Here is a 144,179-nt window from a genome sequence, read left to right on the forward strand (position 1 = left end):
AGTCTAAATGAGACCTGGAGATGCACATATGCATTCCGAAAAATGTATGGGCTCAAAAAAAAAAAAGTCCCACTAATACAGAGTAATATTTTATTGAACAAGGACCTACTTAGGACTCCAAAATATTGGACATTTCTAGCTAGAAATAGATTCAAAATAAACAATGAACTATAAAGCATAAAAGTCTAATCACTGCTCCTAGAGAAAGAAATTAAAAAGTATATATATCATAATGCTGAAGTAAATACCACTTGACTTTTGGGCTGGCCTTTGAATACCAAGGCGCCACCTTTTCTTCCATGGCAATGAACAAAACCTATAAATAAAATAAAAAAGTAAACAAATGCAAGCTGCTTCCAATTCTAGGCGTTACCATCTAAGAGCATGGAAGAAAGGTACTTAAAAGTCATAGATTGCTGCTGATTATGATATGATGTCCTTGTCATCTTGGACAGCAAAATCATCCTTGTGCTTTATGAAGGAAAAAGGATTCTTAAGTGGGGAGGGTACCTTGGAGAGCACACATACTCTCCTACTTGCTCCCCACCTACTCCCACTCATTCCTAGGCACCCATGTGGCAAGTTAATATAATGAAAATTGGATGCACTTGAATGTGTTAAGTTTTCAAACAAAAGAACAAGTGCCAATTTCAAGTTGACCCAAAAGCATGCGTTTGGGAAAAAGGTAGGCTGAAATTGCATGAAGATGTGTGACAAGACAGCCTATAGATACATAATGATGAAAGACAAGACCCCTAGCTTAGGTGTTTAGTAGGAAGTGATAGCACAATAGGATTAATAAGGTGATTTGAGTTTTATAAGAAATTGGTTATGTATGCATAGGTGGGTTTGGGGCTTAGTTTAATATTATTTTGATTTAAATGTGATACATAAATTAATAAAGTTATGTTTGCAATGAACATTGATATATAAATGGGTGATAGTTATCCAAACATTTAAATGGTCATATTAATATGTTATGGAATTTAAGAAACTTGATGATAGGTATGTGGGGATAATGGGTAGCTAAATATACATATCATGGATTATTTATATGTATAGTTTATTAATTATATCATATTATATTATTTAAATATATATATTGTTTATACTATATTATATTATTTAGATATACATTATAGGGTTATTTTGGGCGAGAGTAGAATAGATAAGATAAACAAGTAGGGCACGTAATTTTGAATATGATGATAAATAATTGCTTGGCCATTGCCATTGTACTTAACCATAATTAATGATGTTTGGATGTCAATATAAGGAGGTACGGGATTAGACAATAATCTTATCAGGTTAATATTTGCACGATAATGCCAAATATAGTAGCTTGATTTAATATTAAATAATAACAATGTTAGCATTTTCATGGAAGATGTAAACTAAGAAGAGGAGATATAGGTACTTGTAAGTTAGAACTATAATACTCATTAACTCATCATAGTACATATAATAACACTTAATGTAATGATAACCCGAATACTGATGAAGGCAAAATGATCAATGAATCATCCTCTCATTGTAGTTCTCAGTGCTATCATCATTGAATTTACATAAGTTAAATCACACCAGCACATTAGAGTGTCATGGTTTCGGTATAGCTGAATAATGGCTCGTAACCTAAATCCTTGGATGGAGCCATCTTGATCCGTTGTGATCTTAAATGACTCCAAGCTAAATATGGATAGCGTATCCTTTTATTAGATCGACAAATTCAGTTAGGTAATTTATGGATCTTCATCATAAACTATAAGATTAGAATGTTACTCACACATCTAAATTATACAGAGTAACAATCAAGTATAATTGCAACCCAACAGCAGTATAATTCCCCCTTCACAGTGCACACCAAATCATTCAGCTAATCAAGAAACATTAATGTATTTTATGAGAAACAAAAAAAAAAAAATTGGTTGTTTTCTTCCATTAAAATTTATGGCATGACAGATTCCCTTTTCTTTGACTGTTCTTCTGTTAATTGTAGATTCGTCACGATAAAAAATGTGTTGCAACTCAAACATTCTCTTAGGAATAGTGTTTCTTTTCAAGTTTAGAATCCTATCTGCATCTTTAAGTTCATCATTCTCAAGTTTATCATCTGAAATGTCATCAATTCCTTGCCCTTTAAAGTGGCCATTGTACATGATAAATTTGAGAATATGTTGATCATCCTGAAAGACTTAGAAGTTTGTGATATTGTCTGAAATAGATGGAGTAGCAACCAATTCAACTAAAAATCTTTTTAATTTCATTCTTTCAACTAGTTGTAATGCACTAGCTGAAATAGTGAGAGCATCTACTACCATATTTTTCTGTCTTGGAATGGACTTTATGTTCAAAGCTTTGAAATCATCCATTAAAACCCATACTCTTTTCTTGTAAGCAAGCAACCTCTTATCATTGCAAGAGTATAATGATTTCACTTGTCTTATAACTAACTGGGAATCTCCTTTGACTATGAAAGTTGTAATTCCTTTCTCCAAAGAGAAAAGAAGTCCTCAGATCAATGTTTCATACTCTACAACATTTTTAGTACATTTGAACTATAATCGATATGCAATGTAAAAAGATTTACCTTTTGAGTTGATTAACTCAATACCTGCTCCAGCTCCTAACTTGCATTTGGAATTGTCAAAGCAAAGTGTCTATATTGGATATTCCTTGAGTTTTCTAACTTTAGGCTTATTCGTCCTTAGCTTCTCTTTCAATTGATCTTGAAAGGATTGTCTCTTGGGTACCCACTATAATCTTTCACAGGGTGGACTTGATGATTTTCAATTGTTGCTCCTTGATACGGGGGGTGTATGTCTTTCTTGTTTATCCTAAATTTCCCCTATCAATTCCTTGATTTCATCCACTTTGGGTTTTGGGTGAATGACTACCAAAGTCCATCCTTGACCTTTTATGTATTGTCTTCTTCTTTAAATTTTGATCATTCCTGGTGGAGGAGAAGAAAAACCTCCTCCATCTGAAGAGGTATCACTGTATGATACATTTAGATCTTCAATTTCCTCTTCAACTTTTTTAACATATTTAGATATGTTTATAGGACTTTGATTTTCCACAAGTTCATCTTTTGGAATCTTATCACCCTTGACTTCCATCATTTGTGTTAATACCTTAGCAATTGCTTCTTGGCATGATGAACATTCGAACTCTGAATGGCTAACTTTATGCAATCGAAAATATCCTAGGAGGAGTAGAATACTAGGATCAACTTCTTCTCCTAAACATTATAAATTAGCAACCACGTTGTCTATGAATTGTGTTATAATCTCATCCTTTGAGATCAAAATCTTGGGTTCTCTATCTTGATCACTTGATATTTTGGTTGGAACTGTATCGAATGTCATCACTTTGTAAGAGCCTAAATTTGCTTGTAGGAATGTCACTTCATTCATAGCATTGTATTTTGTAATCATCATTTTCAACTTTGGCTCCACATCAATCTTGATTTGATTGTTCAACCCCTTCCATGGTAACCATAACTAAGTAAAATCCACAGAAAACCATCCCCTTAGGAATTTTGTCGATTCTCTACTTGGAAGTAATCCATATGTCTCTAGAATATCCACCACATGTATATTGATGACATCTTGAATCTAGGGGTCGACTATCAACTATATCTGGACATCTTTCAATACACCAATGACTTTCACCTCTGTTTTGTCCAACTGTATCGCTATTTGATTGGAAGGTTGAGGACCTACACCTAACCTTTGTGCAATCAATAATGGAATTACATTACACAAGGCTCCTAGATCAATTAGGCAATTGTAAAGATTCTTCCAATATATCCTGATGCTAAGTAGAAATGGAGGCACCTCAACCTTGTCTTTGAACATAGTTTGCATTGCTTCCAAAGTGTTGACTTGTTGAGATACTATCTTTTGAGGGACAGTATTCACATTATGGGGTACCTTTGTATGATCCAGAGTTTTCATTAGTGCTTCTTATTGTTGAGGATAGTTTTGCAACATGTCAAACATGGACATGTTGGCCCTAGTTCATTTCAAATCTTCTATGGCATTATATTTCTTGGTACAACAAGCTAGATTTTTTGAGATTGTTGGCACAATTTCTTGATTCTAATTCTATTGTCCTCTATATGGGGGCCTGATTGGTGTCATATTATTACTCACTCTCAGAGCAAGAGGAGTTGGTTGTAGTCCTAGAGGAATTTCATCTATCATAGGTTCTTTTTTACTCAACATATTGTATGTGTTCCGATTATCATTGCAAAAAGAAAACATCTCTTCATGTTGAAGGTCTAGTTCTTGGAAATGAGAATTCTTCATTGGGAAATTGTTCTACTTGTGCATTTTATGTAGAATCATAGGAGTCTAGTCGCATAGCATTAAACTACACAGGAGGGACATTACCATTCGCTTGTGAATTCGGAGTCATATTTTGATTCCCATTATAGTATGAACCATCATTGTTGGATGCATTTTGAACATTTTCATACTAATTAATATCAGTATATTGAACATTGTTGTTATTTTTATCTATAGAAATGCTTCCATTATTCGAATGAGTGTTCCACTATTAGTTTTGTCTTTGGAAGCCATTGTTACGATCAGGAGGATTGAAGTTGTTTCCTCTAGCATTATTGTTGTTTGTAGTATTGTTGTTTCTGGAAAAATTCCTATTGTAATTCTAATTGTAATTGTTGTTGTTGTAAGGGCTGATGTTGTTTCTTTGAAAGTTTTTATTATGTCCTTGCAACAATCTTAGATGAGTTACCTCATTGTTCATTTGTTACATAGTCTTTTTCATCTGACCAAACTCAAAGGAAAAACTATTGTCTACCTCTGCGAGGGTTGTTGCCTTTTGTTTGAAGAAAGCTACTTTAGGAGGTTCATACCATAGATATGTTAAAGCTAGGTTTTGTAGAGTAGGTACCTACTGTAATGGAACTAGATTCATAGGTACAAATTGGCTAGGCATCACAGGTGCTCTGACAGGATATGTTGCCATTGTTGTAATAGCTTGAGCTAGAAGCATCAATCCTCCTCCATTAGGATTGGCTTGCTTTGTGAAGATAATCACTTTTGTGAAGACTTTATCCAATGTGTTGATATTTTCTACAAGAAATCTTCTTAGAAAGATAGCAGCAAGATGGTCCATAGCATTCAAATAAATCTAAATAGCAGCTTCAACTGGTATGGTGTATGGCATTTCCAACTTGCGATACACCATATGAAAGCAATGGTTGAAGCATGAAATTATCTCAACTAGATACTTTTTGATTGATATGAATTGTTGATGTATCACATTCGGATTGATGAAAGTTTTGAATTGTTTTGAAAATAATTTTTTGAAAGTATCCCAGTCTTCAATACACCCAAGTGGCAGATTAACGTACCAATTAAAGGAGACTTCCCCCAAGAGCAAGGGAATAATCGAAGAACTACATTCTCATTTGTAATCTAGTTTCGGTTGCAAATTTCCTTGAATACTTTGATGTGATCTTCAACGGTTCTTATTTCTCCATAGATAAATCTTGGGCAAAACTTCTCAAGATTCTTAGGAAGATCATTGGGTACACCTCTCAAGTTGATTGGTGAGTCTACAATATTTGCCAAAAAGGCCATCAGAGGATTTGGTGGACCGAGGGGTGGTTGTTGTGGAGGTGGAACTATTGGAGGACCTGGTGGTCCACCAAGTGGTTGTTATGGAGGCAAAGCTGAATAAGATGATGAAAGGTTAAATGGAAGTGGTAGAATTCGAGGGATTCCTTTGTCATTGTGAGTTTTACGGAAATGGCTAAGCTTGAGGAACTTGTGTGCACTTGGTGAAGATCTTAAAGTTCACTAAAATGGAGATTTTGAATTAGGTTGCTCCAGTTTGCATCAACTCTGGAAAAAGTGAACCTCTGTAGAGGTACACTTTCTTGTAAGATGAGGCGTAACTCAAAATTTGGTGCACCAGCGCAGTAGGCGCAGCAGTGCAACAGGTGCACCTAGCGCAATTGTGTAGCAATGCACCTAAATTTTCTCGAAAACTCTAAAAAAAATTTGAACTTGTAAAAAGAGTAGAAATTTGAAGTTTTGGAAAAAAATTCTTCTAATCCAAATACTAATGGCCCTCCTAGCATCACTTCTATTGAGGTGTTGTTTTGCATGATGCTTAACAACAAGAATCCTTTCAAACTCCTCGCTTGAAAAGTCAATCTTGGGGATCAACTCCATGGTTCTAGGAGATCTTGCGACCTATTGAAATTTGCTCAATTGAAGATAAATATGAGTGTTCACAAGGAGGCCTTTGCTAGTTCTAATAACTTCGGATAAGATGTTGAATTTTTTCGCTGCTTCAAAATAAAACACAAAAAAGAACTATGATTTTGTATTTTTCTATTTTTCAATGAATGCAATCTAATAATGCAACTACTATGAATTCCTAATTTAACAATGGGTTATTAAAGAAAATAGAAAAGATAAGGTAACAAGAAGTTTAAACAAATAACATGGAAATAAAATCCTAATGGACATAAGCTATGAAAAACAATGCATCTGCTAGTTAAGCTTTTGAAGAAATCAATAACCAATAAAAATAGGAGTAGCACTTCCTCAATTCCACTAATGCAATCATCAATGGGGATTTAGCAACCATGATATGTTTCACTTTTCATCAAATCGCAAGGCCATGTAAAGTGTGCTCATGTGAGACAAAAAGCAATGTAGGAACAAAATGGGTCATCTCTTCATGAACTAGATATGTCAGCGAAATTCTTAAAACCATAACAAACACCAAAATTGAAAGATCACACAACTAGAAAAAATGCAATAAATCTTTGGGTCAATCACATTCTATGAGCATACATTCACAAAATATAACACACTTAGGCAAGAATCACTACACTCCAAATGTGAGCACCAAAAACATATATTATTGTAAAATAACGGCAGCCCTAATTACATATTACAATCTCGTATTTATAAGAAATCATCTCCTCAATTTTTGTTGAGAGTGAGAGATATCTTTATGCAATCATATGCTTCTAATTTAATTTAAAAAACTAATTATATACAAAATGACTATCTAATTGATGCTTAGAATGACTCCATCAATTTTTATATCATTAATTGGATGCATGAGCCTTTACATGTCATTAAACAAAGAAATCATAAGAGAATAAGAAGAAGAGAGCCTTTAGTTGACGTAGAAGTGTTTGGAAGTGTTGAAAATAGAAGCTCAACCTTTTCTAGGTGCTTGTTAGAGTTAAACTGTTGTCAAAATTTGTTTCTAACGCATGGAAAGCTCTAATTGTGGAACTAGTAGTTAACTATCGATGCACCTCTGGAAAACTGCACCTCGGAAGAAGTGCATCAGGTGCACATGTGCACCTCTAGCTCATCTAAAATTCTTCCAACACATAGTTGCCAAAAAGTACACCAGCACACATGGCATAGCAGTGCACCTAGCCAACCAACACAATAGTGCACCTCTGAGGTCTAAAAATGCAAAATTTCACTGAGTGTCAAAATGGAAATTCTAGCTTCTAGGTTTTGTTCCCCTTCATACTAGACCTATCTCTGGGTATTTGCTCTTGAATTTCTCTATTATTTTAGTGACCTATGTCGTATTCGGTAAATCTAAGGCATTATATTTATCTTTGACTTTCTACCTATAATTATCTACCTCTATATAGGTTTCAACAAAATCCTCGAGTTTAGTATCTAGCTCTAACAAAGCTTCTTCTGTCCTAAATGCCTGCCGAATATCTTCATCATTAGAAACTTCATCAAAAATTCTCTAGAATGTTTGAACTACTACCTCTACAGGTATTAGTTTCTCCCATGTATCATCCTCAAAAATTTCCAAACATGCATCACTATAGTGTTTTTTAGCTTCCAAAATTTGCTCTCAGGCTTGGTCCTTGAGCCTGTGAATCTCTGCATGTAATGATTCCATTGCTTTATTGCTATTTGATATCTTCTCTATCGAATCATCTATTAAATATAGTTCTTATGTTGTATATACATTTACTAGCATCTAATATCTTTGGCCTTTAATTGCTTGTAATAGCTGTAGATCCTTTCCCCGGGTATGCACCTCATCCATAAGACCAAAATCTTGGTTCAAAATCGCTACCATTTTATCTATGTTCTCTTGCATGACATGTAGTACCTTAAAATTCCCTTGGATGATGAGTACGCTTTTCTCCTCAAAACTTTCCCGCCATTGCTAACAGGCATTCAAAAATGGATCCAATTGCACCACTCTCGTATCTCTCCTTTGAATTGTTGCATTTAGAGTCTCCTTGGGGTTAGTGGAGTCCAAAGGGCCAACAACTTTGCTCAAATATCCTTTTAGGATTTCATTATGTCGCTAAAGTGTTATTAACTCTGCCCCATCCTGTTCCAATCTCTGAAAAACTTCCTTCATCCCTATTGTAACCATCAGCTTTGCAATTTCCAAGGTTGGCTTCCCAAGCATAAACTCTTGGATCTGATAATCCCTAGGAGTCAATTCTTCAAATTTTGATTCTGGAGGAGGGATAGCCATGTGAGAAAAAAGGTCCTGATTATAATCACTCATGATGAAGGCTAATGCTCTTACATCCTGTGGAGGTGAATCAGGTTTCCTTAGTACTTCTATGAGTTCCATTCTATCCTCCTCCTCAGGGTGAACTGTTGTTTCTTTTTTCTGATCACCTCCTTTCAGAGCCACCTTGGAACATGTTGTGTTGGGGACTTTCCTTTTGAGGATGAAGGAGTCTGTTCGGCTACACTCTTCCTCTTATTGCTCCTTTCTGGGGCCCTTTCCCTTAGTGAAGGCTCCTCATCTACAGTCTCTATTTCTATTGAGCCCATAGTTCGCACCTTAGTGTCTTGGGAAGTTTTCTGAGGCTATTCACTTTCTCGTCCTTCCAACACTTCCTCGGTGGATACTTTTTGTGACTCTTCTTGATGTTTTGCATGGACCCGTTCAATTTTTATTCCTAGAGGAAGTGGGGTAGTTGATCCCTTGTCAACACAAAATGTGACTTGCAACTGGGATGTGGGAATCATTTCAAGTCCTTGTGACTCGGGGGGCATCTGAGTCTAATCCTCCTATTGAGGTTGATTGGTCAGTGTGTCTCTGATCTTATCCCCAACCAACTCAATACCTACGGGCATAAAGTCAAAATTTGACATCTCAAAGACATTAGTGCCCTCTACATATTGTTCATCTATCCATTGCTACATCTCATCCTCAAATGTGGTGGTTTGCAAAGATTCGTTGGGGATAGATGATGGTGTAACCGTAGAGCTTTTTCTTCATTCTTGCTCTGTAGCTCTGGCCAACCGAGTCCTTTGACTTAAGGGTAGATCATCGTCCTTATCCTCATTACCCTCTTCTTCTTCTTTCGGGATAGGTTCTAGGATGGATGGAAAAGGGATCACTTTCTTGATCGCCTTTTGTCTCATTTTCATCAGAGTCTTAATCTTTCTTTTTTTTGGTGTTGAAGGAGATGCTTGTTCTACTTAATGAGGTGGGGAGACCTCTTGAACTTCAACCTCTGCCTCTATTTGGCTTGGTGCAACTAGTGGTACATGAGGATCACCCTAGGCTTGTACGGCTTCAGTACTCTCTGGCCCTTGTATGTTTTCTTCTCCTTGTGGAGGTGTCAGGATTTCCCCTGCTACAATATCTTCAATGGAATATGTTTCCAGCCTTCTTTTTCTTTTGAGTTAAAATGTGAATCAGTAATTTGGGTGTGAATTAGTGCACCCAGATAGGTGTGCTAATGTGCACCCAAATTTAGTGCAAGTTATTTTATTTTTTAATTTTTTTAAAATTCCTTAGGTGAAGGAAGTTGGGTGGGCTAGTACTCAAGGAGGTGCGTTGATGCACACCCAGCTTGGGTTTATTTAAAACTTTGTTTGTTTTGTGTCTTTGCAGGCAGGGTGGGGAGGGTGTCGCACCTCGATTAGTGTCGAGTTGCAATCGAAGACTAATGCAGAGAGAAATAGGAGTGATGATGCATGAAGAAAAGTAAAGTGGAAAGGGAGGGAGTCCTCCCCCTATTAATAGATAATAAGACTCTTGGCCCAACTGCCTAGGTGCACAGCTATGCCAAATGTGCACTCAGAGCCTTCTCCCATATGTTTAGCACAATAGGCACATCAATTAGGTGCGCCTGCTACGCATTTTTTGCAATGTTTACTTTTTTTCAAAAATTTTCCTTTTGACAACCGGGCTTCCCGGATAGGACCTGAACGTGAACCAGGGCTCTTGATGAGACCTCAAAATGACCTAGACCCTAGACTAGGGTCCCAAAAAAGCTAAAAAGTAAAGTAGGGGGTCCGCATTTTTTATTGAAATGGGACATGCATTGTGTAACTACAACACATTACATTTGTTTCTTAGATCACTAGGAAGTGAAGCATTCATCAAAACCCACCTCAAACTTGATTGTTTTCCATTTGCTCCTAGCCTTTGCATAGTAATAGCTCCTCCTCTTTAATAAGAATCTCTGGTCTTCATTGAGGCATGCGGCTTTGTATACTCTGCCAAGGATGCTCCTCTTTCTTTCATGATGTTGCCCCTCTGTCTATTGTTGGCCTCTGTCCCATTTTGTAGTAGATTGCCCCCGCTCTCTGATCAGGTGCTTCTCTTTCTTGTCCTCATTAGCCTCTTCATCGAGCTTCTTTGCAATAAGTTTCTTTTGTGCTGATAAGACAGGTCCCCCAATTAGCCTTTTAGGTGTTTTCATGGAATTGAGTTGTCCAAGCTTTACAGAAGAACTTGATGCACCACGTAACTTAGAAAGGAATGCTACTTGCTTTCCTTTGTAGCAGCTTTTGCACCCTTGAATTTTGACACATCAAATGTGCTATACACACTATGTGCCTTGCTAACCGCATTAAATAACTTTACCACTCCTTTCATTGCTAATCTTACAAGGGATTTTTCCTTTCCATCTAAAAGGATATTTGGTTTCACATGCCCCTTCATCGGTAACACATTATATGCATAGTTGTTGCGGCTTGTGCCTTTTGAAACCATTGAAGGAGATGGGTCAATTTGAATTATAGTTATGGGAAGAGCTTTAGTAATCTTCATTTGTTGACCATTGTACATGCAATCATATATGGCTATCAAATATTTGATCAATGACACATGTATGATGGATTACTAAATCAAAACATTTGCATATTTCACAATCCCCTATTATTTGGACGTGATTAGTTGGGCCTCAAAATGGGTCTGGCTAAAAAAAAACTCGAATTCAAACCTCTGACCTCTCAAACTGATCCATTGATTGCCTAATACTGATTCAAAACCAATTCAACCACTAAAAACAATTTCAAAATTTATTTTACATCTTTTTTGTCGACTACCAATTTCATGTCGAGAGGTCCTCTGACTGGCTTAAAAAAACTAACAAAAACACCTGACCGCACTCTAAAATCAAACATATCAATTCTCTATTCCGCACTCTTGTACCATGTTGAATCTCGTCTCATGACGTATTCTCAATCATAAGATATTGACTGTCAAAGTTACCTTCTCAAAATTGTTTGTAAAAAAACATGTCAGAAAACCATAAAACACTTTCAGATTTGGCTCTGAAAACAAGTCAAACTGACACTTCAGGAGATGAAAATGGGGGCATTGATTTACTGTCATGAGTACAACATAAATCTGGGATTAGGACTCATGACGAATAACGAAGCAAATTTGGCAAGCAATAAAAGTGGGCTGATCAAATTTTGAAGATTGGAAACATTGGTAGAAAAATGTTTCTCTTAAATGGAATGGACCTAGGAAAGTGTGCAGACGGATTCATCAAGATTTGAAAACTAGCACACTTAAAGTATTTTCTAAGTAGAACGCAATGATATAATCCATTTGATCCCACCTACCACGGATCTCAAGTTATGACATCCCAAACTGGGCTACCAACAAATCTGCCTGTCTTGACACTAATAAAACATCATAAATTGCATCTAGAATCACGTTTGAAAACTTATCAAACAGATTCATCATAAGCTCAAAATTGAAACATAGTAAGTCTGTGACCTTTAGAATGTAATGCAAAAGAAATTTTCTCATTTCGATCAACAAGGTCAAAGTTATAACAAGCCAAACAAGGCCTCCCAAAATTCAAAACAATTTGCATCAGCATGACAACAATAAATGACTAACTTTGAGGGATTCAAAATCTAGTCAAACGGATTAAAAATGAGCTGAAAATTAGAACATAGGTTCTCTGATATGGACACTAAACACTCCCAAAGCAACAAGTAATGAAACATTATTGGGTGTGAGATATTCAATTGCAAACAAGGCCTCCTGTCGCTATATGACATTTGGGCAAAAATGCAGATTTGGACATTGCTTAAAACAGGACTTCACAGAATGGCTCGGAATGGTAATTTATCTTTATGGGACGAGTGGATATACTGAATGCAAGGTGCTAAAAACATTAAACACCTTTTAGGTCTCACAATTATAGTCGGGTACACATGCATTTAAAAGCGCTTATAGGACTTGATTTTTCAATGGTACTCAAAATCAGGGCTTCAATTTTGAGTCCCAACACACATCCCCCACCCTAGTTATCTAACAAAACATTGTGGTGCGAAGGTGTTTTGTAGTTTGGAAGTATGTGTCACCCCAAGTGTTTTTCGTTTCTCAAACACTGTTGTCAAAACTTATTTCTAGTTACATGTTCAAGTATATTTGAAGGAAGAAGGTTGTGTTTTGAACATGTTAGTGCTACTAAAACTATAGAGCAGTGTAGGATACGTATGTATTTTGTGTTACAAAATAGTGGATGACACATATGTATTCAGCACTGTAGAAATGGAAGACAAGTATGTATTTGGTACCATAGAACAATGGAAGACATGAATATATTTTTGAGATCATGAAAATGATGATTGTTAGTGCGTTTGTGTTATAGTCCTTAGTTTGGGTCTTACTGGTTTAGTAACAAGGATATACATTTAAAGATGGTAGTTGTTCATTTGTATTTCTAGAAGGTTTTTGCTCCTAAAATAAGAGTTGAAGATGTGTAGGTGTAGTTTAAATTGTATTCAAGTTCTAATCTTGGTTGTGGTGTCTTCTAGTTCTCTGGAAATAGTTCCTTGCTATTCGGAAAGTGTTACCAAGTGTGTCAATAATGATCATTTTGTGTTTTAGTTTAAAAATTTGTTGTGATAGTTTGCTAGTGATATGGCATCTGGCATAGAGACTAGATGTCACCACAACATGTGGAGGTCTAGATATAGTTTGCATGTTAAGTGGTTCTATGGACAATGTGATGCTACACATTTAAGATAACAATGGAAGTTGTTTTGGTTCTTATAATTATGATATTAAGTTGTTTGTAACAAGTTCCTAGTCCCTTCCTCTCCTAGAGTGGATCATGCTTTATGTTTTTTGTTTGGGTACAGAATTTAATGTTTGTCTCTTTTCAAAATGGGTTCATGTTATATGTGACCTATGTATTTGATGTTTATCTCTTATCTAGATGAGTCCTTGTTATGTGTGATCTATGTTTTGGTTTGGATGCTTCTAGAATATGTCCTTATTGTAATTTGTTGCTATTAAAGTTGTAAGATTGTTGCAAATGAAATAATATTGCCTCTAATTTCTTTATGTTTTAAATGCAACAATCTCTCTTGCATTTATATTTGGAAATGGGGCAAAGAGAGAGACATGTCCCTTCATGGGGACATGACTATTCATTATGATGAAATTTATATAATAATAATAATATATGTAACCTACATACATACATATTTATCATGTGTGTGTGTGTGTGTGTGTGTGTCTTAGTCCCATAAGATTTATTCGACATAAGCTACAAAACATCAGCAGTTGTTGATATGGTTGACTTGTAATTTTCTTTTGGCATGGCCAACTTTGTTCTGAACTCTAATGATCTATCTTGTATTTAAGTACAATGTGTGGTTTGGAAAAACAAAGATTACCGAGTGCAGGCAAGTGAAAATATATAAATAGAGTTTTCAAAGAGCATAATTCAATTTATGTGATAGAGAAGCAAAGGCAAAGGCAGAGACAATGTGACAGAGTTGTACACATCACCTACATTTCAAGGGAGCTTCTTCTTATCATTTGAGAAGAATCGTATGTAACTTTTCCCTAAAACAGTGAGTCTTGGAGGTAAAAGTTCTTTGCATTCTTACTACTTTGGCAATAAGTTTGTTACAAGTCTCACTGCTCCTATCTGTATCACATTTGACAATATTTAAAATTTTATAAATCTAAGTTTGCTATTTCCTTCAGCTACAATTTGCATTTATACTCATGTAATCAATGTATACTGTGTATGTGATCAAATTAGCTTATATATGATGAAATTATTGTAATTTCTTGGGTTTTTTTTTTCACTTTATCGAGTTTCTCGAGTTTTTGCCAAGTCCCAAGTCCTGAGTCAGGTCAGCCTTGCTAAGTCTGCACCAAATCCAAGTCTAGGAACTTTGATCCAAAAAGTAAACTTGTCCTCCTGACCTAGTATTGTCAGGAAATCAGAAATTTGAAACCAAAACTTAAAAAGAGAGCGATTTTCATGCATCACTCCAAAATATCTAATAGTCAAGGCAAAATATCCATACTGAGTAAAAGTGTGCATCTACTGTACCATCAGATCAATGACCATAGACTTTAGCTAAAGTATGGCATTGAAAAACTTCACCGCCCAACCTGCCTATATAATAATTAAGAAAACAATCAAAGGTTGTACACCTAGAATAAGCTTAAGAGAACGCTATCGTTTAAAGAGACCAAGAATTACAAGGGGAGAGAATTGATGTGTATGGTGCTTTGTATGTATGTCACAAATAATGCAGTTTACTCATACAAAACTGTTTAAAAGAATATATCTATCCTACTCTGGTACAACCTATACTTGGAAGCAAAAGAAAACCCTTAGCATTGGCATTCTTTTGGCTAAAAAGAAACAAAACATTAGTTGTATTTGTAGTACAGATTACCAACCGGAACAATTAAAAATAATGTACAAACACCTAATTATCAATCTGTCATTTTACAATGACAAGAATCTTCAGCGGACACACCAAGACCCGGAGAATCAGCAGTGGCATCTTGCAAGGCATCATCCTCAAAAAATGACTCAAAGTTCTGACACTTTTCATACCCATCCAATTTATCCACATAGTCCACAACAGGGAGCTCCACATGTGATAAATCAATAACTAAAGGTTCAAATTTGAGATCTTGCGCAACAACCGTAACACTTCCCATGGTAAAATCATTCTTTTCTTTAACAAATTTATTGCTAGGCTTTTCCTCAAGATTTATCAATGTAGTTGATAATTTACTCAACTGTCCAGTAGACTTGCCCAGAAGCCCATTAGACTCCAACAACTGGGTTGTTCTCTGGTTTAATTTGCTTGCAGATTTTTTCTTTACTTTAATATTTCCTTGCAGACCCTCCTTTACATTGTTCATACTCATTATTGTCTCTTTGTTATGTCCCTTTCCTTCCTTCTCTATGTCACAGATCTTTTCCTTTGCCCCTTTGAGAAGAGACCTTGTAAAAACAGGCAGCTCCCGTGGTGCACTTCTGCCAACTACACCCTCAAGGAACAGTGTCCCACCGGTTTGCTCTGATGCATATGATGCTCGATGTGGAACAAACTGTACATTGTCTCCCTTGTCTTTCTTATGAGTTTGAACTGCATGTCTTACAGAATTTTGAGAAGCCACAACCAAGTCGTCTGTAAAGACAATAACAGTGTTAAGAGAATAGATGGAAAGTGGTGACTAATCATTAAACTGCAAAGTACATACACTTTTGATCTTGTAAATAAAAACCAACACTTTACTTGCACTACCTGAATGTATTCACAACATACTGTATGGTGTATTCAAACAAATAGATACTATCATACTAGCAATGACCATGCAATGCCAAATTTTTAAAAATTGTTTAAAAAATATAATAACTAAGTCGCCTTCAAAAGTTCAGTGCATTGACAGCAGCATTTTTTATGACAGCAATAAAATATGAACAAAAGAAACTACACTAGAACTGAGCATCATAGCTTTTATGTTGACAGTTGCATCATTAGATAGAAGTAAGCCCAGAAGAGTCCCCTGACAGGATGTGAACCCAAGTCTTTATCATGGTAATTGCTCAACCTTACCACTCAGTCACACCAAGTTTCTGATATGTTACATATTAATTACACAACTCAAGATGCCATGACCCGACCTGATGGATGTGTGCATAAATTGTTGACGTAGAAGCTTCTTGTGCACATTATGAAAAGCATACATTCACAATTTTCAATATAAAACAAATGTTTGACAAATTTATTCTAATTAAACCAGTGCTGAAACATAAAATATTATTTCTAAAGCTCATGAATCCTGAATCAGCAGCACTTCTGCAAGATTTGTGCATGATATTCTAAGTTCTTATATTTTCTAGGCAATTGCCAGCTTTATGAAAAAGTAAATAGGCAACATGTCTATTATCTGAGGATTCAGATGTCTCAAATAATAAACAAAATGATGGCTGTTCAATCTTTACCTCTTTCCACATTATTGCAGAATGTCTTCTGTAATACAGTCTTTGGTTAAAGACACTATATTTCTAGAGTCTTGGGTTAAAGCAATCAATGTAGACAAATGGGAAGCAATTAAAACGAAATTGTAAAGCAGATATAGATTATAATATAATATAAAATTGTTAGAGCAAATATAGAGTGATAAATTATACAACTTTATATTATCTTTTTGCTTCACATATTGCAGTTAATTCTAAGTTACGAAATTGCAAGGGCATTCAAGTGGTCTACCTGATGGCTTCACACCAGAAGGGCTTCCAGTATCTCCACCATTTTGGTTTGCATGGAAAATTTTACCTTCAATTGCATTTTCTACAGATTTTATTGATGTCTCTGTAGAAGCTACTTGGAAAAATTTCTCTTTCAGCGAAGTTTCATTAAAGCAGCTTCTGCCTGTTTCATCAAACTTCTTACACCTATGTAGTGTCCGCTTAACAAAATCCAAGTTTGCCTGCTGTTCGACCTTCTTTGCTGCACTCCTCCTACAAAAGCCTCTGCCTCTTGGTCCCTAAATTACCATAAAATCCTATCAGCTGATAGCCCTTTCAATGGAAGGTCTTTATCTAGCAAGCTCCAATTACCAGAATTTTAAAAATGCATCAAAGACTGTTCTAACTGCAAACCAGTTGCATGTCCCCAGATCATTGAATAAAATACAGGCTCCATAAAAAATTTCAATGCAGGCCTCCAAACAAGAAAGCCAAATCATAAATCATTACTACAGGCAGTTTTACATTATTGCTTATAATGTCAAAACCATAGTACAGTTCTAAAACAGGGAAAGAAGTCGGAGGTAATCTAAGTAAACAATAAATAAACAGGAGTGCCACATAGTACATACAATGAACTAATTTTAGCTCACCTTAATACAGATTTAGACAAACTTTTCCACACAAACCTCTGAGAAAGAACATTACTAAGCATGACAGTTTAAACAAAAGAAATCTACTAAAAATTTATTATAACTAATAATGACACAAAGATACTAAATTGTCCTTCCATTATCAACCCTACACGAGAAAATAAACTAATATTCTTATGAAAAGCCAAATTAGTTCTTTGAGAACATAAGCATAAGATTTTTCTCCAAAAAAACAACAAAATTGAAAGAATAAATCAGATCAATGTAAATATATGACTAAATTTTGCCAATGAGAGCAGAATATGAATAACATAGAATACAAAAATTGAGAGCATATATTCTGAATAAAAACACTGGAAATGCTAAAATACAAACTAGAAAAGACCTCAATTTTTTTGGAAAAAGAACATTAATGATTTTAAATTGATATATAGCTAAGGAATATATGCTCACTAGATATCGTTTGGATGCTCTCAATACAAGCTTGTTCAAAGCATGGCGCTCACGTTCCCTGAAAATCATCACCAAAATTGGCATTCTGTTAAAAAGTTTGAAAAAATCAAAAAGCTATTGAGCAATTTATGAGTTCACCTTTTACAATAAAGCAATAATAAACATGATCAGAAATGTTACTTCCTTCTAGTTCCTTATAACAATATAGACTTTTCAATTCTAAGATTGGTGTTACATCCCAAAATTTAGCTACAACTAATAATATTATAGCCGTCAGAAAATTTCATGTGAACTAGTTGTTCGGTAATTTTGTTGGAAATAACAGTTCGTATGAAGTTGGCTGTAATGATAAAACTGTTAAGATATTCTAATTCATGAGAAATGCAATAGCGGTTATTCGTTAATGTACCATGTGGTTATTAGTTAATGTATCATGTGGATGGTGGTTAACTGTTAAGATGAAAATTAGAAGACTAAATATCATAGAAATTTAAGTGATGTACTTTATTTCTAATCATGAATTATGTTATTATCAGAGACCATTGCTATCTTGCAGGATCTTAACAACGAAGGGTGGAAGCATTTCCAAAATGAGAGTTAGGAAGGGGACACCTAAATCCACTATCAAAATAACAAGTATGAACTTAACCACCTAGACCAAGGATTAGAACAGCTAGGCAATGAAGGAAGTGCAAGGTCACCATGAGCTATCCAAATAATCAAATATTTAAAAAAGAGGAACATTATAACCAACTTAAGTAAGAACATTACCTTCATTGTGTTTTGACTTCTATGCTCTGTGCAAGCTATCATACCTTGGTATAAAAATATCTCGTCTATACTCATACTTGTGTGGGTATGAAATACGTATGTATGTATACACATGCATATGTATATATATATGGTGCGAAATAATCACTAGCATATACATATATATATATACACACATACATATATATACACATTCATACATACATACATACATATACATATATATATACACACACATTCATATATACATACATACATATATATGCATGTACATATACCTACATATCATGTGACTCAGGCAAGCATGAATATACAGGAACTGATATTCTTATACCAAGGTATGTGTTTAATATATATTTCTTTTGCCTTGCTTTTATATCCTTTTACTTGGTACGGGCATGATCATTTTTCTTTATTATTATTATTTGCACGATCAATCTTACCATCTGCCACCTTGTGGCATTGAGCTATCAGTTGTGGGTAAAATTCTCTTGAATTTTCAAATTATATTTCTTGGCAACGTTCATGCCACATCAATCTTGTTTTAAACTGAACCCACGAAGGAGGCCATGACCATCTTGGCTGATGTTGATTGTTTTATGCCATATAGTCTTGCAAAGAAGCTCTCGGTTCTTTTATTATCATCTTTCCAATCCATCTCTCTCTCTCTTTTCTGCAAACTCTTTTATATAGAAGTTGTCTCACACAGTATAGTGGTTTATGAGAGCCACATTAAATTGGCAAATCAAATGCATTGCTAGAGCCGAAGCTCATGAGCTCTGACTCATAATTTATTATCGGCATGTATAGAGGTCTTGGTGCCGGGAACAGTAATTTCCATTACTCCAGATCAATATCAGACATTAGGTCATGAACTACGAATTCTTTTGAAATGATTGTGTCATTAATTGTCATATATGATATGGTTTTCTTTTACCAGTTCTGATATTTTGTATACTACTCATCGGCAAACATTCGGAGCTGAACTTATATGATCTATGATGATCTCCATTTTCTTGTTGTTTTATCTGCTAGTTTGACATTGTGTCACAACCTTCTTTAATTATATGATCTGAGCACAGGGGCATAGTCGATATGTCCTTGAGATGGAAGACTCCCTCTCTTAAAATAAAAGAAAAAACAGCTATAACACATACTATCTTACGGTGCCATAGGCCAATGAAGGCATGATGCATGGCAAAGGAGTAAGAATCATGTAATCCTTAGATTTTCCTCCAAGTATTAAGGACCAGCATGGTCAAGCTAATGGATGAAAGAGTGGGAAATCCTGCAATGAAAGAAATAAACTAAATCAATATAAACCTTAAAAGCAGATATAAACAATAGCTCATGGTAATCTGTTGCATTTTTCTTGTTGTCAAGTCAAGCAGTGGGTGATCGGGCACATGAGATGCCCATCTGAAATCCTTGGCCAAGGTAGTTAATGGCATTTGCTACCATGATCACCAGAGGTCGGGGTGCTAGCAATTGTAGGACAAGCTGATTGGAAGTGTCCATAGTCTTGGCAATTGACTGGTCTACACTCCAACACTAGGATTCTCAGTGGTTGGATAAGGGTGTCCCAAGCCAACTCCCAAGGTAGAGAGGTCTTTCTCGTTGGAGATTGCGAGGGGATAATAAGGGTCCGTGGTTGGGAGGTTAAGCCCATGGCAATGCTTTTCCTCTCTTCCAGATGTCAGGGCTTACACAACTCTGTTCATCTACAGCTTTTACTCTGGTAATTCTTTAAAGTTTCATTGGTATTTCCTTGTTTAAGTTTATGTTTCCTTAGAATATTTTATGATGGAAAAGATAGTTAATAACTGAATGTCTGAAGAGTTAATAGTTCAACATTTCTTAGTTATATGCGACTCATAAAGATAGTTAGTTAGTTCATATTTCCTTTTCATGTGAGTTAGTTGAATAACTGAATTAACTAAATCTCTTTTCAATTGGTTAAGAATTAGATCTGCTATCTTTATTTCATAATTAATTAATTTCTGAATTTTTAGAATGTTACAATTGGAAACACATAAATGATGCTGCATTGGCATAAATATTTGTGCAATTAACCAGAAACATAAAGAGACTTGAGAAAATAATTTAAAACCACTTTTACAATTTTAAATAGCTAATTGTAACTTAATGGACTACCAAATCATGTATTTCACAGCTGCCTTTACCATATGTAATTAGTAATTACCTTTTTTCCAACTTCCAACTCTCAGAAGCAGCCTTTTCTAGATGAATTATTTGAGCTTCCGTTTCGCAAATCTATCAAATAGAAATGAGTGCATTATTAGTATACTCAAACCTAAACAGTTTCAACAAGAAAACAACAATTAAAAATCAACATCTCAAAAAAATGAGTGCTCAGCAAAATAGCTGATGGATAAATAAGCAAGTTTGATCAATTGTCAATAATAACCTGTAAAAATATATTTTAGCAATCACAGAATTGCATCAAATTATTTACTTTTTCTCTCCTAGTTGCAGTTGAGATTACACAAAGCTCCTAACTACAAAGAGAAGAGGAAAGAGAATAACAAAAAGCTGTATAGGATCTGAAAGAGATGCACCTTTTCTTGAAGTTCTATTTTAAGTTTATTAAGTTCCTCTTCTATACTGTCATCATCTTCAGATTCTAGATCAGGCTGCAGTGAAAAACAAAAACAATGAACAAGTTCAAGGAAAATATTTGTATTTTAAAAGATAAATTGAAAAGCTCATGTCTTACCATGCTTCCGTGCATTAGAAGTATAAGCATTTTACTAAAGTTTGTACTTGCTATATGGATTGTAAAAGGTTGAAAAGGAACAGAAAAATGGCAGGTATGAGTACCACTGAGTCTAGGAAGAGCCCTATGCTGTGAAGTTCCAAAAGAATCTTCTCATCCAGAGACATTTTTTGATACTCAATCTCATGTGTAGCAATCTCAGAAGCCACACAATTAGTTTGGTGACCAGATTGATTCCTCTGCAATCCTATTATGTGCTTCTCCTTCAAATTTTCTGAGTCTGCTTTGGAAATATCAACGTCTGAGGTTGAACCTTCTAAAATATCATATACTACTCCACTTTTGTCTATTCTACTGAAAGTCTTATCCTCACTGTATTTATCAACATGACTTATATGGGGTGAAACTTCAATCACGCAATCGAAATTCTTATGCCCACTGTCATTGCCAATCCTCGTTACTTGCTCATTTTCATCCACAACTATTAGAGCGGAAAGAAGCCTTTGTGATAATGGTGTCATTGTTTCAATCCATATGCCATCTGTTCCAGGGGATGATCTTGTAACCTGCATATCCCCTTGATTGTTTAAAAAACTTAAATTGTCATCTTCAACATTTGCACTCAATAAGGATTTCTGGTGACTTGAATAGTTTCTACTCCGGTGTCCCCGTGTTTCATCAGGAGCAAACATGACCTGCCATTAGAGGAAAATAAACTTCACAACCCTGCCAGTTGGAAAAGAAGTTCCGAGAAAATAATAGAATGGAAGCCTTCCAAAAGAGTCAAAACACTATCTCTAATTCTTAGAATTCAAGAACAAATACGATACAGTACAAAGGTATTCTAAGACGACAGAACCAAAAGTTTAGGTAAACGAATAAAAAACATTTTGCAATAATCTAACCAAGAATGAACGGTATTCCAAACAAGACATACCAGTCCAGTGTGAGGCAACATCACAAAAAGAGAGGGAAAATGAAGGATAACAAGTACAGCTGGAAACAAATGAGAACACCAAATCAAATCTGAATCATTTGAATCAACTAGAAACAGGTGCAGTGAACAAAGGAGACAATGGAGAAGAGAAACAAGACAATAAAATCTGTTATAGCCCAACCAAAACACCGCTTTTGTGGTCTTCTGAGCTATACATAGAGGAGCTCTTGGACTTTAAAAAAGGATGGAAACTATCAAAACATAAAATTGGAAAGAAGATGACAAAGTATATGAAGCCATAGAGTACACAGGCAAAAAAGAAATAGGAAAAAAATCTAAATGAACAAATCTCAAACATGTAGATCAAAATGCATATGGGATAGAAAGAACTTGAAAACATAAAATAGGAATTGGAACAATTGAGACTAACATGGAGCAAAAGAAAAGATGTGGTGAAAGATGTAGACACCACATAATTGAAAGAAATTCAATCAACATTGGCAAACATAGAATCTAAGAATCTCAACTCAAGGAACGGATAGAGGAAGCGAACTCTTGGTCACAGGTGGTAAGCGGCTCAGCAAACAAACAAAAGGAAATTATCGAACAACAAATCAAAATTTGAAAAAGGGGAGAATGAGACAAGGGCAAGGCTGCAAATATCGTTATAAAAGGGTTGAAGACTTCAAAGAAAAAGAGAGAACCGATATTCTTGCTAAGGACTTTCTCAATATAAAAGCTGAAGTGAACAGGTGGTATTCAACAAGCAAACAAGATAGGTAAGAGGTTAAATGGAGCAAGGGATAAGGACATAAGATTTATCTTGAGAAACCTAGAGGATAAGAATATATCCTTATTAACAGAGGGCCACTCAGAGGAATGAAGTTCTATCTAGATGAAGATCTAAATTTTTATATCAACAGTTTTTGGAAGAGATTGTGTAAGATTTTTTTGAGTCAACGTTTTGGATCACCCTCTGTGATCCATCATCAGGACAAAAGAGAGCTGAAGGATGAGTAAGAATAGATTGCAGACCATGGTGGGGGTAACGGGGGTTAAAAAGAAGGGAGGACCAAGGGCTCAAAAATCAAGGTCAAGGAATACAGACAAATTTTTATCTATTCACTTGCGTGTTTGTATCTATAGGTATATATATACATATAGATGTACTGATATATATATATATATATATATATATATATATATATATATATATATATATATATATATATATAAGTAATTAGATTTTTCATTGGTTGATAATTCTCGCAGTTATATAGTAGGGTTTTGGTTATATATGTATATAGCATATTATTACTATTATTTAATAAGGGCTTTTGATCTCTTTTAATTAATTGTTCTAATTTTATTATTTTTATTTTTTATTTTTTATTTTTGTTTTGTTGTTTTTTCTTAACTTTTAGTTATTTGTCTCTTTTTTAAATTTAGGTGGGTGTTTCTATTTTTAGAGGTTTGGAAGTTGTTTGTCGTTTGATATTATTTATTTATTTATTTATTTTTATTTTCTCTTACCTAAATTTTAGCTCTATTTCTTTTCTCTTGTTTATAATATATATATATATATATATATTGGTGATCATCCTCTTGTCTTTAATTAGTTCTCTTGCCCTTTAGTTCTTCTTTCTTTATCCTTTTTGGTCTTCTCCTCCCTCCTTGACCTTGATCTTTGAGCCCTTGGTCCTCCTCTTCTTCTTTTTAACTTCCATTACCCCCTCCATGGTCTACAATCTATTCTTACTCATCCTTTAGCTCTCTTTTGTCCTGATGATGGATCACAGAGGGTGATCCGAAACGTTGACACAAAAAACTCTTACACAATCTCTTCCAAAAACTGTTGCTATACATGATGGATTGTGGAAAATTGATGTGTTTAATCTATTTTTTTCTCAACAAGAGGAGCAAAGGAAGGTATGGATAAAAGAAAAATCAGCAAGAAACAAGATAAAGTGGGCATGGCTGAAAAATGAGAAAGCTCAAATCAATGAGCATTTCTCAAATAAGAAATGGGAAAAGTGGGCCCCATAGGACCACTTTAGTGTAGTAAGTTGGAATGCAAAGGTTATCCATGGAAAAGAGGTCATGGGTTGGGCCCAATAGCCGAAGTGATATTATCATTCTTGTTGAGACACATAAGCATGATGGTTGCATGGTCCCAGATGTTGATGGTTACAAGAATTTTTCATTATGGAACAATGAAAATGAAACAGGTAAAGGACGCAATGGACTCATAGTGTTTATAATAGAGAAATGGTGTGACATGGTAAAATTTAGAAAAGAAGATCCATATAAGCAATATATATGGCTGCAGATTACAGTGAATGAGCCAATTTTCAGATTGGATGCTTGTTACTTTGACCCAAAATTACTCTAAATTCTACAAAAAAGTAACTTTTACAATGAAGATCCATTTATTCAGCACTATGGGTGAAATAATGCTTGTTGGGGACTTCAATGCAAGGACAGCCAACGATCAATCTTTACATTTGAACAATAGTGAAAAAGGAGAGAATAGTCCTTTATGGTTTGAAGAAGTCAATGATCAACCTTACAAAAGAGCTTCACAAGATGGTAATGAGGATGTGTCTCATTTCAGCACAGAATTATTGGGGTTGTGTAGTCTATTTGACATGGTTATTTGTAACAGCAGGAGAGCCTAGCCAACTTCATGGGGTATCACTTGCAAGATGTACAATGGTCAATGTGTGGTAGATTGTGTTGTTTATTCACAATTTTAATTCTAGAGTGATAGAGTTTGACAGTGGTGAACGTCTTGTAAAGATGAAATCTGGTCTCATACCCCTCTATGTTAGATTGGACTTTTTTTTGGGTAATCCACATGATAAACAGGAACTCCACAGAACAAAGATGGCTGTTCACAAAGGTAGAATTCTTATAAATCAAGAGAACGGCGTCATATTCAGCACTGCTCATAAACAGCAACTTCTTGAAATAGACAATATTTTGATTGATGAAATGGACAATAAGAAGATTGAGCATTTGCATAGTAGCTTGCTGATTCCAATTATACAAATGGGCATTAAAGGCATGTAAATGATCTCATTTCCAGCAAATCCGTGGTATGGAAAGATTCGAGCAAAGAAAACAAGAAATATAAAAAGCTGATCCAAGCCAAAAAAAGAGGAGTACGTTAATGTAAGAAGGGAGTTAATACATCTTGGCAAACACAACCCCAAAGACTTTTGGAAGGAACTACAACAGAGGAAAAAGGAAATAGAGAATAATATTACAGATGATCAATAGTTAATGTGTGCAAAGTTACTTTATGAGCGAACGCATGAGAAGAACTCCGCCCCCCCCCCCCAATTGTAAACACATCAGTTGAATTGTTCATAGTGGACGACATCAAATTGGCAATAAAGAAATTAGTGAGTGGTAAAGCAAGTGACATTGACAGGCTTCATGATGAATTTTCATAGAGGGGAGTTAATCTTCTTGCCCTCCACCTCAAAGGAGTCTTCAACAGTGCCATTTGGGATGGGTAAACGTGGGGACATCAATAACCCATCTAATTATTGAATAATTATAGTCAATCCTCTCTTTGGCAAACTTTTTGGGACCATTGTGGAACGTACAATCAGCAGTTGGGCAAAAGGTGAAGAATAAATAGCAAAAGGGAAAGCAGGTTTCAAGCCTAGACATTCTACCATTGATTATTGCATCACCCTTTGGCATCTGATAAAGAAAAGATGAGACAATTAGGGGGGAGAACTGGAGAAGTTTGTTGCTATTTCGTGGACTTCAAGAAAACCTTTGACACGGTTCCTAGAGACAAGTTGTGGAGGAAAATGGAAGAATTAGGCACATTGGATGTGTATAGAGCGACAATGCATAGGTTTTATGAGAGAGTTAGTACCAAAATCAGAACACAAGAATGAACATCCAAATGCTTTGGTAGTTATCCTTTATGGCTGCGAAGTTTGGAGAGGCAAAATGACAAAATGTGCTTGGAGACATGTAGAGAGGATTCAAAAACTCTTAATCACAAGTAGTCTTAAAGGTCAAGCGTTTGGTGCCATATGAAATTCTCTTAATGGAAGCAAGCAATTTCCTATTGAAGGCATGGATAACCAACAATGGCCCAAAATTGCGATGAAAGAGGACTTGGTTTGCAAAAAGAAAACATGGATGAATCAAAACAGAAAGTGGTTGAGTAAATGGAGCATCAAGTTACAAGAATGCCCTGTTGGGACTCAAAATTGCAACACTGATTTTGAGTACCACTCTAAGGACTAAGTCACAGTGAGCCACTATAAGTGTTTTTCATGCATATGTACCTGGCTGTCATTTTGAGGCTTAGGATGTGTTCTAAGTGCTCATTACTTTTCTTTTAGTACCTCAATTTGTGGGTTGGAAGTTTCGAGTTATTCGGTGAGGTGTCATTTTGGGCACTTGTCATAATCTGCTTTTTTGCCCAAGTGTCAAACAAAGGTTTGAGAGCTAGTTTGCATTTGAATATCTTGCGCTCGGAAGAGTTTCATGATTCGCCACTTTGGGAGTGTCTAGTATGCATATCAAAAAACCTACGTTTCAAATTTCAAGTCATTTCAATATGTTTTGACAAGGTCTTGAATTCTTCAAAGTCGGTTGTTTATTGTTGTCATGCTGATGCACATTGTTCAGAATTTCAAGAAGCCTTGTTTGATAGTGAATATTTTGTGCCCCATTGAGTATTTTGAAGAAATGATCATACTACTGTGTTGTAGTAATAAAATACATCGTAAGTATGCAATTTCAAGGTCTGATGAATCCATTTGATGAGTTTCTCAAGCTGATTCCATTTGCAAGAAATTAAAACTGCCCAGTTGCCCTTTATGACAACTAGTAAGTAGCCCTATTTGACCAATCGTAATTTTGACCTAGTTGACCTAACTGTAAAAGTTCCTTCACCATTGCATTCTAGGGGTCAGAGACATGTTATGTTTCAGATTTGAGCTTATGACGAATCCATTTGACTAGTTTTCAAACACGATTCCAAATGCAATTTCTAAAGTTTTCACTAGTAACGAGATCTGCAGATTGATCAAGAGGCTTGTTCGGGATGTTATAACTTTGAAACCATTATAGATAAGGCCAAACAGATTTCACCACTGTGATCGACTCTGGAAATACTCTTAGTATGTTCATTTCCAAGTTTTCATTAATCCATTTGAGTACTTTCCTAAAGCCATTCCAAATGCAAAAATCATTGTTTTGGCAAGTTGTCCAATTAAGCAATTCTCAGAAGCCAACTTTGCACACCTGCCAAATTTGCCCAGTTATTCGTCATGAGCCCAAATTGTGCCTTTATACTCTCTGTTTAAGAATCTACTAATGCCCCAGGTTTCGTTTCCCCAAATGATCATTTGACTTGTTTTCAAAACCAAAATTGAATGCACTTTTATGTTTCTAACTTGTTCATTTGTTGGATAGTTTGAAAAGGGAAGTTCTAACAATTGATATCTTTTAACTAGAAATCCATCAAGATCAAAAATTTTGCAGATTGAGAGTATGTGTGCCAGAGAGCACGAACGCAAGTTATCAGAAATTAGTTGTTTGATTCTATCAGTTTTTTAAAGCCGTCTCAGAGGCCATGTGAAACAATTGGTAGTTTATTGGAAAGGTTAGAAAATAAGTTTTAAAGGTTAAATCAGTGATACAAATTGATTTTAATCAGTTCAGGGAGGTTGGTAAGTGGATTTGAGGAGTCAGGTGTTTGAGTGTGAAATTTTTTTAGTCAGGCCCACCTAAGGACCCGACTAGTTAATTGAAGGATGTCTCGACTCTAATAAGTAGTAAATGGAATAATAATGGAATAGAAGCTAATATTTTCTTAAGGGAATTCCAAATATTAGATGACTATGAGCTTAGCATGCTCAGCACCTATCATTATTCGAAGTCAAATAGGTATATAGGGGAAATTTCAATAAACAATGCATTATTTATACAGAGGTGGAAGGTTTTGAAGAAAAAATAAAGCTTCAAACTAATCTAATAAACAACTTGAGAAATGCAAATTGCCAAAAGAACATGACATTGATTAAGCATAGACTTGTGACATAATTGCCCAAAAATTGTAAAGAATCGTGTTCAAAGTATTAATGAAGTGAGTCTTATGTCAAGAGGGCAACATCAAGCTCAAATGATGGATTGAAGCGCTTGAATATATGGAAAGGGGTCTCAAGTTTGACCGGCATGAAAGCTTGAGGCCACATTGGTTCAGTGGCATTTTCTTTTGTGATTGGTATGTTTATGTTTGTATAATGTTGCTCATGGTGGAAAAATGCTTACTTGCACATTGTAAGTGGAAAGGAATTGAGCATACTGGGATATCATGAGTCAATCATTTACCAAGGTTTTCCTTAGAAGTGGCATGTTCTTTGAAACTAATGCCTAGTGCTTTTCTAATAAGAGAGTAGTGTGTTTGAGTGTTGCATACCATGGGATAGAGCCTAAATCGCATTGTTTTCATTGTTGACTATCACTAAACCAAGAATTCCATTAGACTTTTCTGCCTAATTTGCTCACAAAGACATTAGAAAAACAAATGGATGATTAGCACAATGGCAGCTAGGTGAGCTACACACAAGTATGTAGAGTTGTCCATATTGAAAACACACAAGAAGCATATCAAGAGAGCTCTTTTCTTGAGAACTGAGTCGCTGTTTTGAGCATTTAATCAATCAAATCTCCACATCTGCTGAGCATATATTATTATTGAATTTGCAAGAGAGTCAATAATATTAGCTCACCCAGATGAGAGGCAAAGAAGACATTGTGACCTAGATAAGTATTAAAAAAATAGTATAAGTCTTGTGTTCATTACCATCATTTAGAGAGACTAGTGTTTGCAATCTTGTAGAGTCGGCAATGATGTTGCAAAGAATTCAATGGATCAATGCATATGAAGATGAGTTTGATCCAGTATGTTTCCATGCAATGGAATTTTTTCTCAAATAGATTTCAACATGCATGGGAGATCTCAGGGCTCGCACATTAGCAACACAATCTTGAGAAACTTATGTGTGAAACCTTTTTCATAATTAGACATTACATACTCTCCTTCAACGGTGGGATGGAAAACATTTTAGTCAATCTTCTTCCCAATCTGTTCAAAATTTGCCACAAATGAACATATGCATCATGGGGAACAATGCATTGAGTGGTAACCATTCTTGACATGTTCAGTGTGGAGATTTCATATAATAGCATGCAAAAGGAAAGGCGCGTTACGGCAGGGGTTGTGAATGGCATCATACATGCCTGTGTGTACAAGAAACTAACATCAAAAATACATCAAGATGCCATGGTCGATATGTTTGGGTACAATTTGACTGTGACATGAAACGAATTGTCCTTGTAAGGGCTTCCCATTGAGACAACGATAGATATGAATAATTTAAAAGATTTCCACCACCATGGCCAATGTAGCTTGCCAAATTTGCTAAATGTTCATACAGCTTGCTACAAAATCTGATATGTTAGCAAAGAAATAATTAAAGGGATATGAGTAGAGGCAGGCTTGATTTTGGGCATTCGATTGAAAACTGAAGACTGTGAGGAGCTTCGATTGCTAATGTGGTTATGTCGCAAGTGAAGTGTAAAGGTTATGTTAAAATGTGAGAAGCATATCTAAAGCAGAAAGTGGATCGCAAGGTATTATGAGTGAAGAAAATGAAGGAGCATTTGTCCCACATTGCCCGTGTTGAGGGTCTTTGCAATGCTTTTATACCCAAACAAACAAATGACAAGTGTCAAAAGCCACATGCTTTTAGACACAAAGAGTAGGGCTTGCACGTGGGTCCCAAGCCAGTTGAGTGTATTAATGAGCAAATTTTGTCTGAATAAACTGCTATCCTGGTGACAGATTGAACCAATGAAGATCCTACATGTGGTACAGAAGTTGAGGAGGTCGAGCTAGCAAAGACGACACATAGCAGAATGTCATTAAGTCGCAACTGACATGGCGGTGGTGATGTTTAATGCGATACTGCGACTGACTAACACGTGGCATGCAAAACGACGCACAATGATTTGGCAGAGGATGACACATGGCGAAGCGTCGCTATGTCGCAAGTGACGTGGCAGATGTTGAGGTGGCTTCGCGACATGTGGCGGGCGGGCATGATAACCAGATTTCAACACGTGGTAGCCGATCAACGATTGTCGCTTAATCACCAAAGGAAGTTGCTCACCAGTTACCATTGCGACAAGGTGACCCAATCAAAAGGTGACATGCGGTGCCATGTGGTAGTAGGTCCAATAGTGATGTGGCAACAGACGAATTAGGAAACGCCACATGGGGTCTAGGTGGCAGGTGCCTAGGTTGAAGATGACAAGATGCTAACATGGCAATGATGAGGACAAGATGGGCCAATCAAATGGTGACACGTGTCATAGAGGCTGATCAACTAGGTTTGACCCGAAATTAGAGGGGAGGAGAAATTGAAAAGGTTTCAAAATAATATTTTTTAATTTTCCCTCATAAGTGAACATGTAGGCCAAGGTTTTAAATGGAAAAAGTTTTATTTTAAAGTCTAAACTTTATAATAAAGTCAAATATTTTAAATGTTAAAGGGTTTGTTCATCATTTTTAACCTGCATCTTCAATTGGACGCCCCGGGCCTGATTTTTAAGCAAACATAGCACTCTCATATATCAACCGAAAGGTCTCGGAGTCTAGTTTTCGTTTTTGCCATCAAATCATGTGCAAGTAGCAGTGGGTGAAAGTTATTCCCAGATTTATCTGATGTGCTTCATTTTCCAATTGTATTCTAGTTTGGGATTTCAATTTCAACTTGTGACAAAATGGTGGAGTGGGTATCTAACAAACTTGGAAAGGGTCATGTTAGTGATGGTATCTTGTCTCCTGCCCATTTTAGTGGGGCTTTTAGCAACAATTTGGCAGCAGATCTGATAGTTCTTTCAAAAGGGGTTTCTCATCATTCTTGAAGAGATATTTTCAAATTTGTTATGCATAATGATGAGATTTGATCCAGTTTTCAGTTGTAGAGAGAAGAGAGAAGATTTTCTACAGCAATGGATGAAGATTCAAGTGGACGAGTTGTAGCTATTGATCAAATCCGAGATTCTCATCCTTCTATATCTTATCTTCCTCTTGCTTTGTACGGGGTTGGTTCCAGTCTTTTGGACAAGTTTCCATAGCTGTGATTCCACCATTTTCTCAACATTCTCTCTTGTATGAACAGCAATAATGGAGTTGTAGTGTTAAATTTTTGTCTATTTTGTGTTTCATAAGTTATTTCATACGTCTTGAATGTATTTGTCTCAAGGAAATGAATACAAAGCAACAAATGAAATTAGTTTCATTCTGATTCTTGTCTCATATCTCTATTGTTTGCAATTTCTTGGTGATTTGTGAACAAAGAACATAGATCCCAATTGCAGCTCATTGTGGGTTGCATGTTTTGATGTGTTTTTCCATTGATTCAAAGAATCAAGTAAATGTTTGATATGTCTTAATAGGGTTGTAGATATCATGGAAGGATTCGATTACTATAAGATTCATTGTGAACATTTGTAGTGCCTCTCGTGTTTGTAATCTGTACCTTGTCTATTTTGATTCAAGAGATACTTGATACTCTTATTTTATGTACTTTGAGATGACCTGAGTGTCAGATGTTATACCTTGGTTCAGTATCATAGATGTTTTACTGCTATGCTATTCAGTTTATCACATTTGCATGTTGATGTCATTTTGAGATGATAGTAGATCTATGATGATATCTTATTATCTAGTATTTGGACATATTTTCTGATTATGTTATGTGACGGATTTTATGCTATGGTGATTTACGTCATTCTTGTCTCTTTATGCTTCATGCAAACGTGAGTGATGTAAATGGATTATTTAGGTATTTAATGCATTATTGCTTCGGCTATGATATTATTATGCAATTGCACTTGATCGTGTGTTTTAGTGTGCAGGAAATTATATCCCTCGTAGTGGTCTATGGAGTTAGTGATTCAGCTTTTCATATTTTACCAATGTCGTCCCTACATGGTCGACGTATCCTTATTTTAATTGTTTAAGTAAACCTTTTGGTGATTACTAAATCCAAACTCATATGCATTATGTGATTAGACCAGTGAGTGTCTCTGTGCATTTGGAGGTTCGCATTGTCGTGAAAGTTGTTTAGTGATTTCTGTGATTTTGGCTTTTTGGGCTTTAAATCTTCTCAAATTTAATTTTTGGTAGTTTTGCCTTAAGTAAATTCTCGTTACGAGGAATAACATGTTTTCCTTTGGGTTGATCGGAGTCTAGCTAGTCTAACTGGCTATTTTCCCTAATCGACTATTCACTCGAAAAGTGAATAAGTATTGAAAAAGGGATTTTATTATTCACTTCTCATTTTTGAAAATACAAATTTGAGAGCTTTTCTGAAATCCACTTCCTGAAGAAACGGATTTATGTTCATTCTGGGAGCTGTGAGCATGGAATCTTCGCGAGGTCAGCCTTGTTGGATCCAGCTCGAGGTTTTTAGACCTTGCTTTGTCGTGATTTCCGACAGTTTTAGCGGACGTTTTGTTTCTTTGGGCTATTTTCGGTTTATGCCCCTTTTGCTGTCAAGTAGGGCCTTCCCATTTTATTGTTTCAACTTCGTTTCAGCTTCTGTTTCTGGTAGCAATTTGTTAGGAGGCTGAGAACTAGTGTTCCCGCTATTTTTGTTTGTTGGTTCTGCTCAGTTGGTCGGGTATGAACATTTTCCCGACTTTTGGGATGGGGGTTCGGGGTTTTGCACCGTTATTCCGGTCGTTTTGCATATGGTGTCCGAACTCAAATATTATTGGATTTTTGGGGTTTTTGTACCCATGGATCAAATGGGTTTTAATTTCGGAGTTTTCCAGTTTTTGGGGTTTTTACCTCGTTTTACATCACTCTGTTTTCTTGGGTTTTCTTGACACAATGTCGGTCGTGGACATGGATCATCTGTTGGGATGTCAGTCAAACCATTGTTGCACTTTTATGTTGCAATGGGATGCGTGTCACATCCGTCCTCCCAATTCTATTTTCGATTGCATGATTTTCTGCATTGTGTTCTCATCCAGTCCTTGTGTTATGATCGCCGTGATGGTGCGCCACACACGAGTACTTGCACTTACATTTGTCGAGTGACTTGTGAGGCCCAATCTTCCGTGGTACTTCTGAAAGTTATGATCATTGGGGTTGGGTTGGGAATTTGCATGCCTACGAGCACTCATCGTTGGATGAGCATGGGTAGGGTAGGGTAGCATATGGAGGGGGCTTCTTTTCCGCAACCCGGTGCCTATTTCCCGAGGGTTGGCGCGCAGAAGTTTTAATCAAGTGATAACTAAAGAAAATACTGGGTGGTAATAAAACTTAAGATAATACAATGTATGTGCGACAGCCTTTCTGTTGAGGGAGTTGAATTCGCACAATCCAAGCTTGGGCTTGTCGATGCCAAGTGACTCTCCATGATGTCAGCCCCTACTTAGTATCCCATTGATTGTCTGACTAGGACCTGTAGTTTATGCATTGTCTATGTCTTGGTTTCAGTCATCATAATGTCTAGCGTGTGTGTTAGCCATGGACATTATGCTTTTGTGTGTTTGTGGTTGGATCATTATCTCCATCAGCACGACGAGAGTGGACCTGTGGGTTCCACGTGGTTGGAAAGCGTAGCTACCTATACCATTACTAGGGACCGGTGTACAGAGACGGTCTATTGTCCTAGCGCGACCATTGCTAGATGTTTTCACTTGATACTTTGGGTTCCAGAGTATGTTTTCTTGTGATTTATGCTTTCATTAGAATGCTTGTTTATCATGTTAGATGATGTTAGTTACTATCACATTTCCTTATTATGATGATTAGCATATGATAGTTGATGTCACTCGTATTTGTAGGATATCTTATGCTTTACTTCTAGCATGTTAGATTTCCTTGTGCTTATGTTGTAGCATGTTTTAGTAGTGACATCCCTTTTATGATAGTACTGACGATCTGATCGGTAGCTTGTGATGTTACGCACAGGGGATGACTAGGGCCCATGATGGTCTTATGATGCTATTATGATTGGGAGGAACCGCGTAATTCGTTTGGTTGTTCTGCATATTGCGATGTTTTTAGTTATTGTGATGTTGTTTCAAGTACACTGCGATGTTACCTTCTGTACTTTCCCTTTTTGCTTGTTAGATGGTCAAACGTTATCTTTGTCTTTCAATATAGTACTCAAGTGTTTACGCCTCGAACTGTGGATCCAGTACTCCCCAGTGTGGAGGAAATTCATCCCTTAGCTTTTTACCCTTTTTGGTTTTGGCGTGTTGTATTGGGATTTCATGCGAAATCATGCATCCTCGCGCGAGGATGCAAGATCTCACATGGTGTGTTGAGTTTCTTCACATGGCTTGGCACTTTCTCGCGCAAAACCCAACACCATTGTTGGGTGCTTTGGCTACTTGGCCAAGCACTTTCTCACGCCGCATGGTGCACATCCTCGCGCGGAAGGCACTTCCTCACGGGGCATGTTGCACATCTTCGTGCGAGAACCTATCAATCTATGGTCCTCGCGTGGAAACTAGGGGGCACCTCCACTAGTTTTCAAGGATCAATTTTTGGTGTTTCTAGTACCCTTTGGGTTGACTAAAATTACCATGCTTTGATAGATTTTATATTCTTTGTTTGGTTGTCATTTTGGATTTTAGTTCCGGTCAAGTGTGTGTCAGTTCAGGTAGTGGCATTTGGAGATTTTTTGGTTGCTGGGATGGTGGTTAAGTCTTACGTTGTGATCTATGTGATCCGTGTATGATGTTGTCTTGTGCACTCATACTTGTTCAAATAATATATATCTTAGCTTGTATTTCATCCTTGTTCCAAGGATCTTTGGGCAAGACATTACAACATTGATGTTTGATTCACAGAGTGAAAAGATAGATCACAAATATCTTGATGTATGTTGTAATTTGTGGAATACCCAATGGATAGGGCATTGATTAGTCATAGGACCTACAAGTTTCTTGTTGTTTCATATATGAGTTATACTGAAAATCAAATTCATAATCAAAATCATTTTCCCTTTCATGTTGTAGAGCTGAAAAGGATACCCACACTTAGCTTGTCAATCTCACTAGTCATGTTAGTAGCTATTATATGCCTTCGTCATTGCATAAGCATAGAAGAAATTGGGGTTTTATCTGCTTAACATAGATTCAGATTTATGGTTTTTGAACTAGTGACATAAAGGAATCTAAGGTCTACCCGCCTAGGTTTTGCAAAGCCTGAAGCGTAGAAGGAGTTTAGCCTTATAGTTGGACCGGGTTCAAAACAAAGTGTATCCATTATAGGAGTTAGCTGCCCTTAGGTGCATTTTGTTTCAAGCTTCCCAGTAGTTAAAATCATTGTCAAATCAGGAACCAAAATGCCCTACTACTGTTACATCCCAAATTTTGCCAGTTTAAAATAATCATATGTGTGTGTGTGTGTGTGTGTGTAATGATACAAAAGAATTACGTGATTAAATTTATGACTGTGTTAAAATCATTGTCAAACCAAGAGATAAAATGCACCACTACTATTACATCCCAAATTTTGTCGGTTTAAAATAATCATATAACCGTTATGTATATTTCATGTGAATGTCAGTTGGATAGTTAAATCAATTGAATATTATGATCATGTGAAATGGAAATTATGGTTGTTCATTTTGATTCGTGTGAAAATGACTTGTTAGTTGCTTGTTACAATTTTTACTACAAATGAATATTTATTATTCTTACAAGAAGTTATAAAAGTTAGTTGTTTAGCGGAAATGGTGGTTAGCCATTATGATGATCAAACAATAACTTTTGATTATAGTTATCTTGATTGAAGAGTATGTTATTATCCTAGAAAATTCTTCTTGGATGTAGGAGAAAACGAAGGGGAGAAATATTGCTAAACGGGAACTAAGGAATGGGGCATCAAGAGTCCATCAGGTATGGATTCTAACTATCTTGGTTAAAGATTTAATGACTAGGCAAGCAAGTGTATACCTTGGACAACCATGAGCTCCCCAATTAGTTCATAACATTAATCAAGGAAACATTAAGCATTTAATAATATAAAAATTATTACCTTTCTATCAAAGATCGTTATGTAGTCTCCTAATTATATATCCGTTTACTAGCACCATGTTATCCGAGCATCTATACTTGCACCTAAATGTATATATATAAGTGCATAAATCAATATAATGATACAAAAGAATTACGTGATTAAATTTATGCACCTCTATATATATATATATATGTACTTACAAATAGAGGTGGCACGATAGCATGATGCCAAAATGTTATTAAACATGAGGAAGGATGATTTTTACATATAGCTTCAAATATTGGCTCCTTATAATTTGAGCGATTGCCATCTTTTATCAGCTCATTAATCTTTTAAAATTCATCAATGGAGTTGCTCTTTTTATTTTTGGTTGGAATTTAATTTTCTTGGATCCGATAGCTGGCTTGCACTACTACCTCGGTCTTCTTTTTTGTAACCGGGAGAAGAGCATTTTTGGACTGCATATTTACGCTCTCGCTAAGACATGCGAGTATCTTTTATCATTTTGTCCAAGCTTCGTTATACTCTGAAATATAATTCCTTCCCACGGCAACCAATCGAATCTGCACTTTACTTTTGAAATCATTTGGAAATGCTCTACATTGTATTGAGCCAGGAAGGAATACATTGGCTCTTGGTCGAATTTATTTCAGCATTCCAGTTGGCATTCGCCCACGTCCCGGCCCATGGTTGCAAGACCACTCTAGGCAGCACAAGACTCAATCATAGGTTATGCAAACATTGTTTCATTGGTACATTGCCATTTATCTACATTGCTCAATTTCTGTCGGTGTTAGGCAAACAATGGTCTTTCTATATTGTCATTTGTGTACTTTGCTCATTGTTAATATTGTCATGCAAACAATGACTACGTTGCCATGGGATTGTTTGGATGATGGAATTGTTAGTCAATCACTGAACATCATTTTCAATGTCGTGCATATAGAATGTTTTTTATATTACTGTCATGAAAAATCGTAAGCTGTCTTTATGATCACAATAAATAATTTGAAATTATTTTCCATTGAAATAATTTGTGCATGAAATGCTCCACAAACTGGTACTGATATACTTATGCACAAATAAATCAGCCTGACTCATACAGAGGTGTTGGCAATATGCCTCTAAGATGAGATCAGTCGGGATGCCATAACTATAGCATTAAAAGAAGAATGCTCAATCTGAACCTGATTTGTATATGATCTCGGGATCTCCTAGGATGCACCCTTAGGAGAAAACATCCTTGCAAGAACAAAAGAAAGTCAGAAATGGAAGTGATTTAAGCATAAGACTAAATACGTAAATCTGAGTCAGCTCATGGTTGTCTGGTAAGAAACTCTTATTGTTCTCTTGAATGTGAAATGCAATAACCGAATTAGTTCGTTAATTTCTCTTTCATATGAAAGAGTTGTTATAACTGTCACTCCTCATTTTGTTATGAATATTGATATATATTGAAATATAGTTTTAAATTGGCTATGGAAAAATTAAATGCTACAACTACCAATGTGGAAATAAAAAAGTTTTGTCATAAAAAAAATTCAAATTGCCATGTGGACTAATAACATGGGTCGAAAAAAAGGTCACTACATCACAGTGTTCAACCCAGCCAAGGAACATGGTGATAAGGCTTGCCTAGGGGCGTCTATTAAAGGGAAAACCAGATCGTTAGCGGCTCAATTGAGAACGGGCTCTCATCACCTCAGATGCAAGATGGATAGATGGAATAGCCCCACAGAGGAGAGGAAAGAAAGGATTTACAAGTTATGCAAGATGGGTGGATTTGAGACTGAATGGCACTTTGTCATAGAGTGCATAGTGTATGATGACATCTGGGCTCAGTATGAAATCGGTTCAAAGGCAGCAGACAGAACACACAGTTTATTTGGGGAGGATAAGATCAACCAAACTGCTACTTCAATTGTCAAGATTTGTAGGAGGAGGTCAGACATGTAAAGGGATTTGGAGTTAGCTTAAGGCTGTGATTTTCTGGTCCCTTGACTGTTTGGCCTCGTGGACTTCATTAAAATCCTTCGCTCATTCAATCATTAAGATTTTCCTGCATCTTACATCTAAAACTAAAAATGTAGATAAGTGACATGCGAATCAGTATCGTGTGGATAAATCTACATAATGTTGCAGTGCACTGTCTTGTATAATCTCTCTAAGACTGAAATAATCATTGAAGAGCCAAAACAATCGGCAAGAAATAAATCTGTTTGATGAATCTTTCAGTGGAGATTGTGTTCCAAAAGCATTTCTCTAGATTACATAAGTCCTCTGAAGATTTAGCTATTGGACCTGAATGAGTCTTCTGTTTTTCTGTAGAAATTCAACGGCTAATTTTTTAACAGTCAATTTTCCTTAGCCAAGTGAAGTCTTCCACAAATGTAGATGCACAATTCTGAAAAACAAAATTAATTTAGCACCGATTATAGTGGAAAAACAAGACTACTGAAACACCAATTTAGTAAATCGCAAAATTCCAACTTACAGTGAAAATCACCAGAAAATCACCAAGCATGTAATTGTTGATTGTGAAGGTGTCATGTACAAATGAATATGCAGGTGTGGATTGAAATAAACACACCTAGCATAGAATCAGAGATTTTGGTGTGATTTGGGTGTTTACTTTAATTAGTTAAGTACGTTAGCAGTTAATCTAATTGCACTGACTTTTCATTACAAGTCAGATTAAAATAGCAATTTTGGAATTAAACTATGTAGATTTAACACAAGTTGAGATTGAACATGAAATTGGAAAAAAAGTATAATAAGGTTAGGAAAAAGTGAATTTGATTGAGTGTTCAGTTACAGAAGACTAGAAAGTGCTGGGAAAATCAACCAGAAGAAGTTCTAAGCACATTCATGGATTTCTGGAACTATCAGAGAGTAGGGACCCTCCAAGTATACTTGTGTCTGACATGCATGATAGTCTAAGTGACCCTTTCTGAGCGCTAGTGTATGATAGGCGCACTACTGACACTTTCTGGATCTTAGTGTCCAATAAGTACGCTGGTGGCCATTTTTGGAGGCAAGTGTCTAGCATGAACACTAGTGACCTTCCTCTAATGACAGTGGCCTGTATCAGACTGGGTTTGGAATCTTTTGTACTCATTCATCTTGTCTTGAACTTCATTGAGGTTGTTGGAGAAAGAGAAAAGCTGGTGCCTAGAAAAAAAGAAAGTTTATAAAGTGAACTGATGTCAGATTTTTAATGATTTTGGCTATGGAATTTGATGTATGCATTAAATAACAATGAAATGAGTCAGTGTTGAAAAATGCTTTTAGCTCTTTATTTGAATGAAATAATATTGGTCACAGTAGTGATTATCTTCTTGCAAAAACCTTTTTTATTAAATGTGCTAAACATTTTCAAAATCAAAACAAGAAACACACAAAACAAATTTAGGGCTGTATGTTACACAAAAATTATATAGGCAAATATAACACAATTCAAAAACAAGTATAAAGACATGTTCTCCAAATATAATACCAAAAGCTAGCCAAAACCAACAACAAATTTGGTCCAAATGTTTTACAAAGCAGAAAGAAGTTAAAGCAGAGTTTAAAATAAGGTTTGCATTAGGAAAAATATGCATAAGACACTCATTCTATATCCATACAAAAGAACCATGTTGATATGAATCTTCACAGGAAATAAATATTAAGCCTGTCAAAAAGACTAAAAATCTAAATAGTCTTTTAAAAAGACAAAGCAAAGAGCTGAAGGAATCAGAAAAAAGAATTCAATAAATCCCAAGAGCAGCAGATAAAGATCAAACAAAGCATCTATTATGGTAAAATTTCTGTAGATTGAAAGTAATTGAGTGAAAAACGATGAAATTCGAAAATGTATATCATCTAACACATGATCTAGAACACAGTGTATACTATATAGAACCAACTCCGATATATGAAGTTACTTTACTTGCTGCTTCAGGTAATCAAGATCATCTTGTGTAACAATCCTGAAGTAAGGCTCCATTTCCTTCCAAAATGGCTTTGAGCATGCTAGACCTAAAGCACCCAATCCAAAAGTTAAAAATTAAAAATTAAATAAACAAACAATCTAGTATTACAACCGCTTAACCATGATGAACTTATGTGCAGCACAATAATGAATCTCTTATAGGGCTGTATTACTATTTTACTCAATGTTTGATTTAGTGTTAATCATCAAACTAGAATGTCTCTTAAACTTCAAATCATACTTCTTGAATTATTCACATCCTCAACAGCTGCTAGTAGTTCTTTGTAATCATCATCCATTCCTCCTGAAAAATCACAAAAGCAAAGTATCATATAGGACTCTGCTGTATCCAGTAACAAATCAAATAAATGGCATAGAATTTCTCTAAATAACCAAATTTCTTTAACTATAAGAGTACTCATGTTCTACGGGAACAAAGAAAAGGTACCTACCAGTATGGTCTGACGACCCACTGTTTACTGGGGAACTAGGTTGAGTCAAAGGATTGTTATCAGATGAGCTTTTCTTGATCTGTAGTCGTCTTCGCTTGCTAAAAAAACACCAAACAGAATTCTCATGAATAATTCAAGAGTTATTTGTTTCATCTAATGTTTGTGCATGCATTGTAAACTAGATGCCAAGTATTCTTCACCCACTTACAGAGAAAATAAAAATTGTCAAAGAGAATGGGCTTGACTGGTAAACCATTGGAGCTCATGTAGTAAATACTAAATACTAAAAACCCATGATCAAATTTCCAAGAGCATATTACATGCTCAAATTTAAAGCATGTTAAATGCTGAATTGGGTAAACTACCACAGAAAACTTTGGGTGCGGTGTACCTCAATGGGCAAAGTCAGAATAAAGTCATGTGAATTGAAAAGAATAGATAGTCCTCAATCATGGCATCTAAGATAGATACCCTTCAAGGGAAATTTAATAATCAGAAGAAAACAACAGGGAACATAATGACAAACTTGGAGCTGGCGAGGCCTTGGAGGGGAGGTGGTGGGTTTTCCTGCAGTATTTAAGCTCTCTCGGATGCTGGTAAGCCACCCACTTGCCATAACTTGCATTGATTTATATGGAATTTCTTTGTGCAATGTATAGACTTTATTTTTATGTATCACAATTATGTAAGATGGATATTACAGTATTGCCTCCTGCTGCAGTTCTGTTATATGAAGAGGGGATTCTAGAAAATTATTATTTTTAATGAAATTCATTTTGCAGGCAGGATTTATGAATTTCTATCTGAGATACAAGGTGATTCCATTCAGTTTCTTAATGGAAATTCTCAACAATAATAAGAATGGTTCATAGACTCTAACACAGAGTACTCGGCAAACCAGAAAATTATGAATTGGCAAAAACATGGCAACTTAAAAACACACTTAGATTAAATACCCAATATTTTCAAAACAACATATATTTATAAAATGTATCAAATGAGTTTGGTGGGGATAATATGATTTCATAATTTTTTCAAGGCAAGAAATAATGCTTTTAAAGCCCAAAAAGAAATAGGAGTGTTTATCCCAGGTTCTTTTCTACATTATTGGCATGGCAAGTCATTGGACAGCCAAGTTTTTGTTGAGCCAGTTTTTGTAAAAGAATACAATTAGTCAGCATCAGGAACTTTTTTAGAATTTAAAATATGATTATTTTGATATTAAATCTTGTATGTACACCCCACTGCTAGTTTATTGATGTCGTGTATCCATGTTATTATATTATTTTGCTTCCTTCTGAGAGAAGTTGATTGGGGAGCCACATGTTAATTTGGAAAAATCAACGCAATGCTGTGTTTGTTATCTTGGTAAACTACACAAATATCAACTGAATATCTTGACATGATAATTGTACTTAAATAATTAAGTTGTGCTTGTTTAGAGAAAAGACAATAAAATGCATTGATGGTTAATGGATGCTAATCATGTTTTCAGAGATTTGTTAGGTGGGTTGTTCAAATTCATGTGGTTTCTCTCAAAATCATGTAGAATTTGTTATAGAAGAGTACAGAGGTAGCACAATAATGGATTATTGCAGCAGGAGATCCACACAAAAACAGACCACTTGGTTGTCAACAAGAGCAGAATCATAGAGGCGTACAGCATGCAGGTTTGTGCAGGGTGGGATTGCAAAGTCTAGGTTCATGCAGGTCAGAATTCCATCATGAAGGCATGGGGCACAATTCACATACACCATAACTAACTTTCACGAGGTTGGTTTTTGATGTGCATATAGGGGCATTGGTTGCATAGGTTTGAAGCAAAGCATATTTTTGTATTTTTTATACTTGCAATAAGTTCAATCATCAAAGGTATTGCAGGGCAGGCTGCACAGATATTAATCAACCATGGTTTAACAAATCTGTGCGAGCAGAGTAAGCCCTTGATGGGTTTGTTAAGTACCAGAATTTGCACCCGATACTGAACTGAATGAGTTCAGTAATTCTGTTATAACATGGGAATCACTTCTACGTGGGACATGCAATTGAAGTGAGACCTCTGGTTTCTAGGCCGGTTCCTATATGATGTCAACTTTATATATCACCTATCCTAATGAAAACTGCAAAACTTGATGGAAAAGGGAAGAAGAATGAACTTTAATGGAAAACTAAATGAAATGCAGAAAATGAAGGTGATACACTGATAATACTAACTGAAGACATAATTTCCTTAACACATTTAGAGCATACACAGCCATCCCAAGAAAGTACGATCTTGATGAATACCCTACTTGTATAAGTATTTCATAATTAGGCTTTGCAGGAAAACATCACAAGAAAATGAATTACAAATAACTTTACACAAGTTATGACCTACAAATAAAGCTCACTGTAATTCCAAGATGCAGAATGAGACATAAAAATGCTAAAGATTTCAAAGGATGAAATACAATAAACACTTAATATCAATCACTATGATGCATACAAAGAACTCACAAGATATAATCAAAATGCTGTAATATTACTCCAAGGATCCTGAAATTACATACTCATGTCTGATACAGTCCTGGAAAACAAACAAAATGCTCTGCCAGAAAGCAAAGGCTCTCCCAAAAAACTGAACCCTTTCTCATTCAAATGAGAAGTATATATCCTCATCTGACCTCCCACCAATACCTGTAAAATAGGAGTTATCAACTCAAATTTGGAAGGAAACAGTCCAAAATAGAACTCTCCTGACTCCAGAAAGATGCTAAATGTCCTCCTAACTCACACTCTATCATATGTTGATGATGACAACACAACTGAACAAATAGATTTCCAAGAAAAGCTCACAAACATGGAAACATCACCAACACATCAAATTTCCAATCTATGAATTTATCACCACTTGGTGACCATACTAAACTACTCCTATAATCAAATTTATGACTCTATTATTGTCATTTAAATTTGTTATTAATTAATTGATTTATAAGATTACCAGTTAATTAATAACAATTACAATTTTAGTCAAATGCAATAATAGATATATTAATATAACTATAAACAACTCAATAAGATTTGAGTTAGAAATCATTATAATAGTATGAATTCTAATAACTACTAATATAGTAAGATATAACTCAAATTACTATTATATGAGTTACTCACTACTATATAAGTAGGGATTAATACATAAAGGGAAAAGCCTTTTTTATCACTTATGATTCTCGGCCATATTCTTCATTAAGCCAGATTTGGAAGAAAATTTTAAATTAAACATAAGAAAGGCATTCATTAAAAATGAAAAACCTAACTCATTTGAAGTCATTCGATCATTCAAGATTTTGAGAAAATTTGGGAGCTCGAAACCCTTCACTGCCAACCATGGAAAAAATATGGAGATTGCAGGATTGTTTTACTGCACTTGGCATCTCATCTTGCTACATTTTAGACTCCAGATATGTGCTGTGAATTATTACTGCTCAGACTTGGTCTTTTTTATGTTGTTAATCATGGAGTTGGCTGTGCATTTGTTCAGCATTTTTTGGAGATTGTTTTCCTGATTTTGCTGTATTTTTGAAAGCCAGTCATCTTGCTGCTGTAGCCATGACTGGGTCTTCATAACTATTATCTTGACGCCATTTTTGGAGTCCAATTTGCTGATTTAGTAAACCCTCCTGATGTCGTGACTTGGCTTTTTCTAGAGCAAAAGGTGGCTTGATTTCTTTCTATGATTGTGTTGTGAAGTTTTCACATCATCGCCCCAAAATTTTTGGGGACCCCCTTTTTCAGGCAAGCCTTGGCAATCTTCGCGGATCTTTCAAATTTTTTCAGTTGCCTGCGCAAATTTTTTTGAAGTTGTCCAAAAATTTTCGATTTTAGAAAATTTTACGCCTTGGACGCCTTCAGGTCAAAGGGGAGAAGGTTAAATTTATTCTTCACCTGGTCTTAGCTTGATTTTTTCGGAGCTTGTATTTTTATCCTTAGGCCAGACAAATTTCAAAGGCAACATTTTCTCGATAATTTGGACTATACTTGGCAGGATAAATTTTACAAATTTTGTGGACTTAGACGGTTTTATTTTGAAAATTGGATGTAGTTATATAATCTTTAGCATTTTCAAAATGAAATTAATTTTTTTAGATTTATTTGTTTTAGAAATTTATTTATTTTTGGTGAAAATTTTGATTTTGTAATAGTGAAATTAAAATTGAAAATTGATTTTGGATGCTAGAAAAAATGATTTATTTTTGGAAAATTTAAATTGCAAAATCGAAAATGGACTTAATTGCAAAATTTTGCTTTAAATTGGTTAAAATCGCCTTGAAAATTTTTAAAATATTTAAAGAGATTGGTAAATTGAAATTAAAAATTTGATTTTGGCTTGCCAAATCCGATTTTAAATGATATTTTAATTACCTAAAATGTCATTAAATGAAATTTTTTAACACCTCCAAGGCTTTCTTAATTTTGTTTTGCAATTTTGGTCCTAACTGGCAATTTAAAAATGCAAATTTCACTATGGCAAAATTAATTTATACCTTGGTATTTAAATATGGGCCAAAATTGTGCACTAATTAAATTTTTTCTCTCCTATAGGTGCAAGTCGGCCAACATAAGGAATGTGTGGAGTTGGGTATAAGAAGGCTTCCCCCTTCCTCCAAATTGGTTAAAATCGCCTTGAAGATTTTTAAAATATGTAAAGAGATTGGTAAATTGAAATTGAAAAATTGATTTTGGCTTGCCAAATCCAATTTTAAATGATATTTTAATTACCTAAAACATCATTAAATGAAATTTTTTAACACCTCCAAGGCTTTCTTAATTTTGTTTTGCAATTTTGGTCCTAACTGGCAATTAAAAATGCAAATTTCACTATGGCAAAATTAATTTTACCTTGGCATTTAAATATGGGCCAGAATTGTGCACTAATCAAATTTTTTCTCTCCTATAGGTGCAACTCGGCCAGCATGAGGAATGTGTGGAGTTGGGTATAAGAAGGCTTTCCCCCTTCCTCCATTTCTCATTCCACAAGCAGGTCTCTTCCTTTCCTTGGCGGTTTTGAGCATTCTTCCATTTTTGGCGGTTTTTCTTTGCAAAGGGAGAGCATTATCAGACTTAGCAATTTTTTAAGGCAGATTGATGTGCTTAGATCAGATTTCAAGGCCTTAGCAAATTGTTTCTAGGGCAGAATTTTCCATGTTTGGCGATATGTTTTTAGGGCAGATCTGCACTTTTTTGGCGATTTCTTCCTAGGTCTGATTTTTTTCTTCCATAGAGAGTTGCAATTTTTGCCTTAGCCGAAATTTGTGGACCCAAATTTGTGAAGGTCTGATATTCTTGAGGAATTGCGATTTTGCATCAAATCTAGATAGTATTGTTTGTTAAAAGAAATATGTGATTGAAGTCAGATTTTTTGGCACATGCATGGGCAATCTCAAGAGGACAGAATTCTGATTTTTCCAGCTAGGGCATCATTATTTGCAAAGGGCTTGAAATTCTTAGGTCTGATTCGAACTTCAAAAAAGACCCGGCTATTGGTAAAGGTGAATTCAATTCATTCTAGAGCTGAATGGTGGTTCTTAAGTGGATTTCGCTCCTTGTTCTTGTCTAGTTTTGTTTCTCTTGGTTCTTCTTGCATTCATCATCCACCACTTCATCATCTCATCTATAGATTGAAGATTGGAGAGATAAGTGTAGAATCCATGATAGGACATTTGGCGAGGCAAAAATAAGCTAGACCACCCTAAGAATGAAGTTGGGAGATATAAGTGTAATCCATCCTAAGGTAACAAAAGGGCAGAAATAAGTGGTAGTCCCACCCCTAGGTTGAAAATTGGAGATTGATAAGTGTAGTGATAGGACTTGGCGAGGCAGAAATAAGCTAGAATCCATCGATAGAAAGAAGGTTGGAGATCGATAAGGGTAGTCCATATCACTTAGAACGAAGAGGCAGAAATAAGTGTTTGGAGTGGCAGATGTTAGTGCAAGCAAGAACCCTAAGGAAACAAATATTAAGAAAGACAAAGAGGATATGATGCCCAAAACCACCTTCTTCTCAAAAATGAGGCGAACTACCGATACCAATATCGGTACGGTAAACATGATAAAGTTGAGAGACAAATGATGGATCAGGCTGCCAAGTTCCACAAGGATAATAAAGATGCCTACTTCACTCTCCTAAAACAAAATTGGGTAAATGAAGGCAAGAAGGGAGTCACCAGGGCATCAAGGTTCATCCAATCAGACTTCAAATCAAAGCATGGCGACCTCATTGTGCTGCTCAACTAAGTCATGAGCATCTCACAAGGTATGCAATTCGAGAAATGGATGTATTACTCTATTGATGAAATTGTAAATGGAAAGGGCAAATTTGATTGGGCTAGAATTATAAGTGAAAATCTAGAATTACAACTTAGGACAGTGCAAAACTAGAAGCAATTCCACATGGGGTCCTAGCTCTTCTATTTGATTGCAAGCCGGCAAAGGTTGAAGTGTGAGTTTTGGTGAAGAATGAAATCGGATGAAGGACGAATTTGATTGGAGATTGGGATTCAAGAAGCCCCGCAATTTCAAGAAAGAGCAGATTAGTAGAAGAGATTTGAAAATATTTGAGGCTAGGCAAGGCTTGGCTATTCATGCAAGCTAGCTTGGTTGGATTCGAATGGGATGGTTGGAAGACCAGGAAGGTTAAGGAAGGCAAGGATAATGGGGGAGGTTAAGTTTGATTTCAAGGTAGTGGCCAAGAGCAAGGCTCTCAAGTTGCAAAGAAGTTCATATACAGGGAGGCCATTGAGGCCAAGGCAAGATTACCCCAAGTGCTTGAAGGCCTCATCCTTTCAGGGTCAAGACATCAAGTACAAGCAAGTTCGAGTGGTGATGAGAAAATTTCTATGGACAAGCTCAAGCATCCAAGGCTTCACCTTATCTCAAAGGTTATATAAATTTATAAGATAAGTTTGATGAGGTGGCAATTTCCTGTGGATGCAATCAAATCATGCCAAGTGTCCTATGTTCTCATTGGCTGACAAATTATTGTAATTTTCTTATTGGCCCACAAAGTTGGCGCCCTCGTGTAATTGGTCAAATGATGGTAACACTAATTAGGGTTTGTAAGGTTTGATCTCGGCCCTTGATTTTGCCTCTTAATCTTGGTCGTTGGTTGTAAATTTTGGCCTCTATATAAGGCCATTTTGCTCTCATTTGTAGGGGAGTTATGTTGGAGAATTGTTGCCAAAATACTATCAAAATTTGTTCTCTATTCATTGTTGTGGCTTGCATGGTGGATATACATGATCATTTTGGTGTATTGCATGGTTCTTCTCATCTCTCAAATTAAAGTAGGATTTCATTTCATGTTGTTAGAGTAGAAGTAGATGGCTAATTGTATGATGATGTTAGTGAATGTTTGATAGGGATCTACAACTAGGCCACTAGCATCTTAGCCGCTGGTTAGGGAGCCCCACGTGGTAAACTAGTCCTTTTCCCTTGAATCATTGCATCTATGAAGGTGAAGCCATTGGTTAGCTTTCATTAGGTTTGATCCCCATCCATTTGCTAATCTTCCCATTCATAGGAGTAGGAATAGAATAGCAAGTAGTAGAGTAGTCGAGGTTTTGAAGAAGAAAGTTAAGAAGGTATAAGTATCAGAGCACACTCACTCCCCATCGCCATCACCATCCACATCATTTGGAACTCATACCAAACCAACATTGTCATCACCATCACCATCCCAACAAAAATCCAAGTCATCTTTGAATGAACAATGTAAGGCCGCCTACGTGATTACCAGCAAATCACATCGATATAACTGAGTTAGTATCCACAAGTATAAGGAACATTGGAGTTTTTCTTTTCAAGAGAGGAATACTTGATATTCCATATCAAGTGTTTAATTGCTATATGTTATGTAGTGGTACAAAACTGACATCAACAGATTGCTTACTAGAAACATATGCCATTGCTTATTAAAGGTAAGAATAACTTCGGTTTTGCACCAAATATACAAGATTTTTCAAATCGGCTTTTAAACATTCAAGGGCTTTGAATAAATAGGTTTCCTGCATCATTATTTCGTTGTAGATGAGCATTCTTTCTTTTCCAGTCACACTATTTTGAGCTTCTCCCATAAACTTTCTCCAGTTCAGTAGTTAATAGTTAGCCATGATTATGGTAACATTCTGGGGTTTATTTACTGCACTTTTTATTTTCTCTCGCTGCAACATACCTTCTTCAGTATTTCACGGCTATTACTCCTTCCATGGTTCTGTATTTGCAGCTACAGCAGCATACATTGATGTTTTGTGGACAAACCACTCATTCCTTTCTGAACTCAATTGGGACTACTTGTATTAGCAATTGGTTTTTGAATGCATATTCTTGGTATTAGATTGCAACTGGTTCTTTGTTTAAAAAAAAAACCTTATGATGTATGGCATCAAATATTTTAACTGCAATACTGACTCTAATTCTCCCCTTTCAGCTTTCTATATTATGCTACATTTCCTACTATAGTATGAAGCTTCTATGACTCTGATGCATAAGAATTGATTCATGATTGTCCCATACTTTTGCCACTCATATGAATGTTCATTGTATGTGTGCCCCATGTGAATACATTTTCTGGTTGGGAATACTTTGTTTTGATTGTGCAGATTGTTATTTGAAATACCAGGATGTCTCTGTAGCACATATAGAACTTGAACTTCTGAATATTATCATTTAAATGTTTGTCTAACTGCTGTAGCTTTCATACATTACCCTCTAGCTTATTTTGTAATAAAGGCAATTCGTACTGTCACATCTCTCTATATTTCATATTTGATGCATTTTACTGAAAGTCGTTGTCATGCTTTTGTTTCATTGAATGTATAGATTCTGTTCTTTGCACAAATAGTCATTCCCCTTTAAGAATGTTGAAATCTGCCTGTTGTTTGTACTTTTACTGACATGCAGTCATTTGTAGTGTTCACTGTATTGTAGAACCAAAAGGTTTCATACATAAATAGGTCCCTTTGATACTCCTAATACTTATTCTGATTAGCTCCATTAATCCTACCTCTAGTGGGTACCCCGGGCTCAATAACCCTTGTGAGAGTCTACGGTTATATCTGCGTACTTATTAGAGATAAGATGTTGCACAGGAAGCAAACATGTTAGCAATAAAAAACTTGATGTAATGATGATTGCCTCTTTGCTGGTATATGTTTCTATTTTATGCAAGTGCATGATATGATGGTAGCATAGATGTTAATGTATGAGGTAAGGTGTTTCCTTCATTGCTTAGATCCATTGGATCTAACACATCTTTTCTTTGTATGCAGAACTCAGAGACTTCGAGGAAATGCAGTTTGGGGTAAGAGGCAAGCGAGATTGGAACAATGCAACACAACTAGTAATTGCAGGCAGACCCTCTCTCATTCTATGTTCTTTTCATTTCTTGTTATCTACTTTCATAGAATAGAGATAGATATTAATAGATTTGGAGGCTACTCTCACAGCCAATTGTATGAAAGAAATTTACTTTCAACATTTCATTTCATTTTAGTTTTTGCAAAAAATCAATTGTATCTATCAAGATGAATAATACAAAGACATTCTTGTGTGAAATGAATGGCATTCATGCACTTTCTCTGTCTCCGTACTTAAATTTTACACGTGTGCAAAATTTCACTAACAGGGTTCAGATCAAAGGGCATACCAAGCCATAGAACTTGACTTGCACAATCCAGTGCTTCCAAAGTCCTCAAATCCCTAACATGCAAACCATGTTTTGTGAATAAAAGCCTTGAACCTCAAGGACATAACCCTTGATGAGGTCTTTGAGTTCAAGTTGTACTTCTCATATTCAAATTTGTGATATTGAGTTGCAAATGAGAGGTAGAAAACTAAAAAGAGGTCATTTTCCCTCCTAGACAAGATTTCTTTGCACAAGGATCTCACTTGATATAAAATAGAATAATCCAACAAGTAAATGCACAATTTGTTGATAGTAGGAAAGATAACAAATAGGAAGTCATTTGTATCATGGCGATGAGTTTGTGCCTTCTAAAAATAAACTTGGCAATCAGATTTACATTGCATTGCCAACCAGTCCAAGATGAAATATTCACAAGTCGTATTGTTCCATGAACATGCTGCTATGTTCCAAACTATTGATTACATCTTCATACTCTCAAGCTATTACTGAGGAGGGGCTTGCTAGCTGCCTTTCAAAATCTTCTTTTGTTTTATTGACCTTCAAAAACCTTTAACATTTTTCATAGACACATACTTTATTTAAGGTTACGTGATTGTGGCATTTTGATCTCCCTCAGCACAACCACTAGGAGATTCTATGAGATGGTAGTGTTAGGTTTTTAGGATCAAAGCAAATGTATTGGCAAAATCTATGTTTTATGCATTTTCCAAGTGCAGATCCGAATGCATATATAAAGGAGTAGAAGAGACATGTCTCTATGTTAATCAATATTGGTTATTATAAGTTAGTTTCCATTAGACATTATTAACAACAACAATACATATATAATTGATGATTAATCAAATACAATAGTGTTTAACCAATAACCATAGGGGATTAACTTTAGATCAATTCAATCCGACTGAAGCTACAAAATTAACACTCCCTCTTAGCTAGGGAGGATTGTTATAGAACACATTATGCTCTCAAACATATAGAGAATCCATCTCAATATGAGATTTTTAAAAAACATATTTAAGGATATTAACATATATCAATTAAAATAGATGTTATCTTTCGATATCATCCGAAGTATGATTCAACAAAGAATATCAACCATATGATATTCATCATACTTATATTCTCTTGGTATGTGCATTGGCATCATGTCCATGATGCCTACCAAGAGAATATGTCATATTCTAGAAGGATATGAGTTATCTGATCTCCGATACACTATGAGACAGCAACTGAATGTAGTCTATCAGATAACAATCATGATCTCAAGGACGGCAACTTCATGTTTCCAATCATGACAAGTATGATCTCTGGCACATTCCGGGATAATAACTTAATGTAGTCTATCATGATATGTCCGTTGTCATGATCTTCAGCGCATTCTAAGACAACAACTCATGTAGTCCATCATGATAATAGATCAATCCATTGTTAAGATCGTCACCTTACAATAGCAACCTCACAAACACATCAAATCGTCACCTTTCATGACATTATCCTCATATGGAAAATAGTAACTCAAATGATATCCACCACAAACCATGTCAAAGGGTGGATCCACCATAGCTGCTCCTAGAGGGTGGAACAAAGGCTTTGACCTCAAACTTCTCTCTTACAAAGAAGAATGCATTACAAGGAATTTCACCTTGAACTTCTTCCGCATTTAGCAAATCTCAATCTATTGACTTTTACGTCCAAGGTTGTTTATTGGACTCCCTCTAAAACAAAATGTCCAAGATCCTGCTATGTCAACTTAAGTAGATCCTCTAGTTACTCACTCTTTAACTACTGTCATAAAATCATCTGAACGACCAATCTTGATTGTAGAAAGAAAATTACATCGCAGTCTACTCCCTCTTGATTAAGAAGCCCCTTGTCTTGTCTTTATTCTTCTTTTCCTGGAAGAATATTTCTCTGCACATCAACATCCTTAATACAAGTTGCTCCAATGAAGGCCCATATGAATCAGAAAAGAATGATTCAAATTTTATTCTCTAATGATGTGCATTCCCTTACATCTCCCTTCTAAAGATGGTTCATGTGGGAATAGAACATTGGTTATTATTCCCACCTACAATGTAAAATTCTCACTCTTATATTATTGAACAATTTTGCATCAATTGTGGAAAAAATCTTTCTGTTTAATAGATCTTAGAACCTTAGTCTATTTGTACTATGGAAGGACGTTGCACAAACAATCAGGCCAAGCTTTCAGCTCGGAGTCTTACGAGAAGCTCATATCTTTTGGTAATGTTCAACTTCAACACAAAGTAGCCACACTTTATAATGCTTAGAATCTTTAGGATGATCTTGTAGTATCTCTAATGTATGCATATAGGCTAGTATATAAGCAATTATTATGCATTTCTTGAGATTTCAATCATTCCAATTCACAGTGTCTACTACAGATCTTCTTGGAACTCAATCACCTTTCTATAGGTAAGGCCAGAATGTCCAATTTGTTAAATCTCCTATATTCCAATACTCTAGCATGATGACGGGGAGGCTGAAGGAATGAACCAAGTTGTGTCTCTTTTAAACTACAACAATGCCAACCACTTTAGCAATGAAGACCACTCCCTCTAAATATCAATCATCTAAGCTCCTCATTCAAAGTTGCCTTTGAAGAAGTCTCATACTCTCACTGAATATGAAATCAATCTCCCTTTCTCCTACAAGTACATTCTTGGAGGAAAAGATCAAGGCAAATAGCTCTCATAGCACATGTTGAAAATATAAATAAGAGATAATACTCAAGGATAATAAGATCATCCCAATATAATATAGATAAAGGTCTAATTTAAATATATGCTTTGAACTTATTACCATATATTCCAATTGCTGCTATCATATCTTAAGGAGATATCAGCATCAGCATCAAAGCACAAAACAAATCTTAATATAGCCACCCGATAATCAGCATCAATCATTAAAAAAGCAATTAATCAATTCAAAGCATATCTTCAAATATCAGCAAATGATCCAAATACTTTCGCAGAAAGTATCATAAATGCAGCAGAAGATCAGACTTCCAAGCATAGCATGTAATACCCCCTCTAATAATGAAAATTAATATTAAATTTTGATATAACATTTTGTAATAAACATTTAATATATAAATTTGTTAGATAAATCATTAAAAAAGAATATATGTAAATAGAGTAACTAATAAACATAGTATACCCCCTAGGTATACTAATAAACATTAATGTTCAAATATCCCCTAGGTAGCAATTTTTCAAAAAAAGTAAGTTGCTAATCCTAAACAAATTGATAAAGTCAATAATAACTAATGAAATTAATAAACCCCCCTAACAAAAGTGTTATAACTATGCACATCAGTCAAATCAATCAAAATTAATAATAAAGAGTGGCCACCTCAAGTGTTGCACCCTTATACAAAGGATGGGCGGTATATATGCCGATCAAAACCTGATGGAATGGAGGAAGGGAATAGAAGGAAATTAAGGGACCCAATTATTATGGACTGTGAAAAAAGACTCCTTGGTCGGGTTGGATGTCACGTGGATAAGGTGTACCCACCACTAACTAAGAAGAGCATTAAAGGGAGCATGGAACTTAAATAAATGAGGGCGAAAGACAATTTAAAAAGGAAGGAGGAAAATGTATTGGTAAAGGACTCACAGCAACTGCACAAGTGGCATCACCCATTCCTTGACGTCAGCAGGCATATAGGTTAACGATGTATGTTAAAGAATATTCAATGTTGCAGTTAAATATGAACTAAATACTTGTGTTAGTGAGGATAGGATAAACTATTAATATCATTAAAGATAACCTTTCAATATTATTATGATAGACAAAAGAATTATCAAATTTTCAATATTATTACTATCAATTTTAATTAAGAGGGGAGTCTAAGTTGCAATGAAGGAGAGGCTTGATTCCAACCAACCAGATGTTCCCAAAATAGGATGGGAATTAGCGACCTTAAGCGCCTTGTGGGAAAAGTCACAAGAAAGGTTTAAGAGCTTAGATTTTTAAACTTTGAGGGCACACCTATTGAGGATTGGTGTCAAAGCAACTTGATTGCATTTGAAGCCTCCTTCTTAAACCCAAAAGTGTTTTCCAATATTATCAATATCTGACTTATGGGAAGAGGAGTATAGTATTACCAAGGAGGGGCTTGTATAAATCCAAGCTAATATCCCAATAGAGCATAGGGGTCAGTGATCCATAAACTTTCAAGACGCAGACTTAGACCTATAAACTTTGAGGGAGTCCATGGTATCTAGGCAACTTGGATGGTATCTATATCCTCCATCTGAAAATCCAAATAATAATATCATTGAAAAATTGAAAATTTATTATTATGCCCATATTCTTAAGATATACATTATGATTGGCTAAATAAGTATCAAACATGACCAACTCAAAAAGGGGGCATTACATAGCATAAGCATTTGATAGCAAATTAGTCCATCAATAGTTAACATGGAGGAATTGTAATACACATCTTGGTATAAACAATTCTATTTATCAATTATATATAAAAATACATATATCCATATTGTTTGTGAGATTAATGCTCAAGTGTATGCTTCTATTATAGAAATAGATAAGCGTAATGTCTGAAACCTACCTTGCGAGGAAGAGGGCCTAAGGTGTAAGCGAAGGTGTGGTAAAGAGGGCTCATAAATATGTCATCCTAGAAGGACCATTATGGTCTAGGACAAGGAGGGCAATTACAAAGTCAAGTAACCCCTTGCAACCTTTGCCCAATTCCACAAGATAGTAATGGAAAGTAAATATATGAAAGATCCCCAATCCCGATCACCATGGAAATTGATGTTTGTTTCAAAATTCGAGACTTTGACCAGAATTTTGTACCTCTGAATAGACTTTATAGAATTCTGATTTCTTTTTGGTTTTTTCTCGTTTTCAAGTTTTTAGGTGTTTTTCAAGACATATGCAAGTAAATGACAAAGAACAAATAACTTCAAACTAAGAATGATGAGCAGCATTCATATATTGAAGACACTTAACAATCTGGAAATGATTCAAATCGTACCAGGCATAATATTCAGATTTTTGCAGTCCAAGAAATAAATATATCAAATGGATTTGCTGCTGTCTATAATGAACTTGACGCCAGCTGTAGAAGGATTTTACAATCACAAAAGATGGAGAGTTTGCTGTCACAAAACCCTGTATGATCTCCAAACTGCAAATCATGTCTACTAATAAGGAATGGCAACCACAATACAAGCCTGAGCTGCCTCTAGAAGAAATGCCCAAGCTGAAACAGGCTGGCTGACTAGAAAAATGTGATGTTTCCTTCCGATAAATGGTGCTATGAAGAATGTCGATCCTTGCCACAGAGAATAGTACTTTCCAACTCCAATAATGAATCACCAAATCCTTGTTGAGGTTTGCGTCCCAACACTCCAAACTTAGGGTTTTTGTCCCAAGCCTCTCAATCGCTCCACTAGAGCAATTTCCAATCTCACAAGCTTCAAAATGTCAAAAGATAATCAACAATTAGGTCTAGATCTCCTTATTACTGCTCCCAAGTGCAAATCAAACCCTAAATGAGAATTACACTTTGCACTTTATAATAAAATAACATTTTCCCAAATAAAGTTGTCCATGCTATAGGAAAAACAATACTTTATTAAAATGTCATAACTCAAAGCGCCAAAAAGTCTCCAGATAGTGAATATAGTTTATAATAATTTAAGACCTTTCCAATGAGCTATAACACAAGAGCACATCTGACCAAACGAAGCCATATTCCCCTTATTACTCCAAAATGGCTATATAAATAACCTTATTATAAATTATTTAAATACTAACTTAGGAAATATTTAAATATATTAAAATATTCCCCATTTTACCTCTTAAAGCCCAAACCAACCAAATAAACGTGAAACTAACCATGTCACCTGTCTGTGATTGATACTAAACGAGATCGGTCAACTGGCAATCCATTCCCTATAATCTAGGGATGCTCCTAGAAACTAGAACACACCCTATCATTCTGAAACTAAAACCATGGAATGGTCCTGTGGAACCTCACGTCTGGAAACTGTCACATCCTCCTAAAATGTAGGGATACCCCCTAAAATCAAGGAACTGCACCCAACTGGTTCCCAACTACCTGTAAAGTCAAGCCCGGTCACTAAATATCCTGTATAAGTCTCTATCCATTTGCTAGCCTACGAGACCCCCATGATAGGATAACTCACATAACTTTGCTAGTCAAACTAAAGAGGGGACATGACAATCCTCCCTTCTCGAAGATACTTGCCCACAAGCAACTGAAATGCTGGGTGTTGGAAAATGGATTCACCCTCCCAAGCGGTATCCTCTATGGGTAGACCTCTCTAGCATACCCCAAATACTCCCAACTCATCCTGCTTCTCAGCCATCGTTCCCTCACCTCAAGAATCTCCTCAAGAACCAAAGTGAACTTACCTTCCTCATCCAAGGGAGGTAAATCGGGTGATGCTATAATATGTTGTCCCAGTGCCTTCTTCAGGCATCATACGTGGAACACATTATGAATCCTACTATTAGGTGGTAACTCAACCTCATGAGCAACCTCTCCAACTCGCCTAAGAACTCTGTAAGGTTCGTAAAACAAGGTTTGAGCTTCTCAGCCCCCCCTCCTTTAAGGGTGCTCTGTTGGCAGGGTTGTAAGCGTAAGAAAACCATGTCAACCACCTCAAATACCCTCTCAGTCCTATGCCAATCAGTGTACATCTTCTGCTGATTCTATGCATACTGTAAATTCTCCTTGAGAGAACTCATGATATCATGGTTTTGTAACCAATCCTATGCCAAAGGAACTCTGTTGTCACTCAAAGCCAAATCAACAAAAGATAATGCATCGTAGCCATAAAGAACTCTAAAAGGAGACATATCAATGAACATGTGGTCCGTAGTATTATAACAATACTTGCCCAAATACAACCAACGCACCCATGCCTTATGTTGCCCCGACACATAGTTACGCAGATAGCCCTCAACCAACTTTTTAACTATCTCTATCTACCCATCCGTCTGAGGGTGGTAGCCGGTACTAGGTGTCAACTCTGTGCCCGCAAGCCTAAAAAGTTCCTAGCAAAAAGAACTCAAGAATCTACTGTCCCTGTCACTCACTATGGTCTTAAGGAGACCATGGAATCTGAACACCTCCCTTAAGAATAGCTCAGCTAACTGGGATGTTGTGAAATCAATTGCAATCGACAAGAAGTGGGCATATTTAGTCAACCTGTCCACCACAACAAAAATACAATCCTTCCCCCGCACTTCAAGAAGACCTGTAATGAAGTCCATAGAGATTCGTCCACTTCGATTTCGATATAGGCAAGGGTTGCAGCAAACCAGTTGGGAAAGTATGATCTGTCTTGTTCTGTTGGCAAGTCATGCATTCACGAACATAGCATAAGACATCATCCTTGAGACCCTTCCAAGAGAATCTCTCATGTACTGCTCTATATGTCTTACCATAACCGGGGTGCCCTGTTGTAGGAGTGTCATGGAGGGCATGCAAAATCTGTCCCTTTAACTATGGTTCAAGAACAAGGTAGACTCTGTTTTTGTAGTAGATGACATCATCAACCACCTTGTATTTATTATCTTGTACCAATCCATTCATGATCTCACAAGCATACTGATTTTTGGAATACTCAACTAAAAGTTGAGCCTTCCAATCTGCTGAAATCTCACTCAATGAGCATAGGGCAGCAAGTGATGGTTTCCTAAAAAGTGCATCAGCAACAATATTCTTCTTCCACTTAATAAATTCTATGTCAAAATCGTAAGCTTGAATTTTGCTTACCCTCTTTTGTTGACGATCATTGAGCTCTTTTTATCAAGGAAATATTTCAGACTATTGTAGTCAGTTCTTACCACAAATTTGTTGCCAAAAAGATAATGTCTGAATTTGACTAATGCATGCATAATAGGCAACATTTCCTTATCATAAGTAGAATACAACCTCTTATTATCACGCAGCTTCCTACTCTCGTAGGCAATGGGATGTTTGTTCTGCATCAAAATGGCCCTGATGCCCTCACCTAAAGCATCACACTCAAGTACAAAAAGCTGTAATAAATTAGGGAGTGCTAAAACCGGACATGTGCTCATAACCTACTTGAGTTTGTCAAAGACTCCTTGTGCCTGCTCTGTCCATCTGACGGCTCCCTTCTTTGTGAGATTTGTCAAGGGTGCTGCTAACTGAGAGAATCCCCTAACAAACCTCTAATAATATGCACATAAACCAAGGAATCCATGTAACTCGGTAATGTTCTTGGGATAGGGCCAATCCTGAACTGCCTGGATTTTCTCCTCATGCACCTTCACTCCATCAGTACTAATCACATGGCCCAAATATAAGATCTCACTGAGTCCAAACTCACATTTGGACAGCTTAGCAAATAGAGACTGACTCTCCATGATGCTAAGTACCTCCTCAAGGTGTCTGAGATGATCCTCCCAGGTACAACTATAAATCAAGATATCATCGAAAAACACTACAACCAATTTCCTCAACTACTTGTTGAAGATATGGTTCATACAAAACTGGAAAGTGGCCGATGCATTTGTGAGACCAAAAGGCATCACGAAGAACTCATAATGCCCATAGTGACAACAGAATGCAGTCTTATGTACGTCCTCATCCCGCACACATATCTAATGATAGCCTGAACGAAGATCAATCTTAGAGAAGTAGATAGCTCCATGAAGCTCATCCAACAACTCATCAACGTATGGAATGAGATATCTATTTTTTTTTGTCTTCTTGTTCAAGACCCTATAATCTATACACATCCGCAAAGTCCAATCCTTCTTAAACAGTACCACAAAAGAAGAAAAAGGACTAGAGCTAGGGTGAATAAACCCCATGTCTAACAACTCATGAATGGTCTTCTCAATCTCATCCTTGTATGCTCTAGGATGACGATATGGAGTTGTGATTAATGGCTTAGCTCCATCCTCCATCTCTAGCCCATGCTCAATTCCTCTATCAGGAGGTACACCGAGGGTATATCACCAAACACTTGACCATGTCGATCCATCACTAACTATATATCAACATGAAATGCCCTTCCATCCAAAGGTGTAGGTGTCTTGGGTTTCACATAACAATGTGTAGCCCAAATCACGTCATCATGTCTAATGATAGTCTTCATCCTACGAGAAGACCTCCCTAGGTCCCCCATCTAATGTTGCCCTCAAGATAGTCTTCTTCCCTCCAGAAAGGAACTCTATCTGCATATGGCGGTGGTCAATAATGTACTATCCAATACCCTATAACCACTACATGTGCAAAACCATGTCATAATCCTCTAATGGGAGTACATAGAAATCATCTGTCAAGGTATAATCCCCCATCTAAATGCTAAGCTAAGGAATCCTCCTAGTACAGCCCAAAATTGCGCCATTTGCAACCTTCACCCCAAAACCAGCAAACACCTCATACTGCAAGCCACACCTATCCACTAATTTCTAATCAATAAAATTGTGTGTGGGGCCTGTGTCTACAAAGCTCAAATGAACTTTGCCTTTACCAAGGCAACGTTATCTTGGCTCCGATGGCTCCTTACAAGAGAAGCATAGCTTTCTCCTTCTCAAATCATTCGTCATCTCCTGGTCCATCCTGGGAGGTCGAGGTGATGGTCCACCTCTACCCTGGGAAGTGTTGGCCTTTTGTGGAGGCCGAGAATCCCTGAATGGCTTCTTATTTGTCTAATAAGAAGTACAGATGGTGTCCAATCTCAATGTCACATCAATGGCCTCCTTGAGAGTGACTGGCCTGAATGCTCATACCAACCCCTTAAGCATGTTCTGCGATCCCTCTATAAAAAGAAAGCATCACACTACGCCTCTGCAACATATCAAGTACCATGACTACAATATGTTGGAACTCATTAATATTAGTCTCCACATGCCCTGACTATCTAAGATGCGCCAACTCCCTATAGCAAAGCTCTGTATCTTTGCAATCAAATCTAGTAATGAGCCGCATAGTGAAATCTACATAGGAATGGACCATGGAGTGATCCTAGGTGACTAATCCATGGTGCCACCAGTCATAAACAACCTTGTCTAAATGCAAGACAGCAAACTGTATAGCCTCTCTCTCAGGCATGGACCTCAAGGATAAATAAATGTCCATCTTTTGCACCCCAACTCGTGCACCCAAACCATTAGTGCCATCATAAGTAGCCAGTGTGATCTTCCTAGTAGCTCTACTGAGATCATTGTTCTGTTATGGTCTATAGCCCCTGTCTCCTCTGAACTTGGCAGTATCTCTGCCTTGTGCACAATATTGGGGAAGAGGAAAAGCATCCCAACCTCCGAAGGTAGGGCTCTCCACTCATTCATAGTTGCCATAACTGAATCCTGGAATCCCACCTCGAGTGGCTCTACCTATTTCAGCTACTCACCCAGTACATACTGCAGAAGTAGGGGTCTATCCCTAACTAGTGTATGAGGGCGTGCCTGCCTAGAGGACTAAAGGGAGCTCTCAACTAATGCATGGGATCTATGACTATGTTGACTTCTTGCGACTGAAATCGATCTACTCTGCCCCTATCTCTCATGCCTGCCTCTATGTCTATCCAACCCCATCTGTTCCAAGGTACCTTGTAACCTTTCCAAGGTCTGAACTATCCTGGGTTGTGTAGTGATGAGAGTTCACATCATCTTCCTCTCTTCCTCCTCCCGCTGGTTCTGTCTGGCACCTCTTTGTTCATCTACCATAATGGGTTCTTGTTCAATTCCAAACCCTTGCTCGAATTGAGCTCTCCTGCGTGTGTAAAATTTGTTTATCTCAGCGCTACCCGAATGCATAGAAGTGTCAATTAAATTCACAAGCTAGCAAGATCAAAGCTCTGATACCACTGAAAGATCCCCAATCCCGGTGACCTTGGAAATCGATGTTTGTTTCAAAATTCGAGACTTTGACCAGAATTTTGTACCTTCGAATAGACTTTGTAGAATTCTGATTTCTTTTTGGTTTTTTCTCTTTTTCAATTTTTTAGGTGTTTTAGAAGATATATGCAAGTAAATGACAAATAACTTCGTACTAAGAATGATGAGCAGCATTCATATATTGAAAACACTTAACAATCTGGAAATGATTCAAATCATACCAGGCATAATATTCAGATTTTTGCAGTCGAAGAAATTAATATCTCGAACAGATTTGTTGTTGTCTACAATGAACCTGACGCCAGCTATAGAAGGGTTTTACAATCACAAAAGATGGAGAGTTTGCTGTCACAAACCCCTGTATGAACTCCAAACTGCAAATCATGGCTGCTAATAAGAAATGGTGCCCATAATACAAGCCCAAGTTGCCTCTAGACGAAACGCCCACAGTGGAACAGGCTGGCCGCCTAGCTGAATGTGATGCTTCCTTCCGATAAATGGTGCTACGAAGAATGTTGATCCCTGCCACAAAGAATAGTACTTTCCAACTCCAATACTGAATCGCCAAATCCTTGTTGAGGTTTGCGTCCCAACACTCTAGACTTAGGGTTTTCGTCCCAAGCCTCTAAATCGCTCGACTAGAGCAATTTCCAATCTCACAAGTTTCAAAATGTCAAAAGATAATCAACAATTAGGTCTTCATCTCCTTACAACTCCTCCCAAGTGCAAATCGAACCCTAAATGAGAATTACACTTTGCATTTTATAATAAAATAACATTTTCCCACAAATAGGCGTCCAGGCTCTAGGAAAAACAGTACTTTATTAAAATGTCATAACTCAAAGTGCCAAAAAGTCTTCAGGTAGTGAAAATAGTTTATAATAATTCAAGACTTTTCCGACGAGCTATAACACAAGGGTACATCTAACCAAACGAAATCATATTCCTCTTCTTACTCTGAAATGGCTATATAAATAGCCTTATTATAAATTATTTAAATGCTAACTTAGGAGATATTTAAATATATTAAAATATTCCCCATCTTGCCTCTAAAAGCCCAAACCAACCAAATAAACGTGAAACTGACCATGTCACCTATCTGTGACTGATATCAGACGAGATGGGTAACTGGCAGTCCCTTCCCTATAATATAGGGATGCTCCTAGAAACTAGGTAACACACTTTGTCATCTTGAAACTGAAACATGGAATGGTCCCATGGAACCTCACAATCTGGAAACTGCCACATCCTCCTAAAATGTGGGGATACCCCCTAAAATCAAGGAACTACACCAACTGGCTCCTAACTACCTGTAAAGTCAAGCTCGATGATTGAATATCCTACATGAGTCTTTGTCCACAATTGCTAGCCTACGAGACCCCCATGATAGGCTAACTTGCATAACTATGCTAGTCAGACTAAGGAGGGGACATGACAATATACATGTCTAAAATCTACCTTGTGAGAGAGAGGACCTGAGGTGTAAGAGAAGGACGATGAGTGGGCTCAAAAAGTAGGTTGTCCTAGAAGAAACATTATAGCCTAGCATAAAGAGGGCACTTACAAAGTCAAGTAACCCCTTACAACCTAATCCACACTCTACAAGATGGCAAGAGGGTTGTTGTAGACATCCACTCTTAGGCTTGTGTTGAAATGGTTTCAGGTGGACCCATCATGTCTCTTCCCCCAATGTGTTTATAATCAATGAATATAATGAGGCTTGATTAATCCCAATTATTTACTCTTTATGTGTCTCTATATTGCATATGTTTGTCATGTTGTGATTGCAGTACCCAAATCCAAGGTTGTCTTATTGGGGAAAGGTTTATTTGATAAGATGTGCCCCTAAACCTAATTTGTTACTATTGTGATTCTAGGTAAACTAGGAAGGGGTCATCACAAAACCTTTATCCATTTGCAATTTTACAAACACCCATATCCCAATAGATTTAGCCTTACCCTAGTTGTGCACACACATTCGCTTTACCCCATTTATCACACTTATCTACACACTTAACTCCATATAGCTGTTAGTCGCCTAGATCTAATTATTTTCCCATACTACGACATTTTTATCATCACATGTAGACTGCATGGTCAGCGACTTGTCCATTTCCAAAACTCAAATTTAAATTTTGACCTACTAGCCCCATTCACATTTTACCTTGAGCCAACTAAGAACACATTTTGTGAAATTTGATGCTATGTGTTGTATATAAAGGCACTCATTAACATTCATGTTACACAATATGATATTGACAATCATCTTCAAGAATTGGAAGCAATCAGTACTGACACTTTTCAATTTGGTGCATTAAAAGGAGCAGCAAATCCACATACTAGGGCCCTTGCCTATTGTTTTCAATCTTTCATGCACAATTCCAAAGGGGCCTGCTAGAACTTGGCTCCTCACAACATAACAGCAATCATTCAAGGGCATTTACAAGTAGCAGCAGCCCTACAAATATCAAAAAGGCCAAAGAAACACTAAGTTGGGTAGAAGAGTGTAACTATACAATATGCAAGAAACAATCTAGACACAGGGAACGAGCTTGTGACCATGAATCTTTCCCAGACTTGTGAACTTGTCCTCTCACGAAAGCACAAATCCAGTACAATCTTATTTTCTAAGCATACATATGACAAAATCCATAATCTTCCCCAAATAGACTCAATCAGTCAACAAGTCAAGTACATTTACTGTCACCTCATTTTCATAAATTAAATGTTGCAAATTATCAATTATCAATACCTGACTATATTTAGTTAGCAAGGCTGATTTGTGTTTATTTGGTCGCTTTTTCTTAACTATCAATACCTAACTATATTTAGTTAGCAAGGCTGCTTTGTGTTAATTAGATCCTTTGTAACTATAGTTTATAATCACAAGTTATTTTAACAAGTAATGTTAACGATTTCTTTACATTAATATATGAGTAGATATACTTGTATGTAAATATATAGATCTTCAAATCAACTATCAAGTGGTGGTATTTCAAAACGAATAATTCATAATAACATGGGTATTCTAGACTTGTGTCAATAACAGTGGATATACATAACAGCAGTTGCACAATAATAATAGAAAAAGCATAAATCATTATGGGTGACACTTCAACTGCTACTTGTACAGCATGAAAACGGAGGCTAAAAATTTATGAAAATAGAGGCTCAAAATCTTACCTATAATTTATTTCTTTCATGATGTTCTTATAAAGATGTTTTGTGCTCAAGTCAGAGATCTTCAAGAATTCTACTTTTAATAAGGGTGGCATGGAAAACACCAAGTGAAGGAAGTTTGTTTTCTTCCTTTGTTTGCATATTAAAATGAATTTGAAATGCCTTCAACAAACATTGTCTAGTCTTCTGGAAAACATGGCTATAAGATAAGAAAAAATAAGATAAGATAAACTTACTGATGTCCAACAAGAGACCACAGAGGGGTCTATAGGACTGAAAGCATACAACAAGGGCAACAGCCACCAGCAAGAGCACCAAACGGTGGCCGAGATTCTTTTTTTTTTGGTGGCTATCACTACCATCTATAGCATGGTTTGAAATTAAGTCTTTTAACTACTCCAATATTTATTTATTTTTTAAAAAAAAATAATAATTTAAAATTTGGATGTTAATCACAAAAGAAATTCCAGACAAAAACTTGGATTATTATCCTAAAACATAAATCTTTTGTCAATTTCATTATTTATATAAGTGGACAATTGAAACTGTCAATTTGTTGGAGAATTCATTGTAAAATATCTTTAGTGCACAGGATCTAATACCTGTAACCATGGACTTCACTTTGCTTTACTCGACCATCACTATTACGCTGATCTTTCAAACTCAATTTATGCTCACATTTTCCATCCAAAGCTCCATTAATCATTGAAGGTGAACAGATATCTCTCTTCAATCGAGAATGCTTTCCTTTTATTCTCATCTTCTCCAAAATTCTTTCGTCAAGAAGTTGTGCACAATCATTCTCTTCGACTTGACTCAAACAGGAGCTTCCATGCTTTAAAACATCTATTTCTGTATCCAACTTACCAAATGATAAGGGCAAGTTCACATTGAGATGTCCTTCCAACTGAAGCCAGTTAAAAGTAATATAAGTTGTAACATTATAGCCAGGAAATGGGAAATAGTCAAAATTAAATGCTCTCTGAAAATTATGATTAGCAATCCCCAATAAATTGTCAACGAAAAAATAGAACATAAAATGGAAAAGAAGGCAATGACAAACAGAGAAAAAATGACCTGCTCAACGATAATAACACAGTGATTCCTTTTTCAGTGGCTATTTTCTCAAGCTTCTAACAAGAAGAGCAGTGCAAAAGTGCAAGATAGACATTTTTCTCTTTGTTAAAAAAATTTAAAAAGAACTGGATGAATGAGCAGTATTAAAACCTTAACAAAGAGTAGCAATAAGTTTTTCACAAGGAAATGCTTGATATAAACCCATACACTCACCACTAATGTGCGAACTTGCTTATTTGTAACCACAGTTTTGTTTCTCTTGTCTGCTCTGCGAGAAACATCATCTACAAATTTTAAATCTGCTTGGCTTTTTAAAAAAGGAGATGCTGATTTTTGTAAAACTGCACCATCAGCAGACCAATAATTGACCAGAGAGCTGTTTCTGTTCCCACTTGTCCTTAGTTCTGATCGAATCCGCTTCCTTGACGACAAGTTACACCTGAAATTTTCCAACTTTGCAATGGCTTCATCAAGAAATTTCCCTTGTTCCCTGTTCAGCCAAATATTCAAGTAAATTTTGACATTTTTTGTGGAGTGATTTGAATACTGCTATGACAGAACAGGTCAAGAAGAATTTTTCTAGATTTTATTAAGTTTCACTAGCAATGACATATAAAGATACAAAGTAAATCATCTATCCAAATGATGTAATCTCAAAATAATGCAAACAAATCTATTGTAAAATCATATAGCTGTACAAAACATTGCAATAAGAAAATAATCACCTTGCTTTTACACAGTCATAACTGGCACTTGCCTGGCCTCGCTTGAGTTCCTCAGGTCCTAATGAAGCAAGTGACTTTGCTTCAACATTCCCAAAAGATGAAACTTCTGAAGCTGTACCAAAAGTGGCTTTTATTACCCTTCTCAATTCTGCATGACAGATACCTTTTCGAGGCTCCAAGGACAATTGTTCTGAGGAAAGAGCTTGTGATAGATGTAAGATTTCTTGTTTTAACTTTGACTTTAGGCTAAGCTGTGGTGAACTTTGTCGTGCCTTTGAAATGCCACTTTCACAACTGCTTGTCCTACTTAAAGAACCTAAAGAATGACCTCGTAGTCTATTTGAGTATCTGGCAGCTAATTTTGAACTGTCTTGGATGCTACAAGATATACCAGATTTCGAGTTGGCAGACATTATTCTTAGACAATCAAGGCCTTATCAAAAGCTCACATTCTATTCCAGGCGATACCCTATAAATGTCTCCCATGTTATCAATTGCCTCCTCAGTTCTGATGACGGCAAAAGTCAAGAAATTATTGCACAATTAGTCTGTTGAAACTTATAAAGAAACTGCAAACATGCAAATTTGCAATATAGAAACAATACAAGGAAATAAATTACAAACATAAAGCAAGCTATATTTAAAAAATTGTGTCAATTCTATATACTGAAACTTTATACAAATTCCCAATGCCAAAGATGTTTTGATAAAAAGATATGCTTGTGCTTATGTCCTTATTGCAACTGTTTGGCATATCATTAATCTTTAGGTCTTCAATCTGCTGTATTTAGGTGATTTCGTGAAACTAGAATAAAAAAACAGGGCGTCAGATTTTTGGGCCAGCAAACATGATGGTAATGTATGAGATCCATTAGAACATAAGTTAAACAATATAAAGGGTTTCTTGCTGTGCCAAAAATTATGTTAAGGCATTATTAGCAGCTAATAAAGCATCCTTCTCTCTTCTTTTCTCTGCCTTTGAATACTCTCCTAAGGGATTTAGAGCATGCTCTTTGTCAGAAAGCATGTTTTGATCATGCTAAAATGTGTTAGCAGATTAAATGTTTATCACTGTAGCTAATGTTAAAAACGAATTTAAGACAGGTTTAGGTATCTTGTTATTTCCTCTAACTCTATAAGATCAGCAATGTAAAAATGTTGTGGATGGACAATCAAATCTGCTAAATTCAAACAAAAATCATGATTCAGCCAGGCATTTGGAAGCATTGGGGGGCAAATTTCATGAGCTTGAGCATTGCACATAATGACCATTGTGAAAGCTGTTGCAGACCACCTGCTACACTTGAAACAATTGAAAGGCCTTGAAAACATGTCATGCAAATGCATCTGACCTGAGCATAAAAGATTCTTATCTGTTCTAGTGTTTTCTATGCTTCATCAAGTTCTTGGTAATATTGTTTCTCTAGGTACACAGGTCAGAGATGTGTTGCTCTTTATCTGCAGGAGGCCATCCATCTACGGGATCACTCTTTTCAACACCCCTTGTGCACATTGGCTTCAGCTCATTGCATCTTTCTTTCCTGGGACGGTGCATGGCACCAAAAGGTACCTCGCCCCATCTCCTCATTATTGGTCCGTGAGGCCCGGCAGATCCTACTTTCAGAGATCCATTCCCTCCAGTCGGGTGGGTCACCTCCAGAGGCAGCATCATTGGCACTGCCCCCCTGTCAATTCTACAGATTATCCTACGTTTTGAGGTTTTTCTTGTCAGCTTGGTTCCCTAGTTGTTCAGTGGCTTGGGGTTGCCTTTTTGCCCCTCCCTGTGTTCTCCAGGGTCCTGGTTTTTGTTATTTTCCTTCCTCCTGCTGCTCCACTTTTTCCTTTGTTCTCTGGTCACCGTTTGTTGTTTCTGCTGGTGTTTGCCCTCTTGTTCAGCTCTTCAGTCCCCTTGACCTGTCTGTGGTCACTTGTTGGACATTAATAAAACTTATCTTTATCTAGGGCTTATAGGTTTATTTCTTCTTAAGTCGGTTTAGCATTCACGGTTCTGACAATGTGGAGTTTGATCCTTCTATGCACCCCTTTCTCCGGTTAACAATACTGTGATGAATATAGAAAGGTTATTATGTCAGTGATAAAAGCTATTTCCATAGTAGGTTTAAGCACATCAGTCACTCAGTCAATTGTTATTTGTAAATTCATTAATAGTAAAATGTCTATAATGGATACTGTTTATAATCATTTCTTTTATGAAAATTTCTCTGCCAAGGCTTGGTAGAAATCTATGAGCTTAGGTGGTTTTGAACTCCTGACCCCCAGCCCAGACAAGCTTAATTTTCTTGATTTAAAGTAAATATTTTAATTTTAGCAAAAGAATATTATCCTAACTTTTACATTAGACAAAAAGCACCAGAGTCTATCAGGAAGAGTTTAATTTCTTGTTGCAATATTCCACCTCCTTTTAGATGTGTAGACAAACAGAGTTCGTCCTAGTAGGTCAGTCCAGTCAAATGTGGCATTATAAAAAAGCTTTGTTGAACAAAAATCACAAGGCTATCCACACCTATTCGAATAATTGATTGAATAGTAAATAAAAAAATTCTATCCATACTTAAAAATAGAGTTCACTTCCCACTTGCACAATTTACTAATTTACAAATAGAAAGCCATTGCAACTTCACTTCTACTTCAAATCTTAACAATATAAAAAGTTAAATTGCCCTTTTCTTCATATTTACAAGTCTTACAATACACGAAATTTAGCGGTTTCTTTTTCTGACTTCCACGCTTAACAATACAAAACATTAAACAACCTTTTCCGATAGGATGTTTTCAGAAGTACTGATAAGTTTTCAAAATCTCTCATAGTGACCCCGGAACACATATTAAAAATTTGGAACACAATGGAAGCCTAATACCTTTAATCAATGACCTTTGTTTCTAAAATTCACATTTTACACCATACATACTTGAATGACCTGCTCAATATATAGCTATGTCCAAAGGCATTACATGAACAACGATGCATGTGCTTAGAGAAAATCCGGCATTGCATAAAGGTTCATTGGATTTGTCTGTAGCTGGAACTAATACGAAAGGAAATGCAAAATTAACTCAAAATCTCATACACCTCGGAAACCTATACAGTTCGTAAATGACCTTCTAGGCTTCTACTGCATTACCATTTCTTTCTTAATCCATCCAGACTCTAATGGCCTGCGAAACTTACAGCTATAACCACCAGGATTAGCAACTGTCAGCTATTTAGGATGTACCAACAAACAACACTGCATTAAGGGTTTTCCCCGTGACCTAATGCTTTAAAAACTACTAAATACAATAGCTGCATCAGTTCTCTGTCCCCGCAAATTTCCCAAAAATGCTCAAATAACAATTCAGTATTCCCAAATAGCACAACTATACTCAATTTTTTCAACTGGAAATCTCCTAATTCAACAACTGCCATAAAAACAATTGATTCAGCTTGTGATTAAAACTTCTTTACCAAAGTGTAACCCAGGAAACATTGAACAAATGGAAAAGAATGAACAGCAGAATAATGTACCAAATAAAACTTCCTCGATATCAAATATCGTAAATGGGGAAAACAAAAGCAGGGCAAGCTTTCCCAAGGATATACCCGATGCAGCACGAAAGCATGTAAAAACGCGGGTGTCTTACAAAGCAGACGCTTTAAAAAGCTCGTACCTGCAATATGCCAAAAAGGTCGCGATATTCCAGCAGGAAAAGCAGGCAAACATTACTCTCCAGTTCTAAGCCGCAAGCAAATAAGGAGGTGCTTAAATGAATATAACATTGCTAATTAGTCCATTTTTTTCCTCTAATCGAAATTTTCTGCACGTTTTTTTTTCCAGAGATACTTTTGTACGGCCAAGGAATCTTCGGAGCCAAAAAAACGAATGATTGGAAGGCCGTTATTTGTGGACTATATGGATCAACCATATTTTCTCTTTATTTTGATAAAAGGGCCGTTGTGGGAAACAACAAAAGTGTCATGAGAACTAAGAATCATATTTTGTTTGCTTTTAATATTGAATTTAATATTGTCAAACGTTAAAAAAAAAAAATTATATTGAATATTGATATGAGTTATAAAAGAATTCTGTCTTTAAAGGATGTAGATACTTTTTGCATTTAATATATTTGCCTCAGCATGGGATGGGAAGTATGGGTGATTGAAAGAATGAAGAATTTTAATAACGTCTACGAGATCAAATAGTCTAAGGGATTGTGGAATCACAGTCTTACATTAATTCTAAATTATTTCCAGGTTTGACCTTCTGTTGTGTAATTTGATGATCTAACTAGTGGTTTCATTGATCTTATCCTCTCGTTGTGCACATTGTTTGCCCTCGATCTAATTTTGTACTAGGCCCACATGTCATCATGCATTGAGCACTCTCTAACGAAGTGTCATTTTCTCTCAATCACACGTCTTAATGAACCTACAGATCATTCCTTCCCACCCCTCTTTGGGCCTTTTCCATCCCCCTGTCTTACATCTAAGATGATGGGAACCCATCCTCAATTAAGTTACTAACAATCTAGCTTTCTGTTTAATAGTTGCCTCTAAATAAGCCTTATCATTATGTTCCCAAGTTAAATTGAAGAGTTTGATGTAGTGAGCCTTTTTTCGACCTAGGTTATTAGTCCATATGGTAGTTTGGAGTTTCTTTATGATAGACTTTTTAATTTCCATATTAGAGTTAGGGAATTCTTGTAACTTGATGTTTCACTTACTCAACCCCTTTATATTTTGTTTCATCCATGTTTTCCTCTCAAAGACTAAATCCTCATTCATTGCAATCTTAGGCCATCTTTGGTTATTCATGTTTCCAAGTTTCCTTAAATAACTTAGAAGTTGATTTATTGTTGTCACCTTCAATGGGAAACTACTTACTTTAGCAAAAAGAATTTTGTATGAAACTAAAGTCTAGACTTTAAGATTGCTTGTGATTAAGTGTTTCTAAATCCTTTCTACTTATCTCCAACCACATTTAGTCATATTGTGTAATGGACACCCAGGAATGCCCAAAAGCTGAACCAAGGTTGAAATTATATTAATGCTGCAATCAATTACAAAGAGATGTATTCCAAAGGCCAAACCCTAAGGGAATGACGTCTAGAATGTTACAACAAAGAATGAACGTTCTCTATTGTGAAAAGAAGGGAATGTGATTCACACATCCAAGCTCTTATCAAATGCAAGTCATAATCATCCGATGTTCAGCAATATGACTTTCAGCCCTATTAATCCTTTTCTTCATCCTTTTGGAAGGAACTAAAACATTAATTAATTGCAAGAGCTAGAAGCTTCCTCCTTCCAATAATTAATGCATTCTCTAGAAATTCCTCCCTGGCAATAATTAATTAAATCACGAGAGGCTTTCGTCCTTCCAATAATTAATACATACCCTAGAAGCTACTCCCTTGTAATTAATAATTAAATTAATTAAATACAAAGTCACCTTTTAATTTTTAATTGATTGACTTTATAAGAAATTAATTTAATTTCTTCTTATCCTCCACTTAGACTTTGGAGAACGTGAAGGCTAAAACATGGGAACATTACATATTGCCCACAGAAACCTCACAATCATAAAGGACAACTAGTGTTATTAGCAAACCAAATAAAGTTTTCTTAGTTTTCCAACTCCAAAGCTCAACATTTATGTATCTATTCTAAAGTATGTATGATGCTTTCCACCCTCTATAAGTTATTTTTTCTCTACAAGTCTCCCAACTGAGTCGATAATGAAAGTCAATCCCCAAGTATTTGGAATCTTTCGCCACTTATGATGGGTTGCCTTCTAACGAGTTGTTTGTAACTTTGGAGGGACTAAGGCATGTGTCCCTTAGTTCTATCCTATGTACAGTTGTGGTGTGGGTTAGGAGAGTTGTTTTGGAGTGTTGGAGAAGCGATTTAGAGACAAGGTCCCCTCTATTAATTATTTGTTTTGTTTGTCATTGTTGTTAGGGTTTTTCAATGTGATTCGTGTGGTTTTTGTTTTGTGAGGTTTTGGGTTGTAGTTTCTTCAAAGATAGTTTGTTATTATTAATTATCCTTTGGTGAATAATTTTTTAGGGGGTTTGTGGGTTGAGAAGGTGGATGCTTGGTTCTTGACCATTGTGAGGTTTATTTAGTTCAACTTGGAGTTTCCTCAAGTTTGGTGTTCTTTGAAGCTATAGATGTTTCATATCCATCTTCTTCTTTGCATGCAAGTATCAAGGATCATTTGAGGAAAAAAATGGACAAGGTGCTACTTCATCAAACAGAGTTTATTTAATCAAGAAAGTGAAACAGTGTTCGGAAAGAAGTTAGATTTTATATAGGAGAAATCATGCTATCATATGTAAATTCATAGGACTTTAAGTTTCATTGCCAATTCTAGAATCTTGAGCACAAGAAGTTTGGAAACTTGTAGGGAGCAAGGAAATGGTGTTGGTAGCTAACAACTATTCTTTGGTTGTTTTCTCATGCATGGTAAATAAGATTAAGGTTTTTGAAGGGGTCCCTTATTTATTTAAATATGTTAGGCTCTTTGTGAAACTTTGGCATGTGTAATGTCCCCCATCCTTTGGGCCCTCAATGGAGTTCTTAGCTTTTCATTCTTCAAAGGCTAAGTGGAGAAATAAGAAGAAATAAATTAAATTAAAGTCAACAAATAAACAAATCTAAAGGTGACTTTATATTTAATTAATTAAATTTTCTAGAAGCACAACTAGTTATTGTATTGGAAAGGGGGAAGCTTCTAGAGAGTGCATTTTCTAAAAGTATAACTAATTATTGCATTGGAAAGGGAAGAGCTTCTAGAGAGTAGAATTAAATAATATTTTATTTCCTTCTAGAAGAGTGAAGTAAAAGAATAAATAGAGGCTAGAGCTTCATTGTTAGGCATCTGATTATTGTCAATTGCATTTGATATAAACTTGGGAGAAGAAACTAAGGGTTTTTTATTTTAGTTAGCCATTAGAGAGCGTCAATTCTTTAGCGTTGCAACCATTTTAGGTGGTGAAATATCCACTAAATTTGTCATTCAAGAGAGCTTCATTTTGGGGTTCTATTTGTGCTTAAATTGGAGAATACATGTATTGATGGCTACTACAGTGTTGTGAACAATGATGTGAATAGTACCTACGCTACAATACTTGGCTTGATCATGATTGCAATTTCATCTCCTTCATTGGGTGATTTGTACATTAGGTTTTACAATCAAGTTGCATCATTTAAATTAGTTATTTGGCATTGTAAATGTGGCTTTCATAAGTAGTTGTAGATGCACATTTTATATCAAATTTATAATGTCATTTTTATTCAGTTTATTTTGGGGTTGCAAAGCCAAGAGCTTTGGAATATTATGTTAAGCATTGAATTGAAAAATATCTCACTAAAGGAGCGATAAGTTGCAGGTCTATATATATGATGTAATGTGCATATTTATATCTTTCCATGATTTACATAATAGTATGAATGCCAAGTGTTTGACAACATACCAATTGGCTATAAGTGTACATTTTTCATTTAGAATTCATCTATATGCATTTTAAAAGCCAAAAGAGAATTGCATATGCATTTAATTCTTTTCTTAGACATAGTAGTAATCAATTACAGGCTTTTAGATTCCCTTTGATATCATTTCAAGAAAGCATAATCAATCTGAAACTCTGAAACAGCAAGCATAGAGATCGTATAGGAAGTGTTTGACAATTTTCCTTGACCTACAAATCAACAAGTTGAGGTTTGAATTGACAAGGGATATTACAGCGGTATCAAAGCTTGCTTGCAAAGTGTTTGACAAAATGTCAAACAATTGAATTTGAGAAGGATTTGGTGTTTCACAAAGTTATAATCGGTTGGGGTTATTACATTGGTATCAGAGCTTGCTTGCAAAGTGTTTGACAAAATGTCAAACAAGTCAATTAGAGAAGAATTTGGTGTTTGACAAATTTTTAACCAGTTGGAGTTATTACAATGGTATTGGAGCCAGGTTTCAAGAAAATGCAATGCTTGAGGACAAGCATTAGTTTAGCAGGGGGCAGATGACAAGGCAAAATATTGCTTTTATTTCATGATAGTTTTTAAACACTTTGTTGATACTCTATTTTATCTTTGTCAAAACATTTGTGGACCTATGTTTATCGAACCTATGATAAACTTATGAGTAGATAGTATGCCATCTTTTGCTAGTATTATATATATTATGCAGTATTTCATATAGTTATCAAAATGTGTGTTCTTATATTTGAATTTAATTTGATAAATGTTTATTTGCAAACATGTCTCTACATAATAACTAACCTGTTAGTAGTGAAGCTGAAAGATGATTGGAAGAATCCAAAGATGAGTGCTAACAACATTCAAGGAGAAGAGAATACTAAGGAGTAGCCATGGTGGAGGAAAGTTGTAATGGTTCCAAAAGACATGACAACGAGTATGGAGGAGCTATCAAGACTTATTGCCTTCTCTGCATTTATTCCTATGGCGAGCAGATGTTCAGACTTTATTATTCCCACCTTAAGCCATTATTTCTTCTTCCCGCCTTGAGTTGTTATTTGTATTCTTTCTCTCCTACGGATTTAAAGCTAGGTTATTTACTTTTCTGCTATGGGAATAAGTGTTGATCTCCTATATATAGGAATTGGCCCAAGTGTGATAGTTTAGCCAGTTAGAAGAAATAATTTATGAGAACAGACTATTAACTTTTACAGTGAGTTGTGTTTTTACAGTTCTATGTGTTATGTAATGAATTTCTGAAATGTAATGAAATAGTTTTTGGCTTCTATTTTGTTTTAGTAGTTTAGCGAAGCCGACCAAGGGGGCCCACTTGGAAGGTGGATTAGATTAGGATAGAATAGATTTATTTCCAAGCATTCTTAGTATTGTAAGTAGAAGTTGTAAGTTCCTTCCTCTAGCATCGCACTTCGTAAATGTTCATGCAACATATGTGAGAATAGTTGTAGTGGATGAACTGAGTTGGAATATTTGTTAGCCTTTCATTTTATTTCTAGTATTCATAGAGTTAAGTGTGTTAGTTTCTTGCAGCAATAGTGTAAGTTCTTTTTCTTGCATTTTACTTTCCTGCAGCATAAGCTTAGTGACTCATTAAGAGACCTAGTGCACATACTGTGTCGACCATTTCAAGTATACGTCCTTGGGTTGATAAGATTAAATACACCTCATAGTGGGAAAAATAGTCCTTAGTTTGAATATATTATTCCTAAGCTTAGCCCAGAGCATACTATGATACACCTATTGTGAGGCAGACCATTTTTGGTGTCGTTTTCGAGGATGGTGTCAAGCTAGGAGCATTTTTTAGTCATAGTTCTTAGACAAAGTTTTTTTTAGAAATTTCTAGTTTTCAAGCTTCTTTCAGCAGTGTTAAAAGTTTAATTGTATGCATTGAAGAGAAGATGATGAGATGAATATGGCAAATTTCTTCCATGGGAGTCTATTAATTTGAATGAAGAAATTGAAGAAAAAGTTGAGTTAACTTTTGAAGATGCAAGCCCTGTTTTTCCCACAACATCATCATCAAGAGCTGAACCAATAGATACAAGTGGTCTTCAGCCTTTTACTAAAGTTTTGACTAGTTTTCTTGATAACATTGCTTTGAATCCACCAATTGTTAATCATCTAGTATGAAATGTCCCTTTTCAACAGCAACCTCATAATCTAATACCTCCAATAATGGAACAACCTACTTTTCCATTTCCTCTCCCAAGCCTTGTAAATACTGATAATCTCAAGAATATACCTATAGTTGCCCTTCCAAAGTTCTATGGCCTTGCAACCAAAGACCCTAATACTTTCTTGTTTGAATTTGACATACCTTGTCATAGTTTTGACTACAACACTGATGCCCATAAGCTTAAATTGTTTCCAGCAACATTGAAAGAATTAGCTCTACGATGGTTCATAGGCTTAGGAGCCAATGTAAGAGAAAGTTGGGATGAAATGCAAACTCTATTTTTGGATAAGTACAAAGAGTATTACAAAGAATCTAGTTCAAGAGGAGATGATGTCTTTAGGATATCTCAAAAGGAGGAAGAAACATTGGAAGACTATGTTTCACGTTTCTTATATAGACTGCAAAAGAACCCTTAGCATGTGTTGTTTGAGGATTCACAAAAGTTGGTCTTTCTAAGAGGTGTGAATGATAATTGTCTAGAAGCACTAGACTTGATGGCTAATGGTGATGTATATCAAGCTTCTTGGGAAGATCTATTAGAACTATTCAAGGTCAACCATGAAGAAAGGCCAAGGACCTCGTTCCATAGTCACTAAAGGAATCAGTCAAGGCATTTCAAAGCTTGAGATATCTAACCTATTGTTAGATTTCAAACAAGACATCATCAATGATGTTGCTACACATCTTAACATAATGACTGCAAAGAAGAAGTATGCAGAAGCTGAGCTACAACTAGCTAAATACTACCCTCATTGCCTAAAGCAAAAGAAGGATTGCCAATGTACACTAACTGCAAGCATGGAGAACCAACATCTTCCAACTAAGTACATCAAGATAGATGTAGATGATGAGCAAGTATTCTTTGTTGCTCAACGCCGACCATGGGCCCAACGTCGAGGTATGCCTCAAGACCCTTTGCAAAATTCAAATTCATATGGTAATCAATGGAAAAATTTTAATCCCTATGGTCCTCCACAATATCAACCTAATTGGAACAATGCTGGGCAAAACAATCCACAACAATCCCAATGGCCTCAGAATTCCCAACCACCCTGGCCCAACCAACATAGTAACTAATGGCAGACCTAGTAGAACCAATGGCAACCACCCCAAGGGAATTGGTAGGCTACGAACCAATGGAGGGAATCTCAACAATGGCCTAACCAAAATACTGGTACTCCATAATTACACCTCTAGTTCAACAACTTGCTCTAATGCCACCACCTGCAAATCCTAGACCTCAAAAGCAAACACAATTACCTACACAACCTTAGCCAAACCCAAATACCCAATAGCCACAGCAACCCATGCATAGTGTTGATGCTCAGTAGTATCATGCTTATGCTTTAGGAGTTGCAGATATACATTTGAGATCTGGTACAACTTTACCAGTGCCTAAACTGCCTCTTATAACTAAAATACCAGACCCCCCTATAGCATCAAAAGCCTCATTTGTTGAAATAGTTGACCCAATCAATATTACCATATCAACACAAGCTCAACCAATAGCGGAACCTCCTTTTCCAGAAAAGCTTTACAAAAGAAACCTTAACAAACAGAGGAACAACCTTTTGATATTGTTGATCAGTTGAAGAACATACATGTCGAAATACCCCTGTTTCAAGCCATTAAGGATGTTCCAATTTATGGAAAATTCATTAGAGATGCTTGCTTGAAGAAGCCTTGAAGGAAGAAAAAAGACCCCACCATAGTCCATGTTGTGGGACAATTGGCAGACATCATGTTAAGGAAATTGATCACACCAAAATATTCTGATCCAGGAAGTCCAATAGTGAATGTCAGTATAAATGGTCAGCTTGTTAAAAATGCTTTAATAGATCTTGGAGCTGCTATAAATGTCATGACCAAGGATACTATGAAGAAGTTGAAAATAGAAGGACTAAGGGCTACACCAAAAAATTTGCAACTTGCAAATAGTCCTATTGTCACCCCTAATGGGATGATAGGAAACATAGTTGCAACCTTAGATTCTCTAGAATATCTTGCAGACTTCATGATTTTATCCCCCAAAGTTAATCTATCTGGTTACCCTGTCATCCTAGGTTGACCATGGTTAGCCACAACTAATGCAAATATAAGTTGTAGATCAAGGAATATGACCATATCAAATGGCCAAGCAACAAAGAAATTTGATTTATATCCTCCAGCCCAACCATTACCAGATTTGAGCACATTTGTTTGGCTAGATTTAGGGGATGAAGAAGAAGAGTTTAACTCTACAGTACAGCTCATGATGTTACATAGACATTCTTTTCTAAAACTACAAGAGGAAGATTCAGTACTTCAGAGTATCCTCACTAACAATTGTGTGGTAGAAAAAGATGTATCTGAAGGTTCTGTGTTGAAATTAATCACATATGAAGAATGTGATAAGAATTGTACTTTTCTCAAAGAACCTCATATTCTTTATCCACTCTTATCATGTGAATTAGAAGCAAATCCAATCTTTGAAGCTGTTATGATAGAGTCCACCATTACTGTTGAATTGACCAAAGGTCATAATCTTCATGTTAATCCCAAATTAACACCCACACAGATGGAACAGTTAAAAGAATTGCTTCAAAGGCATAAAAAGGCCTTTGCATGGGACTATAGTGATATGAAAGGGTTGAGTCCTACGCTGTGCACATATAGGATATATATTAATGAAGGTTATCTACCACTCTGCCAACCCCAGAGAAGGATAAATCCAAGCCTTAGAGAGATAGTTAAAATTGAATTGCAAACATTGCTTAATGCTAGTTTTATTTATCCTATATTTGATAGTAGATGGGTGTCACCCTTGGTCATAGTACCTAAAAAAGGAGGAAAATGGAGAATTTGTGTAGATTACATAGAATTTAACAAGGCCACCAAAAAGGATCACTTTCCTTTACCATTTATAGACCAAGTTCTAGACACTCTAGTTGGAAAGAAGTATTTTTCTTTTCTAGATGGGTATAGTAGTTACAACCAAATCAGTATTGATCAAGAAAAAACCCTATTCACATTTCCATGGGGTACTTTTGCATACTTTGTTTTACCATTTGGTCTATGTAATGCTCCTGCAACATTGCAATGAGCAATTATTAGCATCTTTGTTGATATATCACATGATTGTATGGAAATATACATGGATGACTTCACAACATTTGGAGTCACTTTTGAGGAAGCAATGGAAAAGGTTTTGGTAAGGTGTTAAGAACATAATTTGGCACTTAATAGTGAAAAGTGTTTCATGCTCATGCAGGAAGGCATGGTACTTGGTCATTTCATATCAGCTACAGGAATACAAGTGGATCCAACTAAGATAGAGGTAATTCAAACATTTCTCATACCTACAAAATCAAAAGATGTAAGATCTTTTCTAGGTCATGCTGGATATTACAAACATTTCATAAAAGATTTCAGCAAAATAGAGAGTCCCTTGTATAAGTTACTCACAAAAGAAGCTAATTTTAGTTGGACATCTGAATGTGATGAAGCCTTCCTGTAGCTTAAGAAACTTCTGACTATAGCCCCAGTTTTAAAAGGCCCTAATTGGAATTTACCTTTTCATATATATACAGATGCCTTTGATTATGCCATAGGTGAAGTCCTAGCACAAAAATCCCAAAATCTTGAAAATGCAATCTATTATATCAGCAAGAGCCTTCATGGACCATAATTAAACTGCATAGTGACATAAAAAGAATTGCTAGAGTAGTTTATGCTCTGAACAAATTTTGGCATTACATAACTAGCTATTCCATATTTGTTCATACTAATCATGCAACAATTAAATATCTCATGAATAAACCTGTTATAATCGGCAGATTAGCAAGATGGTTATTATTGTTGCAAGAATTTGATATAACTATTGTTGATAAGCTAGGAAAAGCCAATGTTGTAGCTGACTATTTATCAAGAATCCATCATGATGATACTAACACTACTTTGGTAGATGATGCATTTCTAGATGATCATTTATTTCATATTATTGCTCAAATTCCATGGTATGTAGACATTACTAACTACATTGCAGCCAATAAAATACCAGAACATTTTTCTTACAAGGAAAAGAAGTTGCTTGTAGAGAAAAGCTTTCGTTTCTCCTGGATAGATAATCTCTTGTTTTACAATGGACCTGATCAAGTTATGAGAAGATGTGTGAGAGAGGATGAGACATATGATATTCTACATGCATGTCATAATGAACCATGCAGAGGACACTTTGCAGCAAAAAGAACAACCTTGAAAATCTTGACAACTGGTTATTATTGGCCTACACTTCACAAAGATGTAGCCAACTATAGAAGGAAGTGTGACAAGTGTCAAAGGATGGGTCGACCAACAAGAACAGATGAAATGCCTCTTAATCCTCAGATGGCATTAACTCCATTTGACAAATGGGGCATGGACTTCATTGGTCCAATTGATCCTCCATCTAATAGGAAATCCTATATTCTTGTGTGCATTGATTACCTGACAAAATGGGTTGAAGTCAAAGCCATGAAGCATGCTTGTGATGAAAAAGTTGCTAAATTTTTTTATGAAGAAAACTTTACTCACTATGGTGTACCCAAAGAGCTAGTCACTGATGAAGGTGGACAATTTACCTCTAGTCTGATCTCAGAGTTGATGAAACAATATAACATCAGGCATCAGAAATCCAGTCCTTATCACCCTCAAGCTAATGGACAAGCAGAGGTCACAAACTGTGAACTAAAGAACATCCTAACAAAAATAGTTCATCTACATTGTAGGGATTGGACTAGTAGATTACAAGAAGCTATTTGGGTTTACAGAACAACCTGGAAGACTACTATAGAATTTGCACCATTTGAGCTCCTGTATGGAAAGGTAGCAATGCTTCCAATTGAATTTGAACATAAAACTCTAAGGACAACATTGATATTGGATATTGAACTTCCTATAGCACAAAGAGAATGTCTTCTACATCTTAATTCTCTAGATGAAATGCGCAAAGCTGCTTTGGAACACACTGAACTGATATAGAAACAAAGGAAACAATGGCATGACTCTCATATTATCAGTAAATAATTTCAAGTTGGTGACTGGGCACTACTATATGATTTTAGATTTAAAGATATGCCAGGAAAGCTGCAGACAAGATGGTTGGGACCATATGCCATAATGGAGTTGTTCAACTAACTACCATTGATCCAATACCTTTCAAATTATTAATCAATGGTCATAGACTCAAATTATATAAATGACCCCAAACAAAAGAGGACTTCCTACAGCAGTTTCAGCAGTGGATTCAAATACACATCAGGTAACTCTTCCTGTAATTGAAGGTGTCAACCTTCTGACTGCCACTCTTCAACATTAATTCCTTTGTGCATGTTCATAATAAAAACTTTATGTCCACATAAAGTTCACTTTTTCATTCACTTTCTCATTCCATCTCATCTCTTTACCTTTCACCCATCCACCTCATCTCATTTCTTTATCTTTCATCCACCCACTTTCCATGTCATCAATTTCTCATGTTTTCAATAAACCCCACGAGATGCTGACGAATGCTGCCAATGTTGATATCACTTTCACCCCCTTTTTTTTTGGTACTTGTGATGATCAGTTGATAGGTATAACATTTTCAAATTATTATTCACTTATAGTCTGCATATTTTGTTAGTTATATTTAATACCGCATAGTTTATATGATGATGGCGTTATGCCAGTCCCTTACCCATACTAGGTTTGACAAGTGTGGACACTTGTCCATATTTAGCATGGGGCAGGGAAGGTCACTAATATCCAATGACACTCCTATTTATCCATAAGGATTTTTCCAAATCTTCGTATTTCCTTCATTGATGGAATTTAATTGCCATAAGTACACAAGTGAGGTGTCATACCCCTTATTTGAATGATTTTTTGTGTCAAGCTATGATGTGACTTGTGTTTAAATTTTATGTGATTTGAACCTCATTTTTGGATGATTCTCACACATATTCATGATTTACCTTCATTAAAAGCCATATTATTATGCATAACAATTTGTTATGACATTAATTTCCTGTTAAAACAAAGAAATGTGAGTTGAGTCTGTAAAACAACGGAGCAACTTGAATTCAAAAGGGGGAAAATAGAGCAAATAGAGAAAGTGTTAAGAAAATGGGTAGACAATTACAAAGGAGAGAACCAATGAAATGTACTATGTTGTTCTCAAATGTAGAGGTCGTAAGAAGGTTTAATGCATGTGGATGGCTAGGGTATTTCTTGAGTTTGATTGCATATGATGAAGAGGCAGCCATAGAATTCACAAGAACATTTGATGAAGGTGAAGCTTCCATTTGGGGTTTAACGATGATTACAACAGAGGAACGCATTGCTGAAGTAACTGGGTTACCTATAGTTGGAGAACATTATCCTAGCACACATGATTCAAGGTTAGTAAGAGCTCAATTTACTAGACTAGTTGATCCTCAAATGGACATTACAAAGCAAGGTTGCAAGAGAATGTCACTGCTAACAACATACAATGAATTAGCCATGCATATTATCAGGTACTTTACATGTGAAGGTAGATTCTCATACTTACATGCACATCATTTCAAATTGCTTAGTTGTATAAGGCATAATCTTTCAGTAAACATTCCAAATTTCTTGTATAATATGCTCTATATTAGTGCGGAAGAAACTCAGAAAGGAAAAGATAATTTCGTTACCCATCATGCACTAACTAAGTTACTAATAGAAAGGTCAATTAGGGATGTGTCTCCCATGACATGGGATGAATTTGTACAAGCCAAAACTCTGCAACCCCAAGCTGCCCCTAGTGAATAGCCTAGTGAGGAAAATGTCCCCACCAATGAGCATACTAAACAAAATACCCAAGAGGCTGAAGCTAAAAATACCCAAGAAAATGTGTAGGAAACTATCCCTATTCAAGAGATCATGCCTTCACCTATGCAAGAAACCCCGAAACCTACTTCTAGCAGAGTAAAGAGGAAATGAAAATTGCAAGAAGAAATCTTTGTTTAGGAAAAGGAAGAGCCGAACCCTACAATTGTGAGACAAAAGAGAACAAAGAAAAGTCCTACAGCAACTACTCCTACAACAGAGACACCCAAAGGGAAAGGTAGGCAAAATACTCTAATACAAGAAGAAACCCCCGTAAGGAGAAGCCCTAGGATGAGAGGGCAAGTTTCTAAAGATTCTACATTGCCCAAAACATCTACTAAGGAATCCCCTGTACAAATTGTCTTTGATCACTCTCCTCCCCATCTTGAGATTACAAGCATTCCAAAAAATCCTAATGAGGAATGTAGGGATGAAATCAAAGAAAATCTAGATGATACCCTAGTAGACCAACCAGGTACTTCAAGCTGTAGGGATGAAATAGTTCTTGAGCAAGTCGATCCAAACACTACCCTAGTTCCCCATAAATCAACATGGATTACCAATTTTGTAGAACATTTATGGAAGGAACAAAGAAAGAGGAAAAGAAATCATGAAGAAGACAATAGTTCTATTACACTACAAAAACTCCTTTTTCAATTTTTTGGACATCATCTATTTGTTGAGGCCTTGTTGGAAGAAGAGAAGAAAAAGATGAATAAAATCATAGCATCTCAAGGTAATGAATGGATCATGCCCTCAAGTTGGTTGATCAGGCACTTTCTTGTAGACCACCACTAAGAGTTTATGTTCTCTATTTAAAAGAACAATTTCTTTTGTTTCAACTAATGTTAACTCTTAAGGATATTAATGCAGAGTTCAAATTAGCACAAGAATTTTATGGACTATATCGGACTCTGCCACTCTGGCAGCAGAATTTGCTTTGTGAATTATATGTTCATAATTTTGTTATCCCTTCAGAGACTCAATGGAACCCCTTGCTCTAAATAGGGGATATACATTTAAGAGTCCTCATATCCTGGATGTCCAATGAAGCAAACTATGACAAGCCACTGAATAATTACAAGGATGAAGACAGGACATAACCCTTGCCTTTAAGAGCTAAGAGTAGCAAGCCAAATGAAGTTCTTAGGGATCGGTTCACATTAACTTATGGAAAGAAGAATCTACAAGTAAGCGATAAGATCTTTGCTGCTAGAGCTAAGGTTTATGTTGATTATGAGAATTTGCCCTACTTTTCTTTCTAGAGAGCTATGACTAGTGCTAGGAGTAGATGGGCCAGATTACCTGAATTACTTAAAAATTTAGAACCACATAGTCCCATCAACTTGGAGGTAGCACTTCATAGGGTTGTAAAATATTTAGAGTTAGGGAAGATGGTCAGACCAAAATCGTGGTGTCCCCTAACCATGCAACGTCCAATGCTCCTATGGCCTTTATATGATATTAATGTTGATAGACTCAACAAGCTACAGGAAGATCACAGAAGGGAAGTGTGGGAGAGAACAAGAGGATTTTACTATACCTTTGAGAGCAATAGGAAAGGAAGGACTGAGATTGGAGAGCTTAGGTCATTGAAAAGAAAGTGCAATGCTCGAGGAGAAGCATTAGTTTAGCAGGGGGCAGATGACGAGGCCAAATATTGCTTTTATTTCATGATAGTTTTTAAGCACTTTGTTGATACGCTGTTTTATCTTTGTCAAAACATTTGTGGACCTATGTTTACCGAACCTATGATAAACCTATGGGTAGATAATATGCCATCTTTTGCTAGTATTATATATATTATGCAGTATTTCATATAGTTATCAAAATGCATGTTCTTATATTTTAATTTAATTTGATAAATGTTTATTTACAAACATGTCTCTACATAACAACTAACATGTTAGTAATGAAGCTAAAAGATGACTAGAAGAATTCAAAGATGAGCACCAACATCATTCAAGGAGAAGAGAACACTAAGGAGTAGCCACGATGGAGGAAAGTTGTAATGGTTCCAAATGACACGACAGTGAGTATGGAGGAGCTATCAAGACTTATTTCCTTCTCTGCATTTATTCCTATGGCGAGTAGATATTTAGACTTTATTATTCCTGCTTTAAGCCGTTATTTCTTCTTCCTGCCTCGAGTTGTTATTTTCCTTCTTTCTCTCCTACAAATTTAAAGCTAGGTTATTTACTTTTCTGCTAAGGGAATAAGTGTTGATCTCCTATATATAGGAATCGATCCAAGTGTGTTAGTTTAGCCAGTTACAAGAAAGAGTTTATGGGAATAGACTGTTAACTTTTACAGTGAGTTGTGTTTTTACAGTTCTATGTGTTATGTAATGAATTTCTGAAATGTAATGAAATAGTTTTTGGCTTCTATTTTGTGTTAGTAGTTTAGTGAAGCCAACCAAGGGGGGCCACTTGGAAGGTGGATTAGATTAGGATAGAATAGATTTATTTCCAAGCATTTTTAGTATTGCAAGTAGAAGTTTTAGGTTCCTTCCTGTAACATCGCACTTCATGAATGTTCTTGCAACACATGTGAGAATAGTTGTAGTGGATGAACTGAGTTGGAATATTTGTTAGCCTTTCATTATATTTCCAGTATTCATAGAGTTAAGTGTGTTAGTTTCTTGCAACAACAGTGTATGTCTTTTTTGTTGCATTTTACTTTCCTACAGCATAAGCTTAGTGACTCATTAAGAGACCTAGTGCACATACTGTGCCAACCATTTCAAGTATACGTCCCTAGGTTGACAAGATGAAATGCACCTCATAGTAGGAAAAATAGTCCTTAGTTTGAATATATTATTCTTAAGCATGGCCCAAAGCATGACTATGATACACCTATTATGAGGCAGACCATTAGTGGCAGCAAAGGATAGCGACGTTGAGCTTTAGCAAGTTGAGACTCCCATAGTTGTTGTTATAGTTAGTGCAGAGATAATTGATACAATTTCTACCACTAATACTTTTGACTCTCTCGAGGACAAGATTATTTTGGAGATTTGTATGTGAGACTCATGGTGTTATTATAGTATAAGAGATAGTTGCTTCCTCAGGTGGGACCGAGACATGTATATAGTCACCTAGCTATGATGTTGGTGATGTGGGTGTTTTAGCGAAGTTAGTAGATGTAGGTTTATGTTCTAGTATTACTGATTTGAGGTTGGTGTTGAGTCATGTGTGTAGAGTCAAGAGTTCACAGTTGAGGCTTTATCAAGAGATGTTGATGCAAATATTATCGACACATTTGATGATGCTATGAGATGTATTGGGTATGACACCCTTTGTCAGATATTGGGTGATGACTTTGAGGAGGTTTTGGATGGATCTCAGGAGTGATGCTTATAGGATCTTACTATTGAGGTGGAAGTTGAGACATGTGAGGAGATTGATGCAAAATGGGCTTCCATTTCTTCAAATGAGTTGTTGGTTGAGGTACATGGAAGTTGTATGTTGGATACAAAATTATGTGAGGAAGATAGCACATGCATGTACGATCTTGTGGTGGAGAGTTATGATTTAGTTTCCTATCTTAGTGCAGTTAGTGAAGCAAAGAGCTTGCATAAGAGTCAAGGACTATAGAGGCATCATGTGACTTGTCAGTTGAAGGTGAGTGATAGTGACATTTCTTCAGCTTTTGATCATTATGATGCTATTCTTTATATGCTAGCTACATCTGGTTGGGGTGCTCCTATGTTTCATGAGCATGGTGATAGTACTCTCTCTCTAGTAGAAGTTCATGCACTTTGAGAGGCTATCAAGATCTTGAAGCATAGTTACTCTTAGTTAGTTGTTGATAGGGATTACCTTCTAGAGTGAGGTAGAACCTATTATGAGACGTTGTTAGGGAAAGAGGAGAAGGTGGATGAGCTCACCCAGGAGCTTGAGGTGATTGTAGACTCTCTTTAGTATACTTAGTTGGCTCTTCATGATTTACGATCACAATTTGATGAGGTTACCATAGAGTTAGAGTAGGTACGGTCGACACCATCTCCAGACCTTGTTCTGTTACATGTTGTGGTTGGTGGTGAGTTTGCTTCTACAGTTGAGGATGAGGTACATGATAACGTGGAAAACATATTCATCTAGGATATGAGTGTAGTGTGTACAGAAGACTTGAGAGCATCAATGGAGATAGGCTCTTATGGTGATTTGCTTCCTTCAACTGGAAGTGAATCTATTTCTTGTTTTCATACAGCTAGTAGCTTTGGACAATTGGCATTGTCACCTTTTCAAAGGGATTAGTTGTGGATTATGGGGCAGCAGATTGATGCTTCCACATATAATTTCTATTATACTAAGTTATTCATGAAGTATTTTCTTAAGAGCTCAGATTTGTAGGAGGTTTCATATAGTATATCTGAGGGTACTCTCATTCAGGGTTCTTGTGTTATACGATGATTGGTAAGGAAGATTATAGAGAACTTAGCTACAATGCTTCTCAATAGGGATTTTGTAGCAAAGTTGATGAAAATCAACAAGTTGAGGTCAAATTAACAAGGGATATTACAATGGTATCAGAGCTTGCTTACAAAGTTTTTGAAAAAATATCAAACAATTAAATTTGAGAGGGATTTGGTGTTTCATGAAGTTATAACCAATTGGGGTTATTACATTGCTATCAGAGCTTGCTTGCAAAGTTTTTGATGAAATTTCAAACAACTCAATTAGAGAAGAATTTGATGTTTGACAAAGTTTTAACCAATTGGGGTTATTACAGAATGTGGGCCTTAACTTTGTCAAAGAGTCTAGTGCAAGTTTGGGCTCATCTCCTAAGGCTTGTCTAGTTCATAGCTTGTCTTACAAATTATTGTAATGAAGGCTCCCATTTGGGTTAGCATATTGTGCTTGTGAATTCTATAATTTCACATTTGTGGTGCAAATAAGAAGTCCATATTTTGTTCTCACATTTGTTGTTGTTCCTTTATTTTCTGTTATGGTTTATGGTATTAAAGGAAGCACCCTTCATCAACTGGTATCAGAGTTAGAGTTCCTAAGTGTGTGGATAGATCATTGACTGTGAGGCAGTTCGCATTAGGACCATAGTTTGGGCTGAGTATGTAGAGATATCACCAATGGTGAGACAATTTACACTAGGGTTTTAGCATAAGCGTGAAAATGCCTCCATGAAGAGAGCATGGTGGAAGAGTCGACAATGTTACACCTAAGGATTTTAGAACCCTCCAAAGATAAATGCAAGTGATGCAAGGAAAGATTCACAAAGGAATGAATCTTGTCATAGGAGATGATGAAAGTGAGAATGAAAAAGAAGAAGAAGGAAACATGAACCCATATAGAGTAGAGGAAGTTCTTAACTTAGAGGAGGTGAAGCTTTTAGGCCCATTTCCAATATTGGAAAAAGACCTAAGTTTGATGTTCTCACATTTTTGGGAAATCTTGACCCAGAGGAATTGATTGATTGGATCAATGAATTAGAAGAGTACTTTGAACATGAAGATATTGAACATCTAGATAGAGTCAAGTATGCAAAGGCCAAACTAAAGGGTCATGCAAAGATTTGGTGGTAGGAGATCCAATTGGATCGAAATAAAAGAGGAAAGGAAAAAATCACTAGATGGGATCAAATAGTAGCTAAAATGAAATGACAGTTCATTGTTGTGGATTATGAGCTTGATCTATTGAAGAAAATGCAAGGGTTGAAGCAAGTGGGAAAATTTGTTCAAGAGTATATTGAAGAGTTCTACCGAGTTCTCATTAGAATCAGCCATGTAGAAGCTGATAAGGAGGAAGTTCCCCATTATCTTAATGGGTTACGGTCAAGCATTTAGGATGAGATGAGTCTTGTTCAAGTGACCAATATTGAGGAGGCATACTAGTTTGCCTTAAGGGTTGAGGAGAAACTAAGCAAGAAGTTTGATAACAAGAATAGCTAAAGAGGTTGCGATGGAAGATCTGGTAGATGATCTTATGGAGGTCGTAATGATGATCAGAAGAAAAAGGATGAGGCTATAAGTAGTAGCCAGAACCATAGGGGAAACAATTCCAACCATTTCTAGGATTAGATTAATATAGATCAGAGAGGAAGAGGCAGAGGAAAAGGATTTGGAAGAGGAGGCTTCCATGGGAAATTGTTTTCACTATGGAGAAGAAGGGCACAGAGCATTTGAATGTATCCAATGCCAAGGAAGGACAGATCAAAGAATAGAAAGCTAGGCCAAAGTTGCACATGTTGATGAAGATGCCAAATCATCGCATTCTAAAGATGTTGAAAGAGGAGAGGTACTAGTTAATAGAAGAGTACTGCTGAATGATGAGAATGAACCTAATTAAAGAAGGGGATTTTTTCACACAATGTGCATATGTGAAGATAAGTGTTGTGATGTGATCATTGATGGTGGAAGTACTGACAATCTGGTGTCAGAAATGATGGTCACAAAGTTGAAGTTGAAAAGATAGAAACACTCGTGTCCATACCATATTGCTTGGGTGCAAGATGACCAAAAAGTCATGGTTAATGAGTAGTGCTCAATGAAGTTCAAGATTGGAAGCTACCAAGATGAGGTACTATGTGATATCATACCTATAGATATATGTCATATGTTGCATGGTAGGTCATGGCAGTTTGACAGGCATGATGTACATTATGGGTGAGAAAATACCTACACTCTAACCAAGGATGGAGTGAAACATAAGTTAAAGCCATTGAATGATAAAGAAGAAAAGGTATGTAGTGCCGCTAGAATATTCTTTGTTGATGGAAAAGAGTTTCTCAAAGGTATGAAGTGTGAGCATATGTGTTTTGCTATAATTCCAAAAGATAATAAAGAAGAAGTCAAGGAGGTTCCTATAGAGGTTGTAGATATGTTGGGAGAGTTTCTAATATTGTATGAGATAATGTACCTGATGGATTACTCCTTATTAGATAGATCAGTCACCAGATGGATTTGGTTCTCGAAGCCAATTTTCCAAACAAGGTAGCACATTGAATGATACTAGTAGAAAGTGAAGAGTTGAACAAAGAATATCATGAGTTGTTACACAAGGGGTTGATTTGAGAGAGTCTTAGTCCATGTGTAGTACCAGCTATATTAGTACCAAATAAGAATGGAGAATGAAGGATGTGTGTAGATTCTTGAGCTATCAACAATATCACAATCAAGTACATATTTTCATTGCCAAGGATGGATGATATTATGGACTATTTGAGCAGAGCTGAGTATTTCAAAAAGATAGATTTGAAGAGTGGGTACCATCAAATTCATATCAGAGAAGGTGATGAGTAGAAGACTACTTTCAAGACAAGGGAAGGACTGTATGAGTGCTTAGTCATGCCTTTTGAGCTAACCAATGCATCGAGCATTTTCATGCAGCTCATGAATGAGGTACTAAAAGATTTTTTGGGTAGATTTTTCATTATTTACCTAGATGATATCTTGATCTTTAGTAAGACACTGGAGGAGCATTTGATCCATATTCACAAGGTGTTTGATAAGTTGAGGGAAGAAAAGTTGCTGATAAATGTGAAGAAGTTTAGTTTTGTAAAGAAGGAGTTGGTGTACCTGAGATTTGTAGTCTTAGCAGGAGGTCTGTTAATGGACCCAAAGATAGTGAAGGCTATCCTTGAATGACCTACACCAAGGAGTGTGATAGAGATAAGATCTTTTCATGGACTGGCTAGTTTTTACAGAAAGATCATAAGAGGTTTTAGCAATATTTGTGGACCCTTGATATAAACAATGAGAGGGGATAGGAAAGAATTTAATTGGATTACAGGAGTAGATAAGATTTATAATTTGTTGAAATAGAAAGTTACTAAATAACTTGTTTTAGCACTTCCTGATTAAAATAAAGTGTTTTAAATAGATTGTGATGCTAGTGGTACTACAATAAGAGTTGTTATGAGCCAAGAAGGTAGACCTATTGCTTATTTTAGTGAGAAGTTGAATGATGCAAAAAGAAAATATTATGTTTATGATTAGGCATTTTATGCTATAGTTCAAGCTTTGAAGAAGTGGAGACACTATCTTCTTCCTAAGGAGTTTGTTTTATATAATGATCATCAAGATTTGCAATATTTGAATAGTTATAGAAATTAAACCAAAGGTATTTAAAGTGGGTTGAATTTTTTAGAGTTATACATTTGTTTTGAAACACAGGAGTGGGAAGTCTAATAGAGTTGCAGATGCTCTTATTAGAAGACAACTTTTGTTGACAAAGATGCAGATAGAGGTGGCTGGATTTAAGGAATTTAGTACTTTGTATCCAGATTATTATGGTTTTGGTGAAACATGGAAGGCTTGTACAGAACCTATTAGACTTGATAGGAAAAAGTGGTTGGATTTCATGATCCAAAATAGTATGTTTTTCAAAGGAAACTAATTGTGCATTCCAAAAATTTTAATGAGGAAGAATCTCATCAAGGAGAAGCATAGTGGAGGATTGGCTAGACATTTTGGTAGAGATAAAACCATAGCTTTGGTTGTTGAGAATTATTGTTGGCCATAGCTGTAGCAAGATCTAAAGAAGTTTGTATAGAGTTGTAGAGTATGTTAGATGGTGAAATGAGTGAAGAAGAATACAGGGTTATATCATCCACTAACTATATCAAAGAAGCCATGGGAGGATGTTAGCATGGATTTTGTTCTTGGATTACTAAGGAGTCAGCGTGGGTATGATTCTATTTTTGTGGTGGTTGAAAATTTTTCAAAGATGGCACATTTTATTCCTTGCAAGAAGACCAGTGATGTTATTCATGTGGCAAAATTGTTTTTCAGGGAAGTGGTGAGACTACATGATTTGTGCAAGAGTATAGTTTTAGATTGAGATACCAATTTTGTTGGGTATTTCTAACATACATTGTGGAAGAAGTTGAACATAGATTTGAATTTCAGTTCATCGCATCATCCACAGATTGATGGATAGACAAAAGTTGTGAATTGCAGTTTGGGAAATTTGTTGAGATGTTTGGTTGGAGACAACCCAAAAGTATGGGATTTGATTTTACCATAGGCAAAATTTGCATATAATAATTATGTCAACAAGAGTACTGGTAAATCACCATTCTAGATTGTATATGGGAGTAGTCCTAGAAATGCTTTTGAATTATGATAGTTGGATAAAGGAGAGATAAGTAATGTAGAAGCAAAATAATTTGCTAAACATTTGAAGAACATCTATGAGGAGATGAGGAAGCACATCATAAAGATGAATACGCAATACAAAGTTAAGTTAGATGTAAAAAGGAGGTATAAGGAATTTTAGGTTGGATATGAATTCATGGTTCATTTAAGAAATGAGCATTTCCTAGTGGGGGTACCTATAATAAGCTAAAGATGAAGAAGTTTGGACTGTGCGAGTTAGTGAAAAGGCATGATTTTGGAAATTCTTATGAAGTGGAGTTGCCTACTGAATTGAATATTTCACTAGTATTTAGTATTTTAGATTTGACAAAGTATTATGAAGGAGGTGATGGAGATGAAGTTGCAGAAGTGTAGTGGAGTATTCTAATAGCTAGTCTGGTTGTAAAGGAGATTGAGGAGATACTAGATAGTTGTATTGGAAAAAGTTCAAGGAACATAACTTATGCATAATGCCCGGTCAAATGAAAAGGGAGGCCAGTAGAGGATTCATCATGGCTAGCAAGGAAGGATGTTAACCATCATGGTTTTCCTTTGAACACTTGAGACATGATGGAGTCACTTCTCAAACTACCCCGAGTGTCTGATGCAGGAGCATCATGGGTGTAAGAGCAATCTTGTATTACCCAAAAACATTTTCTTTTTAGTCTTTTCTATTTTACTAAGGACTAGTAGATAGGGTGATTACTATTTTGGGAGCTTTCTATTTTTAGTAAGTTTGTCATACAAGCTCAGAATGTTCTCATTTTCTACATGAAGGTTCATTTTAGAGTTGTAAACCTACCATAAAAATCTCATTACTCCAGCTTAAGTATCAGAGAAGTTATTGTAGATTTTCAGTGGAAAAAATTATAGAAAAATCTTTAGGCTCACTGTTGGAGGCCTTAGAGTGCTTGGATGAGTCCAAAAACTCAATGGAAGGGTGCTTGCACCATTCCAAGCTTGCAGATCAAGAGTTGAGATTTTTGAAAAGTGGTTATAATAGCCAATTGGAGCAATGATTTGAGAGTTATGGCCTTTCGAAGTTGGGCCACCCAAAATATCTAAAATAATTGTCAAAGATGTATTTGGATGCCTTTATATGTATTGTTAGGGTTTGTTGGCCCTAGGTATTAAGTTTCATTGCCTAGAACCTTCCTGGGTGACATAAAATTACCTATTTAAGAAAGGCTCAAACATTGTCTAGAATAATTCTGGGTGATTATTCATAGCTTATCTTGGAAATTATTGTAATGAAGGCACCCATATGGGTTAGCATATTATACTTGTGAATTTTGTAATTTCAAATTTGTAGCTCAAACAAGAAGTCCATATTTTTTTCTCACATTTGCTATTGTTTCTTTGTTTTCTACTATGGTTTATGGTATTAATGGGAGCACCCTTCACCATGTTTCTCCATAATATATACCTTCATCTTGTGCATATTTTTTGTAGACAAGCCTAGCCTTATTTTTTACTACTTCTCCATCTTCATTCATCTTGTTTCTAAATACCCAGTTTGTACCAAAGTTATTCTTTTCTTTTGGTCAGGTCACCAAGGTACATGCGTCATTCTTTAGTATTTGATCAATCTCTTTCTCCACAACCTTTCTCTAGTCTTCATCTTTGAGAGCTTCCCTTGTAACTTTGGGCTCCATGCATGGGAGCGGACACACAATCTCTCTCATGTTTCTCTTGGTCATCAATCCAACATATTTATCTCCAATGTTTTGATATGATGAGTGGTGTTTTCTTACATACTTTGCTAGTACTAGTTCCCCTTTAGGTGCTTCTTCTCTTTTTTCTTTGGGTTAAGCAACTTCTTCCTAAGCTGATATTTCTTCTTGTACAAATTCTTCTTCCACTAATACTCTTTCCATTATATCATTTAGTGGGATATATTCAATTTTTTTGTAGTCTTTGATATCTTTCTTTATTTCTTCTTTGTTCTTCTTTAAGAACTCATCTATCTTCACATTGGCAGATTCTACAATCTTATTTATTCATAGGTTCAGAGATTGTTATGATTTAATTTTTGTAGATTACCCCAAAAATATACTCACATCACTTTTAGGCTCCAACTTTCCTTGATATTCATCTCTCTTGATGTAGCATTTGTTTTTGTATACCTTGAAGTAACTCACAAATGGTGAGTAACCAAACCATAGTTCATAGGGAGTCTTCTTTGTTTCCTTCTTCACTTGTACCCTATTTAAGGTGTACACAATTGTGCTTGTAGCTTTTCTCTAGTATATCTATACAATATTGGTCTGTATTATCAATGTTCTAGCACAATCTATGAGGCAACATGGCTCCATTGAGTTGTCCTAGGAACTAACATTTATCTTTTGATTCTATACTCCTCATAGTATGTCTTAGATTCTTATGAGGTAAACTCACCTCCCCAATTTGATCTCAAGCATTTCAATGCTCTACTAGTCCCCCCTTCCACGTTTGCCTTGTATGCTTTGGAAATATGGAAGGCTTCTGACCTTTCCTTCAAATAGACAATCCACATCATTCTAGAAAAATAATCATTAAATAACATTAAGTTTATGTCACTAGATACACTCTTTGTCCTCATGGGACCACACAAATCAGTATGAACTAGATCTAGAACTTGTTTATAAGTAAAGTACTTGATAGAGAAACTATAGCTTTCCAAGTTTCTTAGTTGACAATCTCTATACATAACATTGTTTAGTTTGATGATAGGAGGTAAACCCCTTACATAGTTTTTCCTTCCTACCATAATAATGTTTTCAAATTTTACATTACATAACCTTCTATGCCACAACCAACTATTTTCATTCTTAGATACCAAGAACTCATTATAAAAAATATTGAGGTAGAAAAGGTTACCTCTATTTTGTTCTCTCATAGCTAAAAGTTTGTCTATCTTGTCAAATATTATGCAATACCCTTTTTTAATTTCAAAACTATAACCTTTATGCATCATTGGGGCCACACTCAACAAGTTATATTTCAATTCATCCACTAAATATTCATCTTCACAATTAGTGGATTAATTTAAGGCTATAGTACCCTTACCTATCATTGTGTTAGCCCCAATTGATAATCTTGTTAATATATGTGAAAGAGTCATATTAGTTGTTATGTTTTCATTGATGTCAAGCCTTAATTTGTTAGGCATAATGTTAATTCAGTATAGTGCCATATCATTCGATTGATGAAGAGGATTTGAAGATGTAAGTGTTGATAAGTGCACGGTATTAAATGGGTACTTGAATGAGTTAGACTTTGATGGTATAGTGCTGGTCTAATTGTTTTACATGATTTGATTAAGTGTTGAGATCATGTATAAGCAAGATAGTTTGGTTGATGAATGAAGAACCATAAGTATTAGCTGAGCTATTATAGTTGTCACTAAGAACCTGATGAAGAAGTCAAGAATGGTTAGTGTTAACCAAGAAATTTCAATATTAACCGAGTCTAATATTGATCAAACAAGATGTAATGTTAATCACGCGTGGCCCATAAGTGTGTTTAGAAAATATTTAATGTGAGGCTAAAATTTGATGAAAATAAGGAACTTTTTGAGAAGTTTAAAAGATGAGGATGAAGTCAGCTATGAGATCAATAATTAGAGAAATTCAAAGAAGATGTGATGAAGGAGATTCAACAATTTCAATTAAAGCACATAGTTCAAGGTGGAAGTATATTTTTCCACTGTCTAGATTCAATGAATATAAACTTGGTGAAGATTTGACGATTATGATTAAGTGAAAAAAAATGGAAAATTCTAGAGGAGCAACAAAAATTTTATATTGAAGGGATAAACAATATATTAATTGTTGGTGATCAAGGAACAAGAAAGTAGTAGCCAAAAGGAGAACCAAGAAGAGTTTCATTGTGAAGATCAAGCAAAGGAAGTGGTAAGTTGATGTGTGAATTGGCTAGGAGGGATCAAAATATTAAAAGAAGACATAGATTGAGAGAAACCAAGATTTGAACAAGCAATATAGTGTTAAAAACTAACATATCTTTTCACTATTACTTTATTACCATTGTAGCAGAAATTATCTTAACCGAGTGGACCTAGTAGTCTTATTGAAATCCTATATGGTAACATTTTGTTGAATGTTTTGTAAGTCCTTTAGAGTAGGCCACTCTTTAGAAATTGTCACGGAATGCTAAGGTCTTGATGATCTTTTGTGAAAATCCTCTAACAAGGTCACATTAAGAATGTGTATGTAACCTTTAAAAAGGTTAAATCCTAATAGAGATTACTTTAGAAGAGTGAAACTTTTGGGTTGTCATTTTCGAAGTGGGTTTTCCCTTAAGAAAGTTTCCACGTTGAATACTTGTGTCAAATTGTGTGAATGCTTATTGTGTTGCATATTTATTTCATGATTACTATTTATTGCTACAACTTGGCATAAGCTAGAAGTTTACTCCAATAATTGGTATATTAAGTTGACCATTTGACCCAAAGTTTATATTATGATGTTAGATATGGTTACCAATTAATGATCTAAAAAGTTAAAGTGTTTGAGTTGGTTAAAAGTGTATATAAGGTCTATAGGATGATTGGTTCTTACTTATTTACCCCCTCTCTCAATTATCTAACAATTGGTGTCAGAGCTAAGTGCTTGAAGGAAATTATTTTGAAGGGACTTAAGCAAAAGATCCAAAAATGTATAATAGAGAGGTATTGAAGCTGAACAAGGAGAACTTCTCTTCATGGGAAAGAAAAATGAGACTGCATCTATCATGGATTGAAGACAATGAATTATATTAATTGGATAGCTAGTAAACCTTTCCAAACCATCATATAATAGTAGATGAGATGAACCAAAAGGAATAACACAACATTTTGATGATTGAGATTGCTTATGCACTTAATGATGTTGAGTTTGATGATGTCAAGAACTATAACACTACTAAAGAGATGTGGGCCAAGCTAATACTTGTGTATGGTGGAGATCATAATGTATTGAGTGCAAAAGCTAAAAGTCTAAGAGGTAAGTATGATGAAATAAGGGTGAAAGAAGGAGACAATATTATTCAATACATTAATTGAATCAAAGAAGTTGTGAGTGCCATCAATGATGTTGGAGGAGTCATCACTAATGAAAAAGGTATAAGTAAAGTTATCATAACATTGTTTCCTATTAATGATATAAGAGCCTATTAATGATATAAGAGTATTTTCTATTCAAGAATTCAAAGTTATACCTGGTAATGATCTTACTCTTGATGGTTTGGTCGGCAGATTGACTGCATCTAAATTAACTAATTTTGGTAATAGTGTGCCTAAGATTGAAAATGTTTTTAAGACATCACTAACCATTGGAAGTTCAAAGAAAAAGAAGAATAGTAAGGATGAGAGTTAGATTTAGATGACAAAGAGATGGATGATATTGAAGCACTACTAGAAAGGAGGCTACCAAGAGGCAAAGGAAGATTCAAAGGTAAACTACCTCTGATATGTTTTAAATGCAATAAATTTGGTCATATTACTGCAAGATGTGCTAACAAGAATAGGAGTGACAAGAATGACAAGGAGCACAAATACAAAAAGAACAAGGTTTACAAGGATAAAGAAAAGAAGTCATGCTACATTACTGAGGAGGAACACACCGAGTCAGTTTCTAATGATGAGAATGAAGGAGTGGAAGTAGTATATATTGCTACTAAAGAAGACCTAGACGAGGAAATGTATGAGGAAGAAAAACCCTTATTTCTCATGCTAGTAAAAGTGATACATGGATTATTAATAGTGGGTGTTCACATCACATAACTAGTGATATTAGTAAGTTTGATAAACTAGAAGAATATGATGGAGGAACTATTAAACTTGGAAATGATGTTCCAATGTCCTATAAAAGGTAGAGATTCATTAATGCTTAATGATAAAATCAAATGTGATGATGCTTATTAGGTTTAAGGACTTAAGTATAATCTTTTGAGTGTTGTGCAACTGAATAATACAAGTCCCAAATTGGAATTTTATAATAGGAAGGTAAATATCTATGATGATGATGGAAACTTGATTGTATATGGAGAGAAAATAAGAGGTAATTTATTTTACCTAGATCCTACAATTAGTACATGCCAATTTGAAAAAGTTGAAGAGGTATGGTTATGGCATAAGAGACTATGTCATGTAAACTTTGAGAATATGGTCAATGTAAGTAGAAATAAGAAAGTGAGAGGTTTACCAAATCTGTATAAACCTGATAATGCTATGTGGAAGAAATGTCAACTCAGTAAGATGACTAAGTCTAGTTTTTCAAGTAAGACACATTCATCTAATGATATTTTGGAATTGGTATATACTGATTTGTGTGGTCCTATGAAAGTTGAGAGCTACTATGGAGATACATATTTTATTCTATTTGTTGATGATTATTCTTGAATGATGACTATCATGTTCATGAAGTTCAATTCACATGCATTCAATATGTTCAAGTGGTATAAAGCTATAGTCAAAAAATAAACTGGTAAAAAACTAAAATGTTTGAGATCTGATAGAGGTAGTGAGTTTATGTCTAATGAATTCACTAACTTTTGTGTTGAGCATGGAATTAGGGGACATGTATCTGCACTGAGGACACCACAACATAACGAGACTATAGAGAGAAGAAATAGATCCATTGTTTATTGTGTTATAACACTTTTGATTGAAAAGGGAGTTGCACAAATATTCTAGAGAGAAGCTATACGAATTTCTATTTATACCTTCAATTGAGTTTAGTTGAAAAAAGAGAATAAATAAGGCACCAAATGAATTCTAGTATGGGTTTAGAGTGAATGTAAGTTATTTCAAATTATTTTGAAGTAGGCGTTATAATCATAAAGATTCTAGGAATGGGAAGTTTGATTCAAAAGATGATGAAGGTAAATTCCCAAGTTACTCTACTAGGAGCAAGGCTTACAAATTTTTAAACAAAGTGATTGATACAATGATTGAAAGTGCAAATTTTAGAATTGATGAGTTTGCATATAAGAACAATGAGGAGAGAAAAAAGGAACCTAGGGATTACAATAGGTTTGCATATGTATATGAAGATGGACCCGATATAGTACCAAAGCATGAAACTAAGTCTTTATAGTGATACGTTGAGCAACAATAGAAAGCTATTGAGCAATAACCTGCATTACCTAAGCCACATATGAAATTACCCAAGTAGAATGTTGAGCCCCAACTGAATAGTGATAATGTTGGAGATCATAGAGCTGAAACTATCTTAGCAAAGTATGTGAGAAGGAACCATTCACTAGTACAAAAACCATAATATATCACTAAATAAACTACTAAAAATTGTAGCTATACGACCAATTTTGATCATGTGACTATTGGTAGTTTATTATTAATCTAGCAACCAAATTTATGACTAAACTATTTTAATCATTAATTTGATTGTTTATTTGATCATTGATTTGGTCGATTATTTTTGTTTCTTGGTAGTTTATTTGGTAATTTTGGTAGTATATTTGGTAGGTGATTTGGTAATTTATTTGGTAGTTTATAAGGTAGTATATTTGGTAGTATATTTGGTGATATATTTGGTATAATATTTGGTAGCTGATTTGATAGTTTATTTGGTAATTTATTTGATAGTATATTTGGTAGTTTATTTGGTAGTTTATTTAATCATGAGTTTAATCACATAAAGACATGATGGAATTGAACCACCATCCTCCTACTTGTAAAGTAGGTGCTCTTCCATTGAGCTAGTACCCTTTAAAGAACAATGCAAAAGATTGTCAACAATAACTATCCTTTTATTATAAATACTATACGTGTTTAAACAAGAGACATTCCTAAAACTAAACTCTTGTGTTGATCAAATAAGTAAGATTGACAAATGAGCGTCAACACACTTAACCATTTTCACTATACATGCTGAGTACACAATGGAAGCAGAACTAGAATTTCTTTGTGTGCCGAGTCAAAGATAGTGCCGAGCAAACTGTAGTTGATGCTAAGTAGAACACATTATAGTATATGTCGAGCTATATAGAATTCAACAAGTGTCGAGTAGATAAGAAGACAGTATTTGTTGAGCATTACGAAGTTAATAGGAGCCAAGTGACACAAGATCCAACAGGAGCCAAGCAATATAGGAAAGCTTCAGGTGTCGAGTAAAGCAAGAAACACAGTGGATGCCGAGCAATCCAGAATAGATGGTGTTGAGCATCAGTGTTACTTCATGTGCCAAGCAACATAGGATTAGCATAAGAGTTTGTGCCAATACAAAGCATGATGTGAAACGGTTATGCATGACTCATGACAGGATAAAAGGATAAGATCAAATCCTCACAACCACCTATGTGATCCTCATGCAGCCAATCAGAAAATTGGAGACTGCATGCAGCCAATAGGTGAATTTCAAGGGTTTGAGCAGGAACATTTGAATCAAGGATGCATAGTGAACCACTAATCTTTATAAGGGAGTCTTGGCGCCATTGAACAAAGAGAGAAGAAGAGTCGTGAGAAGAAGGAAAAGAAGGGCCTATTATTTAGGTCGTTGCAAAATATTGGTGTCAAAGATTTAGTGGAAAGGACAACATTTATACATCTAATTAATCAAAATAGAACAAGGAACACAATCAACATATCAGATCTACCAGAGATCAGTGATAGAAGAGCAGATCAAGTACCTGAGATCAACATCAGAGATTGCATTGGTTTAGGTGTATTATTCTAATACTCTCACAATTGTATTAGGAAGTTGAAAATCCTATTGAGTTAGGTGGGTTTAACAGTCTTATGTAAATCCTTTAATAGGGTGGCATTCTAAGTTGAATGTTCTTAAGTCCTCTAACAAGGCACACTCCTAACAGGGTGTATAAATCCTTTAACAGGGTCACATTTAATAGTGTGTTGTAGCCTTTAACAGGGAAGGCCTTTAATAGGGCAAACCATCAGAAGTGGTTGAAATCAATTGCTGTAGTAATTTTGTGGGTATCATCCCCACCCCAGTTTTACCTTCTTATTCCTGGAGGGTTTCTAGGTCACCAAAATCTCAAGTGTTATGTGGTGATGCATGTTTGTTTCTCATGACTGTTTAATGTTTATATGCATGCATGTTAATTTCACTCATATGTTATTAAGGGTTTTAAAATAGTTAAAAGGCCAGTACTTCTGATTCAACCCCCCTCTCAGAAGCACTCTTCCCATTAAGACATTCTAACAATTGGTATCAGAGCTAAGTTCTCTCAAGGAGAAGCCTAACAACTTGGAGGAAAAGATCTGAAGATGGAAGTCTTCAAACTTGGGAAGATCATTGAGAACCAGGTGATAGATGTGCATCTCACTCTACACAAGGTAGAGGAAGCTAGAGAGGAATTAAGAAAATCCTTAAAAAGAAGGAAGGAAATAGCTATAGCCAAAAATGATATTCACTACAAGGAGATTGACACCACAAAAGTATTTGCCAAAGGAGATTCCAAAGAATTTGATGCAGCAATAGCAGAACTGATGGAGAAAAATAGTGTTCAAGCAGAAGAGATAAAAACTTTTAAGATAGAGCATGAATCACAAGTCATGATGCTATGTGAAATCACTGAGCAAAAGAAAAGTGCAGTTGAGGATAGAGTCATAATGGAAGATGACAAAAGAAATCTTGCAAATAGACTTGAAGAAAAATGTATTGAATTAACAAGGATCTCAAACATGTAGATGGATACACTTGCCCAAATGATGAATCTTCATCATGAACTCAATATGAAAGATATTGAGATCTCTACTTTATAGATACAAAATGAACAACTGCAGAATGAATTGATGAGAGAAAAAGAAACAATAGAGAACCTCAACAAGTCAAGTGAAGCTATCAAGTACTTTGAACAGTTGCTGAAATTCTAAAGATCAGCCCATGATACATCAGGACTTGGATACATTAGCACTGAAGTTGGGGAATCATAAAAGAGTGCTAAGCAAAGAAGTGACAAAGGTAAGGATTCAAACCCACTTGTCATTACTCTAATAAAAAGGGGCATACTACTAATGTTTGCAAGACTAGAAGGATCAATCAACCAAACACACCCAAAAGAAAGGGTTACTATCACAAGTGCAACATGCAAGGTCACATGACACAAGACTATAGGTCTAAAGTCACAAGGACACAAAGATTTGATGGACACTACCATAATTGCAAGAAGTATGGACATAGAGCCTTTGAGTGTAGATCAAAGCCTATGTGGACACCAAATCAACATGTAAGAAGGGACAACTATGCACACCATTACAATTGGGACTACAATACAAGGCAAAGCTATCACTATTATCAAGAGTATGGACATATACCCCAGAACTGCATAAGAACACATTTCAAGGGAAACTATAAAATATGGTTGAACCAAACTACTTGCTTCAGTTGCTTGAAAATTGGACATGTTAGCAGGAATTGTCCAACAAAGGCCAAGGCACCCAAGACTGAAGTGAATACGGGCAAAGAAAAATTTGATGAGGAACACATCAGAATAGACATGAAGAAGACATGGTAGAAAAAGGATGGATCAAGTACATCTAATGGAAGGGTCACTTCACCCATGAGGTCAAGTGATCATATCTCATCCAACTAATCACAAGATGAGCCTATGGGGCTGATAAATATAAGGAAGTATGATACATCAACCCTAAATCGTGATGAAGCACTACAAAGTATAAATTTGCATGAGATAAGATGCTAAGACAAAACTTGAATGATGATGCCGAGCTATCTTTGGTTGCTAAGTGAAACTGCTTTGGATGCCAAATCAAGAAGTCTAGTGGAAGCTGAGTAAAAATTGTAGTGGCAGCTGAGTTATTAACAAAGTTAGTAGATGCCGAGTGAGAATAGCTCCCAAGTGGATGCCGAGTTGAAAAATCTTTAGAAGTCAAGTGATAGGTGAAGCTACAAAAATGCATTAAATGCAAGGTTTTTGATTCGCTTAAAGGTGAAAATCATTTCATTTTGAGCCATTCAAATGAAGAGCGATTACCAAAAGCACGTCTGAGCAATTTTCAAGATTTCAACCACCAATTTGCAGTGATTCAACATCTACCCAAGTGATCTAATCATTTAACCAGGTATTTCCTTCAGGTGCTGAGTTGTATAGTTTGTGAATTTTATTTTAAACATCAAACCCTAGTTTAGTTTAAAATGGTGTCTAGTTCAAAGATGACCCAAGGGAAAGAGAGCCATGAGATTCAACTTGTTAGCAATGAGGTTAAGCAACCCGAATTCAGGCCAATCTTAGAAGTTGCATATAAAAATGATCCCACTGGTGCCCTATCTGCCATCCCTGAAAAAGTTGTTATGGTTCAGGATGTGCGAAAGTGTTACAACTACAAAATAGGAGCCATAAGAGACTTGGAAATATTTAATACCTTTGACAAACTCTGTGATAATGGTATATTGAAAGATGAGTTTTCTATCATAGAGAAGAAGGGTTTAACCAAAGCCCTATTTTTTCCAATCATATTCAAAACTGAGTGGATACACATAATACTCAACATAATTCATGATGGGTCATTCTAGTTAGAGCAAGGACCAGTTAAAATTACTAAGAAGATGGTTCATAGGGTTACAAGATTTCCAACCCTAGATTGGCCAAAGACACTCAGAAGTGATAAGAGGGAAACCATTAAGAAGAACATAGGAGCAAAGTGGAATAACAGAGGCATGACCATAGACACCATAACTGATCCCCTTCTAAACTTTGCTGTAAGGATCATATCACATAAGTTTTATCAATCCAACAGGTTGAATAGTGTACCCTACATAGCAGTGGATGTGGCATATAAGCTTGTAAAGAAAGACCACACCTATGACCTTGCAGAGCTCATATTGCAACAGATTAATGAAAATCTTGGAGCTATTAGAAAGTCTAAGGGAGAACAATGTAAATTTGGGTTAGTGCTAGTTTGTATGTTCTTCTATGTGATGAAGGAATTCCCTTCATTTGGCAAAGTCAACTAGAGTCAGAATAAGACCATTATTGATCAAATAAATGATTTTATTGCACAAATGGGAGATAGCTTTGATGATCAAATGTCTATCTATTTTGATGATTTCAAGAATGCAATGAAGAAAAGAATGAGGATACTAGTTTCATTGGTAGAAAAGCATGTAAATGACATATGCTTTCTTGTTGATATTGACTATACTTATATCCAAGCAGTCCTTCCAAGAACAAGATGGCTCAAACCATTGGGATATGAGCTTGATGTTGATCAAGCTTCTACAACTATTATAGCATTACTTGAAGAGGAAATGGACAAATCTGCCAAGGCATTTGGAACATATGACACTATCAAATCAAGAGTTGTTACAAAACTCAAGACAGCCATAGCAGTGAAGAAGAAGGACAAGCTGGTGAAGAAGATAAGGAAGAAATGTGGTGTTGAAGAAACAAGTGCAGTAGGAGAAGCTAACGAGATTAGTGAAGGAGAAGAAGAAGGTGATGATGAGAAAGATGAGGATGAGCTAGAACAAGGGCCACTCAAATTATCACAAGGCCAAGGTGAAGACAAAGATGAGAGTGCCGAGGAAGAAGAAGCCAAGGAAGCACCCATCAAAGGAAAAGTCATCAAAAGGAAGGCAAAGACACCTCCTGCTCCTTAGCCTACACCAAAGAAAGCTGCCATGCAAACATCCAAGAAGCCAACAACCAGAGCTACAACAAGGGCCTCTACACAAAAGGCCAAGGAAGCTACAAAGAAGAAGAAGACAGCCAAGAAGGCACAAGAAGAGCCAAGGAAAAGGAAAAGATATGTGGCTCAACCTGATACTAATGAAGAAGATCAGTCTAAAAAGGTAAGTCATCCTCCTAAGTCTTCAGTTGATACATTATGTGAAAAGATTAGGAATGGAGACTTTAGTGAAATGAAAAAGATTGATTTCAATAAGTTCACCAAAGAGGAACAAAACAGAATGGAAGAATTAGTCTATGCATTAATGGCACAGTTCAAGTATACACCTCTTGAACTTGATGGACAATTGCCAAAGGAATTGTTTAGAATTGTAGAAGACAGATGGCATTTCTGTTTGAAAATGGAGAAAAAAATGAGGGAATCAACCCTAGTAAGTATACTACATGATTTGACAAAAGAACAAATAATTAAAGTACTCAAAAGGCATAATAAAAGGTTTACACCTAAGTATAGGGCATTCTCCATTCTCCAAAATAAAATAGAAGAAGTTGTACATAAAACCACAAGATCATGGAAGAACTTGTATAAGAAAATTGAAGATGTCCTTGAAGAGAAATAAAAAGAAGAAGCTTCAACTAAATGAGAAGAGAGAAGAAAGAGGAGAGAAGAGAAGACAAAAGTAGAGAAAAGGGTTGAAGAATAGGAAAATAAGGAAGAAAAAGAGGAGGAAGGAAAAGATGAAGACAAAGATACTAATGAGCAGCAAAGTGTGCAAGACACACAACTTCCACCTCCTAGTCCTCCGCACTCTACTACCACACTTGCAGAAATCATAAAGATTAAGGATGTTGTTGACACCTCATGTCAAAACATCAATCCACTAACTATAGAGGATCTCACTGAGATCCTTGACCAAAAAATCTTCAAGCACAGTTGTGTACAAGTCCCATATTGGTTAGTGTAGATGATCTCCAAAAGTCAGTAGAAAAACTCAAAGAAGCCAAGGTGTCACCACAAGAACCACCTCAAATCACTCAAACTACTAGACTTTCATTTCTACCACCTCCATCACCACCAAGAATAGCCATGCAAGCTCATTAGGAGCCGAGTGCAACAATAGGGGCAGATACATGTATAATAGTAAAGACAATGAGTACACCCCCGACCATAGTGATACAAGAAGAAGAAGATAAGCAAGAAGAAGAGGATAAAGAAGAAACACAAGATAAAGAGGAGTCTGCAATACAAACTTGGGTTGAATTTCCAAAAATAGGAACTCCTACCAAACATGTTTAGTAGCTGAGTACTGACAAGTTGACCTTACAAGTCAGTACACCAAGCTCTAGTTCTACTAGGGTATCCAGGACCATTCATTATGGTATTCCTGAGCTTGATGAAGAAATTAAAATACCCTATTATGATTCAAGCACTTTAACTGAGAAAAAGATGAATGAAATATAGAGTGCATTGGATAGAAGAAGGAGGCAAGAGGTAATGAGGAAAGACTATAAATACAAGCATGTAATGAATGAGATCAAGGATATATTCATGGATTCCTTTAGCCTACAACCTCTAGATTCAAGCAGGCCAATCCTTGAGCAACTATCTGATATAGTTGACCAGGTGAATAATGAAGACCATGATACAAATGTAAAACTAATGGAATGGTTAGAAAAGAAGTTTGCAGGCAAGGTCAACCAAAAGATAGCTAGTAACATTATTTTGGGATAGGTTGACCTAGCCAAGAAATTGGATCAGGTAAAGATTGTACTAGGGAACATCTTTTCCCTTTATAGTAAATTGTGTGATTTTTCCAAGTTCACACAAGAAATAAATCCTAAAATTTTGAACCTTGAAAGAAAACTAAAGCTCTTTAGTATGCAACTACCCTCAAATCCTGCACATAGTGAGAAGCATTTTGCTCAAATGCTTCACACTCAGAGGGAATTAGCTACATTATCAGTAGAAGATGCCACTATTAAAGAAAAGTTGATGCAAATATAAGCCTCAATCACCCCTCACTTGGAGATATTACATAAGGATCTAATGTATGCAGACACAATCTTGAAGAAGGATCCAAATATTTTTACGCATGAAGGACTTGTTGATCTAGCAGTAGAGCTTGCAATCCAACACAAGTCATTGGATATTGCATTGAATAACTAGGATGTAGCTCTCAATATACTCCTTTAGGTAAATAAAACATTTTTGGCCAAGCATGGCATTACCATTTAGAACCCTTTGACATAAGTATCAAAAAGGGGAAGATAATATTCTAAGAGAGAGATAATGAAGGAGATAATATTCTAAGGGGGAGATATATCAAAGGAGGACAAATGCATATAGCAAGAAGATAAGGAGATAATAGGTTCAAAAATATGTTTAGAAGTTAAGAACAAGATAAAAATAGAGAACATCAGACACAATGGCACAAGATATTAGAATTCATGACATGATAAGGCATAATCAACTTAGGGGGAGTCATAAGGTATACTATTGTTCACAATATCTTTTTGAAATTTTATAAGTGAAGAATTGATAGAGGGCCACACCACCCTTACTCACAATCAAGAAAGCAACAATATGGAGACCAAAAAAAATGCTTCACAAGAAATTTTATTATACTTGAAGATCCTTACAACACCCACAAGATGATATCAAGCTTCTCCTTGAGCTTCCACTCCTCGAGCTTCTCCTTGAGCTTCTACTCCTCAAGCTTCCACCTTGAGCTTCATTACAAATGATAATAAGCCTTGCTTAAATAGGCACTTCTAACCCAAGACATTACAAACACAACCAATGTGGGATAAAGGGTAAATACAACTATCTTTAAATAAATATTAAATTCCCACCCAAACATAACTAAGCACCCAACAAATATTAAATACATGATTTATCCAAAACCTTCTAGAATTTCCACCTACACACCTCGATTAATGGAATGACAACTATTTTTCTTATTTTTCTATTTTATGCCACCTATGCACCTCGAAAATAGAAATTCCTCTTTTCTTTTTCTTTTTTTATTTTTATTTTTTCAATAATTTTCCAATGCAAGATGCTCCTGCATCAAGAATGGACACACAAGGATTGGATCATGAATGACTAGTTAAGTGTTTTTGACACTCATGTCGAAGGGGGAGATTGTTGATCAAATAAGTAAGATTGAAAAATGAGCGTCAACACACTTAACCATTTTCACTATACATGCCGAGTACACAATAGAAGCTGAGCTATAATTTCTTTGTGTGCCAAGTCAAAGATAGTGCTGAGCAAACTATAGTTGATGTCGAGAAAAACACATTACAGTATATGCCGAGCTATATAGAATTCAACATGTGCCAAGTAGATCAGAAGACAGTATGTGCCAAGCATTGCGAAGTTAATAGGATTCGAGTGACTTAGGATCCAATAGGAGTCGAGCAATATAGGAAAGCTTCAGGTGTTGAGTAAAGAAGGAAACACAGTGGATGCTGAGCAATCCAGAATAGATGGTGCCAAGCATCAATGTTACTTCATGTGCCAAGCAATGCAGGATTAGCATAAGAGTTTGTGCCAATACAAAGCATGATGTGAAATGGTTATGCATGACTCATGACAGGATAAAAGGATAAGATCAAATCCTCACAACCACCTATGCGATCCTCATGCAGCCAATCAGAAAATTAGAGACTGCATGCAGCCAATAGGTGAATTTCAAAGGTTTGAGTGGGAACATTTGAATCAAGGATGCATAACAAACCACTAATATTTATAAGGGAGTCTTGGCACCATTGAACAAAGAGAGAAGAAGAGTTGTGAGAAGGAAAAGCAGAGCCTATTATTTAGGTCATTGCAAAATATTGGTGTTAAAGATTTAGTGGAAATGATGACATATATACATCTAGTTGATCAGAACAGAACAAGGAACACAATTGGCAGATAAGATCTAGTAGAGATTAGTGATAGAAGAGCAGATCAAGTACCTAATATCAGCATAAGAGATTGCATTAGTTCAGGTGTATTATTCTAATACTCTCTCACAATTGTATTAGGAAGTTGAAAATCCTATTGAGTTAGGTGGGTTTAATAGCCTTATGTAAATCCTTTAATAGGGTGGCATTCTAAGTTGTATGTTCTTAAGTCCTCTAACAAGGGACACTCCTAACAGGGTGTAAAAATCCTTTAATAAGGTCACATTTAACAATTTGTTGTAGCCTTTAACAAGGCAAACCATCAGAAGTGGTTGAAATCAATTGCTGCAGTAATTTCGTGGGTATTATCCCCACCCCAATTTTACCTTCTTATTCCTGGAGGGTTTTTGGGTCACCAAAAACTCAAGTGTTATGTGGTGATGCATGTTTGTTTCTCATGATTTTTAATGTTTATATGCATGCATGTTAATTTTAGTCATATGTTATTAAGGGTTTAAAAATAGTTAAAAGGCCAATACTTCTGATTCACCCCCCTCCTAGAAGTACTCTTCCCATTAAGACATTCCAACATCTTGAATATGGTTCTTATGGAAAAATTTAAATAGCTCAAAAAGCCAAATGTATGTGCCTAAAACTATATTATTCATATATTAGTTCTAGTGATAAGTTAAGCTTATTACTCAACTATTAACAAACATCACTTTCATGAGATCTAAGCCTGATAACTATTACACATATCATTTTTATGATATCTAAATCTACAAGTCCACCATTTGAGCAGTTGTTGCTATACTAAATTCTTCTACTTCCATAATCACATTTGGGTTTCTATCACATCTAAAGGAAGGTCCAATTATCAATTCATCGTCTTAAGTATTAAATACTTTGATTCATTAGACTATAGAAATTTCACAATATGACTTGTTGTGGACAATATCTCCTACTTGTTGAGTGTACCAAAATTCTCTCAATTTTCTTACAAACCATTTAATGGCATTATTTATCCACACACACACACACACACACACACTATACATATACATATACATATATATATATACATACACATATATATATGTGTGTGTGTGTGTGTATATATATATATATGTATATATATATATATATATATGTATATATATATATATGTATGTGTATATATATATACATATATATATATGTATATATATACATACATATACATATATATATGTATATGTATATTTATGTATATATATACATATATATATATGTATATGTATATATATATACACATACATATATATATACATATATATATATATATATATATATATATACATACATATATACATATACATATATATTGATATATATACATATATATAGATATATATACATATATATATATATACATATACATATATATGTATATGTATATATATATGTATATATATCTATATATATGTATATAGATATATATATGTGTGTGTATATATACATATATATGTATATATGTGTGTGTGTGTGCATACATATACATACATATATGTCTATATGAATATGTATGTATATATGTGTGTGTGTATGTATATGTATATATGTATATATGTATGTATGTATATCACTAGTAGAATTTTGTCAAATAAATGACTATGCGACTAAAAAATATAGTCACGTGACTAAAACTAATCAAATTGTACTGATTTTATGGAGATCACAAGTATAAGTGACTAAACAAATGACTAATTTGATTAAGAGGTAAAATCACAAGGTCAAACAAATATAAATGACTAAATAAATGATTAAATAATTAATCACCCAAACAAAAATGACTAGATGAATGATTTTTACTCTTAATAACATTTGATAATATTATAGAATGAATGAATGTTACTCCTGTAGACACCTAAATCCTTTAGAAAATAAAGTATTTTTATTTTCTGAAAAAGTCCCTGATGACAACATCATTTATTAATTAATTTATTTATTTTTATACCATTAAATCCCTTTATCTTAATTAAAAATATTTAATTAAGGAATCCCTCCCAAAAATGTTTAAATCTTATTTAAACATTATTTCCTTATTTATTAATTATTTAATTAATAAATTGACCAAAAATTCTAAAATAAATAAATAATTTATTTTTTGCCCAAAACTTGGCCAATTTCTTTAAGACCACTAATCTCTTCCAAAATCTTCTAATCCTTCTTTAATTTCGATTAAAGGATAATCCCATCATTTCCTTACCCTAATCCCAACTCAAAATATTTAATTAAGATTAAATATTAATCCTCATGTTTATTAAAAATGTTTTAATAAATATCTCCTCAACCCAAACCCTTGAAATAAATAAACTTTATTTATTTCCTAAACCTTATTTATCCTCATCCTAGGAAGTTCTAGACTCTTCTAGAAAGTCTTCATCCTCATCCTAAGCCTATCTCTAAATCCCCCATTTAGCCTAATCCACCCCATCCACCCATACTAACCAAGCTTAGCTACTAACTCACCCACCCTCATAAATGTCATCCACTTGCCCATCTCTAACATCCCTAAACTAATCCTAACCCAAGCCTAACCCATCCCCTAATCATTTGCACATTCTTAAGCAAGCTTAAGACTTTCCTAATCCAAACCAAAGTCTCCCCTCAAAATATCCCAACCACCAAGCCATAAGTGCTCCCACAAAGCCATAAATGACTCTTACAAGCCATTATGAGGGTCTTTATGAGCTTTGAGCCTCCTTTGTTGACCTCTCAATCCCTCTTGCTCTAACTAATGACCCTGTAACATGTGTCACTCCCTGATTGACTATAAGGAAGCACAATCCATGTGCTCTCCTCTCATTCAATCTAAACATTCCATAAGCTTTCTCCCATCCTTGCATCCTAGCCCTTGATCCCTCAAGCCCTTTGCCTATTTAAGGAATCCTCTCCCAAGCCATTTTAACACACTCCATCATCCTAAAGCCGTAATGCTATTTTGAGAGCAAGTTTCACATCAACCACCATATATCCACATCCAAAATCCAAATCCTCCGTTGAAGCTATTTTGAGTATTTGAGCATACATACAAATTCTAAGCAAATAGACACATCCCTAAAACAAGAGAACAATCTCATTGAGAGAGCCCCTTAATGGCTCATATTCTCATTTGACTTGTTTCCTCTTTGTCTCACTTTATGTTATGTTTAATAAGTTTGTAAATGCATTTGATTTCTTAATTTAGTATTTTTTGCATGTTTATTTTTCATATAAATTCTGGCACGCCCAGTGGGACCCCACTATGGGTCATTCATTCATCCATTTCAATCCATTTTTTGTTCTTACAAACTAACGATCTAACATTTGTTGTTGTTTGAGTGGGTTGCAAGGTGTTTTTCTTGTTTTTGCAGGTTGAAAGACGCATTTGGGAAGAAACCATATCCTCAAATATAAAAAAAACACCAAAGACAAAATTTTTAAAAAAAAAATTGCGCCCATCAGTTTTGTTTACGCACAGTGTCGTCTTCGTAGTTTAGCATCTCCGCTTGGTTAACTGTCGTCTCCGCCTGATTAGTTGTCATCTTTGTAGTTTAGCATCTTTGCCTGGTTAACTATCATCTCCACCTGGTTAACTATTGTCTCCACCTAATTAATTTTTGTCTCTGTAGTTTAGCGTCTCCGCTTGATTATCTGTCAACTCCATAGTTTAGCGTCTCCATAGTTTAGTGTCTCCGCCTGGTTAACTATCGTCTCCACATGGTTATTTTTGCCTCTCTGCACCATCATCATTTCTATTTTAGCATCTCTATGACTTAGTAATCCTTGCACTTTTTTTAAAAAAAAGAAGAAAAGTATAAATCAAATTCTAAATTTTGGTGGTTCTATAGAGTAGAGGTTTTTCTAAGCATTTTTACGCCTATGAAAAAGAACAAAAAATGTTGATTTTATTTTCTCCATAGTTAAGGTTCAATTTTTGAAATTTTTGGGTGACTAATCAAATGGACTTTTGTAGCTTTGCAGATTGGAGCATCTATGAAACCACTAACCATGTTTCTTGCAGGTTCTCCTTACATGGTTTAATGCTCTTGGAAAATGAACTTGAAGTTTTAAACACTTGTCTTTGAATGCATGTTGCTAAAATGAACTTGAATGTTTAAACACTTGTCTTTGAATGTATGTCGCTTAAATCAATCTTGAATGCCATGGATTAAAATTAAGTTTTTCTTGGAATGCATGTTTAAAACAACAAACACAATCTTGAATGCAAAGGATCAATTAATCATTACAATATCTCACACTTCATCTTTTGGGGCATAAAAAGAATCCACATTTTAGAAACTTTCTAAGTTATAAAAACAAATAAAGATACTTTTGAGTGAGTTTGTTGTTGGACTCACCCTCTTTAATCACCCATCATTCTAACCACTGGTTGCAATATCAATGCCATATATGGGGATGGGTCTACCTAAGAGGGTGTTAAGTGCTCCACAAAAAAATCAAACTCCACTCACTTAAATTTTTATTGGTTTTTCTAAGATAGAAAATTTCTTGAATCTCTAACACTTCATTTGGGCATAAAAATTGAACAACTCAGTTGACGTGGAGGCCTCAGGGCGTGCACTTGACAATCGTATTTTAAACATCTTTATTTTGAGCTTAAAACAAAATCACACTCAATCTTGAATGCCTTAAAGAAAATCAATCGATACTTGACGTAGAGGGCCTCCGAGCGTGCGGGTTTATTTTCTTGTTGACCCTAACTCTTCTTCTTGCTTGCATTCTTCGATCGATTTTACTTTTATTGACACTTCAAAATTAGAATAAACATTGTATCTTAACCATGAGTGCTTGCAAAGTCTAGATCGACATACATAAGAATCAGTTGGTAAACGAACAAACATTTTTTTTAGCCCAAGGTCATCCAAATCTTCTCTCCGTTTGTCATCTTTTGAGGCTATCTTGGGTGTATAAGATTAGGATCCAAAACCTTGTTTCTTTTTTTTAAGAGGCCTGCTTGGGGATTTCATCACCCCTTTGGACGACCTCAACTCCAGCGTTCCGATGGAGTATAAAGATTGGGAGGTGAATCCAAAGACACCTCTTTTGGGATCAAAATTCTGTCACTCAGGCTAAGCCTCAAGGAACTTTATACCCTTTAGAAGTGAAAGAGGAGACATGGGTTACTGCTCCTCTCAACTGTGTGACATCTTTTTGGTTTCATCTATAGATTTGGGCCTCACGGACCTTGCGTATATCGAGGACTCCCTAGCTAAAACAAATTTCATCCTTGTAAAAAGCTTCCTAGGATGTTGGTGTGTTTGACGTGCTTGCTCCAAACTTTTGTCTGCTTGTTTGTTCATAGATTTTGAATGAATGTTTGCCAACTTTGGTCAAAATCCTAGAAAAGTAAAAATCTCCTAGCTCAAGGCATACTTAGCGTAGTCACTGCCTCATCAAAAAATCATCCTAGCTCCCCCGCCACAACCAAATCTATCTAGTTCTTTGCGTTAGAACAATCCCAAATCCAAAGTCCATCCAAATCATTCCCCCAACCAGCTAGCAACCCAATCCAAAATTACCCAAGCCTTTAAGGAATTGTTGTTACTCTGCTAGAGTTTGCTATCCAATCAATCTATCCAAATCCCTCAATCTCCCCAAGGTTATCCCTTTGATAGAGCTTTGTCTAGGGTAATATAGCCTTGTCACTTGTTATCCCTCATCACCTTAAGCTAAAGGTTGGGATCCACAAGTGGTCAATCTCGTGTCATGCCCATAGGATCATTTGTCTATCCTCAAGTTGACACCAAAAGCCACCAATCCTGCACATAGGAAAGAAAAAATCTCACTTTTTGATAGCATACCCTTGAAGTCTTCCATCCATAGGAAAGCCAAAAATCTCCAGCTGATCCTCCTTAGGTCTATCATGCAGCTTTTAATCTCCCTAGGAAATCTTTCATTAGCCAATCCAAAATTTGCGCTTAATCCAAATCCAACCATGAGCTTTTGTGTTCATCCATATGCAAGACCCCATCCCCATCCAACTCATCATCAAAACATGAAATCCCAACCCTATCATGATGAGTTTGGTTGCATTGTCCTTTCTCCCGCTACATCCTATTCCAATGATGATGAAAATCTTGTTGACTGTGACGGGTATCTTGAGAGCCTTAGATGCCTTCTGCCAACCGTCCCCCAAAATCTAAGCATTCCTCCAAACTATCTAGTCATGTCATCTCATATCCCAACTTCTCCTCCATCACCCAATCAACCAAGCTTCCAATCTTCCACCCCCATCACACCAGCTATTCCTGTCAATCCACCACCTCCACCTTCGACACACGAGTCTCCTAGGAATCTCCTAGAGGAAATATAAGAAAAGCCGCCTCCAACAGTGGATAAGCCATGTCATCTAATCCAACCATGTGAAGTAGTCAGTGATGAAGCTTCCCCATCTATAAAATCACCTCCATCTCTCATAGCTATCATCCCCATACCATCCATCAAATTGCTTAAAATCCTTCCACTTCTCGCAAGCATCAAAACCCCACCACCTGTCAAATCCCTCCAAATCCTATCCACATCACCTCCAAGCATTTCCCAAATCTCTCATAATGACCTTTATGCATCCATCTTCTACTCACCCATCTCCACTACCGAATCTCCCATCTATCCATCCGCTGTCTTTGAAGAATCCATCCCTTCACCTCCTATCGCACCATCCACTCCAATCCAATCCTATCAAGATCCTGCCCAAAAGCATGTTGACATCCCCCAAAGCATAAACGAAGATATCATCGTACCATGTCTTCCATCCATAGTGTAGTCACCATCCCCTCCATCTCCAAAACCTCAAGCCATACCTCCTCTACTACAGGATATCTTTTCATCCCATCAGCTAAATCAAGATCCTATCCTACCATCTCCTCCGCTCCATGCTTCCATCTTACCACCTATCCAAGCTATTCCACCATCTATAATCTACGCTCTTGGTTCACTTACATTCATCCATGGTGGCCCCCTCTCAGCAGAAGAATTAAGAACAGTATCTCCCCGTTGCAGTACATGTAATAAAGAACTTCTACCATTTTCTACAAGCAAAAAGTTTCCTCAGCTTGTTCAAATTCTCAATCGATGGAATTATAAAGGTCAAGGTTTAGGACCACAAGAGCAAGGAATCAGAAAGCCTATTATTGCACAAAAGAATCTAGGATTTCATGGTCTTGGATATGTATCCAAAGGGTCACCATCTAAAAGTGTTGGTACACGCCATCCCCAAACCAAGCCTATCTCCAGGCCCACCATGCCAACCTCCCATCACTCCTTCAAGAAATCTTATGTCATCCACCCTCCACCATCTTTGCAACCCAAAACAACCTACCATATCCTCCCTTCATCTGCTAAATCTATTTTGGGTCCCCATGTCCCAAAATCTACCATCCTCCATCCTCCTATCAGCCATCATAAAAATTTTATTCCCTCCATTCCTACGCAAGATCAACAAAGGCACATATTAGGGCACATCATCCATCATCATCCCCCTATAAGCTCTTCCATATCCTCTCCATCTCACAAAGCTTCTCCTAACCATCTTCTCAAAGCTTACCACATCAATGTGAATGCCAACTTCAAAATTTATAAAGCTAAAAATCCACATCCTAGGAAATCATATGTCTATTCTAAAAGACATACTCCAAAAAGGAAAAATCCAATCAAAGAATGCAAAACAATGCAAAAGTTTATGAAAAGAAAATCCAAAACCATGTGGATCCCAAAGAAAAAAGTTGAAACCCAATGCATAATGGCATCCACTATTGCTAATCCCCCATCCCGTGATTCATGTCCCCCATCTCCTAACTCCATCTTGGGTGCCTATATCCCCATGTGCGCTTCCACAAATCCTCCATCAAGCCCGCATCTACCATCTATCCCCCATATGCTTTTTTCACACTCGTCCCAACATGTGCTAATGTTGATCCTACAAGCATCCCCATTTCATGCTTCTTTCTAGCCTTTTCATCCCTCCATCTCCTAACATTAATCCCATCTAATCTGATCTATTGCATAAATCACACATCTGGTGTACCAACAGCTAGCAAAAAAATTGAACATTCCAACAGCCAGTGAAAAATCCCAAAAAAGCCAAAAATAGCTGAAGAAAGCCAAAATCATTCCAACTAAGTCCAAAGTCAAAAATTCAAAAAAAAAAAGAAAAATAAAGTGTCCACTGGTGAAAACTTGGCAATTCAAGTGCCTTGGACAAGTACCATGATGAAAACTTGGCAAACAAGCATCATGCGTAATGCAGCCATCCCCAGCTTAGCCTATCATCCTCATGCTTTTGGTCACATCTTGCCATCCAGCCCCATCTTCCAATTTATCCACCTATCTTTCATCCTCCAGCTTTTATCTATCACCATCCACTTATCTTCTACAACCTCACCCCATCATCCCAGCTATCATCCATCTCCCTAGCACCTTCAGCTTTTCCATCCTAGCTTCAATCTTATCACATCCATTGTAAGCCCTCCTTCTACATGTAATCTTCTGACTAGGGACACTGTATTCCTTGGAGATCTTGTCTTGTCCATCCTCCCTTATCATTGGTATCTTGCTCTAAGCTATCCTTATGCACATCTAATGTCATCCTCTCATTAGCCATTCACTCTAGTGCCATCTATCAGCTCAGCTACCACCAACCTTAGCATTGTCCCCATCCTTGGTCGCACATCTATCATCATCATTGGATGCATCCTGCCAAATCCATATCTTTCGCTATCACCTCATCCTTAGCTTTTGCATCTTGCACCAACTTGAGCCATCCCGCTATCTTATCATCCGGAGCTCCTATACAACTTGTAAATAATCTTGTATCCAACGCTTGTTTCATACCTTGTATCATAGCTTGTATATCCAATCTTGTCCAAAAAAACCTTGTACATTTGTAACATATCTTGGTTCGTCAGGTTGTACATCCTCTTTAACTTAGTACCATTGTATCTATCTAGCTTTCGTGTCAATTCATCCTTGATCAACATCTTGCACACATCGCACGAATCTTAGTTAGCTATTCCAATACATCCTTTAGCTAGATCTCCTATCATCAAAGTGTTATCCTCCTCAGTTCAGCTTGCCCAGTGCATCACTCATCCAAATCCACCAGTTTAGGTGCTCTTCGATAGATCCTTTCAGGATATAGCTTTCCTCATGTCTGATCTTGGTTTGTTAGTACGTCGTCCTACCCATCTCATTGGCAAATGGTTCTCTTTTGGATTTTCACTTTCTTTTGATTTGGAATCTTCCCTTTCGGGTCTTGAAGTATCTTTTCCAAGCAATCTTTTTGTTCCCTCCTCAAGGTTGCCACAATCTTCCATATCATGGTATGCTGCGAATGGGGCACTCTGAGCATACGATTTTGATCAAGTCTTTCATTTTTTTATTTTTTGCTTGTGGGTTACCTAGTGTCGGTTCCACACTATTTCCTCTGAGTTTCATGTGTGATGCTGGGGCAATCCTTGTGTGTTTGTTTTGAGTCAATCCATCAATCCTCTAGATGGTTGGTGACATAGCCTTGATGTTCTTGGTAACCTTGGCAATTAACCAATAATCCTATAGCAAATCTAATGCTCAACTACATGGTGGTACTGCTCTTTGAAGTATCCCCCTACTTAAAAAGCTTCAATGGATTCCCTTCATCTCCATTATCCCCCATCCGTCTCTCCTACCCCAGCTTGTGCAACCGTATCTCTTAGAATCAATCATCACTCTTAGCTTTAGGGATCCAGCCATCAAATCAATCCACCAAACCTCATCTTTCGAGATCCACAATCCTAGTCCTAGGGATCTCTAACACCCATCTTACCATCAATCTGACTCTTTGAAATCTTGTTGCCTCATCTTTATCTCATCCCATCATCCCTTTCCTTATCTTGGATTCCTTTTTATGGCGCTCCGCTCCTTCATCCTCCATCTCCCCTGATGTCTTAAGCTTATTTACTCTTGTGCCTTTGATTCTCCCTTTATCATTCTCTCGTGGTGAGAGTTTGAGCTAATTCAACCCCTTATCTTTGCCAATCTGAGTCTCCTTGCTCATCCCGAATTCTTGTATTTTTCAAGAAACCATTGAGCTTCATTTTCTCTCCTTGCTGCCTTCTTGAGGGGGCATCGTGCAGTCCATTCTCTCTCTTCTACCTGAGACTGGGGCAACTGAGTTACTCCATAAAGTCATCTCCATGTCGTTTATATCTGAACTTCTTTGAAATAGTGTTGTTTCAACACTATGTCAAAGAGGGGCAAAATGTAGACACCTAAATCCTTTAGAAAATAAAGTATTTTTATTTTCTGAAAAAGTCCCTGATGACATCATCATTAATTAATTAATTTATTTTTATGCCATTAAATCCCTTTATCTTAATTAAAAATATTTAATTAAGGAATCCCTCCCAAAAATGTTTAAACCTTATTTAAACATTATTTCCTTATTTATTAATTATTTAATTAATAAATTGACCAAAAATCTTAAAATAAATAATTAATTTATTTTTTGCTCAAAACTTGGCCAATTTCTTTAAGACCACTAACCTCTTCCAAAATATTCTAATCCTTCTTTAATTTCGATTAAAGGATAATCCCATCATTTCCTCACCCTAATCCCAACTCAAAATATTTAATTAAGATTAAATATTAATCGTCATGTTTATTAAAAATGTTTTGATAAATATCTCCTCAACCCAAACCCTTGAAATAAATAAACTTTATTTATTTCCTAAACCTTATTTATCCTCATCCTAGGAAGTTCTAGACTCTTCTAGAAAGTCTTCATCCTCATCCTAAGCCTATCTCTAAATCCCCCATTTAGCCTAATCCACCCCATCCACCCATACTAACCAAGCTTAGCTACTAACTCACCCACCCTCATAAATGCCATCCACTTGCCCATCTCTAACATCCCTAAACTAATCCTAACACAAGCCTTACCCATCCCCTAATCATTTACACATTCCTAAGCAAGCTTAAGACTTTCCTAATCCAAACCAAAGTCTCCCCTCAAAATATCCCAACCACCAAGCCATAAGTGCTCCCACAAAGCCATAAATGACTTACAAGCTCATTTATTGCTCTTACAAGCCATTATGAGAGTCTTTATGAGTTTTGAGCCTCCTTTTTTGACCCCTCAATCCCTCTTTCTCTAACCAATGACCCTGTGACATGTGTCACTCCTTGATTGGCTGTAAGGAAGCACAATCCATGTTCTCTCCTCTCGTTCAATCTAAACCTTCCATAAGTTTTCTCCCATCCTTGCATCCTAGCCCTTGATCCCTCAAGCCCTTTGCCTATTTAAGGAATCCTCTCCCAAGCCATTTTAATACACTCCATCATCCTAAAGCCATAATGCTATTTTGAGAGCAAGTTTCACATCAACCACCATATATCCACATCCAAAATCCAAATCCTCCATTGAAGCTATTTTGAGTATTTGAGCATACATACCAAATCTAAGAAAATAGACACATCCCTAAAACAAGAGCACAATATCATTGAGAGAGCCCCTTAATGGCTCATATTCTCATTTGAGTTGTTTCCTCTTTGTCTCACTTTATGTTATGTTTAATAAGTTTGTAAATGCTTTTAATTTCTTAATTTAGTATTTCTTGCATGCTTATTTCTCATATACAACTCCTTTATGCATGTAATGTATGCATTGACTATCTTATGAGGTAGAGCAATGCATGATAATATACACATGTTCTCTAATGAATTAACAATACATATGGATTATGAATGTATGCATTATGTATGATGCATGCATGAATATTTATGAAAATGTATGGAATGTGAAAATAAAACTAAATGCATAGTATAAATGTGATATAAAAATGTGTTGTAAAATGAAAAAATGGTATACACAAGAAATGAATCAATAAGATAATGAAATGGATTTGTTAAGGATATGATGCAATAAATGATATTATATGATGATATGAGTAAGACCAAATTAATATGTAAGAAATTTAGATAAATTATATATTTATATATATAATTTATTTTTTAATTTTAATTTTAATTTTTTGATATTGGGTAATAAAAATGAAATGCAATTACTGTGAACTGAAGAAGAAAGTGACAATTACTATGATAATAAAATGAATATATTCACATGTAATTATTTTTTATTTTTAGATAAAATAATCTAAAATACTTCACTTGAGGTCATCACAAGTTTTAGTTATTGAAGGAGAGTTAGAAAAACTGATTTAAGTGTCTTCATTATTTTATTAATATTTAAAAAAAAAAAAGGAAAATAATTAAATCTTACATTTCAAGGAAAAATAAGCTTTCAAAAGTTTCTTAGCTAATACAAAGTAAAAAAAAAATGCATATATTTGGAGGGATTACTTTTTTGGGCATATTATGCTTTCCCCTTCAACCCACTTTTCAAGCCTAATAATTAGGCTCCTAATGGGCTTGAGTCTATTGGTTATGATGATCAGTGCTAGGGACAAAACTTGTCATGTTTCAGAGTCTCTAAACAAGGAAAAGTGGAGATGTTTTATTTGAAAACTATAGTGTTTAATGACAATAAGGATAATGGTACTCATCCTTCCCCATCCTCTTTTGTGCTTTAAGATGTCAAAGGATTGAATATAGTAGGTTCTCTTCTCTTTCCCATTTTACAATAATAGATTTTAGGGTTTTTTTAGGATTTCTTATAAGCCCACATACACAATTTGAGATACATGTAATTTATTTATTATGTGGTTTGTTGATGATATCTAGCATGGAAAATTAGGTCTTAAGTGAAATTTAAAAAGATTTCAATGGAGGAATTAAAAGAAATTAACTAGTGGAGGTACCACAAGGATTTATAGTAGTGAGTCTCTATAATTCTTAATAACCATCACTTTTTTAAGGATTAGATTGGCATGACACATTATATTCCTTCAACTAGGACCAACAATTTGAACAATTTGGGCAAATGTATTATATTGTCTAGTTTATTTAGATGCTACAAATTTGTCATTTGTATTGGTGTCCCTTTACAAAGTCTAATGATTATGGGCATTTTAAAGCACATTAAACAAACAAAGTGTGCTCTTGTCTAATAAACATGCAACTTGTTTTGCCCTTGACATTATCCATAGATAAGATGTACTGATTCACACTGAAAAACCCTTCATTAGTGAGATATGTTGATGCTAGTTGGTACTTGAACCTAACACCTATAGATTCTAGGAATAAAAAGATTTTTTTTAGTGGTTTTCATTAGTGGTTTATTTGTAGTTTTTTATAACAAAATATGGTTGCAATGTATGGCATACTTTGGTGCATGATGCATACCACTTTAATCCTTAGGTAATGAAAAATAAATCCTTTCCATGCACTTTAGTTAGATAGAACTCAAAATCAAGATGTGTCTAAGGAGGAAAATCTCCAAAAGTAATCCTAATCCAATTAATGACACACTTTGATGCATGATGAAAGCCACTAAAATCCATAGCTAATGCACAAATCCTTTCCATGCATAGTCATTCAATAGAACTCAAAATCAAGAGGTGGATTTGTATACAAAATCAAAGAAATATCATTTGTAATTATTAAGTAATTGATCCCTATATTTTTGTTAGTTAAAAGAGGTGAAAATTAGTTTCACACCTAGCTATATGTAATTTAGGATAGGAAAATAACTTCAACTATTATATAAGCTAGGAACAACATTAACTATACTTCTTAGATAGTAATTTGACAATAAAATAACTACAAATTATTCCTTAGTGTCACATCCAATTTTTAAATAGAAGATTATTTTATATTGTTAGTGTAAATAAGTATTCACTATTTACACATTTTACTTAAGTTTACTTAGGTTAATGCATTATTATATTATTTATTAGGTTGATACCTAGGAGTATTCATACTCTTGTAAGTTGTCTTATTGATAACATAGGAGTTAGCAACTCTTTTATGCACATGGTGTCTACAACACAGGAGTTCACACTCTAATTAAGCACATGGTGTGTAAAAAATATCTACATGAGATATACCTTGTCATACTTATCCTCTCATCTACAATGGAGAATAATTCATGTCCGGTGGACATGTTCTTAGTTGTCATGCATATCTCCTAGCTCATTCTAGAGACATTCTAGATGCATCTTAGAGGCCTTTATATATAGACACTCCTAGTGTACATAACATGATATAACATTTTATGAATACAATTTCATATTGTTATTTTGATCATACCTTGCTAGTCTATTCTCTTGCTTGTGCTTGAGTTCCTTGATCTTGGGTGATTTTTCTCTAAGGTAAATTCTTAAATGGTATTAGAGCTATACCAAATCTTACATGGTATTAGACATGAGGGAATTTCTCTTCACATAGCCATTTAAGACCATCTTCTTGCTTTACCTCTTGAAGTACCTCAACTCAGATCTAGAGTATCACAATCATTGGGAGCCTCTAGAACCAAATTGGATCTTGCCATTGCATCTAGAACATCGATTCAATGAAATTTAACTATAAATTTGCCTACCCTAGGCCATAGTCAAATTTGAGGCAAATTTTTTTACAAACTGACACCCGAAGGCTTGATTTGCAAATTTGGTATGATCATTTATTAGATTTGCAAGTTTATTTTTTAGATTGGTATTTTATTTTCTTTGCAATTTTCTACCATTTTCAAAGTAATTTTTCAAAAAAATTTTAGGCCTACTTAGCCTATAGAGAATTTTTTTTTGCAGGAATGAGGTGGTGAAACCTCGGCCCCCATAGGGAATTCACTATGATATTCTAGAATATTCCTTCTATTTTCATAGTCCTTGAGTGGTTCACAATATTTTCATCATTGGTTACACAAATTTCAGCCACAATAAACTGCAGCAGCCACATTTTATTCCAACTAACGATCAACTTTCTAACATATCCGACTCGCACATGATGGCTTGTTTTCCATCTGTGGCTTTTTTTAAAAAACTAAAAGCTATTTTCAATTCTTGTGAATGTGGAATATTTCCCCATATTCCTTTCTACCTTAAAAATTTATGTGACACCACTCTAATGCATCATCCTCCCTCACTGGTGAAAACTTTGTGCACTGGCATGATATCTTAAACACAGTTCCCTAGTGCTGAACTCTATCCTCTAACCACCATGCCATGTAAAGCTTCCAAAATCAACACAATCATCAGCCCATTGAACAAGAGTTTCCCAGTCGTGTCCTCTGATAGCCATGTGGCACCACCAAGACCCTCCATGTGGCAACCTGGCACATCACCCACATCCATAGCAGAGACCTTGCCTTGACATGTAATCAGTTGTACATCATTGAGTTAATGATATAGTCAGTAGCCACATAGGCACTTTTCTATATGACCATACTGCTGACATCAACATTAACATCATATCCACGTTAGCTAAGGAGGTCATTTTTGCTGACATCATCATTTTACTATGATAAAATTGACAATCATTTAACCATCATTTGTAGCCCAAAATACACTATTGCAATGAATAGTTGACCATCAAATTTATCTTTGTAGTTTGCTACCTAGACCCCTCTCCAAAGTTAGTTTTGATTTGATAGTTCAACTTTGAGAGGCCATAACTCAGTCATCCAGACTCCAAATTAAGTGTGATTTTTTTCAATTTTGGGTAGAATTTCCTGAGCATTTTAGTGATGAGATTTTTTTTTGGTTTTGGTGCACATATTTGTCAAAATTGAATCTTTTGGCAACTATACCTATCTAATCCTACATTTTACAACTTGAAACATTCCGTATGGGCTCATCTGGATGTATTTTTAGGTTTCATTTTTTTGAAAGTGCTTAATTTTTTGTCTACTTTCCAGATCTACAATAAAATTATAGGTTTGTGTGGATAGAAATATCACTTTTATAATTAGGATCTTTTTTACATTGTATTTCTTTGATTACTTTTCAAATTTTTGTACATCTAGGCTACAATGCTTAGTACCAGATTTGAACCTCAAAAGGCAGTTGTAAACAACAAAAATTAGAAGTCCACTTTGTATATTTTGAAAAGTGGCCTATTGTACGCACACTACCTATAAAGTGCCAAATCATACATTGGGGGGAGGGGGGGTTTCATTGCTTATTTTTGCATTTTATGGGATTCATTGATTGATCTCATGGAGTCTTGTCACACATGTTAGTTTGGTGTTAGACCCAAGTTAACAACACAAAACTATTGCAAATGGAGTGCTTTGATACGTGATCATCTAAGAGAACATTAGGAAGTGTTTCCTTATCTCTATTTGAAGATATTACCACTTAATCCTAATTGGGCATATCTTTCTAAACTTCGCTTTCTATATAATAGTATGAGTAAGGAATCTTTTGCTCCTCTTAGTATGGCAAGTTTTCCTCATGATGTTTGGATGGCTCTTTGGGAAGCATATGGAGATCCACAAGTCCCTCCATTTTCATAGGACATTTTACAACTAGTCACTTTAGTTATGATACCTGCAACTCCAGATGAGATCACACCTCTTGATGCTCTTGTTACTACTACTGATCTAGTTCCAACCATAGATACTTCTAATTTAATGCAACAGGAAACATCATGTCTTCCTACTTTAGCTTCATGGGATGACTTCCTTCTAGACATTGTAGAGCTATTCATGGAGTCTCACATTGAAGATGTGGGAGACATCATCGATGACATTCATCTTCTCTTTGTTGAGAAGAATACTTCATACAATATGGAAACTGATAGTGATGATAATGATAGTGATTCAACATATTCAGATATGTGGGGTCCCATTGACAGATACACACAGAGGTCACAACATCAACACATTACACATGCATACATCACCATAGTGACAAGTCCAACACAACAGGGTACACCTAGTCTTCTAGCTCTAGCATTAGTGGATGACTTCTTGATAGACATTTTAGGTTTGTTTGTGGAGTCCTACATAGCAGATTTGGGAGACATCATTGATGATATACATATTCTCTTTGATGAAGACAATCCTTCTTTAGTTATTATGAGGGCTCACTCTCACCCTCCTATCCATTCTCTACATGATCAATTTTTCTAGGTTGATATGATTATGAATCCTTATGTACAATAGTTGTAGGAGGTCTCTTTATCATTCAAGGAGATAGTTGGTTCTTTGGGACATGTTCTACATTCATCCTTGCTAGATCTGCAATCATTCTTTTTAGCAGTGTTAGAAGGGGTGACCATTAATATTGACATAGGGACAGTTGAGCAGGTTTCAAAGAAACCATTCATTGAGATTCTTTCTACACATTGGGGAAGCATCTCATATCTACCTTTTTCTATTGTTTCTTCCAAAGGGGAGGAACATTATTCACAGTCATGGATTAGCTTCTACATCGGAGCAACTATCATTGATGAACACTCTACTTTGAGGGGGACTACCTTGTCTCCTTTCTTCTTCTAATCTTTTATGGGGGGGGGGGGGGGGGGGGGGACTTTTTCCTCTTATGGGGTTTTGTCCTTCTCATACTTCTCTATTATATATACTTGATGTATGTCATAATGGAGGGGGGGGGGGGGGTCTTGATTACTCCATCCATCCATGCATCCTGTCTTTTAATCTCTCTTTTTTGGGGATGGTTTTTCCCATGAATTTTTCCCTCATTCTCTACTTTATGAGAGATTTCATTGCATTGATTTTGTACATGGGTACCTAAAATGGCCTAGTAGTCAGGACCCATCATGCATTTTCATCCTAGCTTTTGTGAGCTCAAGTACATTCTCCTAAGTTTCACTTGGGGGGGGGGGGGGGGGTGTTGGTGTAAATAAGTATTCACTATTTAAACTTAAGTTTACTTAGGTTAATGCATTATTTTATTATTTATTAGGTTGACACGTAGGAGTATGTGTACTCTTGTGAGTTGTCTTGTTGACAACACATGAGTTAGCAACTCTTTTATGCACATGGTGTCTACAACATAGTATTGAGCACTCTAATTAAGCACATGGTGTCAACAACATCTCTACACGAGATACACCTTGTCATACTTATCCTCTCATCTACAATGGAGGATAATCCATGTCTAGTGGACACATGCTTAGCTGTTATGCTTATCTCCTAGCTCATTCTAGAGACATTCTAGATGCATCTTAGAGGCCTTTATCTATAGGCACTCCTAGTGTACATAACATGATATAACATTTTATGAATACAATTTCATATTGTTATTCTAATCATACCTTGCTAGTTTATTCTTGTGCTTGTGCTTGAGTTCCTTGATCTTGGGTGCTTTTTCCCTAAGGCAAATTCTTACATAGTATAAGAGCTATACCAAATTCTTACATATATTGGTGCGATTACAAACATTTCCATAAAAATGGAGAGCCTACAAAGGAATTGAGTTTTTTAGTTTCCCATGTTATTGAGCTCAATTATTTGAGAGAAGAAAAATAATGGTCTAGATGTGAGCCCAAGATCTTGGATGTAATGCTTCTAGGTTGTAGTGGGCACTTATATGTCCTTTGCATGATTTATTCCCAATTAGTCATTTCACTATCTCTTGGAAGGTTTGTTAGGATTTCAATAAATAAAATGTTAGTTATCCAGAATAAAATCTTACAAGAATATCTATTTGTCAAGAATTAAAAATAAGATACACAAAATTATTTATAGGACTTGGCTATATTTGCTCCATTTCTTTAGAATATTCAATACATGGGGCAAATAATAAAATAGATTTATGCATTCCAAGATTTTTGGATAGTAATTTCAAGATTGCAAATAGGACAATCTAGAGTAATTCAATAACATATCAAACCCACAAGAGTGATGGAAACCATGGGCACATGTAAAGGATATAATGTTTCTCACCTTGTTCATATTCACATTAGCATATTGCACACTTTGTACACCAGCCAAAGGAGCATATTTAAATATAAAAAGATGAATAACCTTCCAACATACTCTTTACCATAATATCAATGGTGGAAAAATTATCTATATTCTAATTGCCAAATTTGAGATTCTTATTCATATAATTTGGAAAAGAAAAAAAATTACTCTTCATTTTTAATAAATCCTTGTGCAGACTTTTTCCATTAAATGTGATATCTAACATTGAGTGTACAAAATTGACATGAGCCAGATATTTGACACTTTCTAGCTAATGAGGACCTCTAAAAGTTTGAGCCATAAATCCTAACATCAACAATTCTAAAATCTCTTGCATCTAAAACTAGAGTACTTATCAAATTCATATTCATGTTTACAATAGGATATTCTTCAGGTATTCCAAAGGATAGAAGAACAAAAATTCTAAGCTTATCATCCTTGTCCAATTTCATTTCCAAGGAATGCAAAAATTTACATATAATTATCAATTTTTGAGGGTAAATAAAATGCATCAAAATTAAAACAAATTCAAATTCCTAAAAAGAAAATAAGAACCAACACCAAACAAAAACTATACTAGATTACATGAGAAATGTTTTTTTTTTCCAGGAAATTTTTTCTAACCATTTGGGAAATAAGGCTCTCCAATATCAACTACAAATTTTCCTCAATATTATTCATGGCTTCCAAATGCAATCTATCAACTTCTGACCTTCCATGGGGTATAGCTAAGTGCACAAGTTTTGTTGACTTCTTAGATTCTGGTTGAGAAATGTCAAGAAAGTGATGTAGAGAAACTTCAATACCCTTCTAATCATGCAAAACAACCTTTATATTCCATTCTTAAACACTTATTAGAGTCAAAACTTTTTCAATCACAACCATACATTAACTGTTAATTATATAGATTTGCACTCTGACCTCATAAATTTTGAAATAAAAATTATTTTGTAAATCTCTTGAGTGCATTAGTAGATAATTAGTTTTTGAAAAACATATTCAAATCTTAGAAAAATCCAATGGACCAATTGACAGAAATGACCCCTTTATGGAGACACTATTTTATTGTCATAGACCATAAAATTAAAGGTAGACTTTAATCCCCAGATAAATGCATACCTTTCAATCATGTTCCAAATGTATTCAATTTCCAATCCATAATAAAATATTGCACTCAGGAACAAAGAATCTAAATTCACTAAACTTTTCACAATCTTTTGTTGATCCATTTGAATAATCAGTTTTACTGCTACTGCAATCAAACAATTTTATTTAACATTACTTGTTTAAATTTTAGAACCAAGCACTCCATTCCAAGAGCCTGATAGAACGTTAGCATGGAATGATAATAAAGTCTTGAATCTTTTATCCCAATCAGTCATAATCCAAAATAAAAAATTCAACATAACATTATCAACTATGCATTCATACCCTTTGAAATTGGCTTCAATTTTAAATAGTGGCCCCTACATGCAATAGGCAGTAATTAGATAGTCCACATAATAGAATAGATCATGGAGAACTAGGATAAAAAACTGATTTTGTTTATAACTAGTACCAAGAAGATAAAATATGAATCAATTTTCATAACTATCAATTCATATACCGAGTCTTGATTCATAATAAAATTCACCAGTCATGAAACAAACTAAAATTGAATCGGTCAAGATAAGAATTTTTTTATCAAGACCTTTGTGTTTAATTATATAATCTATCAATTCTTGAAATCTATTCAAATGCTTTCAAGTCTAATAAAAAAGGACCCAATAATCTGGAAGAAATAAATCAAAACAAAAGAAAGGAATTTGAACATTCGATTTCAATACAAACATAAGATCATTTCAAATTGACCATGACTATTGATAATTAGAGGGTCTTTAAAGATTTTGGATTTTTGGTAAGCTCAGTCTAGGAGTAGAACCTATCTCTAAAGCTCCTTACCATATGACCACTTAGGAATTGAGTGAGTTGTGCTTACAGCTAGAGGAACTTTTGGCCAAGGATAGTATCTAAACTAGTGTATCACCATGGGGAGCTCCAGTGCTCTTCATGAAGAAGAAGGATGGTTCTTTATGCCTTTGCATTGATTATAGACAACTCTAAAAGGTGACAATAAAGAATAGGTATCCTCTACGAAGGATTGACAATTTATTTGATCAGATCAAGGGAGCTACAATTTTCTCCAAGATCGACCTTAAGTCAGGATACCATTAGCTTCACATCAAGGAAGCAGACATTCATAAGACTGCCTTTTGAACTCGCTATGGGCATTATGAGTTCACAGTGGCACCCTTTGGGCTGATGAATACTCCATCAATTTTCATGGGCTTGATGAATGGAGTGTTCTATTCCTATCTTGATAGATTTGTACTTGTGTTCTTTGATGATATACTGGTATATTCTAAGTCCCAGAAGGAGCATGAGGAACATCTACGGTTGGTTTTGCAGTACTTGAGAGAATATCAACTTTATGCCAATGCGGTGAAGTGTGCTTTCTTTCAATCAGAGATATAATATTTAGGGCATGTCATATCAGGTGAGGGTATCTTTGTAGACCTCACAAAGATCTAGGCAATAGTAGATTGGCCTGCACCCACTACTGTGTCGAAGATTCATAGCTTCATGGGTCTAGCTAGTTATTATTGTAGATTCGTCCAAAACTTCTCTAGAATAGCACATCCTATCACTTCCCTTCAAAGGAAAGGAAAGAAGTTTTTATGGACGAAGAAATGCAAGGAAGCATTCTAGAAGCTCAAGGAGCTTTTGACTAGTGCATCGATCTTAGTAGTACCTGATCTAGTAGGTGATTTTATGGTGTGTACAAATGCGTCCCTTAAGGGGATTGGAGCAATTTTGATGCAGAATGGACAAGTGATTGCATATGAATCATGCAAACTCAAGAATCATGAGTTGAATTATCGTATGCATGATCTTGAGTTAGCAGTGGTAGTTCATGCCATAGTGAGATGGAGACATTTCTTTTTGGGACACAAGTTTGAAATTCATAGTGATCATCGTAGTCTTCAGTACATATTCATGCAGCCTAATTTGAATGCTAGGTAGTGTTGGTTTCAAAAATTGGTATCAGAGCCTGGTTTTGGCCTGGTCATGGGTTCAAATCTCCCTGGTGCCTTCCCGACTCGCGTAAGCACCTGGTATGTGCATCGAGGGGGAGATTGTTGGGTGATGCGACACACTCCCTTGCCCACAGGTGGTTAATTATGTGGTGTTCCATGTTCACTAATAGTCATGGCTTTTGGTGCAACGGAAAATGGGCCCAACAATTGGTATCAGAGCCTGGTTTTGGCCTGGTCATGGGTTCAAATCTCCCCGGTGCCTTCCCGACTTGCGTAAGCACCTAGTATGCACATCGAGGGGGAGATTGTTGGGTGATGCAACATGCTCCCCTGCCCATAGGTGGTTAATTATGTGGTGTTCCATGTTCACTAACAGTCATGGCTTTTGGTGCAACGACAAGTGGGCCCAACAGGTAGAGGCATTAGATGGAGTTTTTATGCGAGTATGACTTTGAGGTGAAGTATATCCCGGGAAAGGAGAATGTAGTGGTAGATGCTTTGAGTTGTAGGAAACATGTGATATCATCTATGACTCTTAGTGTTGATTTGAGGGGTCAGATACTTCAGAAACTTCCTACCAGTTCTTGGTATCAGGAGGTGTGTAGAGAGATAGATTTAGGGAGACCTTTAAGGGTAAGTTTTTAGACTATGTCATAGAGTTAGATGGCCTCTTGAGACATTTAGGAAGGATCCATGTGCCACTACTAGATGAACTTCATGCATTGATCCTATCAGAGGCCTATCGTGCACCTTAGTCAGCACATCTAGGTGTCAAGAAGATGCATTCAGAAAAAATGTATATTAATTGGACATTGAACTTTTCATTATTCTTTTATATGGAGGTGGTATTTGATGGACTTAGTATTAGATTAGATTTAGATGTGATTCATTGTCATGGGATCCTTAAGGAAGGTAACCTATTATGTATGTATTTTAGTTTTATGCATGTTATTGCTTCCACTACTTTGTGTTTGATATGAATAGTTTATCTTTCATGTTTAAAAAAATAAAATGCTACCAAACTTAGTAAAACTTTAGTTTATTTCTTTTGGATCCCTTGGTAGGGTGTTACATCTAGTATCAGAGCCCGAGTTTCTACATTGGGAGCTCTGGGTATATTGCAATGCCATTACTATTGAACTAGTTAAACTAAAACAAAGCTTAAACTGTTAGTTGTATATTTTTCACACTTCAACACTTAGACTTCAAATTGAAAATGACACTTTTACTATTTACAAAATGTGTGTCTTTTATATATATGCTTTACAATATTATGCATTATGGTTGTTATAGTATTTTGTATCTTGGATATTATTGTAGGATGGTATCTGGGATGAGATCTTCCGTTAGAGGTTGTAGCCTTGGCCGTGGATGAGGAAAAGCTATCAGTGTTCATGAGTCTATCCATGAGATCCCCATTCAGGAAGGGAATACGGAAGAGCATGTTAGTGAGCATCAGGAAGAGAACCATAGGGAGGAGCATGCTAACTCTAAGGAGGTTGATTTGAGGCAAATGATGCAGACCATCATTGATCGCCTACCTCCTATTCATGATCAGGATAGAGCATATCATCCAGGACATGAGCATAGACCCAGGTCTAGGACCCCTCTAAGACATCAACATAGATCCATTGTATCTTCTCAAATGAAGGACCTTCAGAGGTCCAAGATCAAGCCCTTTAATGGGCAAGGTTTTGGTTATGTAGCTGAGCAGTGGCTTATTGCCCTTGACAAGATTTTTGCTATGCAGGACTTTGACAGTAATGTCAAAGTGAGGTTTGCTATTACCAACCTGGAGTTCTTTGGGGCCACTTGGTGGAAAATTGAAGAGAAGAAGTTGGGCTTAACCATGAACAATGTCACATGGGAGTTATTCTTGGAGAGCTTTTGTGAGCAATTCCTACCAGAGGAATGGAAGCAACATAGAGCAGATGAGTTCCATAACCTAAGATAGTACACTATGATCTTTATAGAGTATGAGCACAAGTTCTTTGAGCTCATGCCCTTTTCAAGATTTAGTGACAACTCAACATAGTTGGCACAACATTTCATCAGAGGTTTGAACAACCATTTAGTTGGGGGTGTTAAAATATTTAAGCCTAAAACCCTTAAGGATGTGGTACATCAAGCCATCCTTGTAGAGCAGTGTCAAACTTGGACATGGGGGTTTTGTGAGAGCACCTACAGTAGTAGGATTTAAGGGCAACCACAACTTAGGTGGGAACAAAAAGCCTCCCTTTCCTAAGGGGAATCAATCTTAGTAGCAGTCACACCAGTAGAAGGGATCTTACCCTTAGGCATAAAGTGGTGGTGATGGTTCTAACTTCAAGAAGAACCACAATGCTCGATGTATTAAACAATCTTGATGTATTAAACAATTTCAGCACGCTCAACTTGCATAGAGTAGCCAATCTTTTGCTAGCAAAGATAGTCACTAGTAGTCAAATGCACCACCTATAGGGAGAGGATCTGGTAGAGGCACAAGATGTTATTTGTGTGGATAGATTGGTCACATTATAGCTCACTATCCACAATGAGCACCTTAGTATTCAGGGCCTAGGTCAGCAATATTTGAGCCTATAGTTGGAGATGCAAGTAGAGCTCATAGAGTATTTGTGGTAGTGGATCACTATCAGGTAGACCATCAGGGGATAGTAGTTGAGACTACAAGAGCTATCCAAGGTACACCTCTCTCTATATTATTTGATTCAGGTGCCACAAATTCTTTTAATTCACCATCTCTAGTTGTTAAGTGTAAGCTGGAAGCAGTTAAGCAAGATCATGGTTGGCAAGTGGAACTAGCCTTAGGTACTAAAGTTTCCATAGATTCCATAGTTCATAAGTGTGGGCTTAGCATAGGAGGGTTTCAGATTTCAGTTGACCTTTTAGTTATTCCTCTTGGCTCCTATGATGTGGTCTTAGGTATGGATTGGCTTGGCTCTCATAGAGCTAGTATAGACTACAGGAAGAAGACCATTATGTGTCAGGATGACCAAGGGAAGGATGTAGAGATTGTGGGGATATCGAGGTTTATATCTCTACGGATGATTTTTCCTATGCAATTGAAGCAGAGCTTTTGTAAGGGATGTCAGGTATTTTCTATTACAATAGATGAGCTAGATGAAAAAGATCCTACGAGGAAGACTCTAGATCACCCTATTTTATAGGAGTATGTAGATATTTTTTCGAGTGAGATTTTGGGCATGCTCTCGAAGAGAGACATTGAGTTTAGCATTAAGCTCACTCTAGGAGCAGAACCTATCTCTAGAGCTCCTTACTATATGACCACTCAGGAATTGAGTGAGTTGCACTTACAACTAGAGGAATTTTTGGCCAAGGGTAGTATTTGACCTAGTGTATCACCATGGGGAGCTCCAATGCTCTTCATGAAGAAGAAGGATGGTTCTTTGCACCTTTGCATTGATTATAGATAGTTGAATAAGGTGAAAAAAGAACATGTATCCTCTACCAAGGATTGATGATTTATTTGATCAGATCAAGGAAGCTACAATGTTCTCCAAGATTGACCTTAAGTTAGGATACCATTAGCTTCACATCAAGGAAGCAGACATTCATAAGACTACCTTCCAAACTCACTATGGGCATTATGAGTTCACATTGGTACCCTTTGGGCTAACAAATGCTCCATCAATTTTCATGAGCTTGATGAATGGAGTGTTCCATTCCTATCTTGACAGATTTGTACTTGTGTTCCTTGATGATATACTGGTATATTCTAAGTCCCAAAAGGAGCATGAGAAACATTTGTGGTTGGTTTTGTAGTGCTTGAGAGAAAATCAACTTTATGCTAATGAGGAAAAATGTGATTTCTTTCAATTGGAGATACATTATTTAGGGCACGTCATATTAGGTGAGGGTATCTTTGTAGACCTCGTGAAGATCTAGGCAATAGTAGAATGGTCTGCACCCACTACTATGTCAGAGATTTGTAGCTTCATGGGTCTAGCTGGTTATTATTGTAGATTCATCCAAAACTTCTCTAGAATAGCAAATCCTATCACTTCCCTTTAGAGGAAAGGAAATAATTTTTTATGGATAGAGAAATGTGAGGAAGCATTCTAGAAGCTCAAGAAGTTTTTGACTAGTGCACCAATCTTAGCAGTACCTGATCCAATAGGTGATTTCATGGTGTGTACAGATGCTTCCCTTGAGGGGATTGGAGCAATTTTGATGTAGAATGGATAGGTGATTGCAGATGAATCATGCAAACTCAAGGATCATGAGTTGAATTATCCTACACATGATCTTGAGTTAGTAGCAGTAGTTCATGCCTTAGTGAGATGGAGACATTTCTTTTTGGGACACAAGTTTGAATTTCATAGTGATCATTGTAATCTTTAGTACATATTCACGTAGCCTAATCTAAATGCTAGGCAAAGGCTTTGGATGGAGTTTTTATGTGAGTATGAATTCAAGGTGAAGTATATCCTAGGGAAGGAAAATGTAGTGGCAAATGCTTTGAGTCGTAGGAAACATGTGATATCATCTATGACTCTTAGTGTTGATTTGAGGAGTCCGATACTTCAAGCACTTCATACTAATTCCTGGTATCAGGAGGTGTGCAAAGAGATAGATTTAGGGATACCTTTGGAGGGTAAGTTTTTAGACTACTTCCTAGAGTCAGATGGCCTCTTGAGACATTTAGGAAGGATCCATGTGTCACTACTAGATGAGCTTCACACATTGATCCTATCAGAGGCCTATCGTGCACCTTACTCGGCACATCTAGGTGTCAAGAAGATGCATGCAGACTTGCAATGTTTATTCTATTAGTTCAGGATGAAGTGTGACATTGCTGATTTTGTGGCTAGATGTCTTGAGTGTTAAAGAGTCAAGGCAGAACACCAGCATCCATCAGGACTTTTGCAGCCCAATCTCATTCCTTCATGGAAGTGGGACATCATCTCTATGGACTTTATAGTAGGATTAAGTATGACTTTTGATCATCATGATGCTATCATGCTCACTATTGATCAGTTGACTTAGGTGGCACATTTTTCACCAATTAGGTCTTCCTACACTGCAACTTCTAAAGCTAATGTCTTTATAAATGACATTGTAAGACTGCATGGTATTCCCTGAAAGATCATTCGAATAGGGATCTTGTTTTCACTTTAGCATTTTGGATATCACTACAGCATGATCTTGGAGCACATTTGAATTTTAGTTCAGTGAATCAGGTTCTGGAGGATATGTTGAGGATGTATGTGATGGATAGGCAGACTCATTGAGAGGACTATCTCTACCTAGTGGAGTTCACTTACAATAATAGGTATCATAGTTCTATTGGCATGACATTGTTCCAAGCCTTATATGAACGCCCTTGTCACACACCTTTAAGTTGGAATAGTCTTGAGGATCACATCCTGTTGGGTCCTAAGATGCTTCATGACATAGAACAATAGGTAGTGCATATTCGAGAGCACTTGACTACAACACATGATAGGTAGAAAAAGTATGCTGATGCACATAGGATAGATAAGTAGTTTGCTATGGGAGAGAAGCTTTTCTTGAGAGTACATTTGTAGAAGAGTCGAATCCATTATGGAAAGGGCTCAAGGTTAGCACCTTGCTTTGTGGGACCATTCAAGATTCTTGAGAGGATTGGTCTAATTGCCTATCATCTTGCTTTACCACCTAGCCTAGCTTGCATTCATGATGTTTTTTGTGTTTCAGTACTTAGGTAGTATATTTCTGATGTTGTACATATTCTTGATTAGAATGCGTTGTAGGTAGAGGATGGGCAACTGGCTTTGGAGTCAGTTCACATTCTTAAACAAAGGGAGTTGACCCTCAGGGGTCGAACCATAGAGTAGGCAAGGATCCAATGGGACCCTACTAATGACTCTTTAGCTACATGGGAGGATGCATCTAGATTACAAGATTTATATCCCTACTTGTTTATAGGCTTCTAGGAGTAAGCCTAATCCTGGGAGGGGTGGATGTAGTGCCTACCCCTAGTCTACATTTTTCTAGTTTACATTTCTATTATTATTGTCGAACTCTTTTAGGCCAATTTTATGTTTGATGATTAGTAGCATTATCTTAAGATTATTAGATATTGTTTTAGACTTAGTGATATATGATGAGATTACTTGGTACTCTATAGTTCATGTGTGCATGATGATTATTACAATGCTGTTAAATTATTGTTGATGTTTAGTTAGATGGATTATCATATGTGTTTTCTTATGGATACTTACCCCATACTGCATGTGTATGGTGTGCATGTTTGTTTTGTTTATGTAAGGCATTTATGATGTGGTTAAGGAACGGAGTTGTAGTCACCTGCTAGTTGGGATCTACACAATGTACCACTTCCTACCATTGCTTGTTTAGCTTATTATATATTGTGTGTATGTACATGCATGGATTTTATGTAGGTTGCAGGTACTAGGTATCGACTTCCTTGAATTGCTAGGATGAGCATACCCTATTGCATTATCTCAATGGTAAGAGAGGTGAGATAAATTCTTAAGTCCAAATACTAAACCTTTGAGCCATTCATCCTAATTGACAATTAGGACAAGTATTTGAGTCATGTACCTTTTGAATGCGTCGAATGACGTTAATTCATGATTTTAACCCTGTAGTTTGATTTGGTATGTATTTTACTATGATGGGTTTCATATTTTACTTTATGAGTTTTTGGTGAATTTTCTATTAATTAAGTCTAATTAAAAGATTTAATTTAATGGAAAATTTATATGATATGTTAATATTTAATTTAATTTAATTAATTAAGAAATTAATTAAATAAAAAGAATTAAATAAAAGAATTAAATTTGAGAAAATTTGGAATGTGATAATATTTAGTTAATTTAATAATAATATATTTAGAGTGCATTTTTAAATAAATACTAAATAATATTATTATTTAAATTAATAGATAGTTATCAAAATTAATGTTCAAAAAATAAATTTAGAGGTGGGAAAAGAAATTAATTTATTAAAAGTTTCATGATTGCATGATACGTGCATGAGACCAAATTAAATAAATCAATTTAAAAGAGGTCAAGTAAAAATCAAATAAAGTAATTTAATTAATTAATCTATGTGCATGGAAAAGATAAAATAAAGGCAAATAAAAGATAATAAAGAGTTAAAAGGTTGTGAGCAAAGAGTTCTCTAGGGTGAATGCATAATTAGTGCCCCGATTTTAGGGAGAGAACTCCTTATCACAATTTGGGGGTTCATTTTCAATGGGACAACAAATTTTGGAGAAGGGAGAAAATTTTAGAAAGGAGAAAGTTCTAAAAGAGGAATTTGAGCATGAATTTTGGAGGCGAATTTTGGAAGTGAATTTCAGAAAGAGAATTCTGGGAAAACTTTCAGTGAAAGGTTCTTGAAGAGGAGCGAATTCTCTCATAGTTTTTTAGGGATTGTGAATTAGCATCAGGCTCAAGTAGGGTCTTGTTCTTTGATCACTGATTAATTATGCAATTATCCTTTCCTATCTTCTTCATGTTTGTGGATTGTAAATCCAAATTCTCTGTGATAAAAGTTTAAACATTTCAATATTGTGAATTATTATTAGATGCTTGGCAATTAACTACTCTATATGTAGCGATTAGAAAGAAATCAAAAAATCCTTGTTTTCTAAATTAAAGAATATAGGATTTAATTAGGAAGGGGTTGAAAAGTCTAAATTTAGATGGCTAATAATATTTTCTCCATCAGTGTATAGATGAAACCAATTTCAAAAAATAAAAATGTAATTTGTTTAATGAATTTATTTATTTATAATTTTATAAAATAAATAAATGTTAATTTAAATGTTAATATAACATGATAATATTAATGAAGTTTTATTTTTTTAAAAAAAATTGAAATTGGGGAGGGGCAGCTTAACCACTCCCTACCCCCCTTCATATATATTGAACAGTAGGCAACTGCTATATGCAGTCGTACCTACTGATGCAAGACAACTGCGACAACAACCCCTGCACTGCATTAAATGCAGTAGCGATTAAATCACTTAAAAATAATTTTAAAAAATTTAATGTATATGATCCTCTTTTTAATATAGTTTGAATTCATTTTTTATTATGTGATTAAATATTAATATTTTAAAATTGTATTAAATTTTTATCATATTAAATTTATGATATCATTTATTATTAAACTTTATTAATATTTTATAATTGGATATAATAATAAATGTAATATATTCAAATAAAATATTAATTAATTTAATTGAATATAATATATTTAAGTAAATTATGAATTAATTTAATATGTTTTAAGTAAGATTTATTAATAATGGAAGTTATTAATGAGGGTTCAACGAATGATGTTAAATTTTTAATAATTAATGATTTTAATAAAGTCATAATTGTTTTATTTAAAATCTTTAAGGATTATTTTTATAACTTAATAAAATAAAAGATTATCCATAGATTATTTATAGGGTAATTGTACAATCATTTAAATATAGAAATGGGTTAATTGCAAAAACTTATTACTTGAGACATACATGAAATTGGAACTTAAACCTTATATTAACTCAACAATATATTATCATTCATACCCAACTGTGTGATGATTTTGTTTTCTATGTGACTATTCTATTGTCTATGTTTTGGGGTTTTGGAATTTGTTCTAGCGTTGACCAGTTTAGGTTGTTACCAGAGGCTCGAGAGTTATGTGATTGTGATGTTATGATAGTTTGTTCTTGATCTTTCTAAACCCAACCATGGTGTTGTGTTGATATGCTCTATGATGGATGTATTTACTGGTTGTTATTGCTTTCCAGTTTTCCTTGCATGAAACTAAGGTGTATGTATTTGAGATACCAAACTTGACCATTTTTGAGTCATTGATTAGTCATATTTAATTTTCTCTCCAGTCACTTGAGAAGACTGAGGTGTTTTGAGTGATTTGTTCTTGATGATGTCATGTTGTGACATGCTTGACTTGACCATTGTGGAGTCTTCGATTAGTGTTATTTTGGGATGCTTTCTTGTTGCTCATTGGGAATCGATGGATATTGTGGATTATCTTTTGTTTGTTTTTAGTCACTCATATAGGGTTGCGGTGATTTTATTACAATTCTTTAAATTGTGATTCATGAGCCTAGGGTAGGTTATCTATGCGTAGTGTCGAGAAGTGGCTTGTAATGGGGGCCAGGGCCCTAAGAGGCTACTAGTGTAAATCCATTGTAAGTTGTTTAATAAGTTAAAACATCTCACCTAAATATTGACTTAAATGAAGCTAACAAGATAATTATATGTTCTCACCCATGCCTCAAGTGCTAGTACAGACTAGGATGGGAGTAGGGAGAACACTTGGTTACAACCTTCCAGTCCATAGTATGCCTTGTCAGTATGAGAGAATACTAGTGGCTGCAAGGATCCTAGGGACTCAAGATTCTTAGGAGATTGCTTGGGTAACTTCCAACATGATTTGTGCGATGACACTTTCTTGCTTGCATAATAGGTTTCCTACGTGTCTTTGTGTGCCTCTAGGTCTAGATGTTGATCTATGTTGGAACCTTTGAGTTAGTATGCTTTTAGGATTCTTGGACTTAGAGAGTATCTATGTTATGTGGTTTGATATCCTATTTGGGACTTGAGACTATCTCCTTAGCATGGTGGGAGTGGGCCATTTAGGTTCTACGTAGTCGGGTGGTAGTGCTTTTTCACTCTTACCATTGAGATCCATCTGAGACACTGTGGCTAGAGCATTTTTTGTTGGCATTTATCTTCATTTTGTTCATGGTTCATTATGATGTATGGTTATATCTTTTATGATGGATGTATCATGTATGGTAGATGGTTTCATTTAATTTATTATTCTTGTATCATGGATCTAAAGAGGATGAGGTATTTCTATTTTTTTCATATGCATATTCTTTTAAGCCTTTCATACCCTATGACAGTGGATGAATGAGGATTCCAAATTAATTTGCCAAGAGGCATTCGAAACAACTATATATTAATTGGACATCATACTTTTCATTGTTCTTTTATATGGATGTGGTATTTGATGGACTTAGTATTAGATTAGATTTAAATGTGATTCAACGCCATGGGATCCTTAAGGAAGGTAACTAATTATGTATATTTTTTAGTTGTATGTATGTTATTGCTTCCGCTACTTTGAGTTTGATATGAATGGTTTATCTTTCATGTTTTAAAAATAAAATAAAATTCTACCAAACTTAGTAAAACTTTAGGTTATTTATTTTGGATCCCTTGGCAGGGCGTTACACTATTACTTATCTTATTTTAATGATTAGATTTTAATACACAATTCTATTATTGTATTAGTATTATAGCTTTTAGTATCACTACCAATTACTACATTCCCTCCTAAAGTTTATGTATACATAAATATATCATTTATTTTAGAAAATGTATTGTTTTAATATTGTAATATTGAGAAAGGACAAGAATTTCCAAAGAATCCAAAGGAATTTCCTCTTCCTTCTAGGACTTCATAACCTATCAATCTTGTGAATTTATGAATTATGGAAATCAATTTCAATATTCTACACAACTTTAATAATGCATAAATCGTTGTGAGGCTTTATTTCCTGCTAAATGCCACAAAGGCCTTTCTAAAAACTCTTCCGATACAGTGGAAAAAATGTACTTTGGAAACAATTTTTTTTTTCTTCAAACTCATGATTTTATCTATGCTTCTTATCATTGAATGGAACATATTAGCGAAAATTCTCAAACTCCCATGAGAGAATCAAACAAAGATTTATAAGATCAACAAATTTTCACAACCCCCTCAATATTGTCTTAAAATATTGATTTCATTATTTTAGTTGAGATAATTTTTCAAGAAATTGTGAGTCATCACTGCCTATAAATAGGGCCCTAGAGGATTTCTCTCCTCTTGACAAAGAAGAATGTGAAGCTACAAAAAAAACTCCATCTAATCAAACTACACATTCATTTAGTACAATATTTGTAATGATCTTACAATTCTTAATGTAAATGTTTATTGTAGACACCTAAATTTGATTACACTACTTTGGTAATCTAATTTAGCCATCTCTAAAGGTATCATTAATTAAATTCTTATTTAATTAATCCTTTGCCATCCCTAGTTGATTAATTTAATTAATCATCTATAGTCCTAATTGATAAATCAAATAATCTATTATTTATCAATTAAATCCTTTTCTCCTATCTAATTCCAAAAATCCCCATTTATTAAATAAATCTATTTGATAAATGAAATCCTCAAATTCAAAAACCCCTAACCTATCTCTAATCCTCCATTTAGCCTAATCCACCCCATCCACCCATACTAACCAAGCTTAGCCACTAACTCACCCACCCTCATTAATGCCATCCACTTGCACATCTCTAACATCCCTAATCTAATCCTAAACCCAAGCCTAATCCACCCCCTAATGTTGTCACATTCCTTAAACAAGTTTAAGACGTTCCTAATCCAAACCAAAGTCCCCCCTCAAAAATCCCAACCACTAAGTCATGAGTGCTCTTACAAAACATAAAAGACTCTTACAAGCCCACTCATGACTCTTACACCCATCTTCCACACTCTTCCCTCTTCCACACTCATTCCTCTTACATCCCTCTTACATACTCAACCCCACTCATCATGCCTTTAACCAACCCTTTACCCTACCCTCTCACACTCATCCTCCTTGTGACAAGTGTCACCTTCCCATTGGTGCTAAACAAGCACAATCCATGTGCTCCCCTTTGAGTGCATCTTAGCCCTCCTTAAGCCTTCATCCATCCTTGCATCTAAGCCCTCCATCCCTCTACCCCTTAGCCTATAAATTGAATCCCATCCCAAGCCATTTCATCAACAATCTTTGAGCTAAAGTTACCATGCTATTTTGAGAACCAAAGCCATCAACCATACCCTTATAATGCCAAATTGAGAGCTCACAAAGCTACCAATTTTCCATTACCCATCTCCATTGAAGCAGATTTTGAGCATCTTGAGCATACATCCACAGCAAAAGGACACATCTACAGAATCAAGAAAGCATGGAGTTCTTTTTCTTGTGAGGTTTGCACTTCTTGTTTTCTTTCTTTGTCTAAGCATATATGTGAATTTAGTTTTTGGTTTGTGAATGTTTACTTTATTTGTTAATGTTTTTTGCATACTAATTCTTGTTCTACATTTTGGCACGCCCGGTGGGACCCCACTATGGGTCATTTAATCATCTATTTTCATCTATATGTCATTTTTTTTAACCATCTAATGTTTGTTGTTGTTTGAGTGTGTTGTGAGGGTGTTTTGCTTGTTTTTGCAGGTTAAAGAACGCACTTAGGAAGAAGAAATACCATCTAAAAAAAAATTCGCATTTTTCAACTTTTTTGGCCCAGTTTTTGCGTCTACAACCTGTTCTGTCTGCGAAAATCCACGTTTGTGCAAATCGACGTCTGCGAAAATTTGCATCTATGCAAATCGACGTCTGTGAAAATCCGCGTCTGCGCAAATCGACGTCTCCGCCACCGCCAATCCAAATCGTCGTCTGCGAAAATCCGCATCTGCGCAAATCGGCGTCTCTGCTTGTCACCTATTTTTTGTGTCGCAAATCTATTCTATCATCTTCGAATACTAGCATCTTTGTATTTCAGTTTCTTCATATTTTGGCATCTCCGCTTGATAGACTGTCATCTTTGCCTGCTTATGTTGCATTTTTGTTTTAAAATCTTTATTTCTGCACGTTGTAGCTATAAAAAAAAAAAAAAAAAAAAAAAAGAGTATAAATCAAAATTTGACTTTTAGTGGTTCCATAGGATTTAGACCATTTTAAGCATTTTTACGCGTAGAAAAAACAACAAAAAAAGTTAAAATTTTTTTTCCCATAGTTAAGCTCTCATTTTTGAAGATTTTGGCTAACTAACTAAATTGCTTTTTTTTGTCTCATTGCAGGTTGGAGCACATATGGAACCACTAACCATGTTTCTTGCAGGTTTTCATGTTGCTAAAAAATGAACTTGAATGTTTAACCATTTGTCTTTGAATGCATGTTGCTAAAAAAATGAACTTGAATGGTTAAACACATTTTCCATTGAATGAATGTTGCTCAAAACACACTCTTGAATGTCATGGATTAAAATCAACTTTCCTTGGAATGCATGCTTAAAACAACAAATCCAATCTTGAATGCCAAGGATCAATTAACCATTTCAATATCAAACACTTCATTTGGAGCTTCTAAAATTGAACAAAACAAATCTCTTTTCCACATGCAATCTAGGTAAAGTTTGATTTTTGGACATTTAAGAAACTTTGTTAAGTTAAAATGCAAATTTAAAAAAATCAATTTGAGTACTTCCTTGGACTCACCTCTTTTCTAATCACCCATCAAATATTAACCATTGGTTGCAATCTCAGTGCCATTTATGGGGATGGGTCTACTTGAAAAAGGTGTTAAATGTTCCACAATCTAACTCACTCACTTGGTCTTTGAACATTTTCTTTAACTTTATCAAAATTCTTAAATGGCCAAAACTCTAGATTAAATCAATCACACTTCAAGTTTGGGCACTAAAATTGAACAACAACTGACGTAGAGAGCCTCCGGGCGCGCGCTTGAAATCAAATCTCACACACTTTTGTTTTGGGCTTAAAACAAACTCACACTCAATCTTGAATGCCTTAAAGAAAATTAATCGATACTTGACGTGGAGGGCCTCCAGGTGCGCGAGTTTGCTTTTGTTGACCCTAACTCTTCTTACTATTTGCATTCTTCG

At 35.7% G+C, this 144,179-nt stretch overlaps 1 protein-coding gene across 3 annotated transcripts; it reads right to left on the reverse strand.

Moving 5' to 3' along the window:
* Positions 1-14,727: 14,727 nt before the first annotated feature.
* LOC149563977 (uncharacterized) lies at positions 14,728-70,398 on the reverse strand. 3 transcript variants are annotated; one of them, XM_089827081.1, is made up of 13 exons: positions 70,090-70,398; positions 66,421-66,928; positions 65,909-66,185; positions 65,221-65,525; positions 40,852-40,949; positions 40,641-40,703; positions 40,358-40,446; positions 21,499-22,089; positions 21,237-21,311; positions 20,861-20,931; positions 17,887-17,944; positions 16,803-17,079; positions 14,728-15,716 (listed from the first exon to the last, which is right to left on the reverse strand). In XM_089827081.1, the coding sequence occupies exons 2-13, from the start codon at positions 66,831-66,833 to the stop codon at positions 15,010-15,012; spliced, it is 3,024 nt and encodes a 1,007-aa protein (XP_089683207.1). In that variant the 5' UTR covers positions 66,834-66,928; positions 70,090-70,398; the 3' UTR covers positions 14,728-15,009. The 3 variants fall into 3 exon arrangements, with proteins under 3 accessions (XP_089683207.1, XP_089683208.1, XP_089683209.1); XM_089827082.1 differs by lacking the exon at positions 70,090-70,398 and adding an exon at positions 69,947-70,084; XM_089827083.1 differs by lacking the exon at positions 70,090-70,398 and adding an exon at positions 70,022-70,043.
* Positions 70,399-144,179: the final 73,781 nt, after the last annotated feature.

The sequence above is a fragment of the Cupressus sempervirens genome, chromosome 4, assembly GCF_028749045.1.
Source record: "Cupressus sempervirens isolate cs-2001-9-10 chromosome 4, ASM2874904v1, whole genome shotgun sequence".
Lineage (NCBI taxonomy): Eukaryota > Viridiplantae > Streptophyta > Pinopsida > Cupressales > Cupressaceae > Cupressus > Cupressus sempervirens.

Coding starts and splice junctions, on each gene's coding strand:
- LOC149563977 (XM_089827081.1), bottom strand. CDS start 66,833: ATGTCTGCCAACTCGAAATCTGGTATATCTTGTAGCATCCAAGACAGT. Junction 65,526..65,908: donor AGCAAGTTCGCACATTAGTG/GTGAGTGTATGG, acceptor AACTGGCTTCAG/TTGGAAGGACATCTCAATGT. Junction 17,080..17,886: donor GAGCATCCAAACGATATCTA/GTGAGCATATAT, acceptor ATGGTAATTTAG/GGACCAAGAGGCAGAGGCTT.